Source organism: Camelus bactrianus, chromosome 8 (genome assembly GCF_048773025.1).
Source record: "Camelus bactrianus isolate YW-2024 breed Bactrian camel chromosome 8, ASM4877302v1, whole genome shotgun sequence".
Classification (NCBI taxonomy): Eukaryota; Metazoa; Chordata; class Mammalia; order Artiodactyla; family Camelidae; genus Camelus; species Camelus bactrianus.
Window position 1 is genome coordinate 54,263,165 of NC_133546.1, and position 144,179 is coordinate 54,407,343.

The following is a 144,179-nucleotide window of genomic DNA, read 5'->3' on the forward strand; positions in this document are numbered from 1 at the left end:
ATTCTAGACATCTTTCAATCTGTAGGACAGTCCTTCACGGTGAATTATTGTCCAAGGTCCCACAAGATTTTGAAATATTTGGCAATATATTCATATACCATATTTCAATTCGATATAAGATACCATTGATTTTTTAAGATATATCATTATTTTATGCATAACTGAGAAAGGAGAAATGCTGTAAGTTGTGACACATGCCTTTACACTAGTTCTATACGAGATATGGCTCAGTCTCCATAGCTCTTGTTCTCTTGCCTACTCTGAGGGACTTACAAATTCCCCTGCATTAAGTAGCATGTGTTGGGAATCTTGCACATATTTCATTAGGAGAACATAAGCCACCATCATTTTATGGTGTCTACCTTCCTTAAAGAAGCAATGTGCACTTCTTTCTTAAAGGAGGGAGCAATTTAGATGTTCCTTTGGAAAAAAATATTGAATGCGATGGTCTTTCTTCAAATGATTAATATTTTAAAATTTCAAAATGATCCCCAGCTACACTGTTTCCATGCCTTTGAATAGCTATTTATCTCAAGGCTGAATCATAGCATGATCTTTTAAAATGACCCACAAAGCAGATAACGCAACTGAAGTGACAACACTATGATCAAGTTCGCTGATCTTGGATGCCACCTGGTTGAAAAAGACTGTAAGAAGCCATTGACTGTAAGACAAATTTCCTAATTTCAAAGAGATTAAAATGTGAGGGAAAAATGTACCCAGAGACAATAGGGAAAGATTTGTTTTCATACTTATCTGGGTCCAGAACCTATATTCATTTTATTTATGTATGCTGACTTTTCCAAGAATGCAAATCCCCTTGTAAATCACAGTGAGATTGTGTTCTGCTTTGTTCAGAACATGCTGTTTATCATTGTGGAAGGTCAAGTCACTGATAGAAAAGACATTTGTGGTATTAGTGTCTCTGACATCACGCATCTGTAAATGTTGGTATTAGGAGTGACTACATTTAATGTAATTCTTCATATAGTTGCAAATACCTGACTAATTCAGATTTTGTCCTATTCAAGGATTTATATATTGACATACAGCCTCCTTAATTATGAATAATTTTCCTTTATTACTCCCTTATAGTAAAGTGAGGGTATTTGTTTGGTTTCTTTTGAACACAGTTTGCTGCTTTATTATATGTATAACAATATAATTTCAAAGTTTCATGATTACGTTATATGTTATGATTGATACTTTTATATACAAAAATAGTGACAGTATTTAGATAATACTTGAAATTCACTGACATTCTTCATACAGATGCATCCACATGTTTTTCTAAGGTCTATAAACTTTTAAACTTTATTCATAATCTTAGAATTTTCACACATTCTTCAGGAGTTAACTAAGCTCGGGAATTTTTTTTCCTAAAAGAACTGACCTTTTTTATTAAAGCAATTACCCCCCACTCCCCACCAAAGCAGCTGCTCTTAGTGATACATAGTAACTCATAAGATACTGCTGGCTTTTACCTAGTTCCTTTCTTATTCAGAGCAAAAGCAAAAACTTCCAACTGGGCATCCAGACCACCTCCTAAAGACTGACCATATCTTTGACACAGAACTCATTCAAAGGCATTTCAGATGGCCATTTCCATTGCAATAGTCAGATGAGGATTGTAGCCTTCAATCTGAAAACCTTCAGTTTAGAGGTCATTAATCACAATTTTTTGAGGATTGTGAAGTTGGGGATAGGTCTAATTAACTTTCAATGGTTCGGTGTGATTTAAGTTGTTATGAGCCTTTCCAAACTTGCAACATCACTTGGCTTCAGATCTTTTGTGTGGAATCATGTAAGTGATGTTCAAAGAACCCTGGGGACCATGTCTCCTGTCACCTGGTGAAGTTCACTCTTCACCATAGAACTGGCAACTGGCATGACACAGAGTCAACAAAGGGAGTTTTTTTTTTTTTATTCTGAGTGCACCTAATGATTCTTTTGTCCTTGGGGTTGATCTTGATTATATCAGTAACCTCTGGCAGCTGGTCTACTTCTTTATCTGAATCGTCTAGTTCATCTCTTTGCGTTTCATCCCAGTGCCTCTACAGAAAAGCTTGTTCCTAATCTCCTTCTGGTGGGGAATCCCAGACTGTTCAAAGGGATTTTGGGGATTCATTGGTATAGTCAGATTTACTCTCTTGGAAGACAGTTCTTCAGCATGTGGTGATGCCTTGATGACCATAGTAAATCCTCCAAAACATCCTCTCAGAACTGGTTTGTCCATCCTGAAGCCACAGTGGGAATGTGCTCCATCTTTCCAAGGCACTGCCGCTGGCAGCAAGGGTGCATCTCCGGCCCTGGCAGAGCCGGCCAGCAGGTGCCAGGAGTCTGCGCTCCCCTCCTGTGCAGCGGGCAGCCACCTCAGGCTGCTGCACATGCCGTTGGGCCTACTGATATTGTATTTATTTTATTATTTTTGTTTTTTATTGTGCTATAGTTGGTTTACAATGTTGTGTTAATTTCTGGTGCACAGCATAGTGATTCAGGTATACATACATACGTATATTCTTTTTCATATTCTTTTTCGTTATAGGATATTACAAGGTATTGGATATAATTCTCTGTGCCATGGTCATCTTTGGGGAGCAGGCCTGGAGCTGGGGTGGGACAAAGCAAGGAACTATAGTTTTAATTGCTGCTTTTGTGTACTAAAATTGGTTGAACATCAGCAATTTCATATAGCTCAATTTAATAGATATTTTCAAACCAGGTGCCTGTACTGGTATGATTAAAACATTTGTAACTGCAAAACAAAGAAAGATGAGACTGGGAAGGGAGACAGGTGTCATCTTGAAGGACCTTGTATATATATTGTGATAAGGAGTTTGTAGCTGGACTTGGTCAGATTGGGGTTATGGAGATAACTCTCACAGTAATGTGGAGAAGAGGGCTGAAAGGGTAAGAGTCGGCAGCTATACTAAACAAGAACTAGGCTTTTATGGTAATCAAGTGACAGATAATAAAGATTAAACCGAGGCTACTGAGGAGAGGATCAGGTCAGGAAATGCCGGAGAGCTGGAACCAACAGGGCTGCACTGCCAACCGCAAGAAGAGAGTGGGAGATGGAGGAGAGGCAGGACGGCTGAGTGGTTCAGGCCTGTCTCTGGAGTCCTTCCATCAGCGCCTGTCACTCCATGTTTGACTTTGACAAGACTCATAAGGATGCGCTGCTTCCCGTTCCTCCTCTGTAAAATGGATGCAACAGTAGTACCTCCTTCTTAGAGTCGTGGTGAATATTATGTGCAAGAGCCCATGTGAAACACTTAGCCGACTGCCCAGTGCAGACTGAGGGCTGAATGAACGCCAGCTCTTATTCTCTCTGCTGGGTGATCTGTTCATAGCGAGGAAGCACAGGAGCAGGCTCAGACGGGGAGTGGGAAGATCTTAGACTCTGTTCTGGAATGTGGAGTTTGTGGTCTGGCTATCCAAGTGGTTTGTCTGCTAAAGAGGAAGAACAGAAAAGTTGCACTACACAGAGGAGTCATTGGTATCCAGGTAGAATTTGAATCTACGGGAATGAATTAATTCTACATCTAAGAACAATGCAGAGTGAGGAGAATGATTTAAAAAAAAAAGGGCAGGAAACCAATATTGAAGAGAAAGGGAGGCTTCGAAGAAATGAATGAGACATCAGCGATTCGGGAGGGGAATATAGGGAAGTAGCGCTTTCAAATAGTCTTTGTGTATGCTCGAACTTGGCAAGGTTGTTGGGCATGTCCGTTGGCTTTAGCACCCAAGGGGTTGATGCCAACCTTGTGTGCCAAGGAGCACAGGAGCCAGGAGGCAGAAAGCAGGGGCGCTGCAACCTGAAGGAGGCAAACTGAGTCCCCTCCAGGGACTTAGACCACTCTTCCCAGAAGCTTGCCTGGGAATGAAAAAACCAGGAGAGACTTGAGAACACGCACACATGGAAATAAATGTCAGAAAAGAAGAAAGAAAATATAGGGAAAAAAGTACACATGAGAGAGCAGGGTCCCTGAGGATCTGTTCTCCTCTGATTCTTGTTTTGCTTTCCCAGATAAGTAGGATTTGAAAATCCCAAACAATGAATCATTATTCTTGGCACTTACTTACATAAGATCTGTCTTAAAGCCCTCATGGGAGCATGTGTTTTGTCCTGTTATAGATCCTTTTCCTGTATGTTTTCTTAAAATAAATAATAACATATTCAAAGGAGCAGTGAGAGAGAAAAATCAATCTGAAATGACATCACATGTCTAAGGATTATTTTCTAGCCTCAAAAAAAAAAGCTCTTTCTGATAGCTTTTCCTACTAACATGCCACCTCTAGGAAGAACAGGAAAGTGCTGTGCCTCACAGTTAGAAAACTATTTTCTATTTTAACTTCTCCAAAAAGGTAATAGACTGATTTCATCTGTCTATAAAGGTAGCAGGTGTATTTGTGTGTGTGTGTTGTGTGTGTGTGTGTGTGTTTCAGAGACTTGGGAGTTGAAATTAAAAGTCTTTATATAACTAAAGGAACATTTTTAACTGTCATTGAAAACAGTCATACATAAAGATATATTTGATCACAGGATGTGACAAAAGGCATTTCTTGTAATAAGCAGAATGCATGCAGCCTGGGAGGGGGCTGCTGTGCTGAGCTCTGCCCCTGCAGCTCTGGTGGGCAGCCACTATAAACAGAGACAGTGCACACAGGAGAACCCATATGCTTTTCTGCATCAGCATCTGACTGATCCCAGGAAATGAACTCCTGTTAAAGCTGACGACAAGAACTGGATGATGATTTTAACATTATTTTGAACAGGTTTTCAATGCAGATGCTACTTGACATGTAAGGCAAAGGTGATTGATGTACATGAAGAAAAGCTCAGTAAGAAATGGCCTTCATGACTACCAAGGACATGTCCTTCTAGGCAAAAATACCTCCTGTGTCCTTCTTGCTGAGGGTTGTCCAGCATAGACTTGTATGATTCCTGGTGATTCCCTGATTCCAAATCTTTTTGAAATCTTTTTGTAAATTTCCCATAGTTTCCTAAAATTTTGTTATTATTTGCTACTTTATTTCTTAATTACTATTTTTATATTATTTCAAACTCAGAAATATGAGAATAGTACAAAGAACTATGTCCATACCCTTAACCAGATACACCAATTGCTCACATTTTCCACATTTTCTTCATCATTTTCTCTCACTCTCTCTAAATGTTTACTTTTTTTCTGAAACACTTAAGAAGAAATCTCAGACATCATGCCCCTTTGTCATAAATACTTAAATGTATGTATCCTAAAAACTAAAGATAATCTACACAATCCACATATCCACAATTATAAAATCAGGAACTTAACATTGAAACATTACTATTATCTAATGGTCCTTATTCAAATGTCATCAACTGTCCCATTTATGTTCTTTATAGTTATTTCTTTTCCTCAGTCTAGGGTGGGTCCAGTCCAGAAGCAGACATGGTGTTTAGTTACCATATCTCTTTAATCTGGATCTGTTCTTCAGTCTATCTTTGTCATTTATGATTTTGACAATTTAGCTGTTTGATGGAATGTCTCTCAGTTTCGGTGTGTTTGATATTAACTCATAATTAGACATTGGATCATGTGTTGTTGGCAAGAATACCAAAGAAGAGATATATCGTTCTTGGTGCTTCATAGCAGGTAGCACACGATTTGCTTAGTCCCATTGTTAATGACCTTGATTTTTACCACTCGGCTAACATGGTGTCTACCAAGCCTCTCCTCTGTAAAGTTATTGTTTTTCTCTTCATCATTAACAATTAGTGGGGCATCCATTGATGATTCTTGCCCAAATCAATTATTACTGTGACATTGCAAAATGGTGATTTTTCTAACTCTTTCCTTCTACAGTAAAGAACTTTTTCTCCCCGTTATGTATTTATTCACTTACTTATTTTATATCAGTTTGCACTCATGCATTTTATTTTATTCAATAAGATACAATAATTCATTATCAAATGAGGTAATTGATGTGTTAATTAAGTTGATGGGGAGGAACCCCTTCACCATGTATATATAGTAAGTCATCACTTTATACTCTTTAAATATACTTTTTCTTCTCGATGATACTTCAATGAAGCTGAAAAAATACATTCTCATAGTATGAAATTTTATTCTATTTAATATATACAAAATCAATGATGCATATAGTCAATGATTTTGAAGAGTGATATCTTTGTTGGAGTTAGTGTATAACTTCTCAGACAATCTACTAATAGTTCTCTTTTTTAAGCTAGTGTAGTATAAAGTTCACTGTCAGTAGGGGGATTTTCTCTTGTAGATGTTAGGTTCTGGTAAATTCATATTAGTCACAATATTAGTCATACTTTATGTAAGATTTTTGTATTTTCTTTGCTCAGGCACCCTCCTAACCTCAAAGAAGGACAACTTGATAGGTCAGGAGTGGATTAAAATATATGCTGATAATAAATAGTTGCTTCTAATTGTTAATTATTGGTTCATTTCTCCATGTGGTTTAGTCCAGAAGCATTAAGCATTTGGATGCTTAGCAGTCTGTTTTGTTTTGGATGTTTTCTGGTCAATCTCTCTGAAAACCCTACAATGTAGAATTTTCACATTTGGATCTTATTTGCTTATGTAGAAATCTACAAACATATGACTGAAAGTGAAATGACGTAAACTTATGTGTGAACCTATTGATTACCGTTGCTTCTCATATTGTCACTGAACAAGAGTGGCTTTGAATAGTTTAATTGAAATTGCACCAAGGAAACTCTATGTAGAATTGTTCAGAAGCTGAAGGACAAGGAATCTTATAACCGTGAAGCTTCCTGGAGAAAAATTACCTGGAAGAAAATAAGAGTTTGGAAGGATTTCAAATGTAGGTCAGAAGTATGGAAAACATATGCAGCACCCTTTTGACTAGGCCTCTTCTTGGACTTAGAGAAACGGGGTAATTAGGAGTGAAGAAAGGAGTCTGCTGGTTGAGACATTGATACAGGACTGTGTCTTCCATTTAGCAGGTTACTTAGGGTTTGTATCAGTTTCGTGCCTCGCCCAAATGAGGCATTCTATTGCTTGGGGAAATATTTTCTCTACTGTAGATATTCTAAGCCTTTATTTTGTTCTGTAATAATTTTAGAAAATAGCCTTGGCTTTCCATTAGAGGGCGGTTTACTCGAGTGTGCAAGTTGTTATTTTAGACGGTGAAAGCCACAGGGATGTACAACGTCACTGTGTATGTGGTCTTAGGTAGAACTTAGTCTTCATCATATTTAGATACTTCTAACAGAAAAAGGTTTTCTTTGTTTTTAATTTTAGAAGAATGGTATTGGTTTGGCAGTGGCCTATCTGAAATGGTACTGGAGTTGGAGACAGCTGAATGTAGTGAATTCACGCTTATTTGCCAGAATGGCTGATGCAGAAGATTAAGTACGCCTGTGCTTCCTGCAGCAGTATATAGAAAATGAGCTCAGATGGCTTTCATCTGTCTCCAGGTGCTATGCTTCCGTTCTTCCCACACTGACACAAACAACCTAAAGAACAAGTCAAACCGTAGTCACTGAAAGCAGCTACTCTGGTCTGCGGGTGCACAATGGCTTCCTGTGCAGCCCTGCAAAGCTGCCAGCAGCGCAGTGATCACGCATCCGCTCCAAGGCAGAGAGCTTCAGTCTGAGCTTGATGAATCCACCCAAATTCAACAGTGCATTGCTCACACTCATTGTAATTGTTGCCTGTATACAACAGGCAACAGTTTCTTCTTCACAAGAATATAAGCATTTATTTACAGTTGTTTAGTCAGGAACAAAGCATCAGGTAAGTAGGGGACTGTCTTTACATTATAGACTGCAAGTCAATTATTTCCTCATTTTTATGACCAATTGATGATTAGTTTCAAGTTAGAAGCAAATGTTGGCTGATAATATCATATGTATTATATATATTACATATACCATTTTAAATATAATATGGGCCCAAAACATGAAATATTTCACTGAAGCGGATATACAGGTGGCAAATGAGCACACACATAAAACTATGTTCAACGTCATTAGCCATCAGGGCAATGCAAATTAAAACCGCACTGAGATACCACTACCTATTAAGATGGCTAAACAAAAAACTAGTGACAATACCCAATGCTGGTGAGCATGTGCAGAAAATGGATCACTCACACCGCTGGTGGGAATGTCAAATAGCACGGCCACTCTGGAAAACAGTTTGATGGTTTCTCATGAAACTAAACATACAACTACCTTGTAAGCTGATAATCGCACTCCTGGGAATATATCCCAGAGAAAGGCAAACTTATATTCACATAAAAATCTGTACCTGAATGTTTATAGTGGTTTTGTTTAAAGTAGACAAAAGTGAGGAACATCCACTGAGTGAAAACTTAAACGAATGGTATGTCTATGCCAGGAAATACTACTCATCAGTAAAAAAAGAGTGAATTATTGGTATAAGCAACAACCTTAAAGAATCTTCAGAGAGTTGCGCTGTGTGAAGAAAGCCAGAGCCAAAAGCTTACATAATACGTGATTTCATTTGTATGACATTCTGGAAATGACAAACATCATAGAAATGGAGAACAGATTGTAGTTGCCAGGGGTTCGAGAGGGGGAGGCAGTAGGTAGGAAGTGGGTGTGGCTATGAAGAGGACAGCATGAAGGGTCCTTGTGATGATGGAGATGTTCTGCATCCTGACTGCATCAGTGTCAACATCTGGTGTCATACTGTGCTACGGTTTATACGTTTGTTAACAAAATCCTGTAACAGTGCTATGAGGAATGTTGTATTATCATACTCAGCTTTATTTTTCTCATCTATAAAATGAGTGAGGTGAACAACTTTCCCAGTGTCACATAGCTTGGAAGAGAGGTCTTTCTGACACCAAAGTGTATGTTCTTTGCTGTTCTGCTCATGTGACTGAGGAGTTATGAGCAGAGCAGAGGTGATGCCGTGATTAATGACGTGTAGCACATCTTCAGACGAGTCCGTGGGGAGACAGGTGACGCCTGGGCAGCCCCTGGACCAGATTACAGTGGTCTGTAAAATGAGATGTGTGAGGCACCACAGACGCTTGGGTCATCACAAAGGAAATGTATACTGGATAGGAAGAATGAAAAATACTTTGTCAAAAAATTGAACATGGGAGAAAAGAACAAAGCATCTGAGGTTCTGTACTAAGGAAAAGTACATGGTGGTGCTTTTTATTAGTAAGAATTGGTAGTAGAGTTATCTTGGTTAATTAAAAAAAAAAAAAGGAAAGTAATGCTTTGTATTGTCTGGTTCTGCTAGATGTGTTTGGATGTTGTTCAGACAAGAAATGAGGGAGAGGACTGGCTCTCTGGCAGAAGGGGAGAGATTGGTGATGTGAGGGATGTGAGGAAGTCATGACTCAAGACAATTAGAACGGCTAAGCCTGTTTTGATAGCACATTTGGAGGGAGAAGGACAGTGTCAGAACAAAGATGAAGAAAACCAGGCTCCTAAGTTAGAGAGAAAGAGGGGGAACGAGAGACCACGAATCAGTGCAGTGATGGATTGATAGATGTGAAACATCTTTGACAGAAAATGTCAGATGTGTTTTGCATAACTGTTTAAGGTAGAACGTTTCACTGTGCCGAACGGCATCAGGGCATATTTTCCGATTAATTTTAGGCTGATGGAAATAGCATTTCTGTGGAGCCTGCTGTATCTCACTTCTCCTCGTGTTTGGATTTCTGCTGGCGAAAGTGCACTCTGGGGACCAGTGCCATAAACGAGTGCCAAGTCCCATTCTAACTCTAAAATGAACCACGATGGCCCTTTGGGAATGTCAAGGATAGAGAGACTTCAGTTTTAAATTGTCTTCTTTCCTTCCTGCACCTCTTCCCTTGGTGAGGCCAGAATTTCTGCCTGACTCTCTCAGATAAGTGTTGGGTGGCTGCCAGTCCCAGTGGGGACAATGGTTTGGAAAAAGCCTCTCTCACTGATTTCAGGGAGTTCGCACGTACCGTGGGAGAAATCCTCCCGGCTGTGGCCCAGCCCTCTGGAATTCGTGGACCAAGAGACTGCACATAAGGAAGCTCTGGCTGGGGAGACGGCCTCTGTGTTAGTCCAGTTATCTTCAGGAGAGAAAGTCTGAGCCCAAAGAACTGTTCCTAAGATTATCTCCTTGTTGAGGGGCCTTCCTTTAAAGCCAGCCTCCTTCCTTCACCCTGTCCAGATGCAGTGGAAGTTTCTCAACAGCTTAAAAATTACACCCAATCCACAGTTTAGGGGATGTACCGTAGACTTCTGTGGCTTGTTAAATTTCCATAGTCCAATATCTCACACAACATGTGCTATTGACATTTAGCCCAGAAGAAACAATTTTCTCTAAAAGTAAATGATTACTAAGGAGATGACAACTATTTGACAAAAACCAAACACAGTCTAATGTTTAGACAAGGTGCTGGGGGCAAAAGTAAACTGTGGTTTCGTACTGAGAACTTTATATTCCTCCTGATTAAAATTTGCCTGAGAAATTACTTTCTGGAAACAAAATTTAATTCCTCAGTGCTCACCTACAATTCTTAAGACCAGGGCATTCAGTAATGAATAGATAAAATGGGTTCTAAAAATGTAAGTTTTACTTTCTCAGATAAATGTTCCGTTTGCTTACAAAACAGCCTGTTGCTTTTAGAGATTCATACTAAAATATTTACAGATGAGATAATATAATGTGTGGGACTTGCTTCAAAATAATCCATGTGTGAAGGGAAGGGAATAGGTAGAGGTATAGAAAATAGGAGATTGGCCGAGAGTTAATAGTTAATTGAATTTGGGTGATGGGGATATGAATGTTTATTGTACTACTTACTGTACTTTTGCCTATGTTTTCCATCATAAAAAGTAAAAAAAAAAAAAAAAAATCACATAATGGCCACCCTTAGAGGCAGTTAGTTCTTGTGAATATGACTACTCTCCTCAAAGTCAGATCATCCAAAATTGCATAGCAACTGTACCTCATACTTACTACTTAGTTCTGCCCCCTAGGTCTTTGTTTAGCAAGAAATGTTGGCCAAAAGTATTGATATCTTTTCAAGGAGGAAGCTCCAAAGAATTCAGCTTGAGAAGCCGAATGTGGAAGAACCTGTATCACATCTACTGTGTTTCTAAAGAATTGCCCTGCGCTGGGTCAAGAGACCTATGTGCTTAGACGCCAGGAAAAAAAGTGAGGTTCTAAGAAGAGAAGACAGAGTGTGGATAGAATTCAGTTTTGATTTATCTCTATGAGCCTTGGAGTCAAATTCATGTCAGCGAATGTTTAGGTCTATTCAATTAGAATTTTCCTGAAAATTCTAGTAAGTGCATTTCAAATTCTCTTGCAAAATACCAGGGACTACTGAGTTCAATCACAGTTTCATCCAGAAAAACAACAACACTCCCAAAGTACTGATTTTTTTTTTTTTAATAGTTGGCCTTTGCCAAAGCTCAGTTCCCAGACAGGTTATGCCAGTTTTCCAGCCAGATGGGCAGCTACGGCTTAAGTAACAGTATTGGAACCATGATTGTTAGTGTAGGTGCAATTTTAGATACAGGCAGAAAAACAGAGAGATGGATGTCGTTTGTTCATTAATCAACCAACCATTTAAGAGGGAATGATGGCATAATGTTGTGTGCTCGGGCTCTGGAGCCAGACTGCCGGGCAGCATCTCAGCTTTCCCTCTTACTGGGTGACCTTGGGCAAGTTACGAAACCTTTTTGTGTCTCATTTTTCCCCAACTCTTTCACAGTGCAGTGGATTAACTAAATGAATATTCGTAAAGGACCTAGAACAGAGTTGGCTCTTACAGTATAGTATAAGCTCATAAAGCTTATAGTAATAGATGTGCTGTTAGACATCAGCCCCAGGGTGTGGGAGCTTGAAAACAGACTAGAGTGTCTAGTCTAATCCTCTTATATTAGAGCTGAGGAGGCTTGAATGAATGCCGGTGTCCAGGCTCCACCATCAGTGAACTGGCATCTGGCTCAGGGCCCTCGAGCAAGTCTGGGGTGCAACCAGAGGTGAGAATGGTGACTTGAAAGTTACAGATAACTGTCCTACTAAGGCTTTTCTGCCTAACTCTACCATCTGGCATCTGGATGGAACATTCTGTGAGGGCTCTCGGCCTTTCACCCAACATATCTGTGCATCTGTTCCTATTATGTTAAAACAAAGCAACACAAACATCTAATGAGCATGCTCATACCTAATATTTACTACCGCGAAAACCTGATTTTTCCTTCCCACCTTAAAAATAGTCGTTTGCTTTAAAATGCCATGCGTGAAAAGATCAGCATTGCTAAGGGTAGAGGTGAAAGCAGTTTGCATAAATCTGAAGTTTAGCCAAGAGTCTGGGCTAATCCAGTAATGTTGCTTCTGACAGTAACAATATTCTGCCACCTAGTGGATAATTCAAAAAATAAACCATGTCTTTATTTGTTATTTTTTAAAAAATCAACATTATCACAAAGCTATGACTTCTAAGTGTCCTGCTACTGGACAGAAATGTTTTTGTGTTAGTAAGACAAATAGTTTTCCACAAGCTGTCTGAAATATAGTCTTGTATTTTTATTGATTTATTGACTTACTTTTTCAATGTAAAAAAATTCATTATGTGCCATCACTTCTCTTAATGTTACTAACAAAAAATTGTGGACACACAAAATATGAATCCAAATATGCTCAATTCCTAAAAGTTTGCATACTTCTAGGCCTGTGAGATAGATAAATGTGTTTATATTTGGCTCTTTAAAAAATTTATCCCTACTGGAAGAAGTTAAAATGTTGTCTACAGAAAAACTCTCAAGGAATCTATAAAAATAGTCTTGGGACCATTAAGTGGGTTTAGCAAAGTTACAGATACAGGGTCAACACACAAAAATCAACTGTATTCTTACAAACAAGTAATGTACAAGGGAGAATCAAAGTTTTAAAAAATACCATTTACAAAATCTCCAAAGTAACTGAAATTCTCAGGTATAAACCTAACAAAACGTGTATAGGATTCGTACACTTAAAATAACAATCAAACTACCACTGGCAGGCAAATAACTATTCTGCGACTCAGGCAATTATCTATCCACCAAAATATAAATAAGACTTGATAAAAGTTCAATGACAAAGTAACATCCAGAATAATAAACACATTGCTTTACTTTAAAAAAAATTTCTCTTTTCCAGTGTTGGGGGCAGTAGTGTCCAAGCTTAAGAGCATGAACTTGAAACCCAAACCTCCTAGTTTAAAACTCAGGCTCTCCCTTGTACTAACTGTGGGAACTTGGAGAATATCACCTCCTTGTGCCTCAGTTTCCCCTTGTGATAAGGAAAGTACCTGCCTCCCAGGGCTGCTGAAAAGATGAAATCCACACAAAGTCCTTAGTGTTCAAGTTCATTATTATTTTTACTGTTGTTATTTCCATGTGTGTCAGTACTTACTGATTATGGGGAAGAAGTTCTTTTTTTTAATTTTTTTTATTTTTGGGGAAGAAGTTCTGAAGTGGATTGTAATGAGATCCAATTCAATTCGAAAAATTAACAAGCATTTATTTAGGCTTATTTTACACTCAACATTACAGGGAATACAAAGCTGAATAAGACACTGCCCTGTTTTTGAGTCAATGTTCTTGTAAATCAATTTGGGAGAATTAACTATAATTCAAAGCAAATACGTTGAGTGTGAGACTGGAGTTATCATAAAGTGCAGAGGTGAGGGAGGGTGTTTCTAGCTGGAGAAGTTGACTTATGAGCTGTAACTTAAATAATGGATAAATTTTAATTGAAATTAAATTGCTTAAGTGGAGACTGTAGGGAGGACTCCAGAGGTATATATTCTAAGCAAAGGAATCAAGTTGGGGGAAATCTAGGATTTACTTATTTTGGATGCAGTGAATAATAAGATCTGGCGAAAACATAAGATTTCTTCATTCTTTCACCTAACACTTATTTGAGCATCTCCTCTGTGACAGGCTCTGTTTGAGGTACATGTATGATGGTTTAATGGAAGAGACAAAGATTCTGTCCTCAAGGACAGAATTCCAATGAGGAAGGACTACTGAGAGAGAAGTCTGGAAAGAGAGGTGGGGCTAGATTTTGGAGGGGACCTAGTGAAGAGCCAGCAAAGGCTGCTGAGCAAGATGGAGCCATGATCAGGTGTTACCCAAGAAGGATTTATCTGGTGGAGGAAGTGTGTGTGACAGATGAAAGGATGAGGCCACAGAATCACAGAAACATATTTCAGTAGGATACAATGTAAAGAGTCCAGGTAAGAGGTAATGAAGCTTGAACCACAGAAGTGAAAAGGAGAAAACAGACTTCAGAGACCCCCAACAGGTGGAGCGGGACTTGGGCCAGCAGGACGAGGGCATGTGAGGAACGAGGCAAGGTGATGCCAGGCGGCTCACTGCAGGGAAGAGGAGGCGGAGCCGTCCAGTGTATCGTCAGCATCACTGGCATCGCAAATGGGAGTCACCCCCACCTGTATCGGAATGACTCAAGCCGATTATTTTCTCTCTTTAAACCTGTTTCCTCTTCAGCACAATGGGAATAATTAAGGCTACCACCTTATTAGATTGTTGTGGAAAGTAAAGACAAGTACTTCCTACATTACTGTAGACGAGGTGAGTACTCGGCCCCGGAGGCTGTTGTCGGGGGAGTGAAGGAGGCTAAGCAGAGTCACCTACCCCTGCCTGTACTTGGCATCAGATGTGTTTATAGGGGATGGTGCTCTCTCCGTAAGGTTGACAGTTGTTCACAAAGAGGCGAATTAGTCAAGAATTTTTCCCCCCAACAATTGTTCCACATTAGAAAATGAACCACAAATTAAAGGACCTTATTTTGCATTTGGGTATCAAAATAGTTGTGAGTTTTGGTACTGTTTTTCTCATAAACTGGCATAGGCTTCATTTCAGCAGCTAGAAACATACCTCTTATGAGGGTCAGAGTTCATGAAAAAACCTCAAGAGTGAGAACTGGACTAAAGTTTCAATACCCCCAATCTCAGGACCGGTCTCTGAACATTGGCCAGCTGTAGCCTTTGATTACTCCCATCTTTAGAAGCTACATAGAGAGTTTAATATCCTGCAGTAGAATTGGGGGTGGTCGTTAAGGACCAGGCAATGTGGATCAAGAAGTGTGCCTAGATGTCTATTTTCTGGCATTCCTTCCAAAGTAATTACGTGAATAGTCTGAGTCTATGTCCAGGGGGACTTCATGCACGTTAAGAGAAAGAGAACGCTGAAATAGGAGAGGTGAAGTTGTCAAGACAAGGGGAAACTTACTAAGGAGGAACAAGAAAAATGCTGTCCCCTGGGAGGGCTGAGGCAGCCCATTAATGCTGTTCTGTCTGGTATGATAAGGGAATTTAGGATGCCCAGAGCTACACATGCTCAGCAATAGGTTAAAGTAAAATTGTCTGCACTTTTGAGAGACACAGAGAATTCACTTTGCATTTTAAACATAGTAAACACAATTACATTTCTAACTGTCTGTAAGAACATGATACAAATCTTTTTGGACCAATTGACTCCAATTTGGCAGGCATATTTGGGATGGTCCGGCTTAACATAAAAGCAACTCTGCGTGCAAAATCTATGTTGAGGGCCCAAGAGGAAACTTCAAATATAGGCAGTTATTCTCCAGAGCACCTGAAAACTAAGTGTCTCAAGACACCCATGTGAATGCTGGTTGAAAGAAGCCCACTCTACAGATCAGTAGTCTCTGGACAGAGGCAACGGCGCTATCAAATTTGAAAATTCAAAGCCGATGCTTGAAGTTGCAGGTGTTGATTTGCAATCTAGCTACATCTCACACGGACAACTTTATATATCATGATCAAGATGAGTAGCACAAAGGATTTACATATTTATCATGGTTACTAAGAACATAGGAAGAGTATTATTATAACAATATTAACAGTTTCACAACTAAAATTTAATTCAGTAAGTATTTATCGATTGTCTACCAAGTGCCAGACATCCTGCTAAGCACTGGGTTTGTAAAAGATGGATAAAAGCATGATCTAGGGGTGGAGTGAGGGTGGAAAGGAAGGTGAAGATAACTGATGTTTAATAACATTAATAAGTTAAATATGTTGGTAGATGTGAAACAGTTTGCATTTATTTCATTTAATGTTCGGAGCAGCTTTTTGAAGTTTATAATTAATACCCCCAATTAAAGATGGGAAAACCGAGGCTCAGAGAGTTCAGTAACTACTAAACGTCACACAGCAAGGAAGTGGCAAGGTCTGAAGCTAGTTTATCTGGCTCCAGAGACCATCAACTTTTAATTCGATTTTCTCCCATTTCTAACTGTACTATAAATCACGGAATTGTAAAAGATGTTGAGGCAAATGATTAATTTTTTCTAAGGCATATTAGTAAAGATTTCACATAGGAGGTAACTTTGACCTGGGCTTCAGAGGTTGATTAACATTTGGACAGGCAGGTAAGAGGAGGAGAATCCTAGGCACACAAAGTATAAAGGGATGAAATGTTGGGGAAACAGGGAAAGGCTTGCAAAGGAAAATATTTAACTAGTAGCTTTTCTTACAGGAATTAGATGTAAGACATTGGAGAGAGAGAGGGAAGATCTAAGATAGATTTTTAAAAAAATAGCTTTATTGAGATGTACTTTATCATACAGTTTACTCATTTCAAGTACAATCCAGTGATTTTTAGTTGTTTTACCAAGTGGTGCCACCATCACCATAAACCAGTTTTAGAATACTTTCATTCCCCTCAATAAAGGGCCCTCACATCCATTTACAATAAATCCCCATTCCCTCTCCCGCCCTAGGAAACCACCAACCTACTTTTTGTCTCTATAAATTTGCATGTTTGGACATTTCATATAAATGGAATCATACAATATGTGACCTTCTTTTGTCTGACTTCTTTCACTTAGCACAATGTTTTCAAAGTTCACCCATGTTGTGGCATGTTTCAGTACTTCATTCTTTTCTATGATTGACTAATCCATTGTGTACTATGTTTGTTTATCCATTCATCAATTGAAAACTTGGGTTGTTCCACTTTTTGGCTATTAGGAATAACACTGCTATGAACATTTATGTGGACATAGGTTTTCATTTCTCTCCGGTAGATACCAAGAAGTAGAATTGCTGGGTTGTCTGGTAGTTTTATAATTAACATTTTGAGAAACTGCCAAACTATTTGCCAAAGTGGCTGTATCATTTTACATTCCTGCCAGCAATGTATGAGGGTTCCTGTTTCTCTGCATCTTAACAGCACTTGTTATTGTCTGACTTATAAATCACAGCCATTCCAGTCTGTGTGAAATGGTATCTTACGGTTTCAATTTGCATTTTCCTAATGACTAATGGTGTTGAGCATCTTTTCATGTGCCCAAGACATAAAATCTAAAGGCTATTTGGATAATGCACTTAACTAAGATGCAGAACATAAGAAAATCAGTGGAAATTGCAGGAAGGATAATAAAGTTGTGAGCTGTCTGCATAATATTGAGTTGCAGATGTCCACAAGTCAGAGAGAAACTTGGATCTGGAACTCAGAAGAAAATTTAAGGCAGGACACAAAGATTTGGGCTCAGCTACATAGAAAAGGCACTTGAAATTAGAAACTGGATGAGTTCATTTACAGAGAAAATGTAGAGCAAGAAATTTGAGAATATTTAGGAACATCTGTTTTAAAGAAATAGATAAAGGATGGTGTACTAGCAGGGGAGACACAACTTTAGGAGCCATGAGAGACAGGTAGCGTGGAAGAAAAATTTTTAATTTTGCTAATGTTGATATTTTATTGTACTTCTTTGCAGTGTTTTTTTCACCCCAAAATTAATAAATTTAGTAACATTGGAACATAGCATGCATGTTGTTTTATAACATTTTATTTCCACTCAACCTTAGGTCGTGAACACTTTCTTCATGTCACTGAATCTTCAAATTATGGCTGCTTTTTAAGTATTTTGTTGTACCATAATTAATTTATTCTCTTATTTTGGACCTTTAAGTTGGTTTCTTGCTGGGGCTTTTTAAGAAACACTGCAACAAACATTCCAGTACAATAAATCTGTGGGGCTCTCTCAGTATAAGTTCTTAGAAATCTGGATTTCTCGGTCAAAGCATATGAAAAAAAAATGCTTAAGGTCCTTTTGTTATACATTGCTAAATTTCCTTCCAAAAATACTTTTCTTTCCCCAGCAGTGTATGGAAATAATTGGCCAAATGTATTGGACATGAAAAACATATCTCACAAACATAAGGAAATTATTTAATGTCACTATTATTTTAGAAGATCTGTTTCCAAGATCGCTTTGAGCACCTGTTGATGGGAACTGCCTGGAGAATTTTATAATTTTTTAAAGTTATTTTATTTAAGGTGTACAACATGATAATTTGATATATGTGTACACAGCGAAATGATGACTACAGTCAGATTTTGAAAGAACAAAGAAAGGCCAACAATAGCAAATACCTCACAACAACATAGGAAGGTGAAGATTATTGATGTCGGTGACTGTGTGCCTGTTGGTGGCGTCTGAGAGAGTAATTTTTCCTTGAAAGGGAGAGACAGATACCAAATTGTAGTTCTCAAAGTCAAAAATTTTATCAAAATTTTTCTGTTCCTTTTATTTATTTTGCTTTCTTCAAATGCCTTGTGGTTTTGAAAAAGTTTTATGGGAAAAAAGCTTTAAAACTTCAATTTAATTATATATATTTTTAGGAAGTTTTTTTTTTTTTTAATCACCACTTTTTTTCTTCATTTCTTCTTTACCCACACTCATTCATTTCCTGTTTAAAACTTGGGTTTGAGATCTCAGATAAATAGCTTCATAAATGATGCTACAGAGAAAAATCAAGGATAGGCTATCATTTGTAAGAAGAAAGAATAAGCTTTGAGGTTCAGTGTGTGGATTTCTATAAATGTCAAACTTAATTTTTGTTTTTGCGTGTGGTGGGAATAGCATTGAATGTCACTGTTTGAGTCACTGAGTGGATGTCTGTTGAGCTCATTAATGCTCCCCCTTTAGAGAACCCTTTATGGACATCTACTCCATAAGTTTATTACCATTCGTGGGAAAATATTTGACCCAGATACTCTTTGCCTCTCAGTGACATGGATCATGATTCTATCACAGTGAGCTGTTCGCTTTCTCAACCACAAAGATATACAATCCAGTCATTCCAAATACACAGGAACTCGGTTCTTTTATAGACTCACACTTGAGCATGATCTCTTCTGTTTCTTTCCCCTCCTTTTTGATTTTCAATTTGAGAAATGCCTCCTCCAACCCCATATTCAGCAGGGTATCTGGTCCTAAAGCTGGTCATCAGGGAAAATTCAGAATGTTCAAAATTTTGAACCAGAACTTCTCTAATTCTCTCTGGATGATGCATTTTTAGGACTATCTAGGAAGCCACATGGATGACTGAGTGGATGGACTCACTTCTAATTTCTCTTGAGTTTGATGACCCTTGGTATCTTTGTTCCTTGGTGTCCTTTTGTTAAGTGTTGGCATAACAAAATCCAGATACACTAACTTCTGAAAAGTTGTAAGGTCAAATCTATCTTAGGACATTGTCCCCAACTCTTACTAGGTCTCCTTTACCTCTCACTGGAAAGAGGGCCTCAGAGTTCCCCAAACATTTCTTTACAGTTATCCCAGCTGACTCTTGGGAGTGGTTCTAGTAGAATAATGAAAAGCTAAAGAAGGTCTTATGTTTATGGGGTAAGAGGTTCAGGATGAAAGTAATATCCTAGCAAGTATAACTTCTAGTGATATGCTGACTGTTTCATTGAAGAAACACCATTCTAAGGCAACAGTTAATCTTTTGAGTACCATAAGAATTTCATATTTCAGAGCCATGTGGTCTTTAAAAAATGACCTAGAAGTGTTTGGTGAGAAATGTTCTTCTGAATCTTTCTTGGTGGAATGCATTCTGACAGTAAATGAATAAATAATCTAATGTTAACTCTGGAGAGAACTTAACTGATGCTTATAGTGTGGATTAGCGAAAGTTTCATGAAGCCTGCGTTACAGACCCAGAGTTTGCTTTAGATAAATAAGAGATTGAAACCACTGAGGGTTTTAACAATTTCTCTGATATACAAATAACAAGAAACTAGCAGAAGGCTACCTCAGTCAGAACAGGAAAATCCAACTGAAGTGGGATATTTCTGATGGAATATTTTTAGAATCACAGAAATAATAATTAAAATAATTCTTCTTCGCTTCGAATATTTAAAAATTTTATCACTCTTGAAAAAGAGCATCGATGTGGTGGCATTACTGTTTGGGTCAGACAGAATTGAATTATGCTATATTTGTATTAATACCCTGAAATGATGTTTGAACATATAGTTAATTTAGGTGTTGTAAAAATGATGTAAAAGTCAGGAAGATAAATGTCATTATGTCCCCTTTTGTAATAGAAGTAGAATTACTACTAAGTTATTCCATATCTATTTTGCTTACTGCACAATTAATGTAAAAAAAATGAATCTCTAAAAACAACTTGAGAAATGCGTACTATGTAAATTTATTCAGCATAAGAAACTTCTGAAAACCAGAATTTGTCAAACAAGTAAAAACTGTATTATCATCGTAATAAACATATTTGAGAATAATTTATGTGCTCAAGTGAATATATCTAAAGCATACTATAACAATCATTTTCTTATTTAAAATATGAGTTATTACCAATCCACCAAGCAGATTAAAAAGTACTTTTTTCCTTAAATTCAAAGATGGTGTAACTAACATCAGACCTGTTTTTAGGCTGACTTTTCATTTGTAGTGCTAAGTTTTGCAGTGACATTTTAACCAAGGCCATTTGTGCCAGGGTTAGGCATTTTCACAAAGGTTGGCCAACCTTTCACTCCAGTGTACATACACCTTAATGTTTCTTTTGTTAAAGTTATAGTGACCATGTAGGTTCTGAACCCGTGATTGTAGCGCTATGACACTTCACTTAACCACTGGGCCCAGATCATCCCAATATGACATGTTTATGATTTTGTTAAGTGAAAACTGAACCCTTGAGCACCCTACCTGTTATCACGGAAGCAGAAATTCTCTTCTGTGTTTCTCTTTTTCATCTCTAACCCCAACATGACAAGATAAAATATTTGACTCAGCGATTGTTTGCTCATCTGTATGGACAGATACAGCTCTTGGCCTGTGTGACCTACTGCGTCTCTTTCTTCACTCCCTTAGCCACTAACCAAAGTCTCACTGTGGTTGGAGGCCTAACCTTTGGAACCTCGCCCTCTTCAGCTCTAGGCCACACAGAATCCTTAGCACCCTGTTCCTCAAACACTGTTGTAATGTTTTTCTCCTCTATTTAAGAACAGTTAGTGACTTTCTGTTGGCTGTTCTATTAACTATAAAACTTTTATTTTAAGACTTCACATTCCCCCTTCATCTGACCCTTTCTTCTCTAGCAGTCTCATTTCTTCTTGCTCTTTGGCAGAGTTTCTCTATTTCCAAGCCATCTGGGCTGTTACTAGCTCACAGGATTTGCTTCTAACCACTTCCCTGCCTGTGCAGATGTTATGCCCTGAATCACTGGGAGCCCACATCTTCCTAAGGCAGCCTGTTCCATCTCTGGGTAGGTCAGTTAGCTTTTCTCTTTACTGACCTAAATCAACCATAGTATACAGTGTATGATCTTTACTTTCATCTTTGTGTGTGTCCGTCTGATGGTGTCTCCTTTCTCAGTTGTTGTGTGTTTGTGTGTTACCTTGACAGTGGCACTTTGTGTAAGCTGTAGGGGAGGCTCTCTGCATCTCCCAGACTTCCATAGCCTGATCTACCCTCCCACCACCCCAGAACTACAGCAGCTCGAGCTCTAGTGTGTACAGCACATGTTTAATATAAATTTGATGACTAAGCTACCTTCTAACTGTGGAATTATTTATATGTGAAAGTATATATACGTAACTTTACTTATCAAAAGATCACAAAATCTCTGTCTTGCAAATGGTTCTGTGAATTTTAATTGGAAAGATTGAACACAAGCCTGATCACGTGCATACTTACACCCCCCCCGCAACCTCCCACAGCAAAATGCCTAAACGTTACCAATTGTTTAACTAAGAAAAACCATTACATTTTGTATGTTTGTTTATAATTGATTAACTGAGACAGTATTACATGTGGTATATCTATCCAGATTCAGAATGGCTTGGTTTTCTGTGTATATAATACATGGTTATTTTCTGGATCATAGAACAATTGGCATATTCAGTTCCACACGTGCAATTTCAAACAATGCAGGAAAAATATTGATACTTTTGCCTACATTTAATAATGTGAATATGAGGAAATATCTTGGCAAAAAAGACAATTATATTTTTCAAATAGCCTACGTACATCCTGACCTTTAATTAGTATCTCTAAATTGCTAGCATCTCGAAATGTCCTTGCATTTTAAACTGTTTCAAAACTTGTGCTTCCATAACCATTTAAATTGAATTTCCTGTGATACTATTTTAATCCTTGTAATCAGCCACAGCATATAATTAGATTTCAATCAGAACCTTTAAAGCTATGCAGTAATCTGAAAGTAAACACTTATAAAAATGTTAGGTCAATGTGAGTTTCTTCTCCTGACCTCTCTCTACTCCATCCAAGTGACATTCTAACCGAAGGTGATAACTGAGTGTGGAGAACAGAGCTTGCTTTCCATTTATTCCACATAATGTGGAAAATATTGTCCAGGGGCAGCCAGGTAGGGTCATCATCAATAGATGTCTGGTATAAACACATGGTGATGGGCTTTTCATTAAGGCTGTGACCAATAAACACTTGTTGTGACTTGTTTGTAAGCTGGCAACTGAGGGCTGAGTGTACCCCTCACAGTCATGCAAGGACTGAAGCTCTGGGACAGGGTTGTCGCGGGCATTGTGGCTGGCACGGGTGTGGCAGGCGGCATGGTTGTGGAGGAACATTGGCAGGGGCTCATCTACAGACTTTATTGCTGTATTGTGCTGCTTTGCGGGTCTTGAATTATCAGCAATTAATTATTCTTTTTCAGTTCTTATTATTACCAGATTTCTTTAAAGCCCACTTTTATGTCTTCCCATTAATCATCTTTGTAATTTTGGAAGGCAGAATGCATGAGGCTCAGAGCTAATTATGCATTCTGTTATGCCTTTAGTTATCTGGATGAAAGTCATGTTCCAACACTCAGTCCCTTCCCTAAAACTCATTTCCACAAGTGATGATTTAATGATCTATTTACTTTAAAGGTTTGCCTTTGGGGACAATGATTACCCTGGTTAGCTCCTTTGAAAGAATAGACTTTTCTTTCACAGAATCTGTAAGTATTTATGAAAAAAAAAAAAGCATTGTGGGCTTTGAAGATGCATTTAATATTAAAATGTGTTGAAACCTATGCTTTGACCATCCCTAGGTAAAAAGGACTCTTTTATATCTATGCAGAGAATGAGAGTCATAGTGTCCAGAATTCTCAGATTCCATTGATTAAATATGGTAACCAACCAGCTGTGGAAGCCGGGTGGATGAGGGCAAATGGCAGCTTTGTTTTGCAACTCCAAAGTCAGTGTGTGTGAACAATAAAAGAATGATAAAATGACAGAGTACTTAAATGTGATGATTACGAATCAGTTCCCCTGATTAGTTTTGTTCTTCTACAATTCATAGCAAATAGCTACAATTAGCTAGTTAGGAATGCAAATATTAATCTCACGTATGACTTTCAATTTGATCTCTTCATTTCCTTTTTACTCTGCAGTTTTGAGAAACATCAGTCTTCAGTATTAACATCCCTGACTCCTAGGTATAGGTCATACACTCGATTATAATAAAAAATATTTTCCTAAATTTCTAACAGCAGAGTGCAGTATATTGCAAGGAAAGGTGCCTATGTGATTTAGTATATATTCATATTTCTGTTAGGCTGTGCTTTTTTTGAACTCTTATAGTTCAATCAGAATGTGTGCAAAAACTCTCCCACTATAAACTCTACATTAATTTTTTTCTAAAAATTAAGTCAGAAAGACAACGCCAATCAAGTCCTGGATTTAGTGAGAACAAAAGCAAGGTGGATTTCAGTTGGGGAAGGACTGTCTCCTTCTAGATGTCAGTGTCTACCCCAGAGCCACATTTGCGGCAGAAGATTTCCTTGTTCTGGGTCAGGAAGCCTTCCCCCACCAAAGAGACTGAGCACTTGCCACAGTTAAAGCATTCGCTGTGCCACTGGCGGTCTTGAAAGCAGATAAACTTGGCACCTCTGAGACCTGTAAAGGAATTGGAAAAAAAAAAAAGATAATCTATTCTTTCAACAAATAGATGGATCATTCTATCAGGGGCTCTTCTGGGAACTGCAGATACAGCAGTGAGCAAGACCATGTAGAGGCAAGTAACCTAAAAAGAATGCTGCCCCCAGTGGGGGCATTTGGTAATGTCACCATGGGCAAGGTCTTCCTGTGAGAGCCAGCCAGATTCCCGTTTTTCCATAATCTACAGAAGTAGGTAGAATCTGGTTATACAAAACACAATATTTTTGGAGACACTTAAGGATTACCTAGGACATAGAAAGTACAGGGTAGTGCAGTGGAAAGAGGGTGTATGTTTTGAAGTCAGACAAATTGAAGTACAATTTTTTTCCCCTCTTTTTGTGATCTGGTTTACTTAAGAAGCAAACTTAGGATAAAGTCAATGTCTACTTCCTAGCCTGGTGTCTGATGTTTTAATGACTTTTGGTTCTCTTCTCTTCCTTCTTTTTCCATGTTTAATTTTATTTAGGATAAAGTCCCATCCTCATGTTATGGCCTGGGACACAATTTCCAAAAGCCCCAAAGAGAGAATTTCATCCAAACTCTCCTGTAGCTAACCTTATGTGATGGCCTATGACCTCGCCCAGAGACGACTTCAGCTTAGGCTTGCAACAAAGATCTGTGAATCTGATCCCTCTGGCCGCTGAGGCCACGTACCCACTGGTTAGTTTCTAGGAGGCGCTGTCAGCCTCCGCCACTTCAACCTGAGCCTCACTTGAGCCGTAGGGTTTCTAAGAAAGGTAGTAGAATTTGAGTCTTCAGTGAGAGTGTATATCCCTGATACAAATCCATGGCACAGTTCAAGGAACTGCTTTTGAGGAACTGATAGAAAAGGAGACAAGGTCTAAGGATTTGGGATGCCCTAGGCTTGAGTCTTCATTTATTTGCCAAGTTTCCTCCAGGTGATCCTCGTGCTGTGAACTTTCTATGACTTGCTTATCACCCAGAGAGTAAGGCTAAAATAGATCATGCGCTGATGCGTGTGTAATTTCCAAATATTCCATTTGGGATGTTGAAGCAAAAAGGGTAAGTCTTCTATTTCAGACACATCCTCCTTAAATATTATAATGAATGTTTGTTTCCATCCTTGAAACTTTTTTTTTTTGATGTCTTCACATACAATTTACTAGTTCAGGGGTAAATTTACATCAAATTCTTGTGCTTTCCTTGATTAAATTTATAGCTTGCTTTTTTATGATGCTATTATCACTACTTTTTAATAAGAGTAAATCAATAATATACCAACTAATTCCCTTGATGTTATTCAAAACATGAATAAGCCGCAAGAATAATGTTCTATATATACATAAATCATCTCTGTTCATAATACTAATCATTATGCATCTAGCATTTTGATATGCATGAGATTGTCTTGTTTTTTTGTTTGTTTCTTTGTTAAGCCTTGTACAGGTGGCAAATATACAACTAATTCTTCTAGAAATTTACAAAGAAGAAGAAAAAAAGAAGCATGTGGTAGCAGGAATGATAAGAAAGGCCTGACTCAACATGTGAGATGACTGTAAATTGTTTTGATTTTGGATATATTTACTCCCTCAGATCAGGAGGGTCATTTGCAGTAAGAAAGTCATCCAGGAAGCAGGTCTCTGGCACCTGTTTTATCTGGCTTCATTTATCCTGAAAATTTAATAGAACAAGAGCTAGCATTTGGGGAGCACTTGATGATGATCCAGTCACTATTCTAAGCCCTTTACTTCATATAACTCTCCCCTCACGGGGTAGACATTACCATCAACCCGAATTTGCTGACAAAAATTGATGACTAGAGAGGTTCAAGCACTTGGCCAAATCACCCAGCTGGTAAATGGCAGATCTGGGATGCAATTTGAGGCCATCTGGCTTCAGAGCCTATGCTCCTAACTTCACCAAATTAAGTCTGAATTTCCTTTTGTAAGGAACATAACCAGCAAACTTAAGCATCCCTTTCTGAAGAAATCAGCATTTGAAACTCCTTTTACAAATAGTAAGCAGAAAGGGAAGAAAGCTAATACGTGATCTTGTTCATTTTGCAAATAATGTGAATGAGGATCTCAGAGGTGACTTGAGTCCCCGTGGTCACACGGTAGTCAGGGTCGGAGGTGAGACCAAGGGCTTTTACTCCCTAGACCAGAGCTCTTCCCACTAGAGCACACTGCTTCATTTACCCCAGAAAGATTGAAAGGTAAATCCTATCTTAGAGAAGGAGAAAAATAGTTGTAGTTATACCTTAAGTTTGCCCAAATGAATCAAATTCATTGTGATGGAATTTTAAAAAATTACACCTGGTGACTTACAGATTTAATTTAAAGTAGTGTGTTTAAAACATCGTAATGTAGTCTCTTAGGATAACACTGTTTGCATGAATGTACAACTTTCAGAAGACAGGTATATGGCAGTGTAGTTCCCTATGCTACGTTAGTTCAAGTGGCTCAGTCTTAAAGAAGCGCTACTTCAGGGCCTACGTATGTATTTAAGAGTCAGATCAAAACATATTAAAATGAGCTGCAAGGTTTTGCAAGGCCTCCTGCAGCCAAGAGAACAAGCCACCATCTCCACTAGTTTTAGTTAGAGATGGGACTCCCAGCAACGCAGCAATAACTACACCAGAAGTGTAGAAGCAGAAGAGCAGGGCGGTTAAGAGTGCAAGTTTGGAGAGCAACTCTGGGATTGCCAACATAACTCCCTGGAAAGGCTGGGAAGGTGACATAGCCGAGTGATGGAGACAAGGTGGGAGGAACAAAGAGGGCATGCCCTACACAATGGGCCAGCCGCTCGGCTCCAAATGACATTGACCTAGCCAGGAACATGAGGGCAGTCTACTCACCCCGGGGAAGGCTCTTTTTTTTTTTTTTACTCTTGGCTGCAAAGATGGATTGTACATTTGTTGTTTCCAAACATGGGCAGGCCAAACCAAACATGCAAACCGGTCAGATGTAGCCCACGGACCATTGTGTGATTCTGAAACACATGGTGCCTTGTGCAGACAAAGAGGACCGTGCTCTGTTTCTCCAGGAAACTCTCTCTCTCCCTTGCAAGTAAAACCTATCAAGCTGGGTTTACAGCAAAATTCTTTTCTTTATTTGGAGATGAGTAAAGATTTAGCTTTTACTTTGTGATAGATTTGGAGATTAAGGAGGAAGAAAGGGATACAATAATCTTTCATTCTACTTCACATAAACAGCACTGGGACTAAAGGCTAGGGGTACAGTTCTGCCAGGTCACCCAGTGACCATACATTGCCTAAAAGGATAGCTGTTGGGTTTCTCAGATGTGATGTGGGCTTCAGTTCTTTTATACCCTGTGGGCTTAATGTTTTAGAAGTATCTCTGAGGAAAATATAATTTTTTTTTACCTTGAAAATCCATCTAACACCAATCAGTTTATCATTTGTGTCATTTTCAAACCATGTTACGTATGTTTTGTTTCTTCAATAGAATACTATCTTGTTTTATTTCATCTATCCATAATTGAAACTTGTTGTAAGTGAACAGAAGGAAAAGAGAATAATACATTGTTAGAAGCATCTTAAATTGAGGTTTAATTAATTCCTGACCTGTGCTATCCTAATTATTACAGCTTCAGGTTTTTGTACAATACTTGTATTTAATTAAAACTTTTTCTATGTTAAGGTCCCTTCACCCTTGTTTGGAATTCAGCAGGACTTTGATTTATAAGTATCCCTTCCCCCCACTCAACTCAAAGTTCTGCCTCAGATCAGGCCTTCTTTTGAGGAAGGTCTCTAACCACTCAGCTCCCTCTTCCCCAAATTACTACTTTACCTGGAGTCAGTACCATTAGGTTTAGTATGAATTACCCTCTGTAGAGCAAAGCTAACTTAATTATACTCTCTACCTGCCTTGAGGGTTCTGTGTTATACTTCTATTTATATATGGGTACCCATGTTTATTTCGTAAGAGAAAGATCAGCCTTTTAAAACTTGCATTTCCTAAATTAACTCTGTAGTGTTTACATAGTGAGACTTGTCTCATGGGAGGCCTGTGTGACCCCGAGGAACTCACCAGTAATGGGTCTGGTGCAGGCGGCACACTTTTTGGCATAAAGATGGTTGTAGCAGTCCAGGCAGAATGGATAGTCATCTTTGGACATAAACTCTTCTTCACAGAGCTCCTTCCGACAGCCGCTACACAGAAAACACTCTTTATGCCACGGCTGGTCACGAAACGTTATCCCACCTGAAGTGATCACCTGGCAAAGGATCACAAAACAAGGCCATGACCATGGAAACTCAGTTCAGACTTCTTGTGATTCTCTTCTGTGTCCAAGGGTGGTACTGCAGGCCACCCTATTACATTGTGTCAGGATGTCTTTTCCCTGTGATTAAAAAAAAATTAATCTGAGAAACAAAAGGTTATAGGTATTAAACAGAACTGGTGAGAAATAGCCTCATTTTTCTCCTACAATGGAACAGAAAAGAAGCAGGGCCAGAATGAACTCAGGAGGATGAAGAAGAAATAGGCCTTGATTCCTTTGCTCGTCTTTCTCTAAGTTTCTTGTTGGTCTTCAAAGATCTGCCATTAGAACTAAGATATTTTCTATGTTATGTTCTTACTTCCACATCTAACTCTTAAGGATCCTTTAAAAAAAAAATAATTTTCCAAATGCTTTATTCTAGCAGCAGCAACCCTGAAAGAAATTGATAAAAACCATCACCTGCTAATAATGGCTGACATTTCTTAAGTGTTTTTTTTTTTTCCCCCAGTCTTCAGTCCTGTGTGTAACCTTTTCTTAACATTGTCAACATCCTGACACAGTAGGGACTCTTACACACTTTAGAAATCGGCAACTAGTGAGGGTTAGTTACAGTGAAGTCACTTGCTAGGGTCATACTGAGCTAGCATCTAAATCTGCACAGTCTGATCCACATCCCGTGCACTTAATCATGAACACAGTACTGAGGCAAGACTGCTTTGCACTCATAAGTAGTTGACAAGTCTTTGCTGAATGAATGAACAAACATCAAGGGAGAAAAATCTTCAGAAAGCAATTCCAATCTTGTATCCAGCAACGATGGGGCTGCTGTAGGAAACTGCATGAGTTGTCAGCATTAGGGCAGGAAGTCATGAGTGTTGGTTGTACGTTGAACCTTAATGCGTGATGTGCTAGGGTTCTGCAGAGATGCTCATTACTCTTTCATAAGATTTTTTTTTTCCTAAACCAGTTTAATCTATGATTTCTAATTTTTAAAAAGCTGAGATATCTTCATTAATAATCAGATGGAAAAATATTAGACAGATCTTTTTGTGTAGCAATTGTTAAGTCATAGTGTCTTTCAAATCCATGGCTATTGAGCTCCTGGAGGGGCTGCGGAACCTGGGATGTGTTCCTGGAAACATCTTAGAATGACTGAAGCAATGTGATGTCTGAGATGGTTCCTGTCATCTTTGTATTCAGCATAATTAGCTATAGAAAATGTAGAATCTATTCTAAACCACCTTATTGTTGGCAAATTAAAAAATATTTGTCTAAGCTGTAAGCTTTTGAAAAGATTATTCTAAAAATATTTTAAAATATTACTGTGACTATCTTAAAAATTAAAGGTATTTGATAGAAGTGTTTTTTTTTTTTTTTTTGTAAAGGAGAAAAAGTTTACTGTTCTAAATAAGTAAGTGGGAAACATAAAACCTCTGAAAAAAATTCTGTGGGCCTGGCTGTCAAGCAGTTTTGCTTATTTTCTTTTGTTTTATATTTGGTCTTTGGCTTGGGTTGAAACAAATTGTTTTTCTTCAGTTGGATCATCTTAATCAAAAATATTTATATCCAGCTTTCCTTAAAGGACTTGTGGTTTTAAAAAATTAAATAGAAAATAATCTGGCATGTGGTGATCTATCTTCTACCCAATATAAACATTTTGTAAATTTTTTGGTGACTTCAAATCATGTCCTAAATATAGGGTAGGCTCCTGTAACCTGGGAAATGCCCAGTGCTTCGCCCCAGACAGAGCTCCACGCTGATGTACTAGAGAAGTTTCCTTGAATCTTTACAGCACTGGAAAAAACTTTATATTATATGCCCACCAAATGATTTTAAGATAATTTCCACAAGTCTCATTAGGAAACACAGCCTAAAAATGGCCAACTTAGTTGGCCCTCTAAACTCTGAGCTAAATCTTTCCATTTTATTTCCAGCCTCTGTTTCTAAACGCGTGTCAGTGACTGATGATTTTTCAGAGGTTCATCTGTCCCAGGGTCATAGCTTTTGACTGTTTCTTGTAAAGTCTTTTTCTGAGTCAGTGTTTGTGACAGAGTAATGGAAGTCTCTGTGTACAAGATGATTTTCTGTCATGTTACTATCAATTGTAATTTTCAGTGGCCATTAGAGTGTAATTTCATAATCCCGACTTAGGAGTTTATTGATGTCTCCTCAAATGCAACACTAGTATTTTAAATATATGTAGAAAATTACTGTGCATGGGCATGTGTATGCACGTGTGCATGTGTGTTTGTAGACGCCTTTGTAGAAAGTGGTAGTGAGTCTTCCACCTGTCCAGATGCCAGTATACAAATCACCTTAAGTAGAAAGTAGCCCATAGATCAAAAATGTTTAGAAACCATTATCCTAATCCAATAGGTTTCCATGATTCAGCTTTTTCATCACAATTTATAGGGTTATTTAAACTTATGATGCCTCACAGGTCAAGGATTTTTTTTGAGAATATCAGTATCTATTTTATGGACTGTAGGCAGGTTTTATCAAGGTGATAGAGATGAGTGACTTTTTCACATAAAAGCTTAGAGGATAAAAAGACTCGGACAAAGTTTACTTGAAAAAAAGGACTTTTTTCTTTTGGAAAATAAGTTTTGAATGGGTATCACATTAAAGGCCCTCATGGCACTCTGGACCTGGAAGTGAAGGAGACCACTTGCAGCTCTACTTTCCGTCTTTTTTTTTTTTTTTTTTTTTTTTTTTTTTAATATTTTTCCTTTTTTTTTAAGTTCTGTTTTTTTTTTTTTTAAGTTTTTTTGGGGGTGAGGGTAATTAGGTTTATTTATTTATTTTTAGAGGAGGTACTGGGGATTGAACCCAGGACCTCATGCATACTAAGCATGCACTCTACCATTTGAGCTATACCCTCCTCCCCCCTACTTTCTGTCGTTCTAATGAAGTTTCTTAATGATCTTTTCACTCTCTTGGGCCTACCTGTCTTCTAGACTTTAGAAATATAAAAGCTTCAGGCCAAAAACACATTTGTGTTGCTGGGACATAATGTGAGAGGTAAATATCCTTTTAAAATTGGTTCCCTTAGTCATTCTGAGACAAATCCGTATTTCCCTGAAATTAAACAGATCAAAAATTATTTTCTAAGAAATATTCTGTATTCAAAGAGAGACGTGTGCCCTTTCCCAGAATACATGAAATCTTTCGTTAACAGCAGTGAATGGAACTGAAATATCAAATCACTTGATTTTGGAATATTAAGTTCATGTTCTGAGTGGAATTTTGTGTTGATAAAATAGATGGCTATCCTCACTTCGACAGGCAGGGCTTTTGAGCATGATGGAATTCAAAACTGACATGAATGTGTAAAGACAGGTATAGCACAATAGTATCAGTTCATTCCAAATACCTAGTGCAGCTAAAATGCAATGGTCTGGAAGGTTCTACAAGTTTTATCCTCTTTAGATAATTACCTTCTTACAAAAGCTGCAGTAGTGAGCAAACTTCCTCTCAAAACAAGGCACACAATAGTTGCCACTCTCTTTGGAAATCAAAGGTTTTGTTCCTATCGGCTGTCGGCAGTGCTCACACAAAAAGCAGGTTTCATGCCAGTAGTTCCCCTTAAATTCCATTTTGCGGGAACCTGTACCCCAAAAGTAAGAACCTGTTAGTCAAAATCAAACATAGTTATGTTTTCTCTTAAGCAAAAATGCATCAAGTCAGAGCACTTAAAATACATATTAAAGTTAAGGCGATTGACTAATTATTCTTACAGAAAAAGTGTTTTGTTTCCAAAACATTTATCTGGAAAAAAAAAAAAAGAGGTAATTAGAGTTCAGCCATGATGATGGTGAATCATTCTTTCACCGAAAACTTTTGTGCTGTGTAAGCTACTGTTTTGAGATGTGAAAATGCAATAATGCTGCACGTGATTTAGGTAAATTGGGCCTTGCCAGCCATTACAGGGACATTAGGAAATCCCAGGACACAAACTCTGGAGACTGATGTTGTGCAGTTACGGTCTCCCAGAAAATCTTTGTGTCTCTAATAAGAAAATGAGAAAGAATTGTGTTCTTAGACTGCTGTCCTTAGACACTGAGAAAAAGATCAAAACAGAGAATTAGTACTCACCGAAAAGTGTAGAAATTTACATGGATTCTTGTCTTCACTAAGAGAAAATAAAGATGACTAACTCTCAGACCAGTTTGGGTCAAGCTACAGGATGATGGTTGGCCCCGTTCTCCTATGATGGATTATGCTTTCTGATGCCATTGGTTATGCCTCGGACAGGGTGTTTAATGCAGGGCTAGCGTTGTTGGTATAGATCGTATCTTTATTCCATGGCTCAGATTCTGGTTTTAAATGTTTCTATGAACTAGATTTATAAAAATACACAGAACCCAGTAATTTACTCGTTGAAGACATAAAGAAAAATCTATTTATTTCTGAAGTATCCCAAATGAGATAAAGAGATAGCAAGAATGATGCCTTTCTCAGAAGCAGGGATTTGTACCCTAGTCCTCCTTTATCTGTGGAGGGGGGTACTTTCGAAGACCCCCAGTGGATGCGTGAAATCGCAGATAATACAAAACTCTGTATACACTGTTTTTTCTTATACATACAGACCTATGATAAAGGTTAATTTATAAATTAGGCATCATAAGAGATTAACAATAGTAATAATAAAATAGAACAACTGCAACAAAGTACTGTAATAAAGTTGTGTGAATGTGGTCTCTCTATCTCAAAATATCTTACTCTACAAATTTAATGCCTTCTTTTCCATGTTAACTAAGCACTTATCCTGCTCCGTGGCCGTAACTTTTGCAGTGTGAGGTGTGACAGCAAAACTGGCAGGAACTTCTTTTTCCTTCTTCACAATTTCATGGATGGAAAATTCATTCTTCTGTTAGATCTTAGCAACTTCAGCATACAATTTCTTTTCTTTCATTATTAAGTCGAGAATTTTCACTTCTTCATTTAAAAGAAGCACTTTACGGCTTTTCTTTGGCATATCTGAACTGCCAGCATGACCACTCTTCCTCTTTGGGGCCATTATTAAGTTAAATACAGCTTTCTAGAGCACAGGCACTGTGACAGCGCAACAGTCTGATCTGCTATCTGAGAGCGCTCCTAAGGGTCTGCCAGGCAGGATACTCTGGACAAAGGGATGATTCACGTCCCGGGTGGGACAGAGTGGGATGGTTTGAGATTTCATCACACTGCTCAGAACAGTGCACAAGTTAAAACTTATGAAATGTTTATTTCTGGAATTTTCCATGTAATATTTTCGGACTGAGGTTGACCTTGGGTAACTGCAACCGTGGAAAGTGAAACCACGGGTAAAGCGGACTATTGCACTACGCTTTTCATGTGCTTGGGTTTAATTCAAAGTACTGCAGCTTCAGCTCTAGACCAGAACTCCCTGTGACCTTACCAGGCATGATGGTCTTCTTGCAGTGGAAGCACTTGGAGGAGCACTCGTTAGAATAGCACTCCGAGCACAGCAGGCGCTCATCCTTGGCAACAAAAGGCTTTTCTACCAAAGAGTGATTGCATTTGGCACAGTTGAAGCATCCTTCATGCCAGTGACGGCCTTTGTAACAAAGATCCTTCGAGACAGTAAATAAAAGTTAATTAAAAGTATTTGCAACCAAACAGTCCATTTTATAAGACAAAACTCAACACTCCTGGGACTCTGGTGCCAGTAGTTTGTGTTGGTAGCTCGAGGGAATGTTGTTATTGATATTCTTGCCCAGAGAGAGAAGACGCTGGGGCAATTAAGAGCTAGAGCCTGGGGCTTCTCTGGTTGATCACCAAAGACAGATGGAAAATAAGTGGACCCTCCCCTATTTCTTCAAATTTCCTCTACTTTCCTTTTATAAATTATGAGAGATTATGGAATGATTTTTATTTTTAGGTTGTAATATCCTATTACTGTTTGAAATTTAACTAAACAAAATCTCAACACTACTTAACTAAAGCAAAGGCAAAAAGAAGAGGAAGGAGAAAGATACAATAATGTACACTGTGGGAGGAACAGGCTGTATGTGTGGGAGGGATCAGGGCGCACTGTGTTTAGTGGAGACGAGGCTGATTTGAAGTCAGAAAATAGAGATTTTTGAATCTTTATATCTCCAATTATTTAATTGTATTTATTCATTTGTGTTCTTGTCATTCCAGAAATCATTCAACATTTTTTTAATTCTTTTTTTTTTTATTGAATGTAGTCAGTTCACAATGTTAGCTTCAGGTGTACAGCAAAGTGATTCAATTATACATATACATACATACGTATTTTTTTTTTCAGTTTCTTTTCCATCGTGGCTCATTACAAGAAATTGAATATAGTTCCCTGGGCTATACAGTAGGTCCTTGTTGTTTATCTATTTTATATATAGTAATGAGAAATCACTCAACATTTTAACTGTGTAACTTTGGGCAAAAAGACTTAAACTCTTTAATCTTTAGCACCCTAAATTATCTCCTAAAATCATTGTGAGGGTTAAAGTATATCTTATATTTCACTGTACCTAAGCATACTGCCTGGAACTTGATTGATGGTGGCTTTGAAAATTCTTAAGTCCAATAGCAGAGCAATAGAGTATTAACAGTCAACACTAAAGAAAAAACATTCCAAAGCATTTGTCTGCTATTCGTGTGCAATAATTCTGTGAATTGAGGTAACACCTACCTTGGAATCTGATTCAATTGGTTCTTTGCACTCCTCACAATAGTTAGAAAATACACGGTCATAACATGAAACACAGTATGGATTGTCATCCTTTAGTACATACTTCTTCCCAAGAAGTGATGCTGTGCAGTATTGACAATCAAATTGAGCAGTTGTCATTTTGGTTTAATCCTGTGGGTAAAAAAATGATTTCATGCATATAAAGGCAAAAATTTTTTGATAAGAAAAATTATAAAGTCTCAATACAATAGGAGTCAAGCCCCTGAATGGATTTAGTTTCTTATGTGAAAATCCACCGATTTGCGAAATAGGTTGTAGTCATGGTGATACTTGGAGCAATTTAGGAAAGGCTACTCTCTCATCTTGGCAATTCTGTGCATTTTGCTAACAGAATGCATCAAGCCCGCAGTCAGACTGTGAAAAACATGTTGTATTCATCATTCACTAATGTGGGATTCACTAAGAATGTGACGTGTTGTCATAGGATTGTTTCACCCCAACGATGTAAATATGAACTATTGACAGAGTTTTCACTAACTGTCATCACTTACTATCTTGTTGAAGAGCTCTGAAGGTTGGATTTCTATGGAAATAACAGTCTTTGTTTTACTCTAACTAAAATAGAAATGAGTAAGAACATTGTCATTTTCTACGCCATTCTTCTATTTCCCAAGTTTTTATTGGGTACCTGATGAGGGTTCTGCACATTAGTCCTAAGGTCTTCCTGTACCAAAGACTCTCCCTTGGGTCATCCTCCTGGTTACCTGTGTTTTCCATCTCCCCAAATGTCCTGTTGACTCCAAAATCTCCAGCTTTAGCCTGTTCATCATTTGCCTCCTGGGCATCTCTATTTAAATGCCCTACACCTACCTGGTTAAATAAAATGCAGCAGGGAGGATTCAGTCAAAGTGCTCGGTCTTTGAGACTGCTGTTGAGCAATTATCCAGCTGTAGACTTGCAGTTAGAATCATCAATGGTAGGAAAGAGGGACAGGCTTCTTCAGGCTTTAGGGGTAAACTAATGTGTACACATAAGGAATAACAGCAGCAGCGTCTTACAGGATGAACAACTGATATGAGACATAAAGCCAAAGCCCATATAAGAATTCTAGTTATTTTATAAATTTAGAAAAACCATTAAAGGACACGTGGATTTCAAAAAGGTTTACTTAGGCATTGAACATGAGTTTTCATGGTCACCAAATCAGATTTTCTTGGAAAATAAATATATTAGGAGCTATGAATATTTTCCAATTGTCCATCTCAGAAATTTGTTTTTTTTTAATTTTACCAAAATCAGAAAATCAATTATTGTAATGCTTTTTATAGCATTTTTAATGCTAGTTTTCATTTACTACGTTCAAATTGTATTTCTATGCATTTTGCCTTCTTTTATTTTAAACATGAAGTTTCCAGCTGAGTGTCTTGATGAATATACATTGTTATTAATTCTGTTTTAGTAGATCTTCACTAACAGAGAAAAGACTGAGGGTTTGGAACATGTGCATCTTTTCCCAGGAAAGATGAAAATTCAACTAGAAAGTTCCCAATGGAACATGCCAAAATTATTTGCCAGGAATACTGAATTCCCTATTTGATTAATTCCACAGAAATGTCCCTTTTTTAGTGAATACAAACACATGAAAAGTATTATTGAGGGCTTGGAAACAGGAGGAAAATAGATCTGATTCCCTTGCAAGATTTTAAAATGCAAGTTTTATTCATATTTACGGTGATTGTTTATCTCTTAAGAGTGAAATAGGGTATGTAATTTAACTTTCATCACTTAATATGGAAAATGCCATTTTCATTATTAACATTTACTTAGTTTTAGATGTATAAAATAGCACCATGAAACAATCTCCCAGGACTTAGGAACTCTTAGACTACTTCCATTTTGTGAGGCTTCTAGTATATTACAAAATGAAGAAATAGCCAAAGAGCTCACAAAATTGGTAGAATTTCAAGTGTTTATTTTAAACAACACTTTAAATGCAATATTACAATATCTGTACCTCATTTGGTGATCAAGTTAGAAGTCTAAATATCTAAATATTTAAATATTTATTTTATAAATATATACTGATATCAAAATATATATCAATGAATATATATACTCGTCTAAATGTCAATACAAGAAGAGACAGCCTTGCCTCATACCCATCCTAATCACACAATAGGCCTTGCTCCATGGAAAATTCTTAACAAAATGAACCATATTTCCTTCATTTTTAAAGGAGAAAGGTACTTCTTATTACATCTATTTGTTTTATTTAAAATTAAAAAAAAAATGTTTCATACATAGTTTTTTAAAACTTCTTTTTTTTTTTTTAATGGGGTGTCCAGGGATTGGACCTAGTGCATGCTAAGCATGCACTCTGCCACTGAGCTATTTCCCTCCCCTGCCTTTCTACAAATTATATAAAAATTTTTCATCTATTTTTTTTTTTTTAAAAGCAACATCAGGGAGTTGGGGAGGGGAGAAAACAGTCAATTCAATATGTCAAAACTATGTGATTTTTACAGTTTATAGAACTATGCAGTGAGAGTAGGCATTTCATCCAGGTCAACCTATATTAAATATCTGCTCAGTAATAGTTGAACTCCCTGCCCTTAAGAAGTCTAGATTCTCTTAGCTCTTCCCTTGGTAACAGTGAATATAATTTGAGGTAAGAGAACCAAATAAATGTTCACTCTCTTATTCTTGGTTGGGGAAAGTACACTAAGAGACTCAGTCCTCATTTTCATGAAGCCTATCATTTAACCATGGATAAATGACCACATCCAAATAGAGTTTCTTAAACAGAGGTGGCAGAACCACAAATATGATACACATTCCACTAAAACCGTATAGAATTCTTAGCAACTAATAGGAAGGAGTGAGGAGGAGAGGGAGTTCTCCTATACAGGATACACAATATGGGGAGAACTTTCTCAGAAGATTTTAAGGAAGTTGAGCTTTCAAAACATCTGTTGGGAAGGCAGGAAGGGAAGAAGGATCTTGGTTGAGCAGTGAAGGAAGGAGGAAAGACATGGGAGAATAGCACAGGATTACATCTAAAGTGGGATATGGTGAGTCTCTCACCAATAGATTTTCACCCAGGTACATTCAGAAAAAAAGGAAGACCTTGAAAGTACTTAAAGCTTTTTAAAGCTACTTGAACCTTTAATACAAACAGTTTTAAGTAGGGTGGGGGCAGGCAAAAGAGTCAAGAGTATGAATTTTTCCTATCAGGTCACTTTTTACCACCTTTTCTTCTAAATATCATACTGTGCTTTTTCTTCTTCTTTATCCCTCACATTAATATTTTTGAATACTCAGGGAATAACTTGTGTCCACAAGAGCAGACCAAGTGGCCTGTTTTTAGTCATTCCCTGATAGGAAAAATTGTAGGAAAGGGGATGAGACTACGTGATTCTTATCTCGGGAGCCACAATCTGAGGGTTAATTTGACAAAGATATTGGAAAATTTTTGCTTTCCAATATTTAAAATCCTTGAACAAAGCTGATTTATAATTATGAGTCATAAGAAATCTTAACATTTACAGTATACTCTAATTGGATAGTGCTTAACTTTTCTAGGCATGAACTTAGAAATGCTAGTATTAATATCAATTAGACATTCTTGTCAAACTTTTCAAAGGGATTTTATATATCAGTTAGATATATTATTGTCAAACTTCTTTCAAAGTCATTCTGCAATTATAGAACAGTTTAAGCACAGATTTTTTTATCATTGCATACTGGGGTTTTAGAAGATTGATTTAGAAGTACGTTGATATATCAAAGAACCTATGACAACAAGATAAGTAGCTCAGGAGTTCAATGTCATGAATGGACTTGGCTTTCTTTTTGCAGTTCCCTCCTTTAGATTTTAGATCTCTGCCTTAAAGGATGTGAGTTTATTAGTCAATGCTTCCATAGCTGAGGATGCTGTTTCTTAGATGTTATTTTTAAAACCAGGAATAATTTTATATCAAGTTATGTTATGTGGTGAGTTATTGATGAGAAGGCTAATGCTGAGAGCAGTATACTCACTTATATTTTCACTACGCTGAGCAGAATTAATAGATACACAAGAAATATACTTTAGAGAATGTTAAGCAGGAGAGAAACAAGGACTTGAGGGCTATGCATGGTGTCTTTAATATGATTTTGTTTGCAAGACATCACACACCATTCATTCATTCATTCATGCATTCGGTAAACAGGTAATTATTTTCTATTTGCAAAGTAATCTGCTAGAAGTTGTGAAAGATAGAAAAACTGACTAGACTCAAACCAGACAATTTAGTTTCCCCATTAAAAGTAATTTCCTTCTTCCGTCTCTTGACTGGTGGTTTTTAATGATCACTGGACATTAGAACTTCTTGTGAGCTGAAAAACACTCATTCTCATTCTCTACCTCGAGAAATTCTGGTTTAATTGGTTTGAGATAGGGGTGCACTTTGGAAATTTTAAAAATTCTAACATGCATTGTGTTTAGAACCATTGCTCTAAATTGTTATAATCTTTCATTTATCCTTATCACTTCCAAACTTTCGTTTATTTACAGAATGTCCTTACTCTTCCTACTATATATTTTGATAATGAAGGTTAAAAAAAGAGATATTTCCAGACACTCAGAAACTGAATATATCAATAGCACACCATATTAAAATAAACACCAAACAGTGTTCTTCAGGCAAAAGGACACTAATCTCAGATTGAAGCTCAGAGATACAGGGGTGAAAAAACAAGAAAAAATTATAAATATATAGATGAACCTGAATAAATATTAAGACAGAACAACACCTCTGGAGAATTTGAAAATTTAGACAAAAATGAGAAACTTCTAAGACGAGTAAAACATTAGAACTGACATGGGAAGAAATATAAAATTACAACTGGTTGGTAACTATTAGAGAAACTTGAATTTGAAACTAAAAGCCTGCATACAAAGTAAAATACAAACCCACATGCCTTCACTAGTGGATTTTACCTGGCTTTTAGGAAGAAATAACACCAGTCTTAACAAATTATACCAAATAATTAAAAATAAGAAACATGATCCAGTTAATTTTGAACCCATTAAAACTGATACCGGTATCTAAAAATATTATGAGAAAAAAATTATAGGCATACTCATAATAGTAAATTTTATAGTAAATACAAAAATTTTAGCACTAATAATAACTAATTGAATCCAGTCATGTATGAAAAAGTTAAAATCATAGTAAGTTGAATTTTTCCCAGGAATGCAATTTGGTTTAAAATTAAAAAGAGATTTGACACAACATTGTAAAATGATTATAAATCAATAAAAAATGTTTAAAAAAATTAAAAAGAGAATCACTCACATCTACCAAATAAAAGAGAAAGCCATATAATTATCTTAGCAGATGCAGAAAAGGCATTTAATAAAACTGTACTTCAATTCACGACTAAAAACTTAGCAAACTAAGAATAAAGAAACTTTCTCAATGTAACTAAAAAATATAGCAAACATTATTCTTAATGGTGAATGTCAGTAGCTTTTACTCTGAGGTCGGAAATAGGAAAAGAACGTCCATGATTATCACTTCTATTCAGTTTCATACTGAAAGTCATAGACTGTGCACTAACACAAGAAAAAAAACGTTTAAGAATTGAAAGGGAGCAAATAAACTCATTATTTGCTGATGACTGATTTTGTGTGAAGAAAATCCAAATAATTCTATAATAAATTATTAGAATTTATAAGTGAGCTATCGGAGTTGCTGGATAAAATGTCTATGTATAAAAATCTATTGTATTCTTATATAACAGCAACAAAGAGCAAATGAAATTTTTTTAAAAATACATAATATAAGATGACATTAAAAACCCCTCAAATACCTTGTAATAAATCTAGTAAGAATATGGAGACCTTTATGTGGAATACTTTGAAGGAACATAAAGAAAATCCAAATAAATAAGTGGAAAGGTATTGTACGTTAACAGACTTGAAAACTCATGTTGTGAGGCGTTATTTTTCTTTTAGCCCTTTCAGAATATAGGGAAATGTTTTCATTAACTTGTAATAGGGAAAGCTTTCTTAAACAAGGCAGAAAAAGCACTAGCCACATAGGGAGCATTTAACAAATTAGACTACATTAAAATTAAGAACCACTATTTTTCAGAAGACACAAATACAACACAATACAATAGCTATAGAGTCAGAGAAGGTATTACAACTCAAGAACTGACAAAGGATTCATATCCAGAACACACAAGGAGATTCTACAAATCAACAAGAAAAAAACCAGATAATGTGATAATGGAGCAAGACATGAATAGACACTACACCAAAGGGGATATTCAAATGACTGAAAGAGTTTAGGAAGTTCCTTGATACAAAATCAATGCCTATTCCCAGAAATACAGTGTTTTAAAAAAAATGTTGGAAAGCAATAAAAAATATACTTGTATTAAATGTAGCACAATATATCTAAAAACTTTATGATAGTAAGAGAGTTTGTCATATGAAACCCCGAAACTTAAGGTGATATAGTATTGGAACTGGATAAACCTAAAGACCAGTGAAATATAACAGAAAACCAGATCAGACATATATGTATATGTCTATCTATATGAATAATCTAATATTAAAAATAATATTTCAGTTTAGGAGAAAATTTATTCAATAAATGGTACTACAATAATTGGTTATTTATATGGCAAAAATCTAAATTGGTTTTAGTAATAGATCCTACCCTACATTATACACAAAATATATCATCAATATGAAAAGTAAAACTGAAAACATAGGAGGAAATTTCTATGATCTCAGGTTAGAGAAAGTTTTTTTTAAAGATACAAAAACAAACCATAAATAAAATGATTGATGATTTTTAAAAAATTTCTCATTGAAAGTTAAACTACTAACAATGAAAAGACAAGCCACAAAGTAACATATTAATAGATGACTTGCCATACATATAACTGATAAAAGATTCCAGTGCAGAATATAGAAAACATTCCATGAATCAACAGGAATGAAAAACTCACTCATGGAAATATAGACAAAAGATACAAGCAAAAATTTTTCTTTTTAAAATGACAAATATTTTAAAGAAGTCTCAATCGACTCAGTGAACTCTGAATTGATCTGTTTAACAAACCATGATGAAATCATTTATACTCACAAAGTCAGAAAAAAATCAACAAATCTGACAATAAGAAATGTTGGTGAAGATAAGGAGCAATGGAACTCACGCTGAAATATGAATGAAAGATGGGTGGATAAAACAATTCTTCACTACATTCTAAAGTTGAACTTTTACCTTCCATATGACTTGGTAATTTCACCCCTTACTGTGTGACTCATAAAATCTTGCAAAGCTCAAAAAAAGAATGCTCTAAACTAAAAGAATGCTCATGGCAGCATAGTTTATAGCAGCCCTAACAGCAGGAAACTCTGAATGTCTATCAAAGGGAAATGGATAATTAAGTAGATGTTTGGTCATATAACATACTGCTATATGGCAATAAAAAAAATGAGTTACAGGGACCCTCCTCAACACAGATAAGCGTCACAGTGTTGAGTGAAATAAATAAGTTATAAAATAGTAAATACACTAGGATTGCATTTTAAATAAAGTTCAAGAACAGCCAAAATTGATTATTAGGAGTTATAACGAATATATTGACATGTTATTAAACATAATAAATATGTTATTAAAGCTATTTAAAAAAGCATGATGGTGTCAGACACAAAAATTGGGTTGTAATTTAAGGCTAACTCCTGGAGTAGATGGGGACTGAGAAGCTGCAAAGAGGGTTTCAGCTTTGTAGAAAATATTTGATTTCTTAAGCCAAATTATTTTTTATACTTCACATATATTAGAAATAGTCTTTTCTATATATGTAATGTTTAATTTTTAAAAGTTTTAAAAATGAGTGGATAATAAACAAATAGAAGTAGTATGTATTAAACCATTCTTTCCTTATGTTTGTCAACAGAGAAGTAATCTAGGTGGATGTAGCAGTATCCAGAGAACATTTTTGTGTGCTGATGGTGGTCATGGAATTTGTTGTCCAAACAGGGAAGATGTAGAGATGACTGTGGGCTAAATCAAAGGGTCAACTGCTCAGGGTGATCATTTTAGATGTGAAAGAGAGAAGAGGGAGAAAAAGTTTTCTCGCTCTTTAAATATTCAGTTACCATGAAAGTGTGCAAAGCCAAGTGGTTCCAATATGCATGAACCTCATGCATGAGCACTGTGCAAATGAAGGACAACCTGTCTGTGTCTTATTACTTTCCTGCCATAGATGACAGGTTTTAAAAGCAAGAGGGCTTTTACCTTTTATCATGAAGTTGAAATGTACTAGGATATAATTTGGGCCTTCTGGTTTTCAATAATGTCTCTATTTTAGTGTCATTTTGAGGAATTTTATTTACTTGAGGGAGCTGAATTACCATATAGCCTTTATTCTAAATATCAAATATAATTTGTTACATTGATTTGATTATGGCTTTTTCCCCATGGAGGCAGGTAATAACTATATAAAATCATTGCATTGCTTACTTGCATTAAAATAGAGGATATACATTAAATAGTATTTAAGATTACTTCCATCTCTGTGCTACATGATCTGTAAGTTTTGCTAACTTGATGAAAATAATGCCACAACCCCTACTTTTGCATATATGTAATAGGGCACTGTTCTTTAATGCAAAGTTTGCCAGACTTTCTGGCTTAATTTTCATCTGGTTATTCAAAGCAGCTTCACTCAGCCTGTATAAATACATCTCTGCTCATCTGGGAGTGCTGCTCAACTATTTCAATTGCCCATTCAGGTCCCTCATTGATTCTGTAAACTAGATATGTCTCTGCCTTTAAGAAAGAACTTGGAAGAATTTAAATGGCACGTGGAACATTAAAGTGCTCTTGGGAAATGTTAGCTCAAAACACTGAAGTCTTTGAAACTTGTGTGATTGATGTAGTGAACTTGGGTGAAGTTAGAAAGTGGATGAAGAATCTTAATTTGAACTATGTCTAAATTTTCCCATTTAGGATTTTAATTTGAATTGTTGCTCTGAGGGCAGATAGAATGGCCAGTTAAGAACATTTTGGAAGCCTCACTGAGCAAGGTATATTGCTCTATGCTCTATAAACAGTGATAGAAACCATCTACAGATTGACTAGATGTTCAGTCCACCTAATCTGCCAAGGCAGTCATTTCAATCATTATCTCCTCCCTCCCTGCCTGTGTCCCCTACATATATTTATTGGGTACCACATCCTATTGACTCCATTTCAGAAGCATTTCTTAAATCTTTGTTTAGGCCCTCCTCATATCTCTGATAGACCATAGTGGATTACATCAATCTGAAGATATTGAAAGTTTCTCACTCTATTGGGTGGAACAAAACACATTTCTACAGCATGACTTTTGTCCTCCAATAATAAGCTCAGTTTCCCTGGGGAGTTCCAGAACATCCTCCACAATGGTTGAGAAAAATCTTTCTCAGATTCATATGCTCATCTTCTTTCCATGGAGAAAATCTCCAACAGCTCTTCTTTGACTAAAATATGAAGCCTAGACTCCATTACTTAGTATAGAGACCCTTTGCTACTTTGTTTACTTTTCTATCTCTCCATCCCTTTTCCAACCCTGTATCGTCTCTCTCTCACACACACACACACATCCCACCTACACTTTAGCCACTTCCCATGGCTCCCTATTCTTCAAATATACTACGCCTTTTACACCTTTGAGCCTTCACATGTGACTTCTATCTCTGATGACTTCCTCCTGGTCACCCAGCTACCTTGTGCACCTGATGATTCTTCTCATCGGTCAAGGACCAGTTAAAATCTTTCTCTCTGTAGTGTCTTCAGATCTCTCAGGACAGAGAAGTTGCTGTCATTAGTTCATATATATGTCTTTTCCTTTTGCCACATTGGGTAATAGCTGTTGGGTACTGCATCTATCTCTCTCACTTGTTAGCTCCTCAAGAGTAAGGATGTTGCTTGCTTCTGTGTATCTCAGGCCTGAGCATAGCAGGACCCCAGAACATACTTTATGGCTGAAGAAATAAATGAAGGGAAAACTTCCTGTTCCCCAAGAGCTTGGAATCCAAGACAAGTTCAAATGAAAACACATATACAAAGAAGATTCTATCAACAGGATGGAAGATAAAGGCTCAAGCATAGAAAAGTTAAGAATCTGTATGTGTTCACTTGAATAGTGAATTCATTCATGTCTCTTATATCTGTGGCAAATATGTCCAAGGGCTGAGACAAAGATTAGGGAACAGAAGGTGAAGCTCTAAGGATCTGGCCGTGTCAAGGAGAGTCCTTTCATTTTCCCTGGAGAAGACAGCTGCAGTTCCCTTTGAACTGAGGGAACTCTGGCTGAGGAAGATATCAAAGAAGCAGCAGAAGATGGTTAATCTGTTGGCATTATTAAAAGGTTTTTCTCTAAACTATGGGCACCAATAAACTTTCATTAACTGTTTTTGAACTATTTGATCAGATACTTCAGTTCTCTGTTGGAAGATGTACCAGCCTTTCTGGGGCTGTGAACATGATTTTTGGAGGCAAGTCATGTCTTTACCAAGATTGCAAGGTCATTGCCTCTAAGATTTATGATGTTAGCTGAAGTATTGTTTCACTGAAGTGTGAGTGAATTTGACAAAGTTTGGGTGGAGTTAAATGAGATATATATACAAAAAAATTCGCCAAAGTCTGTGTAAACTAGACCAGATGAGATAAATATATATTCTATAGTAGCAAAATTTAAATTTACATGTTTAAAATACCATGGAGTTAGAATAACTAGTAAAGTTCTACTCTTAGGTTTTTCCTCTGTTTCTTTTCCTAGTTCTGAGGGTGGAGTTGAGCAGACTGTGTATGCTTCCTTACCCGTTTTCTGCTTATGATCCAAAGCATAACATACTGAGAAAAGTATTGGGTTAGAAACCATAGATGGCTGCACTGGTTGCTGTAGCCCTAGCATGTAACTTATGCGTTGTTATGGAAACCATTTCACCTTCCTGGCCCTTACTTTCCTGAACTATGAAATGATAACATTATCAGCTACTTGTGATCCCACTCAAGGATCAAGTGAGATATAAGCACGGAAAAGCCATGAGTGAGCAGGTTGTATGTATATTCGACTTGATGGAAAATATGCAATTATAACTGTCATTTCCCATTTTGAAGAAGGAGGCTATTTTCTTGCCCCCTCAAATACAACTTTTTAAAACTCAACAAACAATTTTAAAAATAACTAAAGCCATAACTTCTGGTCATCAATCAAAAATAACCTAAAAAAAGCATCATAGAATTGTGGTGGAATGTTTGATATTAGTCCCTAGGGACATATTCACAAGCCCAGTTTGTTGGATGCTGAATGTCTTGTGTAGGGAGGTCGAATAAGAATTCTCCTGAGAGCTGATGCACTCCTCTCCCATGAAACAAAACAGCTGACGAGAGCTTTCCATCTGGTTAATTTGTTCTGTGGATGCTAATGAAGAAAAAAAGTGCTTTGTAGGAGTTTTTTGGAGGGATTGCATTCAGAATCATGTAGTTATAGCAGCCATTACTGAAATAGAGGTAAAATATAGTTCATGGTAATACGTAAGTATAACCATATTTTATCATTCTATCCTTTACAAAATAAAAAAGTAGGTTTAATACCATCCTTGATAGTTTTCCTTACTGTGGTATAAGAAAAATTTCAAGGCAAAAAGAATACCATCTTTTCAGGTGACACTGAATTATCTAGATCTCTGTCTATCCAGATATCAACTTCCTGCTTTTAAATCCAACATTAGGCTTACCTCAATTTTCATCCCAAAGGAGATGAAATTTCAATAGGTATACGCTGAGTCTTTCCTTCTACCCCTGTAAACTCATAGTTATTTCTGTAAAAGCTTCTAGAAGAGCAAATTCAGTTCCTAGGTTGCCTAGGGATCTCCTCAAAGTCTTGTTTGGGGTTTTGATTTAGTGCCAAGGTTTGGTATTTACAAGGACTGAACTAAAAGAAATAATTTATCTAAATGGGGATTACCATTGCCAGGTCAGCACATAGTAGGGATAGTGAATGTGAATATATGACTCCCCCAAATCAACCCCATTTCCTAGAAATGGAGTCTACGAGGACATTACAGATCTAATGTGAATATTAGTACTTCCCTACTCCCTCTGTGCTTTTTAAAAACTTCAACAAGTACCCTATGGAATTCCTCAAGGGTGGTGCTTGTGTCAGTTTTGTTGTTGTTCTGTTTTGTTTTGCTTTGTTTTATTGGTCTACTTGAAGATCGCTCTCATCATGTTCATTAATTACTATCAAATATCTGAGCCCTGGTAGCTGTTTTCTCAGCAGTGGGGAGGAAGCGCCATTGATTCATCTACTTAATACTTCTTCTACCTGATTCCTCTCGCATCTGATGACAAACAAGCTTATTTAGCAAGAAGTGTGATCTGCCATTTGTAGAAACGAAGTCTACTGTGGAAGGACTGAATCTCTAACACATATTAGTCAGCTGAATAAACCCCACAGGGCCAGGTATTTGAGTGCACAAGATCACATGAAAAAATTTGCTATGGTCTAGTGGAATATACTTCATCAGAGAGGAAATGTCTTCTGTGCCTTTTTTCCTTCACTTTTTTGAGTTCAGTATCATATGTTATAAGGACATTGTGACTTGATCACCGTAAACCAAGACACCTATTTTATTTCCTTGGATGTTTTAAAATAAACTCTAATTTCTTTCCATAATTAGTGATGAGGAAACTCTATCCTTACTCAATTCATCTTAAGAGGATGACAAACATATTCAATTTACACAATGGCTTGAGAGCAGGTTAGGTTAATAACCACGGATCCAGGAATTTAGATGAGCTGTGCTGGGTGCTCCAATCACCACAGTCCAGTCGTTGCATCTTAACCTTATATCATCTTGAAAACCTAAAAGTGCATGCTCCTTATCACATAGAAGAACCAGCAAAAAATACTTTCTGTAATTTTCTTTTCAATAAATATATTTTTAAATATGAGAAATAAACCATTTCTATTCTGACAAAAGATCGTATTAGAAACTGTTCAATGAAATGAAGAGTGTGCTTTATTTGGAAGGTGGCCAATATACAATGATAGATATATTCTTTAATAGAGCCCACAAAGTAGTTTTCTAAATCCATGACTTAACTAAATGACAACTCCAGTTAAGCAAATTAGGAAGAACATTTCACTCAGAGCACTAAATAAGATTTTACAATCAATCACATAATTCTTTCCTGAGACTAAGACAAGTCTAACCATATCATATATTGGCTTTCATGTATCCTGGCATTAATGTGTATTATAGATTCTGTTGGTTTATGACCTTCTTCAAATTCATAAAACACAATGATGAAAGAAGAGCTCATTTCTGGGCCTTCAGAAATAGGGAGAGTCTGTCAACAAGTTCTATTTCACCTCTGACTTAAAGCTGCGGGCATTTTTGATTTTAAGATATATGAGGGCACATTTATAAGTTGTATTATGATATGTTCTATGAAAGCCCTTTGTGTTTCTCTTAGATAATTTTTATATCCTGCCTTGTATTATAAATGGGGGGGGGGCTGTTGTGTCCTTTTGACCGTAATGTGGGCTCACCGAGAGCAGCTATGGTGTCTTACCCATTCCTGTACTCCCAGTGGAGCCTAGCAGTGCCCAGCACTCACTGGCTGAGTGTTTACAATGTCTCAGATAGAACTTATGGCAGTTTTAAAAGGATTTCTACTTTATTGAAAGTCGTGATGGCTCAAGACCAGGAAAACAGGCTGAAACACCTCTTGTCTTGACTTTTCTGTTGGGAGGCATCATTATGACTCCCCAGGGACGAGAAGTACACGAGGTAAGTGTTCTTTCCTTGATTTCTAGGCTTTGGATACTCTCCTCTTTTCCTCTGAACTGGTAGGGCCAGACCAAGGATAAAAATGGTCTTCTCTCTTTGCAAGTCTACCAGTAATTCTATAGAGGAATGTAGGGGTGGAGTGGGTATCTCTTTGGACATTCTTATTCTGTTTTCAGAAACAGTAGTCTCTGCAGCTTTTAGACTCCTCCGGAGCCTGGAGCAGGAGCTCTCCCTGGCCCTTGTCAGACCGGGGGTGGCGATCCCAGCAGCCTGGCATTGAGCGCTGGCCAGGAGGCGTATGTGCCGCCTGTCATCTGCACATCATTTCCAATTATTCTCCAAATTTTTAACTCTCAGTTGATCATTTTCATGATTTAGGGGGAGAGAGATCATAGTAACACTTTATAAAACTACTCCATTATCAGCATCCCATTTGGCATTTTGGCAGCATGTAAATACATATATGGCAAAAAAAAGACATTTATATTTTGCCTTATAAGGGAGAATATTGTAAATTATACCTATAGATGGTGCTTTAGGGCAAATGAGAAAATTTGTATCAAAATACCTTAAAAACTATTATGAGTTATGGAAAAAAACCCTTACTGAGGATATATAGGAATTAAAGAAATGGCAGATAGAACATTTTAGGAAGATATATGATTTGAAAGTACTGTAACTTTGGCACTGATCAAAACCAAATTTACCTTCTCATCAACTGATATTTAACTTAAAAATACCTAATCTCTTGAAGAAACCACAGAACAGTGATGAAGAGACAGGAAGGTAGTGAGATTTACTTTCCATTTGTATATAGCCTTTTGTAACTTTTGAATTTTGTACCAAATGTATGAGTGGCCTATTTTAGAAATTAAGTGAAATCTTAACACAAATCGAAAGGCTAAACTTAGTTCCCTTGAATCGCTTTTTCTTAACAATAAAACATAAGAACTAGAAGAGATAGCTCCTCATTTTACAGGGATAGAAACTAAATTCCAAAGAGGCTATTCATACAGCTGTGTTTCTTTCCAGAAAAAACAGGAAAAATGGAATATAGCTTCCAAATAAAATTTTGTAAATACTTAAAAAATACCCACATCACTAATCAAAATGAATTTTAACAAGCTTCTTTTTAGATTAGATTACTGGTTTGTAATGCGTGAACTATTTAGGATCAGATTGTTAAAATAGAAATGAGATTTTCTTTAAGATCGGCAAAATGGGATGCCAGTTTAGTGACCCATTTAAAGAATCTTATATTTACCCCCATTTTGGTAATTTTGCACAATTTGTTTCTCAGCTATGCTCTGTGTGACCTCGTTTTCTCAAGGAGAAAGGAAGAATTGAATTCCACTCTCCAATATATTAGTTGCACCACCAGTCTGTTCTGCAAGTTTACTAAAAAAAATTAAACCTCAGCCATTAGAATGAGGAGGAGGAGGAGAGTTAAAGAGAAAGTGGAAGGAGGGAGGATGGGGAAGCACAGAAGAGAAGTATAGAGAAATTCAGGACAAGGAATCTCCTCTAGCTACAATTAGATATTTAGAGAGAAGGTCTCTTAGTGGGGCAGTCATTTTGATATTTCTTTCTTCCCTGTAAAAATATGCTTCTGATCCAAGCCTACTTTTCACAGAAGCACCAAATCTAGAAGCTGAGGGATTTTTGAAATTCTTGATCTGTTCCTCTCACCTATCAAGTGAGAAAATCTGAAGTTCAGGAAGCAAACTGACTTTTTTTTTTTTTTTTTTTTTTAAGCCAACAGAGTGGTTAGTGAAAAAGCCTCAACCAGAATTGAGATTTGCAGGCTTTTAATAGAAGCCATTTGTTGTTGCTGTTTTCAGACATAAATAGGCAAAAACTTTGCATGGCATCACAGCTTTGGTTACCAGTGCAATTTTTTTAAAAAAGGAAGACAAAAGCCCTCTCTTATTTGTATCTGGCACTCCAGCTTTTAACTGCTCACCAGGTAACAGACTCACATGCCCGAAGGGAGTTCACTCTCTGCCTGAAGCCAAGCTGCCACTGGCTGCACAGAACCGACCCGTTATCCTAAAAGCAGGTACACGTTCCCTCCAACATACAAGGCAACTCAATTTCTACTGTTTTATGTTTATGATCATTATTATTGGTTTACTGTGGAGTTGGGAAGAAATGCTCAAAACCACATTTTGCTTTATTTTCTGGATCATCAGCTGAAAAGATGAGGTAGTGATGTGTGTGCATGTAGGGTGTGTGTGCATTATGAGTCTGTGTGCTGTGAGGAAGGTGTTTGGGTTGGGGTTGGAGGGAGGATGGAAGGTGGTGTTAACTAGTTTTCCTAGTATTTATGCCTGAAGCAAAATAATCGCTTTCCTACCGGGATGTGATTTAAAAAGATAACAAGGAACAGCTACGTCCTGTACTTTGTTGATAACACGATTCAATAATTATAAGTTATTGTAAGTTTAAAGTCTGTCCTTGATGGAGGGGGTGGCCAATAAATGGTTGTATGGTGATATTTAATACCAGCTTTAGTTTAATTTTTATCTGTTCTCAGTCTCTGAGATTTAACCAAAGTTGGGTCTCGGCATCCGTGAAAGGAAAGTGACTGGGGCCAAAGTACTCAGAGCCTTCACTTGGCAGTTGTGGGTTTACAGCTTTGGAAACACAATGTGTGGCTCTCAGGTTGTTTATGCTAATTCTGTGTCTGAAGTAAAGGGAAAATCTGTTATCATTCCTTTGGAAACCAAATATTCACAGCGTTAGTTGACAGATATTGGTTACAGTTTCTTGTTACTTTTATTTTCACCCCAAGCCTCATTCAACGTGTGGATTTGTAAGACATGCCAGCGTGTCACACAAGCAGGAGCAGAGACCTTCCCTGCCTGGTTCAGGGCTGTGTCCCTGGCACCTGAAGCAGAGCCCAGCACAAGTGTATGTTGAATGAATGCAGGAAGAAGGTCAGATGTTTGGCCATGGAATCCTAATGGTTTAGCGCCAAACAGCCACTCCCCTCCTGTTTTATAAATGGAAACCAACCCAGAAAAATAGTGTAAGTGAAGTAGCAATATGTATTTTAATAATAATTTATGGTTTACAAAGTGTTTCATGTATGTTATCTAGAATAGTAATTCTTAAACATTTTTAGTTTAGTTTAAATATATTCTTCTGAAGAATATATATATGCCTGTGTTCATATAACTTTCCTAAACCTGATGAAGCCAGGGTTCTTGGAATCAGGCTCTCAAGTGCAGGTTGTCAACTACAGCCCAAGGACCAAACTCTAGCCCCGGCCTGTGTTTGCATGGCCTGGGGCCTAAACATAGTTTTTACATGTCAAAAAAATATGAAAAGAAGGATAAAATTTTTTGACATATGAAATTACATTAATTCCAATTTCAATGTCTATAAATAAAGTTTTATTGAAACACGGCCACTGTCATTTACATCAGTCTGTGGCTGCTTTTGAACTATTACTGCAGAGTTGAGCTATTTTGAAGTCTAAAATATTTACTCTCTGACCCTTTACAGAAAACATAAAAAAAAAGTGTGCTATTAGTTATATTTTGCTGAGTATTATTTAAATTATACCTAAGTTTAGGGTTTGAAAAGAACTTCTGCATACCACTTAAAAATATAATTGTTTACTAAAACACTTTTAAAATAATACTATAAATCATTAATGTGGTGTTCAGAAAAGTACTTAATGACATGGCAAAATGCTTCTGATATTGCTTTAAGTGAAAAAAACCAGTATGCATTAAGTAATCAATGTGATCTCAACCACATAAATACTTCTAAAGAGTAGAAAACAAGTTTAGAAGAAAATATGCTCAAACGTTAAGTAAGACTCAATTAAAGTTATAGATTTCTTAAAACGATTTTTACTGTTCAGTACATTCTAAATTATAGAGTGCATAATGTACCATTTTAATAAGGAAAAATAAAATACTGAAAAAAATTATAGTCGTTCAGTTTAAAAAAAAAATCTCAAAGTGTAGACTCTTCTGTGATAGTATAACTGTAGAAATGTTCACAAGAACAAATGAATAGAAGGAAGGTAATTGCAAGACCAGAAAGCATTTTTCAATCTTGCTTCACTTAGGTTGCGTGGCACCGTGGTGTCAGGTGCTTTTTATTTTTTTCTGCATGCAAATTATACCCATGAATCTGCTAAAGATGGCAAATTTTATGTGAAGAATAAATTTTATACAAAATCAAAGCATTATTAGTTCTATATTGAGAGGTCTTTGGTTATGATTTATGATAGGCCACCCCTTGTTCACAGAAGACCCATGAAATGGTCATCAGCACAGTGCAGAGATTCACAATGTAAGCAAAACTGAACACCTTGATCAATGTTTCTGTAGACACTGTGCTGACTTGATCTACTTGATGAATAAATAAGCAAATATATGAATGAATGAATAACCTGCATGTATGACTTTTTGGCTCTGTCAAAAAATGAGAGACAGCTTGATACCTTGACCAGGACAACTATGAGAAAGTCTTTTTAAAAGTATTAGGAATTAAATGATCATGACGTTACTTAAATTATCTTGTGAACAGTAAGAATCATTAAATATAAAAGATCATTAAAGAGAACAGATTTAAGCTTGACAAAAAGAACCCCAGAAGCCCATTTCCCCACCATCTGCAGTATGTACTATACTTGCAATTCAATTGAAAATAAAACCCAAATATGTTTTCTTAAATAATGTGAGCGGAGAACCTGATACATCAAAATGATCTACTGAAAAATATAACTCAAGACCCATTGATCATACTGCTCTGGCAAAATGAATAAGCAAAGGACTATCTCAGAGCTTTGCTAACAATCAAGTAAGATGGGTTTAAGGTCCAGTAGCAACAGAATTGTAACAGCAGAATTTGAGGAGAAATAAAAACATAAATGCCTACTGTTAACATTGCTCTAATACAAAACTCTACAAGATGGGTGTTTTTATCCCAGCTTTAAGGTAGTTAGGCAAACTAATTTGCCTGAGTTCCCAGGGAACTCAGCATGGACCAGACTTCAAAGCTTTGACTCACTTCTCTGTATCACACAGTCGCTCTTGCACTGACTTTCTAGCCTTGCTTATTTATTTAATGAATTTAAAAAATGTTTTTCTTTTCCAGTGGGTTAACAATCCAACCCAGAGGCAGTATTGAAGAGAAGCTCATTCTATTATCTCCAATACTTCCCTTTTCTCAAATAAGATCTTAAAGCTTTCTATCTATTCCCTGACTCCATGTCTCATTTTACAAGTCTTTGGAAATGTGTCCATCAAATGCATTCATTCTTACTGATCACTTGAAATCTGCAAAAGAGTGTGTGGGATACTAGAAATTCAGTGGTGATTGCCACAGTTCCTTGCCCTAATGGAGTATATAGCCTTATAGAAGAAACAGATAAATAAATGAGATTATAATCTGAGCCCAAGAGGGCACATTGGTAGTATGGGAATACGCAGAAGTAATACCACATTTAAATTTGGGTGGAGGGTGCTCTGTAAGTTCTTTCCAGAGGAGAGGGCACCTGAAAGCGAGTAAGGTGAGTTGGGTCTGTTTGCAGAGTGCTCTGCAGAGAAGTGCCCATGGAGGCCCGGCAGAAAAGAGGCATTTGCTCAGTTCTTAATTTGCTGAAGGTCATTTGGCTTGATTGAGCAATAGAATGTGTGCGTGTGCACATCGATGCCATGGTAAAAATAGTTTTGGAGAAGAATGTAGAAGCTAAATTATTGAGAGTCTTGACTAATAATAATAATAACTAGCACTTAACACTTACTATGTGCCAGACACTGTTGCAAGTAATTCTAATATAACACATTTATTCCTCATTCCAAATCTAAGAAAAGTTATGCCATCATGATCCCCATTTCCTATACAAGGAAAATGACACACACAGAGGCTAGGTGACTTCTCTAAGTTCCCAAACCTAGTGAGAGAGACAACTGTGACTTGAGCTCCAGCCAGTCTGGCGTGAAAAGTGTTGTTCATGGACTAGTATTATCAGCATTGCCTGGGAGCTTGTTAGATGTGCAAAAACTCAGGCACCAACCCAGAACTATAGAATAAGAATCTGTATTTTTAACAAAGACCCAGAAGTCGTTCTTGGGCACCTTAAAGTTTGAGGACAGCTGCTGTAATCCACTAAAAGCTACTGCTTCTCTTTAAACTTGAGAAGGAAACTGGATTTTATCCTACAGCCAGTGGAGAGTCAGGAAAAGGTTTAAAATAAGAGACTGACAAAACCAAATCTGTTTTTAGACTGATGGTTTTAGGTCAGCCTTCATGCTGGCTTCAATATGGAGAATGCAGCAGGAGAAGGCAACTCTGGAGGCAGGGAAACCCGTGAAAGGGCTGCTGTTCACCAAGTAAAGGAGATGGCAGCCTGAAACAGGGTGATGGCGGTGACAAAGGAGAGAAGCAGCTGAATGTATGAGGGAGCACTGACAGAACTTGGCGATTCAATGAATTGAGGGAGAAGTGGAGTTAGTTCATCTCCACTTTTTGGCTGGAGCAAGTGGTTGCATCATGGTGTTATTTTCTGGACCAGAGTATACTTGGGGGAAATAGAGTGGAAAGTAGGAGATGGAAAAGAAGAATTTACTTTTAGATTAAAATAATATTTGAGAGGACTGTGGGACAGCCAAGAAGAGCTGTTCAGCCAGGACCAAAGAGGGCAGAGAAACCACATAAATTAATCGGACATTTTGGAAGGGGTCCCAGAGAAAATTCTGTGTCCAGATTTTTACCTTGCTTGCCTCTGATGTCCCTCCCCTTCCCTCACAGTATTTGCTGGAGTCCGAGTCTGCTCTGGCACTCCTGTATTCAGCAGACAATTGGACATAGAGGTTTGTAACTCAGAAAAGATATCTTAGCCGGAGATAAATATTTTGGATTCATAAGCATATAAAAGAAATGATAATCGAAGCAATGGCATTGCTCAGAAAGAGAAAAGGAGTCTAGGATATAGGGGAGAGGAAGAGGAATCTGTGAGACAGACAGAGAATAGTGGTCTTAGAGGTGGGAGGAAAACCAGGAGTTTGCTATCATGGAAGCCCTAGGTAAAGAGTGTTTCCAGGTAAGTGGAGAACAGGGTAAAATGCTTCTAAGACACCAAGAAGATAGAGGATAAAAAATGTCTGTTGGATTTAACAATACACTAGTGATTGATCACCTCAGAGAGAGCTGGGGAAAGCTGGTGAGGACCAAAGCCAGACTGCAATAGACTGGGAAGTGGGGGCTAAGGAAGTAGAGATTCTTAACAGAGTACAGACAGTACTTTCAGGAGACTGATCTATGAAGCTGAGGAATGAGGGTAATTGGAGGAGCTCAGTAACGAAGGAGAGGCTTTTCAAGATGAGGAATTTGAGCATGTTTAAATGGGTAATTGGAGGAGCCCATAAGGAAGGAAAGATTAGAGACGGGTTTGAGATAACAGGCACTTGCTTAGATCTTCCCTTTTATATCCCAACCTCCCAATAGGTCAGTAAGGGAATTCCGAGAATGGCCAGAGAGACAGGAAAACCCCGCTGCAGCCGCCTGTTCCATATTCTGGGGTCTCCAGAGCCTCAGTCCTGCCATCTTTCCATTCTAAGCCTTACTCTCCACAGAATGAACTGTTCTGCTGCCTCAATCTTCTGCTTTTATTTTCATGGACGCACTGCCCAGAACAAGTATGGCCACAAATTAGCTAAGCACCTGCTTTGAAAGTTAATCCTTAAACGTCATCTTCAGCTAAAATTCTGGCCTTACCCTTACCTGTCCTCATGTGAGGACAGTTTAGAGATAGTTTAGGCATACCTTCACCTAAGCCTCTTAAAGATTTGGTGAACCCACCCACCCTAGGGTATGTCCGAAGCTGAGGTCTATGGCTTCATGGAAAACAGAGGTTCATAATCAGGACCCCCTAAGAATACTCAAGGACAGGTTTCAGGAATCTATCAACCCTAGAAATGTCATTGAAAAAATCTATTTGCAATGGGCTTTTTTTCCTGAGAAGAGGGTCCAGTGATTCTACCAGGTTCTTAAGGGAATCTGTGATCCCAGAGTGGTCTAGTGTGGAGAGAGATAAATGCTTAAGCTGATCATTTTGGAGGGATTTGAGGTGGAAGGGCAGGAAGGAATCCTCCTCCTCCTCCCCTTCCTTCTCTTCACAGCTCCTTCCAGGGAACCAAAAGTTAACCAAGAAAAATGATGACAATCAGGAGAAAGATAATTACAAGAACATGGAAATGTATGGTTGTTTAGCTGACATCTTACTCAGAACTTCACACGTGAACCCAAGTATTTGGTTTTCAATTCTGAAGAGGTTTCCTAGACTGAAAATATTAAAACATCCAAAAAACAAAGCTTCCCCCAAGTGTTCTAGATACACATTTTATTTTCAGTATTATAGTAGAAAGTGACTAGGCTTGCCCGAGGAACCCAAATCAATGCAGCTTTACTCAAAATGTTTTTGGCAAGTACGATAAGAATAAGAGGTATGCTTGTCAATGAGGTGATGTTACATTAAACACAAGCCTGCTGCTCTTGTTTAGGTAGAACCGTCCCAGAATTGGCAACTAGTGATAACATATGGGAATAAACAGAACCAGCGTAGAAAACAGACATCAGAGTTTACCCCATCAAGCAATTCGGATTATGGCTTTAGGCACATATCATAACAAACATGTTAAGAAATATCTTGTATGATACACACGTTTGCAATATTTGTGTTAAATTTTAATCCATATATTTTGCTAATAAAATCCATATATTTTGCTAATATTTTGCTAGAATTTTTACACGACAGTATTGTGATTGTGAAATGACAGCTGAAATGACATGAGGAATTTCTTACATCTTGTTTATAAGAATTACATGTTTTATTAATGATTCTTGTTAGTTCCCACATTTCTGAAACCCAAATTGACAAACTGAGGAATTGCATTTGGTTTTCAAATAGATGACAGACACCAAAGAAGATCTGATTAAAATAGTGAGGGGAAAAAGCATAAACACATAAGGAAAACATACTTTTCTTTACACAACACGATCTCAGTTTCAAGAAGCAATGCTTTAGATTCACGTAGTGTATTATGTATCTGTGTGGGCCAGACACACAGGCATTTTCTTTCAGTCTTAGGAAGCCTAAGGTTAGGAATTGTCTGTATACCTGTTTATGGAACATAGGCAGATTTCTTTTCTTTTTTGGGGGGGGGGAACAGCAGGAATCTCACTAACACAGTTAAAATCTATAAATGACTTCAAATTGTCCTTTGAATATATAAATCCAATCATAAAATATCTTTAGCAATAAAGTTAGTCATTCAAATAAATTAAGCCAAATAAAACCTCGAATCCATCACCCTTTTTAAAAAAAGAATGCAATAAAGCTATGCCACCAATGTATAAAGCGATTTTCGGAACTTATGAGGCAACTCCAAAGAGTTATCTGGTCACTATGTTGCCTCCACCCACATGGCATCCAAATGAGAAATCTGAGAAGCTCAGCTTATAAAATTTGATAACTGTTGGCTCAAATGACTCTTAAAAACTTTATAAGAAACTTAAAGATGTATACTACTTGCTAAGTAAAAGTTTTCTCTTAAGCAGCCACTCAAAAGTTTCTCAGAATCTCTTGTACTTAAAACATTAAAGAAACAAAAATACCACATAAAAAGCGCAAAGGAAACATAAAGGAAAAGAAAACAAAACTTACTTTTTCTTAAAGCTGATTCTTCCAATGCTTTAAACAGTATGAAAGGAGAATATATGATGATTTTCCCCCCCTCCTCCAACACATTCATATGTCAGCTCCAGCAGGAACAGAATGGGCCACCAAAGCTATCGGAGGGTCCCTCCCAACTGCAGCTTTTTTAACTTTGTGGAAGAAAATAGGAGGGCGTGTGGGTGTCCTCAAAGTCCTGTGACGTGCACATAGCTGACTCCTACTGAGCTGGAAAAGCACTCCTTGTCAATTTTTATTTAAAATTATGAGTAACAAATTCCCTGCAGGATACCCTTAAAGGGAAATCTGCCGGAATTGGTATTTGAAATGTCTGGATGATCTCCAGGAAGTTTAACATATGAAGTGCCCATACAGACATTCACATCCACACTGAAGAAATTTCCACTGCCTAGGCTAAAGTAAGGGCATATTTAAATTCTAAAAAATTCCGTTAAGGATGATGTGTTTTCTGTTTCCTTGGTTAATCTGCTTTTTGTTTTACCTTCAGTGGCAAGCAGAATCCCTCTCATAGGTTAGGGATGGCTGAACTACACAGAGCTCAGAACTATCTGGAAAGAGATGAGGCCAGGCCCCATGTTCTCACCTGTAGAGTTTGGGGTAGCTTGAGAGATGAACGGTGGTCTTGTGACCTGTATCACTGCCTTCCTGGGAAATTTGTGAGCTTTGAGCCTTGGATTTGACTACAGTAACTCAAAACAGGCGCCTGCTTCCTGCTTCTACACTGTGGGCCTAGCATCCCCGCTGCTGCCTGTTCCCCTGTGAGCTGGCACTGATTGTTATGTCACACCCGCGGCTGTGTGACTTCATTTAAGCACACATGCATGGCTAGAGCTTTCAGGAGTTGGAGCTAAAGAAATGTTTGAATATTGAACTAATCCACAACAGGAATTCTCAGTGGTTCGAACTGATTCATAAAGCAAGTGACATTTGCTATCATATATCTATCTATCTATTCATTCTTTCATTTATTTATATTTTTTAATTTTGTTTTAGAATGAAAAGTTGTCCTTATTTTCCTTTTTCTAAGGTACTGAAATTTATTTTCAAATTACTAGTGGAGTCACTGCTATATTTTACAAGTTGAAAACCTTGCAGAATCATAGGCTGTGAAATATTTTGTATATATTTTATTACTGTTGCAAATATAACATAGTAATTCTATCTCAACTTGACAAAAATTTATTTTTAAATTAATTTCAAATTTTATAAAAACTCTTTGCTAGACATCTCCATTGGTGTGGTGATGATGATAGTGATTTTTAAAAAATATTTTTATTGAAGTATAGTCAGTTTACAATGTTGTGTCAATTTCTGGTGTACAGCCTAATGCTTCAGTCATATAGGAATTTATATATATTCATTTTCATATTCTTTTTCACCATAAGTTACTACAAGATACTGAATATAGTTCCCTGTGCTGTACAGTATAAATTTGTTGTTTGGATTATGATGTTGATAACAAATGCTTATCGAGCCTTACTGTGACTTTGCTCTTAAGCTCTCCATTTGAGGTTGTTTCTTCAGTCTGGAAAGGTGGGTGAGGGAAGAAATGCTCTGCCTTAATTCCCTTTATTCCCAGACCAAACTTGAGCTGTCCTTGTTCTAAGTGCCAAAGGGATGGTATGTTAATATTTTCTGAGGTCAGATGCAGTTATATACAATCAATAAACTTGAGCTAGGGAAACACAAAGCCAATCAACCCTGTGCTTTGTTATTCACCTGACTTTGATGATGAAGATATTATGAAAATGAAAGCATGATTAGCAGCAACAAGTTGATTCAGTGAAAAGTATGCAAGTATGTTCGCTTGGTGATAGATTTTAAGCCTCATGACCCAGCGGCTAGATGGGCATTCTTCTCCTTTTATAGGTGCGGAAGTGGAGTCTAGGAGATAAAGTTGCTGGGTCCCCATCTAGTTTTGGAGCTATCACCCTCTTTGTTACACCTGTGCTTCCTGAGAGGGTCATCTCCACCCACTGATCCAACCTCTGATCCTTCTGCTCCTTCCTCAGACTACTCCACTGGAGCTTCATTAATTTCATAAAAGATCTTAATTAGCACCCCAAAGAGTAGTGTCTTTAATCTTACCTGAAATTTCTTATCTCTGCCTTGTCCATTTTTCTTTTGAAATCCTCTTGCTTTGGTTTCACTGTCACACTCTTGATTTTCTCCTGGCTCTTAGTTTTGAGCATCCTCAGCTTCCTCTTCCTTTATTCACCTCACCCTTCCCCAGAGCTTCATTCTCAGTGCAGAATGCAATGCTTCTCTTTACACCCTCCTGGGGTTCTTTAGGTAAACAATGAACAGTGATATATTATGACTCCCAAACCTGTATTCTTAACTAGTATCACTCTCGAAGGTTCCAGACCTGTATCTTGTTGTCTGTTGGCCATCTTTGTCCAGAGGTCTCCAGGCATCTCAAACTCAGCAGTCCTAAATAAACATCTTCATCTTCTCCCCACTCCCCATCATACAGATAATCTGCTGTATCTCCTACCTCAGGGCATGGCCCCGTCTTCCAACCCATTATAGCTTGGGCTCCTCCCCTTCCTCACTTATTCTCCAACATCCCCATCCTCAGCTTCTACTGGTTCTACTTTGTTAACTATTTCTGAAATTCATCATTATCCCTGCATTCCGGTCCAAGCATTTCTCACTTGGATTACTATTATCAGTCATAAAATAATTGGCATCTGCCTCAGTCTGAACCCCTTTCAATCATTTCTCTATATCACTATGAAACAATGTTTACTTAAAGATATCAGTTTATTGAATTTCTGCCTCTTGCAGAAAGTCTGGAATAAGAATGAAAAAAATTAAGTTCAGAATGACTTGCAAAGAGACAGTCACAACTCAAAACTTCACCCGCATCTCTTTAGAATATTAGGTATTTATATAAACATAATATACATATTTAGTATGCATACATATAGCTATAGAAAGAAATGTTTATGGAAATGTTTTCCTGTAGATGTTGATACAGCTATAGTTAAATACATTTAAATTAGAAAACCAAGACCACATTGTATATAGTATATCTTTTTTACTTAATATACTGTGAATGATTTTTCCAAATCAATTAAATATTTTTAAAGTGGGTGTGATAATGGCTGCAGTATAATGAAATGTATGATGGAACAGTGCTTCCTCTTCTCTCTGATTTGTTTTCTTCAACACCAAAACTTGCCCTGAGCATTTATAACGTATGAATTGCAGGACTTAGATTTAAGGTGGGAAAGAGGGAAGGAGGAAAATATAGACCTCTCAGTTTTTTATTTACATTTACTAGAGACTATTTAAACAACTATATATTCTGTACTAACTGTGTGTCATGCCTTCAAGCAATTATCCAACCTGTAAGTCTATATGATAGACATTTTAGGTAAGGACAAGTTCAGTAGGAAAACAATTTGATAAAGTGCTTTTTCCTTCTTTACATTGAATAACAAGAAACATAAGTGAAAACCTGTGGGAATTTTGTCTTAGCTTGATTAATCAGAGAAAGGGTTTTTCTTCGGCAGGTTAGCATCTGAACAAAAATATTTCAGAACCAAGAAGATAGCCTCCTTTCTGTGTGAGACACATCATCCATGTACCTCTTCTACCAGAGGCTGGGAAAAAGATTTGCACACATTTTACTGCTCAGAAGGGGAGACATTGATTTCACAAATAATACATACATTTTAAAGAATTTTGGAAAACTGTCAAATTGCCTTTCAGAATGAATGATCTTTCTAAAAGACAAAGCTAGTCACCTTACTTCCCTGATTAATTTAATCTTTAAAAGCTACCCCTGTTTTTAGGAGGATGGGTACACTTTTCAGCTTAGCGTGTAAGGCATTTCACGTTCCCCCTCTGGTCTCTCCAGTTTCATCTTATACTGCTTCCTCATACCATTTTTCATATTTCTCATACTTTAGGGATTCCCAAATGTCTCATTGTTTCATATTAATTCATCTTGGTACTCCTGAATCTCCTTTCCTCTGCCCAGAAATACCCATACCAGGCTGGTCCTGCTTTTCCTTCAGGAATCAGTTCAGGGGATCACCTCCAGGCTGTTCAGTTCCCCTCCCCACTGTGCAGACAGTTTGACCTCCCATAGCATCCTCTGCTTGCTTCTCTCAAAACATTTTATTGAACCATGATCGTTGATTCTTGCCATCTCCTTGAAAGCAAAGCATGTTTTTAAGATTTACAATCATATTCTTTATACTTAGCTGTTTTACAGGATCCAGGAGATTGTGAGCCAAGGATTTAGACTCACCATGTCCTCCCTTTCTTCCATCACACCCCAAAATAATCCCTTCCTTCCTGCTCTTCACACATCCCGGTTAAGTCTTACTACTAATCACTGAAGAGGACCAGAAGTGGAAATACAGTCAAGCTTGATAAAACAAATGAAACACAACACTGGGACCGTAAAAACAATTTCATGCATGTTTAAAATAGTTCCTTTTTTTGTGTGTGATGTAAGTGGAATAAACACTGTGTTTCTGAAGGCCCAAAAGTCAGGATTTCTTTCCTAGATGGTTTGGAACAAGTCTCTCCTGGTCTCTATTTTTTAGATTAATTTTTTATTAAGTATAGTTGATTTACAATGTTTCAGGAGTACAGCAAAGTGATTCAGATTATATATATAATATACATATTATATGTAATATGTCTATGTATGTATATATTCTTTTCAGGTTCTTTTCCATTATAGGTTATTACAATTTATTGAATATAGTTCACTATGCTATACAGTAGGTCCTTGTTGTTTATTTATAGTAGTGTGTATATGTTAATTCCAAATTCCCAATTTATCCTCTTCTCCTTTCCCCTTTGGTAATCATAGGTTTGTTTTCTATGTCTGTGAGTATATTTTCCTTTTGTAAATAAATTCATTTTACCACTTTTTTAGATTCTGCATATAAGTGGTATCATATATTTGACTTTCTCTGTCTGACTTACTTCATTTAGTATGATAATCTCTAGGTCTATCCATGTTGCTGCAAATGGCATTATTTCATTTTTTATGGCTGAGTAATATTCCACTGTATAATATACACACCATTTCTTCTTTATCTGTTGATGGATATTTAGGTTGCTTCCTGGTCTTGGCTATTCTAAATAGTGCTGCTATGATCATTGGGGTGCATTTATCCTTTTGAATTAGTGTTTTCCTATTTTCTGGATATATGTCCAGGTGTGGGATTGCTGGATCATATGGTAACTCCATTTTTAGTTTTGAAGGAATGTCTATACTGTTCTCCATAGTAGCTATACTAATTTACAGTCCCACCAACAGTGTAGAAGGGTTCCCTTTTCTCCACACCCTCTCCAGTAATTTTAATGATGACCATTCTGACCGGTGTGAGGTGGTACCTCATTGTACTTTTGATTTGCATTTCTCTAATATTAGTGATGTTGCGCACATTTTCATGTGCCTGTTAGCCATCTGTATGTCTTTGGAGAAATGTCTGTTTAGGTCTTCTCCCCAATTTTTGATTTTTTTTATATTAAGTTGTATGCGCTATTTATATATTTTGGAAATTAAGCCCTTGTTGGTTGCATTGTTTGCAAATATTTTCTCCCAGTCCTTAGGTTGTCTGTTTTGTTTCCTTTGATGTGCAAAAGCTTTTAAGTTTATTAGGTGCCATTTATTTATTTCTGCTTTTGTTGCCATTACTCTAGGAGACAGATCCAAAAAAATACTGCTGTGGTTTATGTAAGTGTTCTGCCTGTTTTCCTCTAGGAGTTTTATGGTTTCCAGTCTTACATTTAGGTCTTTAATCCATTGTGTATTTTTGCATATGGTGTTAGAGAATGTTCTAATTTCATCCTGTTACATGTAGCTGTCCAGTTTTTCCAGTGCCACTTATTGAAGAGAGTATCTTTTCTCCATTGTATATTCTTGCCTCCTTTATTGTAGCTTGATAAGTGTGTGGGTTTATTTCTGGGTTTTCTGTCCAGTTCCATTGATCTATTGTGTGTTTGTGGCAGTACCATACTGTTTTGATTACTATAGCTTTGTAGTAGTCTGAAGTCGGGGAGTGTGATTCCTCTATCCCCATTCTTCTTTTGTAAGATTGTTTTGGCTATTTGGGGTCTTTTATGTTTCCATACAAATTAAAAAAATTTTTTTCTTACAGTTGTGAAAGATGCCATTGGTAATTTGATAGGGATTGCATTGAACCTGTGGATTGCCTTGGGTAGTATGGTCATTTCAACAATATTGATTCTTCCAACCCAAGAACATGGTATATCTTTCCATCTGTTTGTATGGTCTTCAATTTCTTTCATCAGCATCTTATAGTTTTCAGAGTACAAATCTTTTACCTCTTTAGGTGGGGTTTATTTCTAGGTATTTTATTATTTTTGATGCAATGGTAAATGGGATTGTTTCCTTAATTTCTCTGGTACTTCATTGTGAGTGTAGAGAAATGGCATAGACTTCTGTATGTTGATTTTTGTATCCTACAACTTTACTGAATTCACTGATGAGCTCTAGTAGTTTTCTGTCACCATTTTTAGGATTTTCTGTATGTAGTATCATGCTATCTGCAAACAGTGGCAATTTTGCTTCTTCCTTTCCACTCTGGATTCCTCTTCTTTTTCTTCTCTGACTGCTGTGGAGTCCTGGGTTCTCTTTATTCTTTTGTTTGCTGAGTATGGCCTTCAGGATGGAACAACCTGTGTGAATCTGTAGACCATTTTAATAGCCACTTTAATAGGACTCCCAGATTTTGTGAAAAATACACATCCCGAAGTTTATAAATGTGTTTTTATTTCATCTGCCATGTACACTGGGGCAAAGGCTTCATTAGTAATAAACAAAGAAAGCAAACCTTCCATTGTCCCCACCCTCTACCCAACTCATATAAGTTAGTTTTTGATAGAAAGAAATTCCATTTAGCTCTGGGTCAAGCGGCATTTTGGAGGAAGGAATGAATCGTTCCTTCTCAATCTATAGACACACTATACTTCAGATCACTTTGACCTCATCCTTGGTGCTTCACAATCTGACTAAAGTACATTCTCTAAAAAGTTCAAGATGGTTCTACATTCAGGTTACATTCTACATCCTACATTTATTGTTTTAATTTAGCATTAAGGTCTTTTCTGAAAATATACTCTGATTTTGGTAAGATATGTCACTCTACACTGAATTTTTCTGATGGTCAGAAGTGGGTTTCCTTTGATTGTTCAAAAACATACGGTCTGGAGATGGAACACATGAACATGAATACCTGAGCACATTGTTAAACTATCTCTACTGTTACCTGCAATGATAGGAATAATAGATAAGAGAGTTTAGCTACACATTTGCTGAAATGTAGCCAATGGAAATGATTTACTAAGGTGAAATGGTTCATGAATGGCAAACTTTCAAGGAAAGAAAGACACAGAGGACTGTGGACCTATTTTTGTGTAAGAAAAATATAATAAAATCCTTTAAAAATGTTCAGAATAAGAATTTTAAATTGTAACTATATTATATATGTATCAATTAAACCTAGTAATTAAAATGGAAGCTTCAAAGTACCATATTTAATAGAAACAACAGGCCAGTTTATTTTAAATAACATTCTTAAATCTGTCCATTATCATAGAAGATAATTTTTATTAATGAAATTAGATTTTTACATACAAAATCAGCTATATAATTTTATTTACAAAAAACAATAAAAACTGCTCTTATTTACTGTGGAAAAATAACCATTTTGATAAATGAAAAAATTTTATGCAAACAAAATAAGAATGGCTTTATTTGCTTCATCATCTCTTCTATTTTTATTTTCACAAATTAAGAAAGAATGCTTTTATTTGCTTCACTGTCTATGATCTAGTTTGGATACAAACATGGATTACTTTGGTATCTCTTGAAACATAAATGGTAAGGTCCTTAAAGACAATAAAAAATTAGGTTGGGTGTTCAATATTTTGGAAGCTGAATCAACAAATAAAACTAATAGGAGTTTGTGGTCACAGAGGATTTGTCATTTTTCTTCCTTTGCTCTTATGAAAATACATTAATAGAAAATTACCAATGGAAGATATTTTAAAATTTATGTTATATTCCTATCTACTTTAATAAAAATGCTTAGCAAATTGTATTAATTTCTTTCAAGCAATAAATACTTTATTTAGAATTAGAGGTAGACCAATCTTTGTATCCAAACATTTTAAAACAGAGTTTTAAATGCCATATAAGGAATTATACAAAATAGTACTTTTTAATATTTGAGATTTAACTTCCTATTATATTTTAAATAAATTCTTTTTTGATACATAATAAATTGTTGCTTGAAACACATTTGGTTGAAATGATTACTCTAAGGAACTATTTTAGTTATTTTTAACTACTAATAATCTTTATAAAACAAGAATACCTATTTTTTAATAAGGGTTCCCATTTTTTTAAAAAAAAAAGTTCCAGCAATTTAAATGTACTTGGAGATCCCCTTACAACAAAGTATTAAGTGCTATAAAAAAATGAAATTTAGAAATGCAAACTGGGTTAAAAGAAACCATTTGTATTAAATTTTTAATTTACAATGTTAAAATGTGACTTTTATCTATCAGTAGTAAATTATATATTTTTCTTTCACTCTTGTTAGCATCTTGTTACAGATTAGAGCACAGCAATGCTTGGGCCCCTCTGGTGTTCTGCACCTGTAAGTATCCCTTAAGCCTCCAACCACATAAAAGTTCACTCCTGGTGAGGAGATGGGAGGCCCTCTATCTGCCAGAAATAAAAGGGCTTAGTAATAAAAAACAAACAAACAAAAAAGCAAATTTCTGTACTTTAGGTTTGAAGCTTTCTCTAGAAATTTTAAAATAAAATACACTATTTTCATTTGACACCACAGGGTTTTTTTTTTTTTTTAAACATGACTACATTTTAAATTTCTCCCCAATACGTGTAAATATAATAATGTCACTTGAAATCCAATTAGATGACAAGTAAGTCCTCTCCTAGAGAAAATGATACCAGAAAATTTATTCTTCATTCAGCATCTAGAAAGAAAATAAACCTGAAATGTGTAATTTTTAGAATTACAATGTGAAAAAGAAATCTTCCATGGAGAACCCAATTTACAAAAATTCACATTTTTATAACATTTACAATGAATACAACACTACTGTTTTTAACTGAATTGTGACTATGGAAGGCCCTATCGGGGATTGTGAAATGAGTATTTTTTGGTAACCATTCACTTTTATCTTTGGGGAAAAAAATGTTTACTCTATGACAACACTAAGTAAATTAAAATCATTACTCTTCTGTCATTGATGATTTCCTGGATTTAAGGACAAGGTCTTTAATGGACGAAGAAAGTTCTTGAAGCTCTTTACGAGTAGTACTGGTGATATCTTCTTGTTCTTTGTCTAATTCATCACTCAAGGGATCTTCTCCCTGCCCAGTTTTTTTACTTTGACTCACTAAATGCTTTACAACCAAACCTTGATACTTTACCAAAAGAGTATGCTGATCCTGTGAAAAACAGAAAGAAGAAAAGTTAACAGATTTAATTTTCTGTGGAACAAAGTAGGATTTGTTCAACCAATACACACTGAAGGTTTTCAGCTTTACAAAGTACAGGACATAGACGTAGAAAGCTGAATCTAGTAAGGTCCTTGCTCTCAAGGAGTTTATTATTTGGAGGGGACAAAATATGAACACAGATCACTTTAATATAAGTTGACTGAGCTAGGTTCTATCACCAAAGATACAAAGTGATATGGAAGATCAAAGAAGCCAAATTACTTTTAGCTGAGGAGTTTCTCAGAAGAATTTGTGAAGCATAAGACTTTTTGAGCTGGTTTTTAAAGGACAGGTTAACCTGCATAAACTGAAATGGAAGACTGAACATTATTCCAAATTCAGAATATTCTTTACCACGGATCTTACAGGATCCTGAAAGATTCCTGAGCTATGGTGATAAAGTCAACCTCCTCATTCCCTGCTTGCATTCTTGGAAGCAGGAAGATGATGTTAGTATGTTTTGTGTCTTAGTGTTCACAATGATTCAAAATATTCAAAACCTGAAAGCTTTAGAAGTTTCAAGTGCACTGAGAATGTAATACCTCTGGAATTTTACTGCTCAGAAAAGCTATGATCTGTGGGACACATCTTCCAGGAGCATGGAGCATGCTGTGGGTCGAGAACTGAAACAACAGGACCGATGTGAGATGCAGAATAAGAGCAGGGTCTTCTGTGACTTTCAGCTGTTCAGCCAGGGCTTGTCGATGTTGGAACAGTATCTGCCTAAACAAAATCACACAAACACATTACCATATTTTAACAAGTTCTCATCAATTTCAGTTCTTCCCTTCTGTATTCATTTTTAGCTTCTCTAGTTTAATTATCCAGTTCCATTAACATTTTAAGAAATCTTTAAAAAATATGGAATACAGACACATATAACCCTACATGGCATGGAAAAACTAGTATGTTAGAAAATGACAGAAAAAACTATACACACACACACCCCCTATACATATGGCAGGGATACTCAAAGTAAGTATGCTTTTTATTTGGACTAGGGACCAAACAGAAGTACACTGGTTTAAATAAGCTCTTCTGTGAAGAAGGTCCTAAAGCTAACAGGAAGTTCCCATGCTTGATCAGCTGTGGGATTAGGGAACTCTGCTATCTTACTCATTTGGGTCAGAGAGGGACAATGAAGACTGACTATGCTTAAAGGTCTACAGCTACTTAGATACAACAGTTCTCTATGAAGATTCAGATAGTCAAATTCCAATTTCAGACAAGAAATATCACACATCTAAGAATTAATATTAATAATACAGATTAATTCAATGTTACCTTTCCCTTTTTTTGTCTCCCCTTTTTACCATAATATCACAAGCTTCTGCTGCAGAATCCAGACAAGAAAGGAAGTCTTCTATGCTCTGAAAAAGGTATTTAATAACATGATTTACTTTTATAAACAGTTTGCCTACAGGAAAGCAGTTCATTTAACTATGTTCTATAATTTTATAATTTTAAAAAGGTCATTTTTCCATTAAAATTTGAAATTATGATTTAGGACTAAAGAGGGTTAAATGCCACCAGCATGGTCTCCTCCTTCACCTCCAAAAGAGGTGTCTCAGTACAGGATACTAATTTTAGATTTAGTTTACAATTACTCTGATAAAAATCTACTCAAAGACCACAAATTTTAACCCAGTATCTAAACAGAATAAAACTTTACTTACCTTTTCGTTCAGAGAGCTATGGAGTTTTGTGAGAGCTACTTTAGTTTCTTCTGATAATTTACTTAGAATTTTTTTTCTTACCTATAAGGCAAAAAAATTCCTTTGAGGTTGTGCCTTTGACATGTAGTGAGTATAAGTTCAAATAAAACAAACAAAACAAAAAATGTTTATTTACTACTATAACAGAATGCAGAATGGAATTTATCTTTGTTCTTGAATTTTAGACCACAAATTAGGGCTAGAAATATACTAAAACACTCTAAAATCAGACAGCTAGTCAACAGCCAGTCAGCCAAAGAGGTCAGATACAGCTCTCCTCCCTGCATCTGCTCCAGCGGTATAAGAGGAAGATGAGAGAGAAACAGAGAACACGCACCATTCATCTTGTTAGAAAAACGATTTGGGGTGAGAGGCTGCTCCCTCTCTTTTTCATTGTGGTGGGAACAGTGTTTTTCCCTAAGACCAGCTGAGGGGACCCCCACTTATAAAAATCATGGATGCCTGTAAGTGAGGGGATTTGTGCCGTGGATGGATGGATGCCTGTTATATTGTCTGGTGTGGGGAATGTTTTCAGCATCCTCTCTTCACATAGATGTGTTTTGTGAAGTTTGGTGGCATTCTTGACCAGAGTCTTATGGCTCCTCCTAGTGCAAAATTTCTGGAAGCCTTACTGGAATGGCTTGGTCAGCAGGCCCTGAAAATTACAGTATGTCTTGGAAGACTGGACCAACCCACTGACTCCTGTCCTATGCTACACCAATCCTTCTGTGGCCCTTGAAGGGTAGAGGACAGGACCCCATGTATTTCTCATAGCAGAGGCTGACACACAGGCAGGTATATGAACTGTCCAAGCAGTTGGGAATCACTGCTCAAGCCGAAGAATGGACAGGGAACAGTACCTTCATGGGGTAGGAGGAAGAGATAAATGGACCTCTGTTTGGAGGCTTAGAAAGAGTCTTTGCTATGAGAGGGAGTAACATGATATTAAAAACATCCCCCTCAAACCTATGTGACAATGGCCACATCATGAGAGGCCACAAGCATTAGACTGATTTCCTTTGACCCAGATCAATGCCAGTGATATGCAGTTAGTCACATGAATGTACTTGTGCCTCTTTCATTTTCCCTAAATCTCCAACCTTAGTGGATCTAGGGTGAGGAAGAAGGAGAGGAGGAGTTCGAGGGACAGACCATACACTTCCTCCTCTGGGCAAGTGGGAGCCATAGTTCCATCTTACATTGCAAGAAGGCAAGAATGAGCTTTGAATTCGAGATTAGAATTTAAGAAAATGAACTGGAATTAGCCTAAATAAATGAGATGGTGTCACTAAATGAAAATGACTGCAGAGTTATAGAATCTGGTCAGAACATTGATAAGGGACTTATAACTCAGCAGGAAAAAGGGATGTAACACAATAATAATAATTAAGAGAAATTAAAACTGTTGATTCCAAAGTAATTAAGCATTATTACTTTTTTTTCCTCCTGTGTTCTGGGTGCTTCCTGGAATTCTAAACTGGTGTGCTAAGCCTAGACCTTTAAGGATTTGTTAAAACTTCAGCTGCTTTATTTCCTGCTTCTATGATGGACATCTCTTCTCTCTGAAGATCTGTGTAAAGTGAGTCAGTTCATTTGTCCTGTCTCTCCATCCTACCTCCTTAAATAGTCACCTTCACACTTTGGATTTAATTTCACCATGTGGCCTTGCAATCTGAGTCATCTGTTGAGCTAAAAAAAGATTCTGTAGACCACTGGATTTATTTATTTATTTATTTTTAGAGCTAATTCTAATGTTCTCCTGTTGCTTTCTACATGATAATAGGAAGCAGAAGGCCAAGCATGCATGCTGTGATTTTTTATTACAGGCATTTCCAGACACAGTGACTAGTGTTTCCTTACTTTTATTACTACTTTTAATAGACTGGTTATATCACCCATCCTGGTAGCAACTGTATATACACTATACTAAACTTGAACTAAAAATCTGACAGATTTTTCCCAAAAAACTCCTTCCTGAATTTTAGTTTCCTCTTAGGTGTGAGAAAATAAAACATGCTCAGATTTCAAATCAAAACACATCAACAGTGGCAAGAAAATCACTGACTTACTTCACTTGTAATGGTTGCAGGATCGTCTACTGCCATCATTAAATCCGAAGCTAAGAAGTTGAAAATGAGATTCGTGATATCCGTACACACTGTCTTCAGCAAGTGCCTGGTAAGAGCAGCCTGGGTATCATCTGGAAAATAAAGGTGCTTTACTAAAATAAATGTCCAAAAACAACTATGAGGACCAATGAGAAAACAATATTACGTATAATACCTGTAAAGAACTTCATCCCTTTTTCAAATAATCGAATATTATTGTAAAGGTTTGAAACCTCTTCTTGCAAGTCCTTTATTGTGCGCTTTCTGCCACTTCCAGAGGCAGAAGTTGAAGACATGAACACTGAACGTACCACCTCAAGGTAAGTTTTATTTAGAGGTCTGTGTGTGAGATAAATATATTTAGATTATTAAAATGTACTAGGTTTACACAGATAAGAAATTTTGCTTCTATGGAAATAAGGCTTTAAAAAATCTTTTTTTTTAAACTAGTAAGATTTATTTGGAGAATAGTTCACAATGATGTTTCCCTCAAATCCCAGAAATTAAAACTTAAATGAATTATTTTTCTCAGTTTTTAAGTACTTGGTTACTGCACTAAAGCCAACAAAAAAACAATAACAAAAGCTTCAGTTCAAATTCAATTCAAAGTGGCTTTTTAAAGTTACCTTGGAGAATAGTAGACTATAAATCTGACCTCTATCCTCAGGATTAAAAATTTACATTCTTAATTTCAAAAGTACTATAATAGACAATGTATTTAAAAAAATTTTTTTCTGCCCAACAACTCAGAATAGATTATTTTAAAAAGTAATGGCAAATGATTAATAGTAACTTTCATCTTTTTAGATATGAAAAATATAATTATGTAACGTGTTCATGCACAAGAATGTTCACTTAAATTTAAAAAAAAACTCACTACAAAAAGTTGTATTTCTAAATTCAGAAAGTTAGATGCACTAGGATCCTGGATTGCATTTAGAGAAGCTTACACACAGAGACTATTTTGAGAGAAAACCATGTTAGTTAGCAATGGTCAAGTTATACACAATTTTTTAAATTTCTGTATAGAAGGAAATTTAGCCTGGCTCATCTACAAGAAAGTAATTTCTAAATTTATCCTCTTTGAGGGTAGTTTGTTACTTCATTTTCTCCCTAAAAGTGCAGTTTAGTCTCTGTAAACTCTCTGTAAAGATGATCTTTCCTTCATTTCAGACGTTCCTTTTTGTGCAATGAAGAGACCAGCCCATGATCGGTGCTGGTGTTTTTCTCCCAACTAGGTCTGTAAGATGAGTAAGTGAGAATTGCCTCCACACTCCTGCCTTATATTTCTCATACTGCCTTGCCTAGAGCACTTAAATGTTTGTTGAATTCCTTCTGTAGGCAAACAAAATCTGGCATTTGGTGACTGGGTTAAATTCTAAGTTTTGAAAACACTTAAATTATGTTTTCTATGATCTTGATAAAAATTTTATTTAATAACTCACTAAATTTCTATCATAAAACAGAAAACACATTCTTACACTTACTTTATTAAGTACTCAGCAAGTTCAGGCATAAACTCATCAGGGGCATCTTGTAAATGTTTTCTTAAAAAATCTTCAATCTCATCCTGGAACATAAAAGTGATCTCTGGCTTCCTCTTTACTATAATAAAAATGAGCCATAGGGAAAAATAATAAAAACAAACAAGTAAGCAACCTACAAGCAAATAAGGTTCCATTCACATATTTAATAAGATGGTAATTCATTCATTGCTTACCATAAAGTCTGTTATTAATTTTTACCACCAAAATTGACAGTATCAAGTAGCAGTAACTAATGAAAACACTGTTAAAATAGGATATACAGTGGCATTCTTTTAAGTAATGATTTTTTAACTTCTCTACAAGTCAATCAAAAAATAAGATGATTTTCCCCCCCAATCTAACTTGGATGATGCAAATAGTTGGAAATAAAAACAAGTGGATAGAAAAACAACTTTTAGGATAGGAGAATTTCTTTTTGTTGAACAATGGATTCTGAGCAGAATTTCCTTCTTTATAAAAATAAATATTTACTAAAAATCAAATCATCTTTACAACTTATGTAAGTTTTTCAAGAAAAATCTTAATAATCAAGTGAGCCTAAACTCCAGTAGAATTAAGCTAAAAATTGTCTTTTGGAAAGGCATGGATGAAAAAAACAACTTAGAATTTTACACCCATAATTTATTTTTGCTCTCAAAAATGATTGTATACCAAGAAAAATTTGTATGCAGCCACTGTAATGGAAGTAGTTGTTAACGGTGGAAATGTCATGCCTACTCACTTACTTGAAAAAGTATGAGTTGCAAAGAAAGCTAACAATATGTCCATTATTAATTGTAAAAATATAAAAAAGTGATTATTTCCAGTTAAATTAGGTTGCTGACTCTAAAAGTGAAACCTTAGAAATAAAAATAGAATAGCTCAAAAACCAATTTTCACGAAGCATCAAGATCTAAGTAGCTGAGATCACAGCTTTAGAACAGATGGAAAAGTGCTATCCTTTCTTTTGGAGATCTGCTATCCATTCCTGACCTTTCACTCCAGATAGTATCTGATTTCTCTGTTTGCGTCCTGAATGCATTTTACTAGTTATTAAACTGTGTTTCCTTCTAGTAATCTTTCACACTGAGTTGGTCATATATTTCCAGCTGAGAACCTAACTGCATCCTCCATTTCTGAGATTACAACACAACCCTTTGTCAAAAGCACTGAAATTACCTTTTTTTTTTTTTAAGGTGGGATGGTTTTACTCTTTTATAGCCCCTCTCTCATACTATACACAAAAGGAGTATCACATGCCTATTTAACAATTATTTAAGGCTACAGGTTTTAGAGAAGTATTTTCTTAAATACCCCTTCACTCTCACTCCTTGTATTACATCTGGGGAATAGGAAAATCCATTTAGCAATGAAAAATAAAAACTCACATAGAACAGTCAATGCTAGTTAAAATAAGGATAGAGAGCCCATAGTTTCTAGGAAGCTACTTTCCCTTTAATTAATACTGTTTAATGTACACTGAGAACAGTAGCTATTTTTACCTGTCTTAGACTACTTTAGACAGATCTTAAGCAACTGTGCCGTTACAAGTAGTAGCACATTAACACCTGAAGCCTTGTCACTTGATATTTACATGTCCCAGCTCAAACCCACACATAATAAATTCTGTGGAAGAGGTAAAAGAAAATCTCAAATTATCATTTCAAATTGTCTTCTCTTTTTGTTGGGGAAAAAGAGATATCATAGTTTCATTAATTATTTTTAAACAGAAACATAAAAAAATCATAATTTTATTTAGAAAAACAAAGTAAGATGCCTCTTCCTACCTTAACCATAACAAACACTAACAAGTCGAGGAAAAGAAAGATTCATATACTTAATTCTCCTGCTTAGATAGAAGCAACCAACCAATCAGGTGTTACCATAAAAATTAAATGTGCATAAAAAATTAATTTTTCCTACTTAAATTTGCGGAGATTCATTTTTCATAATATATTTTAACTTGTTTTGCATGGAAGTTGGGAGACCATAAAAATGACTATGCAAGCTGAAACGGCAAAGTGTTCTTAATAAACAATGAGAAAATTTACGATTGTTCTGTAACCTTTTAAAAATGTTTGTTCTGAAAACATTCAGTGCTCTTATTGCTGGTTATAAATGTATAGAGAAATAAAACGTAAGAGTAATAGTTCTAATTTAGTACACTGTAATTTTGTGCATCAGAAACACTGAGAATGAAAATGTTTTCTTTCTTGGTAAAAAACCTACCAAGAGTAGTTTGAACAGTGCTTGCCTTCTCATCCTGTAACTTAAAATACAGAGCAAGCATCTTTTCTATGCCTGGACAAGCTGTCATACTCCTTTTTTAACTCTGGATCAGCTTCCAACATTTTATCCTTTGCCCTTTCAGCATTGTGAAATATCTCTGAGAATTCCTTTAATGTGAAGCTTTTTGCCAACTTCACATCCTCTAAGACATTTTTATCCTTTTTATCATGACCATTTTCCTCATTTACGTCAATAAATGTGCCTTTACCAAGTCCCTCTGACTGCAGCGCTAAAGTCTCCTGAGCAGAGGCAACGTCAACATTCCCACAATCGGTCAGGTGTTTCTTCTATAACTCCACTTATTCTTGATTCATGTTTTATTTCCAGTGTTACCACTTTTCCTTTCTTTGTTACACATTTGTCTTTGTTGGTTAACTCCCTCTTTTGATTATTCATTTTTGTAAAATGCCACACGATTTATCACTGGGGGACAAGGACGCAACACAACTACATGCTGTGTTTTCTGTGGATAAAGCGAGTAAGAGATGCACAGTGACCAATCTCCAATAAACTTTGAAATAAGTGATGGGACTGTCACAGATCATCATGCATATCTGTAATTTATGTATTGATTTGTGGACTAAGGAGCCAGTAGCAAAATTTGCGCTTTATGCAATTGCTCAGAGTTAATATACACTGGTAACTGCAATAGGAATAGTGTTGTTGGGGGACTGATGTTATCTAACTGTGAAATCTGCACTCACTTAAACTATGCAAAGCAAGGACCTTCTGTATAAGCACAGACACCTAACCGTATGCATCTTAAGAAAATACGCTAAAAAAAAAAATCATGCGCATTCAGAGGAAGAGTGAAATAAAGCTACAAACCAGTGTGAGATGACTCATCATCACTATCGTCCTCTTTTTTTCCTTTCTTCTTGGTTTTTTTAATTTTGTACTCTCTGGCATTGCCGCCACCACCGCCTCTCACGCTTCCACTGCCCTCTGGTGGAAAGTGAAATTCGTTAGTATTACCTAACTAAATTACCATTTTTAGAAAAAAATGACACTATATTGACATATTTAATCACTTTCCTTTTATTTTTCTACTGTAAAGTTAAACTTTTACTCACTTTTAAGGCTGTAGTTCCCTTATTAAAACAAGTTTTATGAATTCAATCAATAAAAATAAATAATAAGATATGAAATCTCTTGAATTTGAGCAACTCACTTAGATAGCCTACCTGCTCTGAATGCAGTCTCTTCCTCTTTCTCTAATGACACCATTTTCTGTAGCTTTAACTGACATTTTCTTGGCCAAACCCATTCCTTTACCTCCTCTTCTACCTTCCCCAAAAGTGCCTTAGTTTGTTCATCTGTTACCACAGCCTCACTACTATCCCCTATTATAGTACCTCACAAATTTACTAATACTTGGTTTTGTCTTCTTGATTGAAAAATTATTTATTACCGAGGTTTACAGGAGTCATGCTCTCCTGCCACCAAAAAAGACAATGAACTTCTTGAAAGCAGGGAGCATGTCTCACTAATGTTTGTTTTCTTGGGGTTAAGGCAATGCTTATTTAACACATAACAGGGGCTCAGTAAATGTTGACCAAAAATATTAAACTGGTTAAGCAGAAAAATATAGTTAAGTTAAAAATATAGTTGCACTGGCTAAATGAAGACTAAAAAAATATAAACTATGAAATAAACTAAAACACTAAAAAAATTAAAAATGTTATTGAAGTTTTTCTGTGCTATTAGATATTTCATTTAAAACATCTTTTAAATAAAATAGAATACTTATCTAATGTGACTAGCACTGAAAAATATTGAAAATATACTTCTTCATAAAAATTTTTTCAATAAAATAATTTATATAAAGATCTTTTTCTAAACTCTTAAGTAGAATTCCCTTAGAGTTCATCATATCCTATTATTATAAGTTCTTTTATTTTCCCTTGCTCTTATTATAGAAAAATACAACTTTCAAAAGCAAAAGTCTAAAGTGAATGTGTTTCTTACATTTGGTAATAAGTTTCTTACGGAGAAGATGTTCATGTCTGACATTATTCCATGAACTGTAATTAAGCTATTACAATACTGTAGCACTATCACTAAGAACAAAACACTGGATGACTGAATTTTTAGAAGAGTATAAAACAGACTTGTTATATTGACAATAAGTACAAAACCAATTGATGAAGGTGGATTTGTAACTATACATGCAAATAAAATAAAATATTCATGGTTATGAATACTACTATGATTTATGATTTATTGCAGTAATTTACTATGCAGTTTTTCTAGAATAGAGAAACATTTCAAAATATTACAGAAAGATTCTATAGAAAAGGGTTTTTGAAGAGGAAACAATCTCAAAGAAATAGGAGTGAATTCTCACAGCAAATAAATATTAAGTTTTTATAACACATATTCAATATAGCTATATTTATTAACGAGATATAGTAAATATCTAATTTCTTTAACCCTGATATAGCACTAATAAAATTTTTCCTATCATAGAAAGTACGGGACATATATGTTAATTTGCAAAGCAAGTTACTAGTATATCAGTGCTACCTAGGGTAATTTCTAGTAACTCTAAACTAAAAAAAGAAATTAAAAAAAAAATCTCCTTGGGAAATTCATTCACTCAGTAAGTATTTATGGAGAACTTAAAAAATACCAAGGAATGCTTTAAGTACCAGGGAAACAATAAATGAGATGGAGAAGGTTCCCAAAGGATAAAACACATCACAGTGATAAAAGTGATGTAAAAAAAACTGGGAAGATATTACGATGGAGAGTGACAGTGTGTGTCTACTATTCTATAGGGGGCTAGGGAGGCCTCCCTGAGGATCTGACATTTAAAGGTGAGCTCTTAATGAAGAGCTCAGTTCTTCTAAGAAGAAAACAGTTACTTGAAGTTCAGCAGAGAACTTTCCAGGTAGATGGAACAGCTTGTACAAAGGCCTTGAGATGAACACAAACTTGCAAAATTCCAGACTTAAAAAAAAAAACAAAAAAACCCCGCAAAACCAAACCAAACCAATAAAACTACTGGGAACATAAAGGCTGAAGAAAACAACAGAAAGTCATAAAATTAGCTTAGTTCTCACAAAATAAAACACTGAATAAGTAATCACCAATATTTCCATCTTCATAATCAAAAGTTAAGTCAGTAGTGAAAGATCTGGTTAATATTAGCAGTTAAAGGCAAATCAACCAAACAAAAGTCCTTTCAAAGGTCTGATAAATGCAAAGTTCACCACAACAAATAAAAAACTTTTCTTGAATCTTCTTTGTTAATAATAATAATAATAATAATAATAATAATAATAATAATAATAATAATAATAATAATAATAATTTTCTTTGTTACCTGTTGCTTTCCTCCTTCGCTCATCTTTCTTATCCTTTTTATTTGTATTAATGCTTTCTAAAATGGAGACTTGTTTCAGATCTTCTTCAGTGATTAAATGAACAGGATTAGTTTTCATTTCCTGAAATAAAGCATGCATTTTTTTTTGTAGGCAAAAATATATAACATTAAGAAAAACATAAAATAAAAGTTTATATACTCATATCCTAATTCTTGTTTGGTTTCATTGCTAAGAAACTATAGAGCTTTGTCTCAGCTGCCATGCTGAGACTTTCTCCCCGTAATCAGTCTCTTCCCTTGCTGTTCTTGGCTTTTTGTATCTATTACCAGCCAATGAGAAATCCATTTCAGTCACTGAACAACTGATCACACAGCATCAGATGCAATCCTCTTCAACCATTATTGACTGGTTTTATCACGGCTTAATGGGTGACACTTGCTCCCTTTCTTTTCAAGACTCCCAAGTCCAATGCCACTTGGAAATCTGAGATTACTAAAAAAATAATGAAATCTTTATCCACATCCCACAATAATGATCATATGAGTGGCATACTTAGTCATGTAAACTTTTTTCCTCTTGATCTCTGCTTTTATAATATTATGTTAGAAACAATAAACTATTTTCAAGTTCAGAAACTGGTTCTTTATCATGGGAAAGAGTTCTAAATCTGTAGTGACAAATGTACATTTTCATGTGTTAAAAACAGTATTTCTTTTTTGGTTTTCCAAGGAAAAATATTTACAATGTTGAAAGTTCAAACAAAAGAATCACCTTTTTTTCTGAATTCATTTCTGTGCTTGGAGAAAGGAGCACAAGGAAAGAAAAAGACTGATGATTGTGTTTTCAGTTTAGCAAAAGATCACAAATAAAAATAATGATGTAGTCATTTAGTAACTGGTAGCTAACATACCAGATATTTTATTTACATTGCCCCTTTATTTACATTTATCCCTGGGGGAGCAGGCATCATGATCCTTTCTTTGTAGATGAAAAACTGGAGGTCTATTGTCCAAAGTCAAACAGAGAGTAAAGAAGTTGAAATTAGAACTCAGGTTTACTGGTATCAATCCTGTATACTTTTTACTCCTCTCTGCTGCTTTACAGGCCAAATGTAAAAAGATACCTCTTTTTTAGACTATTATTGAAGCTTAAAAGGAATAGGATAAATATAAATTATTTATATATTTAATAACCCCTCATGAATTTACTAAAAGTCTAACCGAGATAAATTAGCTTGTGCTACCTATTTGTGAGCAGGCTTTATAAGTAGACGGTACTACTAAATAGAAACATGAATTAAACAGTCATTAAAGCAGACCTGGCATGACTTCTCAGCACTTCAATAGCAGGTTCTAAGGAACTGATCAATTTTGATAATAATTTTTTTCCTCAGTTACTTATCCTGTTGGTATACCCCAAATAGATAAAATTAACGAGGCTCTGCTAGATTTAATAAATATGCTGTGTACCAATTAATAACTGTACTGTGTATTTATGTATATAATCCATAGATACTATTTTTATGGATTTTAATGTTGGACCAATACCCTCAGGTGACTTAATTGTGAAATGTGTAATTTCATTTATGTGATTTCAAGTTATAAAATCAGCTCTCTTAAGTTCTAACTTTTATGTCCTGATGGGAATGAAGAAGGAGAAAAACAAATCCAGGAGAGGAAATAAAAAAGGAATGATGCATTGAAGGAAAATGACTTATGAAACACTGTTCATTTTTGGGTATTCTGCTAACCCCATTTTTCAAAAGTCGTAAGATGATTCTTATGTGATAACACGGCTGAAATTAGTAGGTGAAAGAAAATCTGGCATACCTTTTCAGCTTTTTGATGCATCAGTTCACTGAACAGTTCCATACAGTCATTTAAATATTTTTCACTGACTACAATAGTATCGCTAAAGACCACAGCTGAAGCCTGTTTGCTGAGTGCCCTCATCACGTGTTGAAGCAATATTGCAGCATCTTCAACTGATAAAGAACTGGGCAGCAGAGGCTAGAATTACAAGAAAAATGAAAACAAAGTATAAATGCAATATAATACAGATAAATCATTTGTTATATATATATATATGCTCTCCCTAAGTGATCTCATTAAGTCCAATGGCTTTCATAACCATCTATATGCTGACAAACTCCCAAATTATATTTCTGCATTTATCATCACTCTGAACTCTGAAATCACATATCCTACTGTTTCCCTAACCTCCCCACTCATACTCCTCATAGGCATCTCAAATTTTAACACATCCTGTTGAAAACAATGTGGATTTGTGCCTCCTGCCCCGACTCCCAGCTCCCATATTCTCTTCCTCATCATTCTTCCATCTCAGTTAATGGAACCACTCTCCATTCAGCTGATCTGGTCCAAAACCTACAAGTCACACTTAGTTCCTCTCACAAACTCACAAGCAATCCAACTTCAAGTCCTGATAACTCTGCCTCCAAAATACATTTCTTCTTAGCTCTTTCTGCTATCCGAAATTATTATTTTCATTAACAACTGCTCCCCACCCTCATGAAAGCACCCCTCCTGAAAGCTGGAAATTTGTCTGGACAAAGCATTCCCAACAGGTAAAATGGTACCTGGCACACAGAAAGTACTTAATAAAATTTGAATGAATAAATAAAGACACCTGGAATCTCTGGGAAACATGTCTCCAAAGCAAAGTACTTTCTGCTTTATAAAGAGAATCTGGACCCTGAGTAGTAAATAATGGATTGGCCTCCCACTTCTTTCTTATCACCTACATTCACCTTTTTGGCATAACAAAGACAGGTGAATACTGAACACTGAAGTAAAACACTTATCAGTGCTAAAGCAGCTTGTGTTAATTCATTAGCAGAGATTAATGGATAGGAAACAAACAAATGCTACATGATGCCTGATGCCAGTAAAGCTGTAAATGCTTGGATAAGACTGTGAGAAGTCTCATCAATTCCTGTATGGCAGGACTGATATGAGTGTTTTACTGTCTGCTTATTTATTTTGAGATTCACAGAATTCTGGATGTTGACTATCCATATGTAAAAGGTCCCTCTACTTCAAAAGCTAGAAAGTCTTTAAGCATAAAATAATTAAGATTATTTCTGTCATAACAATGACTGCTAGAATTTAGCTCTAAAGCCATGACTACCTTTATGTATCCTAATTTTAAAATGGCTGCACGCCAGTGAAACATCAGTTGTCATCGGTTTAAAGGAAAATTAAGAAAAAGATTTTTAAACATACTGCAATATCAACCCATGTTCCAGAGCTGATGGCTTCCTCTACTGATGCTTCCACCTGATCCACAAGTCCTTGACCAACACAAGCTGCTTTCAAAAACAGGAGCTGGGTAGTCTTGTATCTTTTCTTTATGTAGCTCACAGCATCTGGGATTCCAAGTCTGGACAAAGCATCAAATTCTAGAAATATCACAAGGTTGGAATGGAATTGTCAATCATTCACACCTTTTAGAAATCATAGGAAAAGTTAAGTTCTACAAAATCTATTCTTCGTGAATGCATTGTATTCTAACATCTTTTTTTAAGAATAAAATATAGAAGTGTACCACAGCCTATTTCCTGGTTATTCTACCTTCTCAAATTTTTATTACTAAACATATATTTAGAACAATTGGTTGAAGTATTTCACTATGTCACTATGTCACTTTCTCTCCAATTGAGGAGTCAAAGGGAAACATGAGAACTAAAGAGCAATAAAACTAGAAATGGGGGTAAAAGAATAATGATTTAAGTAGAAAAACAAAAACTGAAATTTATTTTTCCTATTACAGTTAAAGAATGGAATTTCAACAGTTTCATTAGACTACTGAGGACAAAGCAATTCTCGAGCCTAATTTAAACTAGTAAAAGACTTAGCATATAAAACAAAATTAAAAAGTTAAATTTGCAGCCATTAAAGCTATTGGAGATATCTACCATCTTCTCTCTGTCCCCAGATAATCATATTGAAGAAAATTAATTACAACAAAATTCTAATCCAAGTCCTTTGATGAAAAAACCGAAAAAGTACATTACAGAAAGTCAAGAAAACATAAGCCAAGCCCCATATTCATTCTAGCACACATTTAAACTGAACACTGATAACTTACACGTTTACTTATTTATAGCTAACTGATCTTACATAGTTTGACTTGGGCTATGAAATTGATCAAACTAAGTGGGTTACATATAAATATATATATTTGCTTATTGTTTTAATGATTAAATTCAATCAATCTACTTTATGTAAATGACAGAACCTCAGAAACAGAATTTAGAATAACTTCAATGTTTCTGAAGTACCAGATAACTAATAAAAATGAACATTGTAAAACAGTCAATGAAATATTTCTAAGATTATGCAACTAAAAACCAGCTAACTTCATAAGTTATGAGATATAATAAATATAATTATTTTTTATGAATTAAAAAGTACTTGAAGTATTTTATATATAGTATCACATTACTAGAAGGCTGGTGACAATCGATACCAGCTTTTGGCTTTTCTACATTACAACTGTTCAATAATTACAGAATTAAACTCAGTTACATGATCCACAAAAACCTGCAGGTCCCTACTTTTATACTCAAAAAGAACCATTATAGTCTGCTGGACAATAGTAAAGTACATGTGTATTCCCAGGGCTAATAAAATCTTTCTAAGACTGTGTTTCATACTAGAAATGAGTTTTAGTTAAACAAATAAAGAAAGTTACCGAGATAGCCATTCTGCCTGAAAAAAGAATCCACCCAAGTACTTTGTGTCCTGGAGTAAATATCAGGGACAAACACCGCCTTATCCTGTCTCCCACCAACCACAGTGCCTCGTAAGCGTCCACTATTAACAAGTTCCTCAAGAACAGCTTAAAAGAAAACCAAACAAATAGAAATAGAAATAAATCAGAGCAAGTAAAAAATCTCCAAAAGTAAAACACTTCACTATTTCACAATTTACTCATTCTTACCCTTTAAAAAAGCAATTTAAAGTTTAAATTCCATACTAAACACAATATTTTAGACAAAACTTACCTGCCATTTATGAGAATATTCAGGTCATAAATTCAGGAAATTTTGGCAACTAGCTAAATGTGCTGAACTTGTAATTCAAACTAGTTAATATTAATGTTGAGTTTTTCAGTCTGAGTAATTTTGGGGAAAAAACACAATATGCCATTATTATCTCATGATTAAAAGTAGATGAATAAATACTTTGAGAATAGGTAATATACAATCACTAGTGTTATCAAGTTCAATTTTCTCATAAAGAAAAATCAAGATACCCGGATCCTATGAGAATACACTGTGTGAAATAAAGCCATGAAAATTTGTCTAAATTATTACATTCCACTGATTAAACTGAAGCAACATATTTTAACCCTATCCATAACAGAAGTATAATGCCATGATTAAGAGGATGGATCTGGACCCAGACAGCTTAAGTTCAAAACTCCACTCTGCCACCTACTAGCTGACAAACACTGGGGCAAGTCATTTTACTGATGCCTTTATCTTCTCATCCTTAAAATGGGGATAATAATAATATTTATCTCACTGGGCTATTGTATTCAATTTAGTAAAGTGCTTAAAAGAGTATTTGGCATATAAAAAGCACTCAATAAATATTAACTAAATAACATCACTACTACCATCAAAATCAAAAGACTGAGGTCAGTATGAAAACTGGATAGTGCTGCTATTAATACCAAATTTATGCTTTTTATTTAAACTGTAACATTTGACTATACACTTTGTTTTAAATATCAAAATTCCCTAATAAAAGACAAAGCAGATAGGAAGGAGTTATTTCTAAGTGAATCAACAAGAACATTCAAAAGATGTCTGGTATAAAAATGGTTTAGGAAAATTTGCCTTTAACAGAAATAAAAATGAATTTACACATGAATTTCAGAATTTCAATGCTGAGTAAATAGAGTATATCAGAAAAGTTTAGATTTCTCAATAGACTGCAATATATAATTTTAAACTTTGTGTGATTGTACAACACAAATCCAAGCTAAATTCAGACCAAAGTTATCAAGTTATCAGTTATTATTTCAAGAACTTTACATTATAATGAAATTCCACCAACCCCCGTTTATGTAGATTTCAAAATATGTCACAATTTAATTTTAAATTTGTCTTAAACAAAAATTTTAAATTTAATTCCATATTCTGAAAAATACAGCAAATAAAATTAATTTTTCATTCTGTACTTGAATTTCTTTTCCATTCTTCATTTTAATTCTTATATTTGCACAAATACCTGAGTTGAAAGATTAAGGCATTGCTTTTAAAAATTATTCCAGAAAAGCTTAAAAAAACCCCAAAAAAACCGTCAAAGCCTCGTAAGAGCTTCACAAACACACAAAATGGGCAACGGACCAAAATTATTTTGGAGATAATACTATACTGTTCAAATGCTAAGAATTTATTTTTAATGCTATAAACTTTTTGCAAAATTTTTTTTAGCCAAACACTATTTACTTTCATAAGAAAATGTAGTAAAAATCTGCAAGAAATAAAGTGAAAATTATTCTCAATCCTAAAATTTTAAATCTCTGTCTCTCTACATAGGTATACACATAAGATTATGTGCACATACAATTTTTTTTTTATTCCACTCCTCTTGAGGTACCCACCACTGAATATTTGGTGGGTTTAACAGATAGACATATATATGAAAATTGGAATAGAGAAACTTCACAACTTGAAATATTTTAGTTATGTAAGTTTTAAAATTAAAAGAGATAAAGACATTAAAATTAGTAAGTTTTCTGTTAAGTCTATTCAACAGCTAATTAAATGATACATAACTTAAAGCAAACTCACAGTAAAGAAGCTGCTCCTGAAATCCATATTTTGAAATCAAAGAATTCACTGCTGTAGGCCTTTATGGAAAGGAAACAAACCAAAACAAAACAAAAATCTTTTTACTCATTATAGAGTTATACATTTATGAATGTAAAAAAAAACTAGAATGGTTTATGAAAAATACAAATTAATTCAGAAGAAAACAACGAAGGCAAAAATTACACCAAATTTTATGTCCTTATTCAGAATTATGCTACTGTGACACCAGGGGAATTGATCTGTCTTCCCAATCTGGGATCAATTTACTTTCCCAACAAATTTTCACCTAAAATTTAGTGATTCTTAATTGTCTGCCTTGCTCTTTATTGTACGTTTATTTTTCTTCATTCCATTCTTTCTGTCTGGAAGGCTCTTTCCCCATCTGGGAAGTCAGTGAATGTTATACAATTCTATTTTTGAAGAAAAATAAGGTCATATATACTGAAAGGAATCTGTAATGACGTACTCCAGTTGTACGCCTGGGGGAGATTCACTTTAAATGCTCTTTGGCTCATTAGTATTTTCTGTAATGATTACACATTTCTTTTTTAAAAAAAAAAAACAGTTTTAGTGAGATATACATAATTTACATATCATAAATCTACCCAATTCTGAGTATACATTTTAATGATCTTTATTTATACAGTTGATCAACCAACACTACAATCTGGTTTTAGAACGTTTCCATTACCCAAAAAGTTCCTTCTAGATGTTTGCAGTTAAATTCTGTTGCCAACCCTGGACCTAGAGAACCATAATCTGCTTTCTGCCTCTACAAACGTGCCTTTCTAGAAATTTCTTATAGATGGAATCAGTATGTGGTCTCTTGTGCTCTTGTGGCCAGCTTCTTTCACTTAGCATGTTCTTGAGGTTCACACATGATGAAGCATGGATCAAATATTCCTTTTTATTGCTGAATAGCATTCTAGTTTATGGATACACCACATTTTGTTGTTTGTATCCATTCATCGTTGATGGACACCTGGATTATTTCCAGTTTGGGGCTATTATGAAAAATGCTGCTATGAAGATTTGTTTTCATGTATTTGTGTGGAAATATATTTTCATTTCTTTTGGATAGATCCTTGTGAATGTTTTTCTTTTATAATAATTACAATTTCTTTTAAGTAAAAGGAACTATAAAAAAAGATCTAGACTTTTTTCTGGCTTCAATTTTTTCTTCCCTATTCATTTTAAGCCAACAATTATGCCAGATCTATGGTTTAGGGTATGATTTTATTCTTATGCATATAATTACAGATTTTTAAGTTTTTCCAATTACTTGATCCTCTCTTGCTATTTAAGATGTTATAAATTTTCTCTATGACAAACCTGGAAGGGCAGAAACAGCTGTCAATTCATATTTAGAATTGATATTAAAACTGCTGTGTTTGGGGATATTTGACTAAATTATTATTTTTACCAAATTCTTGTATAGATCAATTTGGTTTTTATTAAATTATTTTACCCCAAATTTTCAGCTAAATTATCTAGAGCTCCCAAACCAATTAGGTGAAGTTAGGTGCTCTGTGAAGTTTGCTCTCCTCTGTTTATAACAACCTTCTTATGTTTTGTTTTTTGTTTTCTGTTTCCTTCTACGTAAACACACTCCTACGAAAATACAGAGCTCCTTGAAGAATCTTAAAATTTCTGTGCGTAACTTATTGCGGGTGTTCAATAAAAGTTTAATTGAATTGCACAAAATGTCTAGCTTTTTTTGTGCAATAAAACTTAGCTGCTGATTTTTTATTTCAATCTGCAATACAATGTAGTTTAGTATACCTATGTATCTCACTCTTCTCACTAATTACTCCTGCTCTTCTTCTGGCTACCTATAATAACAATAAATAGAAACTCTTTTTAATCAGAGATGCAGGTTTCTCTGAAAGCAGACCAGAAAAGTGAGTTAGTTTCCTATACTTAAGAGGCAAATGTGAAGATACATTACATTAGGTGGAATTATCTGGAAGCTACACAGTCTAACAACCTCTTTTGAGGCTCAGAATTTATTTTGCTCTCATGGTTTGATAACATCTCCACATAGAAAAACACAGGGCTACTGAGTCAGTAAAATATTATTTGCCGAATCTGATGATAACTACACCCACCACAATAATTAGTCAAAGAAAAAGAATAAATATTTGTTAATAGGAAGAATATATTTTTAGTTTTTAACTAAGCAATCAACGTACAGGATCCAAAAAAGTTACAAAACTGAGTCCCCTTCATTCCTATCACTCAGCTACTCAGTTCCTCTTCTGGAAGCAACTACTGTTACCAGTTTCTTCTGTCAGGACGGTGATCTGGTGTGTCTGTGTATCCTTTAGCTTGTCTGAGGGGAGGGCTTGAGAGCAGGAACAACTAAACAGCAATAAGCAATCTAGTGTCCGGAACTTGATTTCTAAATACAATACTCTACTAAAAGGAACCAGGCTCCTTGGAGAAATGGCTGATTACAAGATTGAGACAGGGAAAGTATAAATTGATCCTGGAACTTCTTGTTGTGCTAGAAAGAAGTGTTGGAAGAATGATGGGGACATGTCAAAAGGACACAGAAGCCAATCTGAAGGGCCTGCCACCAGCTAAAAAATGAGCCAATTTGAAAATCTAAATAATGATAACAAAACAGATTATAATCTAACTAATAACATAGGAAACCATAAGTCCACAGTAATTTAATAAATGAATAAACTGAAAATTTGATGAAAAACTGGGTAACTCACATGATCTCAAAATGCCCTCCTCACAAATACTTAATTATACACGGAAAATAAGTAGCTTTATGAGAAGCCTAGCAGATATCTCCTTACTAAGAAGTTACAGTGCATCTCATCAGTAACTGGAAAAATGTAAATGGTATGCCATCTGATAGGGCTCAATGACAAGAACACAGAATCACTTCTGTGATATTTCGGCCAAGGATGTATAACCTGAACATCAGCTTGAAAAAACAGCAGAAAGGAAAAATGGAATATTCTACAAAATAACTGGCCTGTGATCTTCAAAAGTGTCAAGGTCATGAAAGTCAAGGAAACACCAGGTAACTGTTCCAGATTGAAGGTGACTAAGGAGACATGACAATTAAGTGTGTGATTCTGGACTCGATCCTTTTTCTATAAAGCATATTACTGGAACAATTAGTAAAATACGAACGGTGTCCAAGGACTGGATGGCAGTAATGTATCAATGTCAATTTTCTGATTTTGATGTTTGATTATAGTTCTATAGGACATTGCCCTTGTTTGTAGAAAATACAGACTAAAGTATTTGTGGTGATAGGACATTATGTTAGCCACTTTCTCTCAAATGGGACAGGAAAAAAAAAAGGTTCTCTTGCAACTTTTCTGTGTGAGATAAAAAAAGAAAGAAAGAAGAAAACTGTTGCAATAGATTGCAAGCTCTCTCTTCTAACCTAGTCTTTTGTTCCATCAGTGTCTTTCATATACTAGGTATTCAATAAGTGCTTTTGATTGGTTGAATGACAAAAATTAATTACTAAGGCTGTCATGTAAAAATTACCCTGAAGGGTAATAAGAGTAGAAGAAGGGAGACTTGTTAGAAAGGTGCTAAAACAGTCCATATAAAAAATGGACTGGAGTGATGAGAATGGTGATGTCAGAGAAGTAAAGATTACACAACTATTTAGAAGACAGAACTCAAAACATGTTGTGTTATGGAAAGGGCGGTGAGAGAAAGGATGGTATACAGGATGACTCCTAGTTCTCTGGCGAAACCAGCCTGATGATAATGTTTACTGGTAAAGGAAACACAAGTGGAAAAATAAATTTAGATGGGGTGGGGAGTGGGATAGCTCAGAGACAGTGAGTTATTTTAAATATGCTGAATTTGAGGCACTTGTAAGACACTTCAATAGACATGCCGTACAGGTGGTATGAGTCTGAAATTTAAAAGAAAAGTAAAAGCACCTAGGAAGACAGTGCAGGACTGGGAAGAAATGAAGGCATGAAACAAAACTTGAAAGGCTAGGGAAAGGAGGAAGAGCCAGAGTGACTTACAACGTACAGACAAAAGAGGTAAGCAGAAGCCAGTAAAGTAGGGTGTTAAAATGAAAACAAGGGATGAGAACATTTCAAGAAGGAAGGCGTAACTGGAGTTTAATGCTGCTGCAAAGTCAAGTAAAACAAGGAGAAAAAATACCCATTAGATTTAACGATATTGACATCACTGCTAAGTAAGCGGCAGAAGCCAGATGGGTGAGCTGAGAAGTGACAGAAGACAAGAAAACTGAGACATTAATGTAGACATCAATTCAAGAAGGTTCACTTTAAGGAAAGGAATAAACAAGATGGTAGAGGGAGTACAAGATGAGGTTGAGAGAGGTTTGACTGTTAAAATGGGAGAAGTCTGGACATACTTCAACAATAATGGGACTCCAAAACCACTGAGATAAACTTAATGACACAAGAGAAAGGAGATAATTGAGAATGCAGGTTTTCTTAATTCCACACTGGAGTTTGTCATACAGGCCCCAAACTTTTAAAAATTCTTACTTTAGAAAGGTTAAAGTGATTTTGAATGTAACACTGTTAGTCACTAGAATTCTAGAATGTTATTTAGTAAAAAAAAAAAAAAAAAAAGAAGTTCTGAAGTCATCCAGCTCCATCTGAGTCCCAAAGAAGTTTGGTGACTGACTTACCCTCTTAAGGTCACATTGTTACCATGTGATACAGCTATGACTCAAGGACTTTTGACTTTAAACTGCATGCTCTTTCTTTTATCCCAGAGAGACTTTATATATGACCTGGATGTTTTCCCAAAGTGCATCTGGGGTCATGAGGGTGGTGAAGGTAGGGACAGAAAAGAGATGTGGGATGGAAAGAGTGTGGCTACATCTACGGCTCTGGAATCCCCATTCCTATTTCATAGAAGCTCCCCTTCTGTCTGTTTAATAAACTAGTCTTAAATCAGATTTTGCTTGAGGAAAAAAAACAAATCATGATCAAGAAGTGTAAAAATATACATATTTTAAAGCGTGCTTACCGGGTAATAGCACTGAACAGCCCACGGATGCGTGCTTTATGTCTAGCTACAAAAGCTTCAGTAAATATCACTCCTCTGTTATCAAGATCAATGTGTCCATTAATAATTCTACCTAGTCGATGAGTTAGTGCCTGAGGGTAAAGATGGATGAAAATTTTTATTAATTTGAAAGAAGAAAATTATACATTTACATTTGTACAGTCTTACTAAAGTCATGCTGCATGCTGATGCTGTATTAATCAAATGACAGAAATTTCAGCAAGCATGAATTAACAAGATATATAAGGTAAAATTAAGACTTAGGATCTAGGAAACTTCATAATCTTTCGGCAGAGTGGAGAACTGAATGAGTCAAATAGCTGATATGTTAAAAGGCTCAGCTACTTGCTAACAAGGCCTATCGCTATTGTAAAATAAACAAGATTGACTAATCAATTTTCTAGATAGTAGGCAGCTTAAACACAGAAAGGCACGGCATGTTCATAGGTCTTGGAGAAAATACTATATGGATCTTTTAACACTGATGGAGAGAAATAAATGTTATTCCAAGATTCTGTCACCTGGGATACATAAGACCTGAAAAGTTACCTCCTGTGATGCAAATATTAACAAACTATCTGTGTCCAGAAATCTAGACTGACAGACAACCTAATTTCTTGGTAACCTCAAGAGAGTATTCACAGCTACACTATTACCGGTATCAGGTATGTATGAAATAAGCCTAGACATATTTCACATTCTAGGACAAGTTAAATATATTCAAGTTGGACTGGCTGATACTTTAGAGTACAGAAAAATGCTTTTCAAACAACCTTAATGAGCTTTTACAATACTATGATACTTAGAAAAATTAAAACTGAAAACCTTAAGAAACCATATGTATTTCTAAAATGTTATCAGTAGCATAGTTTTATAAGAAATCATCTGACTCTATTCTGATACTTTTAAAAGTGTTTAAAAATACTTCTTTTCACTTTCTGTGATTTACATATATTTGCTCAGGAACTTAGGCTACTAAAATGCTTTGTAAATCAGAGCTGTACCCTAAATGGTATTTTAGACGTAATTAGGGGAAGTCACTCTCTTAAAATGGGTGAGTAAATCTATTTTATTATAAATTAACCTCATGCAATTATGATTTGGTACATTTTTGTAAGCTGGATTTCCTTACAGTGATAATATACCTAAAAAGAGATTTGGCTTTTCCCTTAGCTGTTCCAGTAAATACAAAACAAAACCATCATTTGTTGAGTACTTCCACTGTACCAGACCTTTCACTAGATACATCATGTATATAAGCTCACTGAAGTCTATGAAAAAGACAATTATTCCCACTTTTAGATATGTAACTTGAAGCACAAAAGAGATCAAATAATTCCCCTAACACTGAATAACTAAGCAGTGCAATAGACAGAATTCAAATCAAGGTCTGTTTAATTCCAAAGCCCATGAACTTTCCACTGTATCAAATGGATTTGAAGAAATACAAAAAACCTTAAGACTATGAACAATTACATACCAACAAATTGGGCAACCTAGAAGAAATGGACAAGTTTCTGAAACATACAATGCCCACCAAAACTGAATCAAGAAGAAGTAGACTCTACAGAAATGAAATAGAATCTACAGTAAAAGAAATTTCCTGCAAACAAAAGTCCAGGGCCTGATGGCTTTACCAGGGAATTTTACCAAACATAGAAGGAAGAACTTACACTGATCTGTCTCAAACTATTCCAAAAGACTGACGAGGAGGGAACACTCCCAAAGTCATTCTATAAAGTCACCATTACTGTGATACCAAAATAAAAGATAATACCAAAAAAAAAAAAAAAAAATTACAGGCAATATCTTTGATGAATATAAATGCAAAAATTCTCAACAAAATATTAGCAAATGGAATCCAACACCACATAAAAAAGATCATATATCACTATCAAATTGGATTCATCCCAGGATCACAAGGATGGTTCAACGTACGCAAATAAATCAGTGTGATACACCACATCAACAAAAGACAAAAACTACATGATCATCTCAATAAATGCAGAAAAAGCATTTGATAAAATTCAAAATCCATTCACGATAAAAACTCTTGCCAAAATGGGTACAGAAGGAATATATTTCAACATAATAAAAGGCATTTATGACAAACCCACAACCAACTTATACTAAACAATGAAAAGCCGAAAGTGTTCTCTCTAAAATCTAGAAGACAAGGATGCCCACTCTCACCATTTCTATTCTCAACATAGTACTGGAAGTCCTAGCCACAGCAATCAGACAAGAAAAAGAAATAAAAGTGATGAAAATTGGAAGGGAGGAGGTAAAACTGTCATTATATACAGATGACATGATACTATATATAGAAAACCCTAAAGACTACACACAAAAACTACTAGCGCTGATAAGTGAATTCAACAAGGTAGTAGGATACAAGACTAACATACAGAAATTTGCTGCATTTCTTTATACTAACAATGAAATATCAGAAAGGGAAATTAAAAAAAACTCTCTTTTAAAATCACATTGAAAAATAAAATATTTAGGAATAAACCTAACCAAGGAGGTGAAAGACCTATACGCTGAGAAATATAAAACATGGATAAAGGAAATCGAAGCTAGTTCAAAGAAATGGAAAAACATCTCCCACGCTCTTGGATTGGATGAATTAACTTTGTTAAAATGGCCATGCTACCCAAAGCAATCTACAGATTTAATCTGATTTCTATCAAATTACCCAGGACATTTTTCAAAGAACTAGAATAAATAATTGTAAAATTTATCTGGAACCATAAAAGACCCAAAATTGCCAAAGCAATCCTGAGGAAAGTAGAACAAAGCTGGCAGCATAACTCTTTCAGACTTCAGACAATACCATAAAGCTACAGTAATCAAAACAGTATGGTACTGGCACAAAAACAGACATATGGATCAATGGAACAGAATAGAAAGGGCAGAAAAAAACCCCCACACCTCTATGGTCAATTAATTTTCAATAAAGGAGGCAAGAATATACAATGAAGAAAAGACAGTCTCTTCAGCAAGTGGTGTTGGGAAAGCTGGACAGTGGCATGGAAATCAATGAAGTTAGAACAGTTCCTCACATTGTACACAAAAATAAACTCAAAATGGCTTAAAGATTTAAATATAAGCCATGACAGCATAAAACTCCTAGAAGAGAACATAGGTAAAACATCCTCTGCATAGATTGTAGCAATGTTTTCTTAGGTCAGTTTTCCAAGGGAATAGAAATAAAAACAAAAATAAACATATGGGACCTAATCAAACTTACAAGCTTTTGCACAGTAAAGGAAATCATAAACAAAACAAAACAACTTAAGAGACTGGGTGAAAATATTTGCAAATGATGCAACCAACAGGGCTTAATTTCCAAAATATACAACTCAATAACAACAACCCAAACAAAAAATGGGCAGAAGACTTAAATAGACATTTTCCCAAAGACATACAGATAGCCAAAAGGCATATGAAAAGATGCTCAACATGGCTAATTATTAGAGAAATGCAAACCAAAACTATAATGAGGCATCACTTCACACTAGTCAGAATGGCCATCATTAAAAAGTACACAAATAATAAATGCTGGGAAGGGTGTGGAGAAAAAGAAACCCTCCTTACTGTTGGTGGGAATGTAAACTGGTGCAGCCACTATGGAAAACAGTTTGGTGGTGCCTTTAAAAATGGAGTTGCTAAATGACCCAGCAATCCCACTCCTGGGCATATGTCCGGAGAAAACTCTAATTCAAAAAGATACATGCAACACCAGTGTTCATAGTGGTACTATTTACAATAGCCAAGATGTGGAAGCAGCATAAATGAATCGATAAAGAAGATATGGTGATATGGTGTATATATATAAAATGGAATACTACTCAGTCATAAAAATAATGAAATACTGCCATTTGCAGCAACATGGTAACATCTAGAGATTATCATACTAAGTGAAGTAAGTCAGAGAAAGACAAATACCATATGATATCACTTATATGTGGAATCTAAAATATGATATAAATGAACTAGTTTAAGAAACAGAAATATGACTCACAGACATAGAAAACAAATTTATGGTTACCAAAGGGGAGAAAGGGAGTGGGGAAGGGATAAACTAAGAGTTTGGGATTAGCAGATAGAAACTACGATATACAAACCACATAAACAACAAGGTTCTACTGTTTACCACAGGGAACTATATTCAATATCTTGTAATAAACCATAAGGAAAAAAACATGAAAAAGAAAAATGTTTGTATAACTGAATCACTTTGCTGTAAACCAGAAACCAACAACACTGTAAATCAACTATACTCTAATGTAAATAAAAATTTTAAAAAATAGAGGAGGAAGAAAGGTGACATCAAAAGATGTTGGTACTGTTGACACTGTAGGCAAGAAAACTGTTGCAGGGACACTCTGTGCACTGTAGGATGTTCAGCAGCATCCTTGACATTTATCCCACAAGATGCCAGCAGCAACCCCTCTAAATTATAATTTCCATCAGTTATTTCTTAAAATATAACCAGACAATCAGAACTGTAGATATCCTGGTTCAAGATTCTGTATAACTGACATCAGAAGCATTAAATAATCCTATGCCTTTATGGTATACTTGCTATTGCATCAAAGCAGGCCTTGAACTTAAGTCTATCAAGTTTAGAGTGTCTCTGCCTTCAGGAAGACTATAACCATTTCTAAACAATCTCATTAGAGCCATCAATGTATAAATATCCCCTAAATATACTGCTATAAGACCAATAGTCAAACACTTGCAAAAGAGCAATTACTGGTAAGAAAGTCTCGTTTTTTCCCTCTCATTAAAATTCTTTGTTTATTTATCTAAAAAGACACATTACACTATTAAGAAAAAAATACCTGTGTCAGAAAGTTTCCAGGAAGATCATAGGTTTTACATAGGTCTGATATGGTTACCTGCCCACTTTCTTGTAATTTATCATTTACCTCTTCTGCTAAGTGATCCAAATAGTTCCTAGTAGTTAAAAAAAAAAAGAAAAAGAAAAAGGAATCAATCAATAAGGGATAATGATTTTCCTCTATCTTCTATGTTTGATTTCTGTTACAATAAGGTATGCCCCAAAAGTAATGAATATGGTGTGTTCAGGTGAACACCATTCATTTCTCAAATTCTGAAAATTATTTTCTTCTTATCAGTGTTAACTAAATATAAGGTTAATCAAATAATAAATGCTAGAATTGTTTTCAACAATTAAAATTCTGTAGTCATTTTCATTAATATTTGTGGAACAATTTTCCTTTCAGATTTACAATCATATAGGAAAGATGATAAAAATTATATTTTATGTTGCTTTAAAATAATAGAAAAAAATAGAAGTTTATATTATTTCCAAGTACTCCACACAATTAAGCACTTACTTTTTAAGTACAATGATCCTTATAATGAAAATCATCACTAGAAGAGTTCTAAACAAAATGCCGAAGGGGCCACAATTGTTCTAAATTTAAATATAGATTAACTTATAAAAAAAAAAAGTGCTCTTAAATATTGTACGTACTCATCTATCAGTTGTCCCAACACTAGCTGAACATGTTTTTCTGATTTAACAATGTCACCAATTCTATTTTCAATATGAGTCAGATCCACATTAATTACCTGGAAAACAAGTACAAATTCTATTAGTGATAAGTTCATACTGTTTCTTAAGCCTGGAATTACATATTTACAACTCTCTTTTTAAAAACTTACTTACCCTTAGGTGAATTTCAAATTGATTTGAAATACTATAAAAAGTCTAAAAAAATTAGAGGCTTATTGCTTATTTACTTTCATTTCTGAAAAATTACAATTTTACTTGCTAAGAAAGTCTGTATTAAGAAGTTATGCTTTCCTCTAACAGGCACCATTTCACACAAGATTTGCCAGTTTCTTGTATATGCTGTAGTATACCTTACTGATAACATGTACACTTATATTTTCTAAAAATATCTTTTTTTATATTTCTCTATTATTTACACATACTAAAAACAAGTAAACATGAAACTAGTGATTTTTCTCCCAAAGTTACATAAATCCTGTAATTATGTAAAATGACAACTATGAGTTTATTTTGTAAAGAATAAAGAATAAGCAAGTCAACCGCGAAAGAACTTATTAAACTGATTCAGTGTATCTGTGAGGATTATATAATTATTTTACAAACATACAAAATATGATACCAGTATCAGTAAATACTTAAGGCATTGAAAAAATAAGTAGTATCAATAAATTGAGGAATCAAAAAGTTTTAGAGCTGAACTTTACCTGTTGCAGATCAACAATGTTTACTCGACCTTAAAAAAAAAAGACATGAATTTTAAGTTACATGTAAGTACATACCAGCCAAAAATCATAAATTTCAACAGATTTATGTTTTGGACCATCAGGGTCCTCTTTCTACAAAACATAGAGGCCAAGTAATTAATGTCTTCAAACACAAACCAAAAGCTGAATAATGGCTGAAGATACAGATGATAATTTATTTTCAAAGTTTCAAGTGTCACATCAGACCAATTATAAGCATCAACTGATACACGAGTTTGGCCAGACCAATGGGGGTTATTTATCTCACTTCACAATTTATTTATCATGACAAAGAGATTTTGACAACTAAATTCAGATAAACTTTTTTCAATTATTTGAAACTGGTAGATTTCCACTTATTAGCAAAAATGTATCTGTTAAGTATTCTAAATTATATCCAGTATTTTATTAGGCCTATGTAGGAAGATAAAAAATAAACACCAAGGGTAAGGGTATATCTAATTACATCTAATGAGTTGTTTTCACAGTTGCATGTACTTTAATCAAATAGTGTTCAAATCTGCTCAGCAATTAGCTCAAATTTTAAAAAGACAAAGGAAACAAAAACTTCTTTTGTATGCTTGTAATAGCATTTCCTACAATCTAACAGATGTAGCACCATATTAAACTGTTTCCTAATTTGCAAATACTTAAAGTTTAAAAAAAAACCCAGCATGATAGGACAGCCTTGGTTTTTAATCCGTAATTAAAAATCTCTGTTCCCCCTTCACAATTATCACCTGGTAACAGGCAGTTAAGTATCCACCCCTGAGTCATGCAATAAATTCATGAACTATGAAAAGCAGATGATTAATTCACATATCGAACACATAACTCAAAATAATAAAAAATATTATTTTGTAAAGTGACAAGATTTGACTTCATTTAAATTATCTGATCATGTTTACACAAACCTTTTAAAAATATTAAGGCTGATTAGCATGTTAACAATTGAGAAGGGTGTCCTAAAACCTCCAAATCATTTATGATTTATGGTTTTAAGGTCCTCCCTACCCCCTTTTCAAAGAACCAGAAAAAAAATACTAAGGAATTACTTACCACCTCGAACATGTAGCTCATCTCTCATTTCTTTACTAATTTGGGCTGGAGTAACATATTCCTTCCCGTCAAGTGTGTGAACTACTTCTAGCTGTTTCTGAGCAATCAGTTTATTCACAATCTCAATGCAGTTCCGCTCTGACAACCTGAGGGAAAGAAAAATTAAGTTTAAAAAATGCATTTGATACATTCAGTGTTCAATAAATAACAAAAACCTATGAAAACAGGCTTTTAAAAAAGGTTTGGGTACAGAGTCTCTAGATTCTACATTACAAAATCTATAAACTTTATTAGTTAATTAATACTAATTCAGTAAGTTAAAAAAATTTCTCCAGAGTAAGCGGGTTTACATACACTTAAATCAAGTAGTTAATTGTTACAAATCTATTAAAGATTTCAAGTTTGCTCTCTTTTAGGCCTGCTTCTCATCTTCAGATCTTAATAGAAAACCGAGGATATATAATTTAGATAAGGCAAAAAACCTGCCGTACTTTTATTTTAATTTTCACTTTAACTTCAGTTAAAAAAAAAAAAACCCAAATTTTCTTTTAAATGAAATGTATAATTGCCTCACTCGTACAACTGCTCTGTAAGCAGGAGAGCTGGCCTAAGAAAACCGTAACAGCAACTTATAGTTAACCAAAGCACTTAAGTGTCCTAGTTTGCTCGCAGTGTTACAAAATACAGCATCAAGGGATTAAGGTCTTCATCCCCAGAAGGAACAAGGCAAGAGATAATCAACGGATGAAAAAGGGTTCTACTAGCATTTGATGTGTTCTGTAATGGTGAAAAAGCAGAGTCAGGGTGCTTTTTAGGATACAACCCAAAAGGTTAGTGGGTTTGTAGGAAATGTCAGTGTCAGGAGTCCCTAAAAATGACAAGTGGGACCATGGCTCTGGCCTAGTATATCTGTTCTGGTAAACAAAAAGGCAGAATGTTTAAAGAGTCAACACAGTATTTGCAAAGTACTATATTTTGGGGTTTAGCCTCTCCCTTCAAGTTCTTTCTAGGTCAGTAAGCGCACAGCGGCTCACTGACAGGTAAGGATCAGAGGGACCCTCTAAAGACTGCTCGGGGTCACCAGCCCCAGCTATCGTGGGGGCGGGCCGCGGCTGCACCTGGCTGGGACTTGGGTGTGGGCGTAGGCGCAGTAGATTTTGGTCTTCTCGGACGAAACTATTCTGGGAACCGCAACCCAGGCTCAGGGAGGTGGGGGGAGGCGGGAACCGTGACAGGGGCTGGGAAAGTCCGGGCTCCAGGGCGGGGGTCTGCGGCCTCAGATCTCGGCGTGACCGCCCAAGGGCTAATTTGGACTCCACACGGGAGAGGGAGGGTCGGGCACCTCTGCGTGGCCTCTGCGAACTGCGCCCGCTGGAAGTCAGCCGCCAACCGCCTAATTTCTTCCCAGGCGTCCGCCATCACGGCCCTACTCGCCGAGCCGCCGACGTACAGCAGACACGTCAGCCCGAAGGCAGCGGGAGCCGAGGCGGAACGGGCCGCGCAGAGGGACAAGACTCCTCCCGCACGCAGCTCCGGAACGCGCGCGGCCGGCGCCGGCGGGGGCGGGCGGGAAGCGCCGAAGCCCCGCCCACCCCGCGCGGGAGGTGTGTGCTCGGCTGCGTGAGGCCGGCGGGCACTGCCGAGAGCCAAAGCGAGGTGTCTGACGGGCCGCGGATGGCATGCAGGCGAGCCAAGTTAGTAGTGTTACTTTAGGTTTTTGTTTGCGTTATTCCTAACGATTTGGCACAGTGATAATCAAATTAACCACTGTTTTTTCTGCCCTCCCTTTGGTTTTCGGGGAGGGGGTGCGGCGGAGAGGAGATGAGCCTGTGCCTGCAGTTGGCATCCCCCCAGCTATGACGAAGGGCAGCCCCGCTTGCATAGGAAATCATGCTGATTTCTGCTTGGGCTCAAAGCCTTGCCCCCTTTGGGTAATTACTTTATTTATTTATTTATTTATTTATTTTCCACAAAGGAGAATAATTCGGGTACCGTAAATACTGGGAATTGCTTTCACGCATTCTAGAGCCTTTCCTGTTTTCTTACGGGAAAGATTAGTTCCATTAAATAATGAAGAAATATAAACCTAAGATAATAAATGTGTATGGCCAAGGATGGAATGGAAGAAGCAAGGAGCACTTTTGTTTTACTTTCTCCTACACTGATACCAGTAGAAAGTAGATATTTACTCTGGTTACCTTTCTTCACTCTTCACTTTAAAAAAGTGTGTCTGTTATACATACATAATTCCTTTTAACCACACACCCTATGGATTTGGTGAAGGAGAGTTATTTCAGTTACTTTCCCATCTCGGTATCTTATTCTGGGTGATTCAAAGCCAGTGTCACAAATGTTCTTGACTAGTAAAGTTCCTAGCTTTATTTAAAATGCAGAGAACACAGTAATAAAACTTGTCACTAAGGACTATCACCAAACAGGCAAACTGTTGGGCGATATGACTGCAAACGGAGAGATGGAACACCAGAAGTTAAAGGAGGTAACTTGGAACTGCATAGGTGGTGTGGTCCCAAAGGGCATCAAGCTTCAGAATAAACAAAAACATTCATTTGTGTAACAAATACTTACTGGTTACCAGATACCATGAAGTACAGGCTGGATAAGGCAGACATGATCTTGCCATAAACAACTTTTAAATCTAATGAAGCAGATTAAAAAAAAAAGTATTTAGTATAAAGTATGGCATGTAAAAATAGGGGAGGTATAATGTACTATGTGACTAGTTCACATCCAAACTTCTTACTTACCATTAAAACTCTCACCATCAGTATGGAGTCTACTTGCCAAGGGCATCCTCTGCCCTGTGCATCACACGTGGATTAGCTTACTGTGTCCTAGATACACCAAGCCCTTTTTGGGCTTCACGTCTTTTCTGGAATGCAGGTCCTCTTCCTCACTCCTCCCTACCCGCATTTATTTTGTAATTTATTCTTCCATGATGTCCCAGTTTAACTAAAACTCTTTGATGAAATTTGTTAATTCGTGTGGTTATTCTATATGCTGTGTCCGCACAATTCTCTATTCAGTTGTCTTTAGCAGTAAGCAAAATTGTATTGTAATTTTTACTTACTACATTTCTCAATAGTCTGAACTCAGGGAACTCCTAAATGCTCTTTAGCATTTAGTATGACAACTGGTACATAGTGCCTTGTATTTTCCATAAATGGTAAGTGAATAAGTGAGTACAAATGTGTTGGTGCAACGTTATAGTTTGGTACAGTAGCAACATTTACATTTATTCTTAAAAGAGAATAATTCCTAAAAAGGGAGGAATTCATGATTGTATTTGTAGAGACTAGGTTTGTGCTGTCTAAAACAATAGCTATTAGACATATAAAGCTATTTAAATTTAAATTAATTAAGGTTAAGATTATACCAGCAATGAACAAGTGGAACTGGAAATTGAAAACAATACCATTTTCATTAGTAACCCCCAAAATGAAATAGGTATGAATCAAACAATATATGCATGAGATCTACATGAGGAAAACTGTAAACTCTAATGAATGAAATCAAAGAAGAACTAAATAAATGGAGAGATAGTCCAAGTTCATGGAAAGATTCAATATTGTCAAGATGTCAGTTCCTCCCAACTTGATCTGTAGATTCAGTGCAATCTCGGTCAAAATCCCAGAAAATTATTTTGTGGATGTCAACAAGCTGTTTCTAAAGTTTATGTGGAGAGGCAAAAGGCCCAGAATAACCAACACAATATTGAATACTGAAGAAGAACAAAAGTGAAGGGCTGACACTACCTGAATTTAAGACTTACTACAAAGCTACAGTACATACAGTGTGGTATTGGTGAAAGAGTAGACAAATAGATCAATGAAACAACAAAATCCCAGAAATAAACCCACATATATATTGTCAACTAATCTGTGACAGAGGAAAAAAAAATGCAGTTTAATGGAGCAAAGATATTCTTTTCAACAAATGGTACTGGAACAACTAGAAATTCACATGCAAAGAAATTCTAGACATAAACCTTACACTCTTCATAAAAATTAACTGAAAATGCATCACAGGCCTAAATGTAAAATGCAACTATAAAAGTCCTAGGAGATTACAGGAGAAAGTTTAGATGACTTCCGCTACATCAATAACTTTCTAGATAGGACACGAAAGGCACAATACATAAAAGAAATAATTGATAAGCTAGACTTAATTAAAATTAAGAACTACTTGGCAAAAGTCCACATCAAGAAAATAGAAGACAAGCCACAGAATGGAAGTAAATATTTGCAAAAACACTTCTGGTAAAGGACTGTTTTCCAAAATGAAGTCTTAACATGCAACAATAAGAAAATAAAAAGCCAGGTAAAAAAATGGACCAAGGACTTTAACAAAGTAGGTATACAGATGGCGAAGCAGCATATGAAAAGATGCTCCACATCATATGTCATCAAAGAAATGCAAATTAAAACAATGAGATACCACTACACACATATTAGAATGGCCAAAATATGAAACACTGACAACATCAAATGCTGGTGAAGATGTGAAGCAGTAGGAACCCTCATTCACTGGTGGGAATGCAAAATAGTACAGTACTTTCTTACAAGACTAAACACACTCTTAACATGTGATTCAGCAATCATGCTCCTTAGTATTTACCCAACGGAGTTGAAAACTTATGTTCACATAAAACCTGCTCACAGATCTTTATTCATAGTTGCCCAAACTTGGAAGCTACTAAGATTTCTTTTAAAAGGTGAATGAATAAATGAGCTTTAGTACATCCAGACAATGGAATATTATTCACCACTAAAATGAAATTAGCTAGCAAGTCATGAAAAGACATGGAGAAAACTTAAATGCATTTTACTAAGTGAAATCTGGAAAGGCTACATACAGTATGATTCCAACAGCATGGAATTATGTAAAAGGCAAAACTGTGGGGACAATAAAAAAGATTAGTGGTTGCCAGGGGTTGGGAAGGGAGGAGGGATGAATAGGTGGAGCACAGAGGCTTTTTATGGCAGTGAAAATGTTCTATATACTACTATAATGGTGAACACTTGTCATTCATACTAGGTCACATCAATGGAAAATACAACACCAAGAGTGAGCCATTATGTAGACTATGGACTTTAGGTGATTCTGATGTGTTGATGTATAGTATCAATTGTAGCATATACTACTCTGGTGGGGGAATGCTGATAATGGAGAAGTTATATGTGTATAGGGGCTGGTGTTATAAGGGAAATCTCTACTTCCTCGAAATTTTGCTGTGAAGCTAAAACTGCTCTAAAAAAATAAAGTCTTAAAAAATAGATATATAAAATTTAATGTTAGTCTGCTAGTCACAATTAGCAGCTTTCAAGTGCTCAATAGCCACGTGAGGTTCATGGCTATCTCATGGGACGGTATGAAAAAACAATTTTATCTTCCCTGAAAGTTCTGTTGGACAGCTCTGGTTTAGACCTTTGATAAGGATACATACACATATATTCAGACTCTGAGATTGTGAGACTCAAAGCAACCACCTCCACCTAGTGACCACATAGCCCAACTACAGTTTCAGTTATTTTGAATGGGGGATAAGAATTTGGGGAGTATTTCATTGTTGGCCAACATCTGATACATTACCTGATAGAATAATGGTAAACAGCTCAAGTGGCTACTGAACATTTGAGAGATTTCTTTTAAGACCGAACTTTGTGTAGACTTGAAACACAGAGCTTCAATTTTCTAGAAAATTTTCTAACAGTTTTTGTGACTACAAACTTAAGTCAAATTTTGACATGTACATTATGTGGGAAGGACTCAAGGTCTTTTCAGCTACACTAGGTACGTGATTGTGACACTTAGATTCATCTTAATTTCAAAGGCTAATAAACTATTCTGACATCTGTAATGTGGATTGATGGTTTCACTGATCTGATATGAGATGTGATCCTATAAAGTTCCTCCAAGATAAACTTCCTCCAACTTAACTACGAAAATAAAACTAAACAACTGCAAAATGGGTATTTTCAAGCAAATCAGTATTTACTATTTTCATTATAGAGAGATTTCGAAGACGTAGACAGTGTTACACAGCTGACATTATCTTGTTGTAGTTAGGGATTTAACAATCACCTTAATCCCACCACCAAAAGTGACAGTATAATCCTATACGTAGAGAGCATCAATGCCTTAGGAAACTGCTATGATTCATGGGTGGAAGTAGAGAAAAAGATCAGTAGAAAAGAAGGTGAAATTGAAGAAACAGAAATAAGGGAAGCAATACATTATAGGGAATGGAATAGTTAATAATACCTTTTCACAATCAAAGAAAGTGTAAATAAATGCAAGCCCATTGGCTTTTAGAGCAAAGAAGTTGTGACTTTAAAGAGGGATTTTTTTTTTCCCCTGCGATGGTTGCAATGAAAGTCAGATTGTAGGCCTACCTCAAGAGCAAATGAGAGTGACGGGAGAAAGAACAAAGTGAATTTATCAGGTATTAAATGAAAAGAAGATAAATTAATGAAAAGAGAGATGATGATGTTGAAGAGGGGCAGCAAATCACTTGGGGGTCATAGAATCAGAGACTATCAGGGCAGGAAGGCTCTTCTGATCATCCATGCTAATACCCAGCCACAGTAAGGATTTTTCTGCAAGGCCCTGGCAGATTATGTACTTTTTGCTTGAACACTTAAAGTGATGAAGCGTTCCCTTCTTTGCAGGGTAGATTAATCCAGTCTGGGACAGATTTAACTGTTAGAAATACCTTCGTTATACTAAAGCATGATGTGTCTCCCTGGAGCTTCCATATTCTTTCCTTGGGTGATTCACAGAATGACTCACATATATCTTTCCCATGACAACTCTCCAAACATTCAAAGCATGTCCTTCCTGTTTTCTTTTTCCAAGTTAAACATCTCAAATCCTTTGATTATATCTCCTGACAAGATTTCCAGACTTCTAAACATCCTGGCCACCCTCTCTTGTTAAACTCCAGTTTGCCAATGTCAGCTTTAGGAAGTGATGCCCAGAAGGAATTTGGTATTTTACACATAGTCTGACTAGAGCAGATGACAGTTAGATAAATTTCCCTAGGTATTATACTTCTGTTAATTGGACTCTTGGCTTAAATTGAGCTGGTAATGAACTGTATCTAACTCATATTTATCTAAATTGCTATCAAACTAAATTTAGTCTATTCTGTACCTGAACAAATTAACTTTATTTGATAAATTTCACCTTGTTAGTTTTGACCTATTCATTCATTCTTTCAACAAATAGTGTTTGAGGTCTACTATATGCCGGGGTTTGTGGTGTACCTTGGAGATACCAAGCAGCACAAACTATTCTAACTGGATGAGATTATTTCAGAGATTGACTGTGTCAGTCAACGTTTGTATTTCTGCCATCATCTGTCATCTGTAAATTTGATAAATATGATTAAGTCTTTATGCAGCTGAATAACAAAATTGATTAAGAGAGAATCAACGACATATACCTGTGATAAGCAGTGACGTTCATACAATAGGATCCTAGATTTAAAAAATTTTAGAGCCAGAGGGGAATTTAGGAATATCTAACAGTGTGATTCATTTATTTTATAAAAGAATTAACATGTACCTTTGAGTATAATTATCTTAAATATCATATTATCCTTTTGTTTAGAGGAAGATCATTTAATGACACTTTGTTTCTGGAATTTCAGAATTCAAATTTATTAATCTTAGGAGGGGTAAATTTTTCAAGATTTATTCTTAAGGGAACTCATACTGTTTTCTAACAATCACCTTTTTCTTTATTTAGATCCTACAAAGCCATCTATTTAATTATTTATTTTAGAATATGTCCTTCTTTAGTATATTTTTTCTTTTGTATTCTTATTCCAAAATGAAGCTTAACATCTCATTTTGATATTTGTAGTTTTTGTTGGGAGGTGAGGGAGCAAGTGTCTGCTCACTGTGACCTTTCAACTCATCAGTAAATCAATAACCAGCATTGCTTCTGGTTCACATCACTGTCTTTGGTACATAATCTCTGTAGTCTGACCTATGGATTAAAATACATGTAAATGCTTTTTAAACTATAAAATTCTCTCTATATAGTCATGCCCCCCAGTTTATTCCTCACTTGTGTTATTTGTGAGTATATTGTCAGAATTTCATTTTAGAGCCACACTTTTGTGAAAATTGTGCTGCAAATATATATATTTATTCTAAAAGCACTAAGCATTCTTTTGTTTCCAAGGGAGCAAATTCTATATTAGTCTTTTCAGGTTTTGCTTTTTTTTTTCCCCAATTCTTTCACAGTGCTGTATTTAGAGCCAGATTTATTAGCTCGAGGCAGCACTTGCTTTCCTGTGTACACGTCTCCACAGTATAACTCCCAGGCAAAATGACAAAAAAGCAAAATCACAAGGAACAAGTTAGTGCTTTTGTCAGTGCTTGGGCTTTGTTCTCAATGGAGCTGAAAATTTTTATGTTTCACCAACAAAACACTATTTAAAGGAATATAGTGCCAGCTTGTATCAGTGCTAAGGTAGTGGTATACAGAGTTAATAGTCATAGGAACATTCTCTAAAGAAATATAGTGTCTGCTTCCTGCCAAGCAAGGGAAAAGTCAGACTGGCTCAGATCTCCAGGAAAAACTTAAGGCTTTCTCCTTCCCACCTTCCCCCACTACACCAACTCCCAACCCTTACCTCTCGGGCAACTGCCAGTCTATTCTCCGTATCTATGAGTTTTAAAAAAATTTTTTAGATTCCACGTATAAGTGATATCATACACTTAATATCATACACTTAAAGACACATAATTGTCTTTCTCTCTCTGGTTTCTTCTTTATCTCTTGCCCCTTCTCCTCTCTCAATTTCCTCCTCCTTCTTTCTCCATGTATTAATTATTAATTACACCAGCAAGATGACATGTTGTAAAGAAATCGAGGACTTGCAGCAGATGCCACACTATCGCAGCAGCAGTGACAACATCTGGAAGTTGTCAAGAGCCACAGCTGGCATCCCTAAAATTTACCTTCCTAAATTCCATTCTGAGGAGGATGTTTCTGAAAGTAACTTCTGGCCCAGCTCTTAAAGTGCCAAAATCAAGGGTAGTTGGCATCTATTCTAGTTTATATGAAAGGTAGAAATGTCTTCAGTATGTACATAAACAGGCTGTGTTATTGCAAAACTTCAATTCTCCTGCTCTTGTAAATTAGTTTCTTTGAATCTGAAAATTTATGCTTGTATTTTAAGCAGATGGAGTTTTTTTTATGAGGGAGATATTATTGCTGATATCTGTTATTATTATTCATCATAGTAACTATGTTTCTATGTAATTTTTACACTGACTAAACATTTATTGTCTTGCTCTGCATCTGTTTGACCATAGTACTTCCAATTGATTTCATAGGGTCAGCAAATACATGGCACACAAGCTAACACTTCTTTCTAGCACCCAGGGAAGACCACTAATCAATGATGGCATTTGTCTTGCTAAGCCTGGAAATGCCTCCGATTTCTTCTCAAACAATGTTCCAGCCAACCACTAACAATATATCAGAGTTGGCACTTACTATGAAATATATTTACCATTTCTAGAGCAAGGCCATATCTCTGAGAAATAGCCTCATGTAAAATGCTCTGTGGGCAGTGGCATCAGAAATAAAAGTGTCGCCAATCTAGTATGTCAGAAGTCTCTCTGAATGGGGCATTGTGCCAGGAGAATCAGATAGAGATCCTAATTTCTCAGTAGACAGGAATTCAGGGAAGGTAATTCTGGTTTAGACTTGGAGTAAATGTCAGATGGAAGTGAAAAGAGAAAACAAACTTTGGAGCTGTATCTCTAGACCTATATGTTGTCTATCTGTGTACCCATTACTGAGATTCCTTTCATTCTACTGGGCATTTTTTTTGTGTTCCAAGATGGTGCTAAATTGTGACATCATGAGTGTTCCCTGGGACTAGTGGTCCAAAGGAGTAGTGAAAGAGAGGACATTTGTTTTTGATTTTGTTTTCCTGCTACGTAGAGGAAGGAGCTCCTTCTTTTAACCTAGTGGTTCTCACTTTTTGGTCTTAGGAAATGTTTGTGTTCTTAAACATTTTGAAGATCTCCCAAGGAGAGCTTCCATATATGGGTTACATCTAACAAGATCTACCATGTTAAAAATTAAAATGGAAATAAAATAAAATAGTTACTGAAAATGACTGCAGTAAATCCCTGTTAACATAAATAATATACTTGTTGTGAAATTATCCAGTCTCCTAGAACAAAAAAATTAATGAGAAGAGTGGCATTGTTTTATGTTTTTGCAAATCTTTTAAAATTGGCTTGTCAAAATAAAATTCAGAGAACTTTACTCGATATAAATATTTTATTGAGTGAGAAGCAAACTATTTGTGAACAGGGAGACTTCAAAACTTAAAGTGGTAAAAGGTTGGCTTTATAAAGTTTATAAAGCATTGTTTCCTATTGGGATTGGTAACTAGAACCTTACATTTCTTTTAGGGTAATAGCACTGTATAAGGTGATTTGTATATTTATATGTTCACTTGATTGGCTAGGAAGCTATAAGGTGATGCTGATTTGAGGGAAACTTAAGTTTTGTTTAAGGTCAGAGTCAGCATTTCAGGGAAATCAGAACAATTTTGAACTTTGGTTATATGACTGTAAGTTTTTGGCCTAGAGGTATATTCAAACTTGCTCTTCATTTTGGTTTTTTGTTTTCTTTCTAACAGGCTTAATAGAAGGCAGCTAGCTTCTGAATTCAGTTTGTTATGCTATCACACATCATGTAGTCTCTGGAAAACTTTACTATACATTCATGAGAAAAAAAGTGTGAAAAACACAACTGTCTTAGTACTATTTGGGAAATAGTTTTGGCCTCACATTCCCCCCGAAAGATTTTGGGGATACTAGAGGTTTCTGACTGACGTTTTGAGACCTGCTACCTTAACCCATTCTGTGATGACTGCTGATGATGTAAAAATGCATACGGACAGTCTCTTGCTAGGGCTGCTCCTAGCCCTTCACCATTCAAAACTTATCAGGTCTGTGGAAGCAATATTTATCAACTGAGATAATTTTTTTTCAATTAAATGTTTATTGAAGATATTTTTATAACTTCCACAACATCTGCATCATAATTTAGAGAAAGTACACTCCATAACTATTGATACAGAAAATTATTTCATGAAGGATAAATAAAAAATAATCAGGTGCAGGGAAATACAAGTAAAAATAGAAACCCAAGATCGGAGTGAAAAAAATAACAATGCGGATAGCCAGGCCATATAAACCTGTAAAGCTGGCTTACTCATTTATTGAATAAATGTTTATTTAGCACCAGTACTAGGTATAGGGATGCATACATGACTAAGGCAGCTGTAGTTGTTACCTTTGTTGAGCTTACATTCTAGTTATGTAACTTGCATCCCAAATATGACTTTAAGCAAAACAAATACAAAACAAACCACCAAATATGTCAATTACAAGATTATCATTGATACAGATGGAAAGGGCCCCTCTCAGGAAGCGAAGACTTTTAGAGGTAGACTAAATAGTTTCCCTACGGTAAAATGTCCTAGTGGACTTCATAAAGCTATTTCTTGTAGCCTCCATTGATGAAAGTGGACAGCATGAGAACAAAATGCAGCTGAGAGTATCACAGAAACTGCTTTTTGTGAGACGAACATTATAATGCGTTTATTGCCAGTCTTGTGAGACTGTGATTCTAAAGTGAAATTACTTTTCTTTTTTATATTCACATTTTCATAGTACAAGCCCCAGCCGGTCCATTAGAACTGCATACTGCCTACTGAAAATTAGTCCCAAGGCTCCACCTTATAGCAAGAGGGCCAGGAAGTGTGGAGGAGCCCAGGATATTTGATGGTAAGTAAATGTCCGATACAGCCGGTGCCTTGAGGGAGTAGTTCTGTAGAAGGGAAGTTTTTGTTGTTACTGTTATTTTCCAGAATGGGAAAGAGTGGTCTGTGCTATGGGCTGAATTGTGTTCGCCCCAAATTTATAGGCTGAAGTCTTAACCTCAGAATGTGACTTTATTTGGAGATGGGCGTCTTAAAAGAGGTTATTATGTTACAATGAGGTTGTTAGGGTGGGCCTTTAATCCAATAGGACTGGTGTCCTTACAAGACGAGGAAATCAGGAGACAGAAATACACAGACTGAAGACCAGGTGAGGACAAAGAGAAGACAGACGTCTATTAGCCAAGGAGAGGGGCCTCAAAGGAATCAACCCTGACAACACCTTGCTTTCAGACTTTTAGCCTCCGGAACTGTGAGAAAATAAATTTCGGTTGTTTCAGCCACCCGGTCTGTGGGACTTTGTTATGGCGGCCCTAATAAATTAATCCAGTGCGATTCTGTGATGAGGGAGGAAGCCACTGAGGGGGAGGAGTCAAAGATCCACGCGAAAGGGAGGCGGCGGCGGAGGGGAAGGGTGGGAACCGGAGGGAGGAAATCTCAGCAGAGCAGAGAAGTGTGGGATGAAATCACAGGTCGATGGTGTGGTAGGCTGAAAAAGACGTCCACACCAATTCCCTGGAATCTGTGAGCACGCCTTTCTGTTGTGATACAGTTCAGGTGTGATAAAGTTAAGTCTCCTGAGAGGTTTACCTTGGATGATCCGGGTGGGCTCTCGAGACAATCATGTGTATCTTTATAAGAGAGAGGTTGAGAGAATTTCAAGACAGACACACAGAAGAAGAGAAGGTGAAGGGATGCAGCCTTCAGCGGGGAAACACGGGGAGTCGCCAGAAGCTGGAAGCGGCAAGGAGAGAACACATTTCTCTTGTTTGAGTTTGTGGTAATGTGTTCCAGCAGCCACAGAACACTAAAAAAGAGGGACTAACCTTGGATGTCAGAGGGGAAGTTGTTTCCTTTTAGATGGGAGGTACAAAAGGAAGGGTGCTTCTACAGTGATTATCTTGGAGGTGATGGATATGTAATTGATTTTTTTTTTTTTTGGATGTTGTGCTATTTATTACCAAAAATAAAAACGTTTAAAAGGCAACTACTGTTAATCAATAAATATCCCTCCTTTTCTGTACTAGATCTCTGGTTTTCTCCAGGCTTCTCTTGCCAGACTGTCCATTTTGTAGAGAATGAGTCTCAAGAATTTTTCTGATTTTTCACTAGGTAGAAAACCCAGAGTTTAGACAACCCCAAATATAATAGAAAGCATTAAGGTTTTTTTTTTAAACTTTTTATACCAACAGTAAAGCTTCTTATTTTGCTTCTTTAAGTCTTTAGTTATAAATAAAACATCAGACCAACAAAGGGTCAATAATGAAATACCCAGCTCCTCAAGGTATGTACGTTTCATAAGTTAGAAATTTTACTTTTCCTGAGGTTGGAACAACCTTCATAACAAGATTGCTTCTTTGAAATACTGTTAACAGTACAATGGTCTAGATTGTGATATACTGCAATGTTATAAAATCTAATGGTTTTTCCTCATAAAAATCCATAATATTACTATGATTGAACACTGCTATAGAACTGGGTAAATACATTGTTTTTCTCAAATCTTGTATTTGTTATTATACTTATTCTGACAGGTGGGGGAACATTTGGGTGAATGCTTGTTGTTAACAGAAGGATGAATTAGTTCTGCAGCATGAGTTGGCATTCCGTAAAATCCATTCACAAAATAATTGCTTTCAGGAGTTTTTCATCATTATAGCTGCGAAAGAGAGGCACATCTGTGCTCCTTGCAGTATGAGACATTTATCTTTCAAGCAAACGATACATGCTAGAATAGATTGGGATACGGGAGAGAAAAAGATTCAGTTGTGCTAGTTGGGACTGATTCTAACCTTAGAGGCAGAATTGAGATTCAGCTCTACAGCTATACCACAAAAAGCCACAACAGCCATATGGAGGCTTCACACATTCTAATTCTGTCTATGATAGCTTTCTTTTGGGTAATTTGGTAGAGAAAGACAATATGAGGAAGAAACATGTTTAGAAGTCCATAAAGTATTACTCATTATTTATTGGCTTGGTTTTAGAAATTTGATGTGTTGCCATTTTCAATGAATAAGAAATGCTCTAGTTTAAACATACAGCATGAAATTCTAACCCCAAATGTGTTTTCTCTTGCTGATGACATTTTTGCAACAACACACAAGCCAAACAATGGATAGGGACATTGTGTGTGTGTGTGTGTGTGTGTGCATGTGTGTGTTGGGGAGGGGCTAAGGAGGTGCAGGAAAACCAACTACTAGAAGCATTATCTGGCACTTTTTGAGCTCCAAAGATTCTTTGCCTCTAGTGTCTGACATCCTTCACTTCCTTTCAGTTCTCTCTACAACCACCAGCAACTTGCCTTTATAAATTCCCTGAATCTAGGGACAAAGTCATTCATTTTTCTTACTCAATAGATAGACATAACACAGTGCCTTGAGTTGAAATACTTAATTGTCACCTTATACTTGATTTTTACAATAGTTACTTAACTGTTTTGTTAATTTCACTTTCTATATCTACAGCATATTTATATTATATTTATATTTAAAAAATAATTGTGTTAAAGCATAGTTTAAGTCATACCACTTGTGCTTTTTAAAACAAAACATTTAATGGCTCTTCATTGGTCAAAGAAATGAGGTGTAGACTCCTAGAAATCTCCTGAAATAACCCTACACAATCTATCCCCTAATTCTTGCCCCAGCTGCAGCCTCGTCTGCCTCAGCACCATTCAGGAGGGCTGGGATCCAGTCATGTGCCACATTGTTGCCCTTTTCAAAACCTGCAGGATTCCTGCAGGGCTCTGCACATTTGTACATGACAGTTTACCTCTCTAAAATACCCTTTCCCTTCTTTTTCATCCCTGACAAAGTAAGTTTCCCCTTCATTTTTACTCTAATAGCCTTTATCAGCTCTCCTCTTGAATAATATAAGGATCTTGGAAATTTTTAATTTTTCTACTTACATGATTTTTAAATTCTATTCCATCATTTTTATTCTCCAAATTAGTCAAGGGTTTAACATTGTCTTTTCTCTGAGTTTAATGTTCCATCTACTTCTTTCCTGTTTCCAATTGCTTTATTACAAAGTAGATTTGTTAGTAGTACTTTCTGCAAAGAGCTATTAGTCATACTATTATAGTCTTTAAATGTTCATCAGTCAATCCCATCAGCTCTTCAAAATATCTGCAGAATGCAACCACTTTTCACAGCTTCTACCACTGTCATCCTGGTCCTCTTCACACAGGTGATGGGAACAGCTTGCCAGCTGATCATCCTGCTTCTGTTCTTCCTCTCAGTAAATACTGCTAGTTACTTACCAAAGATCTAGCCTTTCCTCTTCTGTTAACAAATTGTATCCTAACTATATTAAAGTGACAAAATAACTAGATAAAAAATTACAATTCCTCACATCTATTGCAATGAAGGGGTCGAGGAGATGCCAGAGTTGTCTTTAGGGGAAGAAGCTCTTTGGAGGTGATACATCTGGGAAGAACATTTTTCTCTTGCCTCTTCCTGCATCTTAAAGCCTGTAATGTGGATGTGTTAGCAAGAATTTCAGCAGCCACTGAGGCCACAAAGTAAATCCAGGAGAATTACTGAGACTTTGACACTGATATCTTTGAGCAGTGGAGTCTATACCAGCAATCTCCTAACTGATACAGTTTATCTAAGACTCTTGCCCACATACCAGCCAGAGAAATCTTTTGAAAATGTGGGTTTCTAAGGGAAAACATCAAAGAATGGTTACATAACTTTGAAGTAGGCAAAAATTGTTTATACATTACCTCCAAGAATATTAACCAAAAAGGAAGAAAAATGACAAATTGAAATACATTAAAATGAAGAACTTTCATCAAAAGATACCATTAGATATTGAAAAAGCAAGACCCAGCATGGGAGAAAATGTTTTCAATACATATATCTGACAAAGGGTTTATATGCAAAAAAATGTAAAGAACTTCTACAAATCAGTAAGGAAAATATTGCAACTCAATGGGAACATAAGCAAAAGACTTAATGGACACTTCACAAAAGAGAGTATCTAAATGGCCATTAAACATATGAAATAAGCTCAACCTTATTAATTTTTAGGGAAATGTAAATGAAAACTAACTTTAATAAAAGCTAAAATAATGAAACAATGAAATAGCAATATACACCCACCAGAATAGCTAAAACTAAGAAGACTGACAATATCGAGTGTTGATGTGTAAGTGACCCACTGTCGATGGAAGGGACAATGTAGAAACACTGCTTGGCATTGTCTAGTAATGCTGAACGTACTAAATATCTAATACTCCAACAATTTAACTCTGCAGTAAAATCCAATAAAAATGCATACAAACTGGGGTAGGCTTAGAATAGTGGCTCTTTGAAGATGTCCACCTCCTAATCCTCAGAACTGTGAGTGTTACCTTATGTGACAAAAGGGACTTGGGAGGTGTGATTAAGTTAAGGATATTGAGATGGAGAGTCTATCCTTGACTATCGGGGTGGGCCTGATGTAATCACAAGGGCCCTTATAAAAGGGACACTCTAGAAGTCAGAGTGAGGGGGGAACAGTGTGATGGCTGAGCAGAGTGGAGGGATGTGGCCGTAAGTCAGTGAATGCTGGCAGACTCTAGAAGCCAGAGGGGGCAAGAAACAGATTCCCCTGGAGAATTTAGAAGGAACCAGACCTGCTGACATCCTTCCTTTTGCCCCATGAACTTCACTTCACTTCAAGCTTCTGACCTCAGAACTCTGAGAGTGGGGGCTTTACTTGTTCTCATTAATACCATGTCCCTGTATCTAGACAGTGTAAGTGTCCCAATAACAGTTGTTGGAAAACAGTGTGTGAATGAATGAATGCAGTGTCTTTATTTCTCTCGTATTTGTTAGGTAAGTTGCCATGGTTTAAAATTCTAGGTTGGCAGTTTTTTTTTTTTTCTTTTTCCCAGCACGCTATAGAGGCTTCTGGCTTCTCTCTTACCTCTCAAGTCTCTCCTTCCATAACTTCTACTGGATGTTCTACCCTCTGTGTCTCTAAACTTCTTCATTGTATCCATCTCTTTATTTCCTTTGTTGCTCTCTTGGTAGTTTATTCAAATCAACATCAAATTAATTAATCCTCTTTGTTCAATTTATCCACACAAAGTGCACATCATAAGACTAAATCTCATTGAATCATTTCAGAGTAAATTTACCTGTAACCACGACCTAGGTCAACAAATAGAATTTTGCCAGCACCCAAAAACCCCCTCATATCCCGTCCCAATCACTATGACTGTCTTCCTACCTAGAGGTAACCATTATTCCTTTAATATTTCCATTAGTGGAATCTATTAAACAAGATCAGTGGGTCTACTGACAACAGATTCTCTTGTTTTAGTCTATGAATATCCTAATTCCTTAAAGATGTTAGCATTGATTATAGAATTTTAGGTTGACAGTTACTGTCTTCTGGCATTTTGAAAATGCAGTTCATTATCTTCTGGCTTCCATTACTTTTATTGAAAAGTCAATGGTGAGTCTTATTATGGATCCCATCAAGCTGGTCTGTTTGACTTCTCTATAACTGACTTTATGATTTTGCTATTTTTCTTCCTTTTTCATTGATTTCACTGTAATGTGCCTGCATGTAGCTTTCTTTGTATTTCTCTCTTCTGGGTTTCCTAATGCTACCTGAACTTGTGGCTTGATCTCTTTTGACAGCTTTGAAAATTCCATAGCCACATTCTCTTCAACTATTTTTCTGCCCCATTTTTCTCTCCTCTCCTTCTGAGATGCCAATTACACATCTGTTCAAACTTTTCACTCGATTCCCTGTCAATCTCCTATGTAATTATCTCTATTTTTTCTTCCTTTTGTTTCTCTGTACTTTATTCTGTACGTTATTTTCTGACCTATTTTTCCAGGTGACTTACTCTTTTTTTCATCTGTGACTAATTTACTATAAACCTATATATTGAGTTATTAATATTTGATCATTACATTTTTCATATCTAGAATTTTCGTTTGATTCTTTTTAGTACAATTTTTAGTTGACTGACAGTATTTTTAATCTTATTTTTTATTTCCTTGAAAATATTAAAATGTATTTCTGGTAACTATTATTTCGATATTCTGTTTCTGTTATCTGTTTTTCTCTTGGTTGTGATCATGTTTTGTCTCCCTGTATCTTGTTTATTTTTTAATGTAAACTTCACATTTAACACAAAGTGATAGAGATAATTTAAGGGTATAATGATACTGTTTTCTATCAGAGAGGATTTACATTTTCTTCCAGTAGATGGCTAGAAATTCCAGATCATCTTAATTTAATGAAAGTTTGAGATGATTCTTATCTGGGCTTCAGTTCTTATAAAAGCCTGTCTTTTAATGATAGACCCTCATTCATAGGGTATATTTGTTTGTGGTCCCAAACCAATATCCAAGGTTTTTATCATTACCCCTGTCTTGGGCAGGTAGTGAACTCCAGTTTTTGTTCCCTTGGCACAATGATTCTGTTCAAAAATCTTGCTAAGTCCCTGATTCTCTCAGATGTTTCTTCTGGTATAAGCATGTACATCAAGGTAAAGTGACCCCAAATACAGATCTCTTCTTTTTTATTTCATCCCTTAGGTCTTATTCATTTAATTAATCCCTGCTTCTTTCATCCTCAAATGCAATCAATCAGATTTAATAATTTTTTTTTGCCAATTTTAATAATTGTTCTTAGCATGAAGGTTGATCTGATTTACTTTGCTAATAATTACTGGAAATAAAAATCATGATCAATTTCTGGGTTTGTCATTTATATAAGTTCTGTTTTATTCTTTGGAAATTTTTTTCTGTTCTTTTCTGTAAAGTCTCCTTCTTTTCATGTGTCAAACTCCTTTTATATGTCTTTCATGTTTATTCTAAAGATAATTACTTTATAGTGTCTACTCAATAACTACATTACTAGAAATTCTTGGAGTATATAATCTTGCTGCTTATTGTGGTTTTTTTAAAAAGGGAGTTCTAGATTTACATGTTAGATCCATCCCTTAATTGTGTGTGACCTTAGGCAGTTTGCTTAAATTTTTAAGGCTTAATTTTCTCCATCTCTTTGGAATGGAAATTATGTTGAATATAATTTCCAAATTTAGATGTGCAATGTAGATTTTTATTTTTACCTGTTCTATTAATATAAAGGTGAGGAAACCTGTGCTAATTTTTTGCTTTCTACCAGAAAATAAGTTGCAATACAAATGTCTTGCTCTGTAGGTATATAAAACTCAGTGTTTTGGAGCTCCCTGTAATCATAATGATTCAGTTTGCCATTACCGTGACAGACAGAACTCTCATCTTTACTGCTAGAGAAACGGGGATTTTTGCTTCCAGCAATATGGAGGGCTAGACCACCAACTACAAAATGAGCTGGATATAATGCAACAATTTTTAAAGTTCACAAGGGCACTCCTTGTTGTTCAAAAAAAAAGAAAAAGCAGGAATCTGGCATGATAAGCCAATACAGGATTTATGGTTGCATCAAGGTATTTTCTGAATCAAGGAGACTTGTGTTTTCGTGGCTCAATAATACCTTATACCTATGCAAAGTGATTCCTGTAGTCAGTTCTTTCAAAGGGATATTTTATTAGTGAAAAGAAGCTAGGAGAATAAAGGCTTTCTACAGCAAAAATACATGACAAAGTCACTTCTTTGTCCTTGGTTCTGGCTACTAGGTAGGGCAAAGAATGTATTTCTTAAGAATTCCTAAATAAAACCCTGACTTAGTAGTTAGGTTTATATAATCCTAAACATAGAAATTAAAATAATATGGTTATGGGTATCTGGCAGAAACAAATAAAATTGCTCTCTAGAAAGACCCACACTGATTATTTCCATAGATTTGGATTAGCTGAGCTCAAAGTTCAAAATTATAAAACATTGAAGAGATAAGTCAGCATGAGTGAGAATCAATGTGAACAACAAACAGTGGAGGCTGTAATGTGGTACATCATCACTGGAAGTTTTTGTTTTGCTTTGTTTTGGTTTTTTTGTTTTTTAAGATGGAATAGACTTTGAGTGTATTTCTAGGTCAAGTGGAAAAACTGATTTAAGATGGAAGAGTCAGGGGAAATAATCGATGGAATTCCTGCCAGTACACCAGAAGAGAGAGAGAGAACAGAGGTTGAAGGGAGTGGGCCCTTTCATCCCCTGAGGAAGGGAAGCTGATGTTGAAACGTTGAGTTAGGAATGGACCAATCCTTGACAGATTCATGGTTCAATTTTCTCAATGTTAATAGGAAGACCAAGGAGGTGAGGGTGGGTAATGGAATCGGAAACTTGAGGATATAGGTAAAATTTTAGATTCTGCGCAAATTAGGAGAGAAAGATGAACAAGAAAAAGAGAAAGGCAGCTGATCAGTGTTGACAGCCTGAGTGTGGACATGAAAATTTGAACTATATTCATGTTGTGAGGTTGTGGCATTTTGTGAGGTTGAGCCATGGAACATGGAGAAACTGTAAAGACCACAATGAACAATTAAAGGCATATTCAGAGCAAGAGCAAATGAGTAACGAGAATTCTTGCATCAAGAAAAAGTTGAAATTCTATTCAATGTTCAGATTTTAAGACAGAAAGAAATTGTGCACAGGAATTTTGAAAGCTTTCATTGAAGGTGAAATGATTATAAATTTAAATGTTTTTATGCTAGAAAGAGTAAAGATTAATTATCTAGACAATTGACTTACATGGACAAATACTGGACATATGAACTCTGAATTTCTTTACCTGATTAAACTGATTGCTGAAAATTTAAATGTTTTTTTCTCTTTCTCTAAATGTGTACAGCAAAACATGGGGAAAAATCAATCTTAACCTTCTTTCAAACAACATATTCAGAAAGTGGTTAGGTACTGTGCATGTTAAGTTTGAAATCTTGAGAGCCAAAGAATAAGTGCATGTATGAATTTTAAGTGGTTTCCTATATCATCACTTCAGCGCCACTGGAGTCATTCACTGTGTTAGGTGTTCTAATCATTTATTGATCTTCTGCTAACTATCATGGGAGCTGCAACAAAAGCCTTACCACATTTCTATCCAGAATTGCTGCTGCACGACAGCACCTGCTGTGAAGAAAATTAAGTATGGATGAGAGATCCTTGCTGATTTCACTCCCAGCAGGTTCCATATGGGAAAAAAATACTTTGGTTCAGGAAATCCTGAAGTAAGAGAGAAAATGAGAAGAAATGAGGGGGATCTGTAACAATAAAAGATAAAGTGAGTTGAGAAAGTAAACAAGGTACGACATCTTTTGAAAAAATTGTGAAATTCAGAGACTCTAAGAAGAAAGAGCATCTCCAATAATGGTTTGGTGGGGGAGCTCGATTTGGGAAGTGTCCAGAATTAAAGGAAGCAGGGAGTTGATCTGATTCCACTGCTCTTGGCATCTCACACAGCTCTTTGGCACAAAAGAATCCACTGGAGGCTGCTAACTGCTTAGTATCCCTCAAGGGGAGTTTATGAAGAACATTAGGTAATATACAGCCTTGTTTAACTTAGTTGCTACATTCAGTTTTGGTACTAAGGATTTCATTAGTTGCCAATATTTTCTTTTTGTTATGGTAACATTGTGATGCTTGTTTTGAAGGGCAGTGAGAATTACTTAGAATGTGGGATATTTTAAGCCTGACTGAAATATGATCAGGGCCAAGAAGCTTCTCACCAAAAATCTCTTAGGCTCATTGTTTTGACTCAAGAGAAGAAGTTTAAGGAAGCTCCTATTTCCAAACCACCCAGTTGTTACATGCTAATCCCTCGACAGTGTGCTTCCTCAGTTCGTCTGTGCCCTCCTTCAGCTTCTGCCTTAGGAAAAGGAATTACCTAGTGAGGGTTAACTGAAAATCAACAGAAGAACACTCACTGAAAATATGGTTAAAAGAGATAAGTTTTTATTTATGAATGTGGCAAAGCTGACTGCTTCTTACAAAATAATGGTGGTATACCATAAAAATAGAGCCTCTGAAGAGAAAGAAAAAAAAGCATCCCAGTGTTTAAACATCACATCATAAAGTTCATATGCTTTATTTTACAGGAAATCCCCTCAGATCCTCATCCAGAGGCTACTGAATATTGTATAACATTCTTGTATACCTGATTATCGACTGTTTCAGCTTACACATGATATGTGGAATAGATAAATCTGGATATTCATGTGAAATCCACTATCAAGCTCTATGAGGGTATAGGCCATATTTATCTAATTCCGTTTTGAATTTCTAGTACCCAGCATATGCCTACTACACAGTAATGGCACAGGAAATATTTGTTTAATAAATGAATAGAATGAAAATTAATCAAGGTTATAAGGAAATCTAGATCTTTCCAATGAACCAGATGTGTGATGCATTCTGAGAGATCTGAAAAAAAAAATCTAAGTTGTGATGCTAACAGTGTTGCCTTTTAGAAATAATTGGAATGGAAAATATTCACTATTTTTCCTGAGGTCTGTCGGCTCTGTCTTGAATGACCTAAACTGTGAAATTTGTAACTGAGAATGTTGGCAACTACTTAAATCAAAAACAAACTCAGTCATATTAAAAATTGTGACCTCTGAGTAGAAAATGGGTATCCTTTTATTATACTCTTAAGCCAGGCTTATTTTTATGTCCTTTATGTTTAAAACACAGCTCTTACCAAACTGAACTCTAAATTATGATGCATATGACCTAAATATTGTCTCAACCAAGAATCTTTTAACCAATCTGCTTGTTAGCTTAATTCAACATAAGAGAGCTGGTGTTTCTGAATCCCAGAGGGCAGTTCCATGAAAGCAGTAATCCTTGAGTAGTGTAGATTTTTTAGGCTTCTATTTCAAGAAAGCAAAAATGGAATGGAGTCATATCAATATTAATTCCATCAACACCTTGGTTGTATTCTCTGTCCAAACTGGGCAATTATTTTACTGCTAGTCCTATCCCATGATGACTTCACGTGGGCCTGGAAGAGATTCAATGCTGATTCCTCTTCCCCACCCCTCAACCCTACCACCTTCCCTTAAGATGGAGACCAAGCTCCTTGGTGTGATTCTTGGCTTAGACCAATGTACTCTATTTAAGTGGTCATACTCTTGAACAGAGCAGTCAGCCATTTAACTGTCTACCTCTAGTTTCTCCTCTACTGAGACCTGTTTTCCCTCTTGGGTGACAGTTTTGGACTGGATATATGACAATTCCCAAGCTTGTTCCCACTAATATGTGGCTGCATCTGTCTACAGAAAAAGACATGCATCTTTATGCAGACTAACCCTAAAGCAGTAGCATCTCTCTTTGTCACCACCAGAGCAATCTGCTGGCATGCTCTTGTCCTTCAGAGTCACTGGGCAGGTGTCAATCATTATTGGATCCCCTAACTCTGGGGAGCATATCAAGCCCTTTGAGGGTTCCTATTGAAGATCCTCTGGCTCCCTCTTGGCTCACGGCATCATAGGAACTCCCCCCTCCACCCAAGTCCTCCTCCCAAATCCTTTTTCCAGTCCCACTGTTAGAAGCAGACAGAACTTAGGATCTAACCCTTAAAAGAAGACACTCATATGCACAGGTGAGATGCACATTTATATGACTTTTTTTTAAACGCAAGTCACTCTGCCATCTGCATGGTAATAGAGCATCTAGACTTAAGCAGAAAACTGGGATACTATTGGCTTGAGAAATGAGAGGATGGAGTTCAAGGATGCCAGAATGACTGAAAATTTCAGAGGACAACCTGTAAAGGAGGAATTCATAGAGAGGGAAACTCAAAAATATGAAGCTGAACTCTCTTCAAGTCCCTTTAAATTATTGAAATTAAAAAAAAAATCACCAATCTATGATTCTATATCTAGTGAAAATACTCTTCAAATATGAGGGCAAAATGTAGATGTTTTCAGATAAATGAAAGCTGAGAGAATTAGTTATCTTCAGGCCTATGCTTTCAAGAAATACTAAAGAATGTCCTTCAGGCCAGAGGGCAATAACACCTGAGGAAAACTGAACCTACTGCCAGGAAGATGAGAACAAGAAACGGCAAATATATACATAAATATGAAAGATGACTATTTCCTTCTTTTATTTCCTTTACAAGATAAATGAGTGAGGTTTGTAAAACATTTACAATACAAGTAAAATATAAGAAAACAATAGCACAAAATAGGGGAGAGTTAAGTGGAAGTTTATTCCTACAAGATTCTTAACTTTACATTAATTGACACACTAGTAAGTCTAGGTAGGCAGTGATAAATTAATCCCTAGAATAGCTACACCCAAGTAATACAGACAGGTAGGTCTATCTAGCTAAAAAGTCAATACACAGATTAAAATTTAATACTAAAAATCATTTGATTAACTCCTCCTCCCTCCCAAGAAAGGCAGGAAAGGAGGAACAGAGAATCAAAAAACAGGACAAACAGAAACCAAGTAGTAAAGTGGTATACTTAAATCCACCACATCAATAATTGAACTACACTTAAATGGTCTAGCAGATCAATCAAAAGGCAGAGTGGATGACAGTAGAGAAGAAATGAAAAGGATGAAACAGAGAGATGCACTGGGAGTAGGTGCTGGCTACTGTTGCTCAGTAGAAGGTGTATATTGTGAAAAGTGTCTGATATAACATGATATTGTTATATTGTCTATGTTAGAACTTTCACTGATTTGTCAGGCCTAACTTTAGAACAACGAGTAGAACTCACCGTTGTTACTGGCTTACTTCATTGCCTGCACACTGGGAATGAAAACACACATCCAGGTACTAAATTATCTTTCTCTTGGATGTTTACAGTCTGGAAGGCATTGAAATAGCTAAAGAACAATGAAACAAGGGAACTGGGGCCAACACCCCTGGTTATTTCTTTCCTGAGTTATTGCTTTCCTTTATATCATCCAGCACAAAATAGTGTGTATCTATTTTTAATGACACCCGGGGGATAATATTCCTCTTGGCAACTTAGAGCAGTGCTTAGCAGGTTTCTCTGGAAAGGAATGCTTTATACATAGCACGAATCCGTTGTGTTGCTTTTTGAGTTTATTTTGAATGAATTAAGAATTCGTTGAACACCTGCCATGTGCAGTACATTGGGGAAGGGCAATTAAAGGCAAAAGTAATTTTAAAAGAGTGTCTCTATCCTTATTAAAGTCAAATATGTGTGGAGAGAGAGATGTAAATATTCAGGTAGTTAATTAAAAATACAAGGAGTATGATAAATATTAATTGGTTAGCAAAGACAATAAATGCAATACAAGTCCCTAGTAAATATAGACAACTGTGAGATGAGCTGATTAGGGAGAGCTTCAGAAAGAACATGTGACTTTCCCTGAACCTGAAATCATGGATAGGATTCAGACTGGTAGAGAAAAGGATGAGAACTCATTCCAAGCAAAGAATATTGGGGAACAATGCTGTGCCATAATGAATCTACACATTGTGCTTGAAAACAAAGGGCAGGCAAGCCCAACCTGAACAGAGTGACCATCACCAGTGTCTGAGACAAGAAAGGCAGGTTAGGCAAAGCCTCTGGGAGGGATGGAAGGCAAGTTAAGCTGTTTTAGCTTTTACCAGAAAGTTACTGGACGTGGTTGAGGAGAAAAGTAACATGGCAGACATTGTCATGAAAATTAATTTGATTGTGAAGTGTTGTGTGGATTGGAGACTAGACGATTCCTCTTATTTTGCTTTTAGTATAGTCAGAGAAGGATTTGAATAAAAAAAATTGTATTTGAGAAAAGAATAAATACATTTACTATAGTCTACCTTTATAAAGCAGATAAGGAAATGCTAATGTTATTCATTGTAGAACTGCTTCAATGAGAATATTACACATTGTTGAGTATCTATGAATTTTTGATCAAGAAAATTTATGTGACCTTAGTTATGATCTATTAGTAATCATATAGTTATATCTTCTAATAGCCTGGAACTCATTTTGGATAAGCTGTATTGAGTCCCCAGGAGAAGGAGCTCAGAATTTAAAAGTCTATCATTGGCATGACTTTATTAGCTCTTCTTTGTTCATGGGAGATGGAAGCTTTCTATAAAAACTTAATTTTTTTATTAATAAAAATGAATTAATACTGCCTCCATAGAGGCTTCCATTCTGTGTTTCATTTTGGCTTCGGGCTTATTTCAACCTTCTTTGTGATAAAGTGGAGGCACATTTTTTGTCTTTACTTATTTGCTATGGAAGACTTATATACAGGTACCAAAATATCTAGAACACCTGCATGAGTCTGGAAACTTTATAGTGCTAATGGTAAGATGGTACATCTCCAGAGAAGCACTCAGGTGGGACTCTTAGAAAGAAACATCAAAAACTCTTCTTCAACTTCTCTTGGTAACAGTTTAATTTATTTATGAAATGTTGGGTATGGGGTTAGGGACTAAACTGGGAGGGAATTGGAGGAGATATTTTAATTTTTAAAAAATTTAGAGAAAAATTTAATCTTTTGGTCTTTGTTGTGATATTGTGTCATGCGGTTCCACGATGCTAGCGATCAGTGAAATTTCCTGTGAATTCTACTCTGCGTTGCTTATGTCACCCTGGTGTATCAAGGAAGCTCTGTCTATGAAAGGAAATCCTGGGAGCAGTATGGGTAGGACTTTGCAATTTGATGACATAATGACACTACATATTAGATCATTTTAGGGAAAAGTTTGGTAATCATCAGGCTGATTATGATTTATTGTACTATTATGGATGAATATGCTAGGAAACCATTGAATTCTGATTTCTTTTCATTTTTAGCCTGTACATGCTATTTTGAATCACAGGTGTTATTAGGACTTGGTGAATGAAGAGATCACTTAATATTACGCAGAATTCTACAAACCCAGTACAGTTTGGATACATTGTAGATGGTCAGAATTACTGATCACTAAAAGAATGACTCATCCTATACATCAAAGTAATTTTATATGCAGAACAAAGCTTAGTAATTATAAGGCATAACTTTTCAATTATTTTTTGGCTCTTACATAAACCTAGCTTTAGAAGAACCATTAAGAGAAATTAGGGAAAATTCTTTTGCAAAAAGTAACCTGTTTGTTAGAATGTGGACAAATCCTTGGCTAGGCCATTCCCACCATAGATAAATTCTAAGATGGTTATTCTCAACTAGTCTTTAAGCATTGTAGAGAGAGTAGCCATTCAGAAAAGGAAAACATTTTATTCTGTCCTCCATCCTCTTTTTGTTCTGAGATTTCACATAAGTAAATTTTCAATTTCTATGAAATGGAAGCTTCCCACTTATAAATATGAGGGACAAACATGCAAGCATTCACATGTTGACTTTTATCTGCATTTCTCAGTGGTTTAGAGATGTCTTACTGTGTCATGACTGTCTATTTCTGATTATTTTCATTTGCATTTGTGAGTGTGTGTGTGTGTGTGTGTCTGGGTTTCTCATCTCAGGAGTGCTTTGCTGTACTTTTTTATTTTTTCTCCTTTTTGCAATTTCACATAGCTTATGAATCCTTTCCTCATATATTTTATCTACCTGTTTGAAGTAGAATATTAACAAAAGGCATTCAAAAGCACTACATAAAAGATATTATAAAATAGCTTCAAATACTCAGTGCAGTGTGGAGTTTGCAGAAGAGCTAGAACCTGATTTGCATTCTTTTCAAGGAAGTGAAATAGCCCCAAGTTTGACTGTAGCAGAGCAAAATAATAATAATAATAATAATAATAATAATAATAATAATAATAATAATAATAATAATAAAGAAGAAGAAGAAGAAGAAGAAGAAGAAGAAGAAGAAGAAGAAGAAGAAAGAAGAGGAAGAGGAAGAGGAAGAGGAAGAGGAAGAGGAAGAAGAAGGAAGAAGAAGAGGAAGAGGAAGAGGAAGAAGAGGAAGAGGAAGAAGAGGAAGAGGAAGAAGAAGAAGAAGGAAGAAGAAGAGGAAGAAGAGGAAGAGGAAGAGGAAGAAGAAGAAGAAGAAGAAAGAAAGAAGAAGAAAGAAGAAGAAAATTAGAGAAACCTCATCACTTACATTTTTCTTGTTCTTGATCCAACCTTCCAGAATAAATGTGATACACTATTACCTTTGTGATGCCTGTTTCTCATTGAAATCTGTAATTGTATTGTGGTCACATTTAGACATACGCACTCAAATCCTGTCCTGTTGTGAACATTGAGATCCAAGTTTATATCTCGTCTGTGAATGCATTATGTACTATACGAGAGTTCAGCCACTAACTGGGAGGGAGGATTGTAATGATCATACCACTTCTTGAGGTTAAGTAGGAAATTGGGTTGCCACTTGGCCCAGTGTCTGATGAAAGGCATGCAGATTTTCATTCCTTTCAGATACTTGGCCCAGTGTCTGATGAAAGACATGCAGATTTTCATTCCTTTCAGATTTCCAAGTACCTGTTAGGCAGTATCTATTACACTGTTTGAGAGTTAAATTTTTTTGTATTTTTTCCTAAATGTAACACTTTTTCTGTTAAATGACCTAAAAATATCTCTGATATCTCCATGACTGTCTTAGTCTCTTCTCATTGTGGGCATGACAATCGCACATAGTATGGACTGAGTCTACTCCCGGAGTTTGTAGATAAATGCAAAGTGGACCAGAGCATAGGGAGGGATTAATGGTGAAAACAATGAAAAAATAAAGTTTGCTTCACAAGAATCAAAGATAGTAATCGTTTCCAAAATGACATGTCAGCAAGAGTGATTGGAAGGCTGGAAAGGAGGCACTGGTCACACAGTAATGGAAAATGGAAAACTTTGATGTATTTATGGTTGGCATTTTTCTCTTTGCATAATGGACAGTATTGGCAAAACATTCTTTCTTGTGGGATGGAAATAACAAATTAAAATTTTTTTTCTTCTGATATTCATGAAATCTCTAATGGTAACCAAAGAACTTATGTCCTGTCCTCCACCATGTAATTTCAATCCTTCAACACTAAAAATAGTTTACCTAGAGGTGTGCACTGAGAGAGACTTGAGAGAGGTTAGGAAAGCCTGTAGCTGAGGCTCTAGAAACTACCCCATGCATACACCATCTGCTCTCTGTTCACCTGAAGAAGTATATGGTTTATCAGGGCACAGCAGCCGGTACTTTGACCCCCAGCCATGGGTGGCTGACTGGAAAGCAAGATGTTCTGACTCCTACGCATTCCCATTTTGTCCCGAGTGAAGGATGATTCCAGTCATGAAAACCAAAGCAGTACGTTGCCTGTGATAGACAACTGGTTTAAAAATACTCATTATGAAGGATGCTATTTATTTCTACTTTGAATTACTTTCACTTTTTTTTGCTTGATACTATTTATTTTACATGAAATAGGTAAATAACCAATTTATATTGCAGAATTTTAAAATGACATTCAGAATGCGTGTCCAAGTTGTATTTTAGTGGTCCTTCTTCATCATTCCTTTTGTAACAATTATGAAATAGTTGTCTCTAGGTGGCAGCATTTCAAGCCTTTATAACACATACTTAAGATACACAAAAAGAGGTGTTCCTGAATGTGGCTAGTGGTGATTTGGAGGAAGCTTGGTAAGACAGCCTAATTTGCTGAGAAAAATCAAGGGCTTGTTGAATTTTCATGTTATATTTGGCATTAACCAAAGCCAAACTGGCAGGAAAATAACTCCCCACGAAATAAAAAAAAGATTGTTTTTGTTCACAGCGGGGCTTCCCAAGGACCATCATTGTGATTCTCTATCCACTATGCTGGCTAGAGCTTGAGTGGAAAGAAAATCCTCTCCAGTCATCCTTCTCAAAGTGTGTGAGTGCAAAGAGCATTCTCTACTGTAGCATCTATGTGGCTTCTTAACTATTTTGGGAAAGGGGAGAAATTAGGACCTTGCCTGGGCTGCAAGCCCTCAACAAGACCAGATTGGATGCCTGTCATTACAGCTGTCATTTATTGACTGCTTATTATATGCCAACTTCAATCTATTTGCTTTACACATGGTATGGATTTATTTCTCACAATAACCTTGACAGGTTGGCACTGCTCTTCTCCAGTTTGCAAATGAAGTACTAAGGCACAGAGAGGGTAAGTGACCTTGCCCAAAGTAACACAGTTAGAAAAGTGGCAGAACTAGGATTTTAACTTGACCATCATGCTGCAGAGATTTTGCACTTATCTGACATGCTGTACTGTATAGCCTTAGCTGGGAAAGGCCTGGAGGGAAAAGTACAGCAGCAGGTGTCTGTAGCTTTATCGGGCTTAGGGGAGAAACATCACTTCTTTATGCTCGAGGCTCTGTAGAATATTCTTCTGAAGGTTTTGAGTCTACTCTCTGACCTGGTACTTAAATTCAGTTCAGCATACATTTATCAAGTGCCCCTTGTGATCCAGGAATTATGTAAGGCACTAGAGACAGCAAGATACAGATAAGACTATGCTAAATCTGAGAAAGACGTTCTTTATTTTATAAATGTCCTCAGATGGCATTCTTTGCTGATGCCCTTAAAGTAGCAGACTAACACAGTGAGAATGCAAAGTTCCAAATGCAGGCTTATTTCTTACTAGAGGTCAACCTCCCTTTTTGTTCACATCTCAGGTCATTCAGTGAAGTACAACTGGAGATACTCATACCAGATGAATCCAATTCCTAGTGTCCTCTCTGGCCATCAGCAGCAGCCATGGCTGCTTAAAGCTGCTTATTAACCTGCCAGCCTATTGATGAGCTTCTTAGACCACAAAGATGCAATAACTTAAATGGAAGAAAAAGAGTTAACTTTCTTCTTCCATCCCTTTATTTTAGATCATTTGGTTTTGACTCTTGACTTTACCTGTTCTCTAAAAAAGCAAACAGCATGTAGCAAAAGCTATCATCTGATAAATAGTCACACAAAAAATACTGCCTCTCTAGCAATGAAAGCATCATCCAAAATAGTATTTGCTACCACCAAATTCCATGCACTACATAGAACACTAAATACATGGAAACCTCATCCTTTAGCTGTTTAGCCTCAACTGCTGTTCTCGATTCTGTGATTATTTTCAACAAGTGATTTTGAGCAATTGATGAGAAATTAGATGTGAAAGAAGACGCTTGAACTTCACAGATAATATGTTCACAAAAAGGACTTGGAAAGACTATTTCCAGGTCTCTAAAATCCATGGAAAGTGGCAACTTTATAGGTGGAGATAACTTGGGGCCATGCTGTTGGTGGCACTCTGAGTATTTCATGATAGTAACAACACCAACCAGCATTTATTGAGTCAGGCCCCAGGCTAAGTATTTAACATTTAGTCTCATTTAATCTCCCCAAGCACCTATTTTTCATACAAGGAGGCTCAAAGAAGTAATTTGTTTAAGGTTCCATTGCTAATGTGACAGTGGGACTCTCACACTGGGAGATTTGTCTAACCAGGCCATGCTCGTGGTTCTGTCCCAGGCGCTGTAACCAAGTCATTCTTACTGACTCTAGTTAGAGGCCACCCATGGAGCAGAGCCCAACTGTAAGCCCTTCCTGACTCCCTGAATTTCTGTGGATTTATTATGAGAAATAAATTCACCCTCAATTACATACTCTCACTACTCCAGAGACCTTTTCATTTTACATTTTATTTCAGATTTATTTCTGTTGGGATTTCATTAGTGTCAGTTATCCATTGATGTAACAAATTACTCCAAAACTTTGGTAAAGCAAGGAGTTCCAGCTATAGACACTATTGACTGGCTGTCTTACATTCGTTCCTCCCACTTCATTGCAAACAAAACTGATGTAATTTAGGTATATGACTGAAATGTGAGCAGATAAAGGTGGAGTTCCACTCATGCCTCCTAGCTTCAGGGAATAAACCATGAAGTGAAGCCCACACTCTTCTTTCATCCCTTGGGAGGTGTAGTCTGAAAGTAAGAGGCTTGGAGGTGCTGCAGCCATTTTGTGACCATGATGGCAGAGCCAACAAAGTAGCAGGGAAGCCAACCCAGAGTCCTGACATTTTTGAGAAGCTAAAGTAACCAACTCTGGAACTTCTACTTCAAGAAGTCTTGATGAGTGAGTTACTAAAATATCCTTAATGTTCAAGCCGCTTTAATTCACCTGTTTTGTTAAGTGAAGCAGAACTCCTCCTAAATGACAATTCCTATGAAAACAACAAATCATATTTATTCCTCTTGGCAACAGAATAAAAGTATATAACTACTTGCTCTCATGAACAGCAGTAAAATGTGAATTAATCTTGAGACTGTTATAATTTATAGTTTTCCTTTTGGAAAGTCAGTGCCAATAACACTGTTTGGAACTTCTAGGTCCCTGAGGCCATAATGACTGTGTGTTAAAGGTACATTTAATCAAGATTAAATTAGAAATGGTTTTCCCAAGTTTTGAACTTAATGCTTTAAAATATTAGAGAATATAGGGAGAAAGCTCAGAAGATTTGAGCAAATGATTTAGAAAATAACAAGTTGGGAACTGGAAATGCTACAATATGTAAGAGGAGCATAGTCTGCTAGGCTGGGGGTCATTTTGTGCTACCGAATTGTGTGCAGGACTCCTGTGGAGTCAATCAGAGTCATATGGAAAAATAGATGTCAGCCTCTTTCCCTGAACCTTAAATGAGGAAAGCAGAAAAACCTGAACTATTTCTTTATAAACGTGTGGGAACGCACCAGCTTTCAGCGAGGTCAGGTGTTTGATAGAAATGAATGTGCTTGAGACTCTAATATTGCTGGATAAATGAAAAGAAAGAGAATCTCATTCACTGTCTTTAAACTTGAAATGATTTTTTTTTTCAAAAAAGCCCTCAGAATTTCTTCAGTTATTAATTTTTCCAAACAGTTAAGTGTTTTAATGAATACTCTTTGAATAAATGGTATAAGATTAGACTTTTTTCTTTCCAATAATCCTAGGAAAAAGTTCCTTTCATTTTAGGCCTAAATTTAACCTGTGGGTCAGAGGTTAATCTCTGTGTGCTCTTGTTTCTGGAGTGGGAGGTATGAGTTTAATATGCATGGCACCAACCATTGTACTGTCCATCTCCTTGACTGTTGGAAAAGGGGTGAGGAAGAGGCAGTGGAATATTTGGCGCTGTCGAGTCTCTGAAAACCATTTTTAAAGTTTTGCCATGGAGATTCAAGGGAAGAATTAAAAATCACCTTACAAATCCTGATATGGTTATACAATTTAAGCAGAAGTTGTGATGTATTAAAGAACAATGTTTTAATTGACTAGATATTTAAAGAGCCAGCACATAGAATCTTGCCTGAAGTCAGTGTTGATTAGAAGGCGTTCTTATCAGTTATATTTACAGAGGGAATTTTTTTAACCTTGATTTTTTAATCTTTAGTGATGAAAATTTTCTTAGGCGTTACCAGGCCAGGTCTGTAATTTATAAGCTCATCATTCATGGGGACAAGTGGTTATTGTATTTTTGTTGCTATTGCTTTCTTACGGGACACATTTCATCATTTTTATTAGAATTTTATCACTCTATAGTATTCATTAAATTGATACCAGAGATTTACACTATGCATCATTTTAGGGTCTGCTGTATGAGGTCTATGGCAATTTTGATAAAAGTCATAGTATTGATCTATTGATTGAAGGATCCGGTTTTTGTTGTTTATGTAAGAGATCAAAAGAAGTTCTTGGTAAGATCAGAGATATAGACAATCTAGTATTTGTAGACAGAGCCCTCAAGAAATTTGCAGAAAGTGAGATGTTTATAGAATAGTGTGGAATTTGGGCATTACAAATCATGTGTTCACCCCTTTATCTTACATTCGAGGAACTGGAGGATCCCCTAAAAGTTCCATTATCTTGTCAAAACCCATACAGTGGGTTAGTGCAATAGGAAGGGAGCCCACATCTTTTGAGTCCTGTCCAGAGGTCTTTAGACTATGTCATAATTTCAGTCTCAAATAGCACGAAATTCCCCTAATAATCTACTCCCCAGTAGATTATCATTTTATAGTTATCTAAACCCTTGTTTTTCAATGACATTTGTAGAGTTACATTCAATTAAATTAATATATTGGTACACAAAAGTTGCGTTCATTATTTTTGTCCTAGAACAATCTCTTTAACATTTCAAGCTTACTTCTGGTTCCAGTGTTTTAGGATTTAGAATATTACCACACGATCTACTTATACTCTATAGCATAGCTTTTCTGGGTTTCAGTGGACTCATTATAAAATAAGAATGTTGCTGTAATTGAATTCTCTTAATCTGTATACAGTTTCCACTTATTCTTGCAATGAACTCTTCCTGGTATTAGTATTTCCTTGTGTTTCTCTCATGGGGGAATAAAGGCTTTCCTTGTGTATGTGAAAGAATTTTAGGCGTGAATGGTTAGAAATTTTTTTTTTTTGGCAAGTGTCCTCTTTATCTTTGAATTAAATTGGGCTTAAGACTGACCCTGAAGATAAAACGACTGTCGTCTTTTAGAATGCCCTAGAGTCTGGATTCCAAGTAAGGTCTCTAGGGCAGCCTCTGTCTTCTGCGTCTTTACTGCAAATCTTTCTTTCCTGACGTCTCAGTTCTTAAATTCTAGTGCCAGAGATGCAGAGCCATTACTCATTCTCCCTTCATCCACCACTCACACCTGTCTTACGTGTTGAACCAACACTCTGGATGAATCATGGCCTCATTCTCCAAAGTTCCTAGGGCCTCAAGTCGTCTGTTGCTCAGAGATCCTGTGTATGTCAGGGGTTGTCCCGATATTAGCTGCTCAAAGCCTTCTGATTGTGGTAACGGGCCTGGGAGAACACTGATGTACGTGAGCTCATATAACATCAGCGCTCGGGCGTGAGGTGAAGTCAGTGGTACTGCAACTCCAGGGCCTGGTTTTTCTAATGTGTCAGCACAGTGTCAGGGTGAGGGTGATTATCCTGATGGTGAGGAGAACTAAACAGTAAATGCCACCAGAGAAAACTGGAAGTCTGTGTTCATAAGAGACACAACATAAGGAAGAAAATTCAAAATTTAGCTTGGCTATTAAAAAGACACTAAGTATAGGACTTTTGTGACCTAATTTTAACTTAGGTTTATTTATTGAGCAGTAAAATAGCAATTAGGTATTATAAAGCTAAATATACCACATGATACCACATGAATTCTTTGCTAAGTTTTATTGATTCCAATATTCAGATTTACTCAGTGCTCATCAATGTTCGTATAATCTAGTCCCTTACTCGTCCAATGGGATTATTGTTTCAGATCTTAAAAAAAATTAGATTGCATCCTGACCAAGGTAATTTTGAGCGTAAAGGATTTGTGTGAATGCTAATGAGTGCCACCTGAGACCTTTCGGTACCTACAAGCAGGTCTTGAGAATCATTTAGGAACAGAGGGCTTTTAATCACACACAAATTCTTTGAACAGTTTTTAAAAATATTTTTTAACATTTTTATTGATTTATAATCATTTTACAATTTTGTGTCAAATTCCAGTGTACAGCACAATTTTTCAGTTATACATGATAAAATATTATTTCTTATTTTTTCCTATCTGTTACATGTTCATTCCACAAGTAATAGAAATTGAGAAAACTTAATAGATGAAATAATTACTTACCCTGTACCACAGGTAGATAAGCCCCAGTGACGTTTTGGTGTACTCTTTTTTTTTTATTAAAAAAAATTTTTTTAAGTGTGCAATCAGTGGTCTTGAGAGTGTTCACAAAGTTGTGTGCAAACATCACTGCTAATTCCAGAACATTTTCATCTCCTTCAGAAAAAACCTCATACCCATCAGCAGTCAGTCCCTATCCCTGCCTCCCTCCAACCCTAACATACACTAATCCACTTTGTCTTTATGAGGTCTGCCTTTTTTACACATCTCGTTAACGTGTGGTCTCTGTGACTAGCTGCTTTAACGTAGAATAAGGTTTTCAAAGCCCATCCGTGTTGTAACATGTTTCATGGCATTTTTATTGTCAAATAATAAGCCATTGTTCGGATGTACCATGTCTTGTTTGTCCACTCGGCAGTAAACTCATAAATTCTTTGATTCACACACATTTTTTTGGATTCAAAATTGCTCTCAGTCTATTTCTTTTATTTCTACTTTAAAATAGTAACTTTTCTGGGTTTCAGTAGACTCACCAGAAAATGAGGGTGTTACTGTAATTGATCTCTGAGGTCTAGCCCCTCTCCTGCCATCCTATGAATCTTTATTAAAGTTTCGCTTATTCTTTGGATAAAAATTTTTGCACACCAATATAAAAACTCTTTTTAATTCACCATTTCATACCTAACAGTGCTTTATGAACATATTTATGGCATTGAATATTATTTGATATTATGATTTTTAATGACTTTATATTATTTTATTATACAATTATATCATAATGTTTTTACCAATCTTTTTTTTAAACATTAGAGTTTTTTTCTAATTTTCTTGTTATATTTTATGCTCAATTATTGTCTTTGTAAAGAAACTCCTATGCAAATGTCCGATGATTTGTGCATAATAAATTCCTAAGTGTATAATTCATGGGTCAAAAGATTCCCCAAATTTAGGTGTTTTATAAATACAGTGAACATTACTTCCAGAAATAATGTGCCAGTTATGTACTCCTGAATTTTAGCTTAGCATATTATTATTTAAAATACTTATTAATCAAGTTTAATATGATAGCACATTGTTTTATGTTTCTTTGTTTATTAAATTTTCCCATATATTTATCACTTGTGTCTCTTCACACATTTTTTTTGAGTATTCATCTACTTTATTGGTTCCTTCACGTATTAACATTTTGTCATAAGTTTGCAGCTATATTTTCCTGAGCAGATTCCTTGACATACTAGCTGTGTGATGTTGGGCAAGATGTTTGTCTTGCCTGTGCTGCAGTTTCTTTAAATTAAAGTTGGACTGATCTCGCTCATCTCTTCAGTTAATGTTTTCTGAATCTGGAAACGAGCTCAGCCTTTGGGACTGAGTAAGACTGTGACTTTTTACTGGAGGGACCACTCTCACCTTCCTGCTTGTCTGTTCTTGCCTTTTTACCTGGGTGGAGAGGTTAAGTAGCACCATCATTGGCTACACGTCTAGAGGGGCTAAGCTCTATTAACAATTCCTGACAGGTCAAAGCCCCTGGGTTGCCTCTCCTGCCTTGCCAGTTGTCCAGGTAATTGTGGCCCACTGACATCTGCTGCGAAGCACCACCTGCTGGACTCTCATCTCTGCAGATGGTAATAAACCCAACCCTGTGGCCACCTCTCCACAGGCAGCTCTGCCTTGCAGAGAAGGCCACTGTAGAACTATTTAGTGATGCTGGCAGCCCTCTTACCAATGCATTCCTCATGGCCTTGCTGAACAGTTCTTTAATCGGTGTCCCCTTCTTTCAGGGGAACATCATCCTCTGATGAGAGTTCTAGCCTTACGTCACTCCAGCACGCCACTTCTCTCAGCCTCTTTATTCTTTACTCTGCCATCTGTTCAGCGTGGGCCATCACTTCCTCAGACTTGCAGGAGCCATTCTGGTAACAAATGCACCCACTCCCTGAGGTTCCTGCCAGGTTGTTAGATCACATGCCCTGTGAAAATGCTCCAAATCAATAAATCCGAGTTTATCTGGTCTTATATTCCGGCCCTTCGGTTAAGCCCCCTCTAAATCCGATGCCTGGTGCACTCTCCTGGCTCCTGTTGGTGCTGCAGCTCTGCGGGTGTTTAGTCTCTTTCTGCCTTTGTTGCGCCCCGCTTGGCCCCGTGGAGGTGGTGCTGGGATTTAACCCTAGTCATCAGACTGGCAACCAGGACAGGAGGTGTGGGCAGCTTCTGAGGGAGTACCTGTTGCTTCACGTGGGAGGGGCCTCTGTAGCATCTTGTAGCAAGAGACCTATGCATCAGGGTCTCTTGATTTTCCACCACAGACCTTCCTTGGACTGTTTAATCATCAGTGGAGTTCTGCAGCTTTAACTTTCAGAGCTGCAGTGTGCTGCTCAGTTGTGTCTCCTCTTCCACTTTGTAAGCTATTAAACAGGCCAGTGGCTTTCACACTTAGCCCTTCACTGCTTTTTAGCAATGCTCAGTTTCTTATTATTCCTTTGTAGTTAGCAATACAGTTTATGAGTAACCGACCAACTCTGCTGTCCTTGTAGGTATTATTCCTCTTTATCTTCCAAATGCCTTTTCAGTTTATCAGTGGAGACCATTTGCAACTGGGCTGCCTTGTGCCAGGGACTGTCCCTGCCCCATATACCACTCAGGATGGCATCATCTTAGCCTGCTGGGCAGTGAGTGAACCAATCCCCAAAACTCATCTTATGGCCACGTTTCTTGGACTATGGATGGTACCATTTGTGTCAGTCAGGTCCTCAAAAGCAGGCACCGAGACAGAATTAGACAAGTATATTAGTTTTCTATGGCTGCTCTAAAAAATTACCATAAATTGAATAATTTCAGACAACACACACCCATTCTTCTGCAGCTCTGGAGGCCATAATTTCCAAAATCAGCTTTCCTGGGTTGAAATCAAGCTGTGGGCTGAACTGCACTTCCTCTGGAGGCTCTAAGGGAAAATCTGTTCTCTGCTTCTTCCAGCTTCTGGTGGCTGCTGGCATACCTTCCATTACCAGCGTCTTCAGATCTCTCTTGCCGTTGCCTTTCCTTCTGCTTGTGTTTATGTCAAATCTCACTTGGCCTCTCTCTTACAAGGGCATTCATGGTAGGGCCCACCTGGGTAATGCAGGATAATCTCCTCATGTCAGAATCCTTAACCAGCCACAGCTGCAAAGGAACCCTTTTCCAAATAAGGTACGGTTACAGATTTCAGGACTATGACCTGATATCTTTAAGTATTAAAATATAGCCCCCACCACAACATGCAAGAGACTTATTGGGGGAATACTAGTGAAGAAAAAAAAAGGAAAGGAAATGCAGAGCCGGTGTGGAAATGCAGTTCTGGCATCTCAGAGAGAGTGAGAGGGAAGGCACAATGGGTATAAAGTGTCAGGCTGCACTGCAATTCCAGAAACTGCCCAGGCTGACAGGGAGTCCTTGAGCCAAAGTACTTCATGTATAAAGTCCTGTGTCTGCAGGAATGGGTCTGCATCCATAAGCCCATTGTGCAAAGGCACTGGCTCAGTGCAGCCTGGGGAAATGTGGCCTGGACAGGAATGTGGTGGTGGGTCCAGAAGAGCGGGCGCTCGGGCCATCAGTCAGTTACGCTCCATGGAGCTAGAGAGCTGAGCAGGGCATTTTTCATGGCCACCACGCCCATCCATATACGTTTCCCTCAGATCTTATTGCCATCAATCTTCTCATTTCTTAAGGTCCCTGACTAGGCAGCCCATTAGCCATTAACCAATGATTAGTTTAGATTTGTACCCATCTACCTCTCCTTTTACAAAAAGTGGGGCACAGATTATTGCCTGAAGTTCTGCTCAGCGGGAGAATTTCCCTCTCCTGCTCTTGTTTAGGGATACCCTTGTCAGGGGCTGACATAAAGCAGCAGTCTATCCTTGGCTGGCGACATGATACCTTGTAGACTCACCTCTGAAAAAGGCCTGTGCATTTTCCTCCTGTGGGAACTAGCCATAAGGCAGTATTCTGAGTTCAGAGGTGGTGGTGAGGGAGAGGCATCAAGGTAGCAGTAGTAGGTGTCCTGGGGTCTGATTCATCAACTCACGTGACTTACTTGTGCTGTCTAGACCATCTTGAGCCTGGTCGTGAGTGTACCATTTCCATTTAAGTGTGGAATGTTGCTGCACATGTCCAACTTCAAAATTTGGCGCATCAAATAAGTCCTAGTTCATGATGAGCAGTCCTGGTCACATTGTCACACAGTGTCTTGTGTCTCTGCCGGACTCCGTTCAAAGTCTAGACCTGCTTTTCAAGTGAAGGAGACTTGTTGGAGGGAGATAGCATGTCCTTGTTCCCAAATCCTGAAGTCTGTGTTGTAATTCTTCTATTGAGCCTCTGTTTGCCAGAGACACTTCAAGTATCATTGAATGTCTTTGGTCATAAAGCCTAAATGACAGGACCACTTGCACCACAGCTTGTGCCCAGCATCCCCAACATCGAGTCTTCTCTTATTCTGGAACCCATGTAAAACTGGCAGCTTTATGTGTTACTTTGTAATTGGATTCAGTCACATCAAGATATGGTATATGTTCTCTAAAGTCTAAGAAGTTCTACCAAGCACTGTGCCTCTTTCCTTGCAGGGGAGTGACAAGTGCAGCCAACTTTTCTCACTTTAGAGAGGCTCTCCTCACCTGCCACAGACCACTGCTCCTCTAAAAACTTATCTATGTGGCTGGTTTTGGAACTTTTGTGTTTTATGTCACTCTCTGGCATGCATGTGTCTTTCAGAAGTATCTCCTTTGCCTACTTCCTGATCACCAGGTCTGATTAGCATATTGCCATCAGTGTAATGAACCACCGTGATGCTCCGTGGAATAGCAAGTCAGTCAGCGTCCCTCTAGAATATAATAAGACTAAGAGCCAAGCTGGCATAGCCCTGAGGTGAAAGAGTGAGGGTGGATCACTTCTAATTTTCTCTATTCCCTGGTGTAGGAAATAAATATTTGCTAAGTCAATGCCTGCATTAAAAGTGCCAAGAGCTGTTATGATTTGCTCTGGTGATGATACCACATTGAGAAGAGCAGCTGCAATTGGTGTCACAACCTGGTTAATTTTATGATAACACATAGGTATTCCTGAACATATATCTGACTTTTGTACCAGCTAAATAGGGGAGTAAAATGAGGATATGATAGGAATCATTACCTCTGCATCTTTCATGTGTTTGATGGTGGCACTAATCTATGTGATCCCTAGGAATACAGTATTGCTTTCAATGATGGGGGGTGGGGGGCAAGGTAAAGGGGGCTTCTTACCATAATGGTGCTTACACTGTGGATTACAGAACCCCCAGTTCTGTTCTGGGGGTGCAGATAACCCCAGTTTTGGAGGGAAATGACCACAAAATGGGTCTGCAGTCCCTGTGATTCAACTATGAGATAGACTCAGGCCTAGACTCCATCTATCCCCTTACCTCCACAAGCTCCTCTGACTGCCTGACCCTGGTGGCATTTTGGGTCTCTGGGGTGAGCATCCGTTTAGAGTGCTATCTGATAACCTCTGAATGTCTGAGTATTTCTCTTTCTCCAGTACACAGTCATCCTGGTACATGGCCGCATGTCCCTCTGGGGAAGACTTCGAGGAAGAGTTTTAGTAAACATTCATGGCCATATGCAAAGTCTTCCTCTAATCAAGAGACTCTGGGTTCAAGAGCTGGCTTAAGTTTCAGAACCAGATAAGTGATCCTTTATCCCCACTACAGTGACTCACATCAGGTTTCTGTCACAGGACCTAGAATTTTTCCGTTTTTACATGTCGAGCAGTATTTTAATGGCTGCCCATCTATTTTATTCCTAGGGTTTTGTACTCAATTAGCTACCACCAGAGATCATTTTAGGTTAAGAGACTTTGATTACTTCTCCACCCCATGGCTTATTATGGTAATTGCACGCAGCAAGTTTCTAATAACAGTGCTACCTGGTTTCTATCCATCTGGAAATAAAACCAGGGAGCCCGATTTTATGATGGCATGTGCCACTATCATCTCTAGCCTATGGAGAACAGCTTCCGTAAAGCTTTTTGAGGATGTTGGTCTTCCCCACACCAATGCATTTCTTAATACCTTGGTGAAGGAGATGTCCTCTGGCCCTACCAAGAGATGTGGCTGGAGGTGGCTGAGCAGATTGCACATGGCAGTATTATTCCAATACTCTCTCCCTGAGTCTTTATACTCCTTCCTCTGTTCTGTGCCAGAGTCTGGCGTCTTATCCTTGTTGTTGGGAGGCCACTAATGAGCTCATATTTTAAATTTTATCCATCATTTCCTAGGTGTTTTATATTTGGAATTATTTTCTGGTTATATAGTTTGTTTATATTAGTTAGAATCCTGTCTACATTTATTCATTATTTCTTATTTCTCTTGACTACAAGGACCTCATTGTACTTTAATTATGTGTTAAATATTCCTTACCATATTATTAATATTGTTTTAAAGTTTTGGAGTGTAGCCTTCTATTATCAACTCACAAATAATTTTTAATCTTGGTTTCTTTCATGTTTTCATAAATGTCTTTGATTCTGCTCTGCATTTTAGTGAGTTTCTTAATACTGCCTTCCTACTTATTAATTCTCAATTTGACTGTTTATCCCATACATTGGAATTTCTCATTCCAATTGCTATATTTTATATTTCCAACATCTTAATTTTAAAATTTAAATGTCTCTATGTTGTTTCTGTTTCCTTATCATTCTTTTTCTTTTCTTTTAAAGTGATACCTTTGTTTATCTCATTGGATACTTAAAATATATTTATTTTAAATTTTTGTTGGATTTTTAAAATGAGATATGGAGTGAATTCCTGTATCAGTTATTGATTTTGTTGGTTGACTATCCTAGCACTGGAATTTCTATTAGTATTTAATTCTTATGTAACAAATCACTACAGACTTAGCAGCTTAAAACATCATTTATTTATAATCTCACACTTACACTTTCCATGTTTCAGAAGCCCAGGCACAACTTAGGAGAGAGCCTATGATCGGGGTACCAGATGAGGGCTCCTCTGAGGCTTAGAATCTTTTTTCAAGCTCAAGCAGTTGTTGGCTTAATTTATTTCCTTGCAGCTGTAGAACACATGGTGGCTTGCTTCTTAAAGGCCAACAGGAGAAAGCACCTCTGACTTTGTTTTAAAGAGCTCACATAATTATGTCAGGCCTATCTAGGATAATCTTGCTTTTGAGTGTCTCAAAATCAACTGATTAGGGACCTTAACTACATCTACAAAATCCTTCCACCTTTGTCATATAATATAACCTAGTCACTAGAGTGACACTCATCATATTCTCAGGTTCTTCTGTCAGTCAAAGGGAGGGAATTACATGAGGTGTATACATCAGGAGATGGGAATCTTCAGGGTCATCTTAGAATTCTGCCCTTCTCACATATTTTAAAGACAACTTTTAAGGGGTGGATAAACTCATTTTCAGTGGGAGATTTTATCTCTTACTTGCTTTTTTTATCCGTCTTTGAGGAGTGGTTTTGCTGCTGCTCCCACTGATCCTATTTAACCCTAACCCAGAACCAGGTCTTATAGGTTTTTTTTGTTTTTTGTTTTTGTTTGTTTTTGTTTTTTTTAATGCTAGTTTCCTGAGATGATGTTGGGGATCCTGAATACAGTCAGAATGGTGGGGGAGAGGAAGATTGTTGGCCTTAGGTACTTATCAAGAGGCTCTTCTATGTCCTCTGCATCCCTAATTTGGACTATAATTCTAGGCAGCATTTTACAAGAGTTTTTTGTTTGTTTTATGTTTTTATTACTTATTAACTTTTAAGCTTTCTTTAGGACTTGGTGCAGCCAAAACCTAGACTCTGGTTTCAGAAAGTGAGGCTGGCACTGGTTTTATCTGGCACTCTTACAGTTTCCTTTATTCCCACCTTCAGCTTCTGGACCAAAGCCCAACCATTCTGTGAATTCACTTCCCACTGATCATTTTTCTTATCTGTCCATTTCTAGTACATCATGATATTTAACTGTTAAGTGTTTGATTTTCCCATTTTTTATTGGTCTTCAGTCATTTAAATATCAGAGACAGTTTTCAAAGTATGAACTCATTATGCCATTTTCATCCAGAAGTCCTTCTGTGTATGTGTGTGTGTTTACTTATAAAATATATTTAGTTTGTCATTGTTTTTGGTCTCAAGCATTTTTGTGATTTAATGAGGAAATTTAACCCATTACATTTATCACTTTATAAACAGATTTGGTCTTTGTGTTGTGTTGGCCACGGCTCAGAGTCCTGTTAGTGGCCGTGCAATGTGAAATGGCTACTGGAGATCTCATTCATGAATAGAGGTCTGGTGAATGGGTTCCATCCCTCTGGACTATTGTGTTAATTTTGCTCCTTAAGAATATTTGAACATAAAAAAATTTGTCACAGTCTCTGTTACTAGAAGAAAGTTAATTTGTTTAAAAACAGAACACTGTAAAATGTTGACGTAAGAGTTAGTGTAAACTAAGTCTTGATCTTCCTCAGAAGAAGTGCCAGTGCTGCTAACTGCTCTTTCCTGCAGAGCCTTTTGGTGTATGCAAGGCAGCGGCTTATTTTAGCTGTTTTGTCTAATTGCTACCCAGGGCTCCAACTGCCTACTTCTTGAAGGCAACTTTACTTGGTAAGTAAAGAGATTTTTTTAAAAATAAATGTTTAATTGGGAATAGTCTTAGATTTATAGAAAAGTTGAACACAAAGATAATGTAGAGAGTTCCTGTATACCCAAAATCCAGTTTCTCCTAAATCTTATACCTTTTATTACCATGGTACATCCAAACACAAATGCTGCTTTACTTTAATTGAATTTTAGACTTCATTCAGATTCCATCGACTTTTCTATTAAATGTCCTTTTTGTCTTTCAGGATCCAATCCAGAATACCAAATATTACATCATGATGAATAGATTTTAAAATCTAACATAGATTCAAAAGGTTTGATTTGACAACTCTAGTGCAAACTGTAGCTGTGCCTAGGACACATAAGTTGGAAGGTGTGATTCATAGGGACTACTGACGTTGCCTTCTGTGGAGAGGCTTACTATCAGGGCGATAGACAGCATCTTATATAAGGAAGCATTTCATTTCCTCTTGGTTGTCCTGATATTATGGAGTGCATTGAAAGTGGAGAAAACAAAGATACCAAGGCACTGGCATCATGTTTAGTGGTGCCTTCCGAGGATAAAGATTTGTCACTAACACAGAAAAGAAGTATCAGGAATTTAGCACAGGTCAAGCTGACCCAAAGGAGAGGCTCAAGATGGACAGCACACCATTTAACACCCCAGAGAGCTGGACTCTCTAAGCCGGTTTCCCTGGTTACTGGAAGACTCCCTACTCTGTGTAGTTGAATAACAAATTGTTGAACATTTGAATAAGTGGTCAGAGAATGTGCTATGTGGAAGTACTGGGGGTGCATAGTTACTAAGAAACCAACCTCTCTTCAGAGGCCTATAGGTAAATGAAAAAATATATTCTTCACAGAGATACAGTCTGGTTCATCAGGAAAATCTCCCCTTTGTGTAATTTTGAGATTTTTTTTTTTTTTTTTTTGCCCTTCCTAGTAGCTAGGAGGCATGGAACTTTTCAATATTAAAGGCCCTTACTCTTAGCTGACCAAGTGCTCACAGGATTCAGAGGAATGCATAAAATAGCCTGTTAGTCTTGAGATAGACACTCCAGCCCACACAGAATCCAGTAGAATTTAGGGGCGGCTTTCTCTGTTCCTATTCATCTCATGCATCCCACTTTTCAGGTTCAAGTTTTGAGCTGCCTTAAGCGGCTTCCCCTTTCACGGTTATTAGGAGATGCAAAACCTCTGTTCTTCTGATCTCTGCTTTCTCTTCACACCTCCCAGCTACCACTGGCCCGTTTTCTCCTCAGCCTCAGGGGAATTATTATGCAGTCCAATCTGTTTCTATTTTAGATAGGGTTGGGATTGTGTGTAGCCGGTGGGTGGCTGCATTTTGGATTCTGTGGGAGGGGAAGCGGCAAAGCAATGAGACTTATTACTCAGACACATTACAGTGCATATGTCCTGTGCACGGTTGTGCTAAGAGGACCCTATTTAGATGCAATACCAAATGTTGACTTTTCTCCTCGTTGCTTAGATATGTAACAAGAAGCAGGAAAGGAATTGGCATTTTCTAGAAATCAGGAGTGGAAGGTGGGGGAAGTGGGAGGAGGATCAGGAAGAGACTTCGTTCTGCTTTACTTGTTTTAGCTTTTGCGTTCTTCAGACTTGCCAGTTTCTTTCTTTTTCTTTCTTGGATTCCTATTTGGACTCAGTGTGTTGGCTTGTTTTCTTCCTCTGGGCAGTTGGGAAG

At 36.4% G+C, this 144,179-nt stretch overlaps 2 protein-coding genes and 1 non-coding gene across 4 annotated transcripts; all 3 read right to left on the reverse strand.

Moving 5' to 3' along the window:
- Window positions 1–16,596: 16,596 nt before the first annotated feature.
- Window positions 16,597–58,888, reverse strand: FHL5 (four and a half LIM domains 5). The gene is made up of 6 exons (XM_010948416.3): window positions 58,661–58,888; window positions 35,121–35,291; window positions 33,864–34,038; window positions 31,900–32,069; window positions 28,270–28,456; window positions 16,597–24,214 (listed from the first exon to the last, which is right to left on the reverse strand). Exons 2-6 carry the CDS (start codon window positions 35,277–35,279, stop codon window positions 24,051–24,053), a joined length of 855 nt encoding a protein of 284 aa, XP_010946718.1. The 5' UTR covers window positions 35,280–35,291; window positions 58,661–58,888; the 3' UTR covers window positions 16,597–24,050.
- On the reverse strand, window positions 31,271–31,344 carry TRNAT-AGU (transfer RNA threonine (anticodon AGU)). Its single transcript has one exon. It is a non-coding gene; the product is annotated as a tRNA-Thr (tRNA).
- Window positions 58,889–66,276: 7,388 nt separating the features above from the next.
- On the reverse strand, window positions 66,277–99,931 carry UFL1 (UFM1 specific ligase 1). Of its 2 annotated transcripts, none has more exons than XM_010948419.3 (19): window positions 99,775–99,931; window positions 98,433–98,578; window positions 97,335–97,363; window positions 96,589–96,686; window positions 95,930–96,044; window positions 91,041–91,171; window positions 86,019–86,077; window positions 83,906–84,052; window positions 82,435–82,610; window positions 81,019–81,198; window positions 79,189–79,309; window positions 76,689–76,805; window positions 73,533–73,650; window positions 72,221–72,384; window positions 72,007–72,137; window positions 69,899–69,979; window positions 69,507–69,592; window positions 68,765–68,945; window positions 66,277–68,171 (listed from the first exon to the last, which is right to left on the reverse strand). In XM_010948419.3, the coding sequence occupies exons 1-19, from the start codon at window positions 99,849–99,851 to the stop codon at window positions 67,953–67,955; spliced, it is 2,376 nt and encodes a 791-aa protein (XP_010946721.1). In that variant the 5' UTR covers window positions 99,852–99,931; the 3' UTR covers window positions 66,277–67,952. The 2 variants fall into 2 exon arrangements, with proteins under 2 accessions (XP_010946721.1, XP_074224706.1); XM_074368605.1 differs by lacking the exon at window positions 99,775–99,931 and adding an exon at window positions 99,551–99,699.
- Between the last annotated feature and the right edge of the window lie 44,248 nt (window positions 99,932–144,179).

Bases quoted from the DNA above. Each gene is read 5' to 3' on its own strand.
- FHL5 (XM_010948416.3), bottom strand. From the start codon at position 35,279: ATGACAACTGCTCAATTTGATTGTCAATACTGCACAGCATCACTTCTT. The intron at 32,070-33,863 runs GTAAGGTCACAG...TTTGGGGTACAG, and splicing joins CAAGAAGACCATCATGCCTG to GTTCCCGCAAAATGGAATTT. The intron at 24,215-28,269 runs GTGAGTTCCTCG...ATTCCTTTACAG, and splicing joins CTGCACCAGACCCATTACTG to GTCTCAGAGGTGCCAAGTTT.
- UFL1 (XM_010948419.3), bottom strand. From the start codon at position 99,851: ATGGCGGACGCCTGGGAAGAAATTAGGCGGTTGGCGGCTGACTTCCAG. The intron at 97,364-98,432 runs GTAAGTAATTCC...TTTTTTTTTAAG, and splicing joins TGAGCTACATGTTCGAGGTG to GTCGAGTAAACATTGTTGAT. The intron at 72,385-73,532 runs GTAAGTGTAAGA...TCTCACACACAG, and splicing joins CTTGCTGAGTACTTAATAAA to ACCTCTAAATAAAACTTACC.